Raw genomic sequence first — 144,179 nt, 5'->3', positions numbered from 1 at the left:
GCTATATTCTTAAATATTATTCTCTAGATATTCAATCCTTGCTCCAAATGCCATCCCACAAGGATTTTGTGAAGGCAAACAAGTCACCGAGAAGATTCTCGAAGCTCTACAAATGGATCCTGCAGAGTACAAAATTGGTAACACCAAAGTTTTCTTTAAAGCTGGTGTTTTGGGTATGCTTGAAGACATGCGTGACGAACGCCTCTCCAAGATTGTGTCTCTCTTCCAGGCTTGGATCAGAGGTTATAGTATGCGCAAACAGTACAAGAAACTTCAAGATCAAAGGTAAAGCTTTACTTATATTAAACATTATTCATGAATTGCAAGCAAAATTTAAACAATTTATAAAATATGAGATTATATGATAACAACATTTGTTCAAATTTATGTACTTCTCCTAAAATGATATACATGCATATTAATATTTAATTGTGTCATAAAATATGAATGTACATTTCAGAACTGGATTGTCCAGAATTCAAAGAAACATCCGTAAATGGATGGTGTTGAGGAACTGGCAATGGTGGAAACTTTACACCAAAGTGAAGCCACTTCTCAGTGCTGCCCGTGCTGAAGATGAGATGAAACAGATGGAGGAAGAGTTTAAGAAATGCAAAGAAGAACTTGCTAAAATTGAAAAAATAAAGAAAGAATTGGAAGAACAAAATGTCGATTTACGAAGGCAAAAGGATGATATGTTCTTCCAACTTCAAGCAGAGCAGGACACGATGGGTGAATATGAAGAAAAGATGGAGACCCTCATCAAGGCGAAGGCAGATTATGAAGCTCAAATCAAGGACCTCGAAGAGAGATGCATGGACGAAGAAGATGCCGCTGCTGAACTTCAAGCTGTCAAACAAAGGATGGAGGAAGAGGCTTCTAAACTGAAAGCATCTATTGAAGATCTTGAAAGCACTCTTGCAAAGGCTGAACAGGACAAAGCAACTAAAGATAATCAAATAAGAACACTACAAGACGAAATGGCTTCTCAAGATGACAATATTGGCAGATTGAACAAGGATAAGAAGAATTTGGAAGAAACTGTTAAGAAAACACAAGAAGCTCTTGCCGCTGAAGAGGATAAGGTCAACCATCTCAACAAAGTTAAGCAAAAACTTGAGGCTACTCTTGATGAGGTATGCATTGGTCTTGTTATATGATTAGTTTACTATTTACATCTTAATGAAATTAAATTAACTAATTTACTATAAAATACAAGCAACATTATTTTGAATATATTTTGATTTTGTTAGGTGAGACTTTTTTCTTTACCTCTTTAATTAAATAAATCTTATCTTACATGCAGATGGAAGACAATCTTGAACGTGAAAAGAAGGTACGTGCCGATGTTGAAAAAGCCAAGAGGAAGGTTGAATTGGATCTTAAATCAACCCAAGAAGCTGTTGAAGATCTTGAACGTGTAAGAAATGATCTTGAAGGAAATGTTAAGAGGTGAGATCTTTACTTTTAAACAGTACTTACGATTTAGACCCATGTGTTCTAGATTATTTGTCAACATGGGAATGAATGAAAATCTAAAGAGCTCGAATGTACAAACATTGACTACGAAAATAAAAATATATTATATACATGTTTTTTTATTTATTTCAACCTATGTACAGTTTATGTATGTGTGTAAATGCAATTCTTTATAAATCAAACTTGTTACTATGTTACAGGAAAGATATGGAAATAAAATCTCTAAACTCCAAACTTGAGGATGAACAGAGTCTCGTAGCTCAACTTCAACGAAAGATAAAGGAACTTTTGGCTCGCATTGAAGAACTTGAAGAAGAATTGGAAGCTGAGAGAGCTGCTAGAGCAAAGGTTTGACTTTACTTATTTTTGGCAAACATAAATGATGAATGAATAATAACTATGTGATATCCATTTTCAAACAACATAACTAATACAAGTAATGCACATAAAATGTATCAAACAAAAAAAACAAAGAACAAAAAATATATGGGATATATTATGTTGAAATTCATCATATGATGTCAACTTTTAGATTGAGAAACAGAGAGCTGAACTTGCCCGTGAACTTGAAGACTTAGGCGAACGTCTTGATGACGCTGGTGGTGCTACCGCTGCTCAGGTTGAATTGAACAAGAAACGCGAACAGGAACTGCTTAAGCTCCGACGTGACCTTGAAGAACAAGCACTTCAGTCCGAATCTCAGATTGCATCCCTCCGCAAAAAGGCCAATGATGCAGCCAACGAGATGGCAGACCAGGTCGATCAACTAACTAAGACGAAGCAAAGGTAAATCGTTATTGTAACATTTCATATCATTTACTAATTTCTATATGGGATTTAAACCAAAATTTCATTTACGTAAACTTGTGTAAATAAATGTATATGATAAGACATTTCCAACTTTCTAGACGTTTGCACTTAGTTCATCTTTTTAAATGACCCTATAGAATAATAACAGATTTGAAATTAAAATGAGACAATTAATGCTTTGTTTATATGATCTGTCTCTTTTTATAGAGTTGAAAAGGAGAAGATGCAGCTGAAGAGTGAAATTGATGATCTCCATGCTCAAATAGAACACGTCTCTAAAAACAGAGTGAGCAAACATAACACTTCAATTGTTCTTAAAGACAGTTTTATTGCTTTAGCTTATATCTTTCCAATCAGTCAAAAATATTTCATTGCAATTGTGAATATTTATTTCACTTTAAATGAAAATAAGCGAACACAATTTTTTTTAAATGATTTAAGCTTTATAGATATGATAAAAAAAGTGCAACTTTTATGTATGTTCAAAACTTTCACGTCCGTGTTACTCAATTGTAAACAGGGAATGTCTGACAAGATGTCCAAACAAGTGGAGGCCCAGATTTCAGAACTCAACGCTCAACTTGAAGAGAGTCAGCGCACAATCAGTGAACTCAACTCATCCAAGGCTAGAATGCAGAATGAAAATGCTGACCTTTCCCGCCAACTTGAGGATGCTGAAAGCCGACTGAATCAGCTTGGAAGAGAAAAGGCTAACTTGGTATCTCAACTCGAAGAAGCTAAGAGAGGTCTCGAAGAGGAGAGCAGAGTATGTATACCTTACATGCGACAAATAATTAATATCTCACTTATATTACTTATTCTCACTTTCCTTATAGGAGTCTCGTATTGATCAAGTCTTCCATTAAAACTTTTTATGATGATGATGACAATAATATAATAACTAAGGTTTATGATACTTACATACTAATGATTTTTTTCCAGCAACGTCAGAAACTTGCCACTGAAGTTAGAAACCTTCAGTCTGACATCGATTCACTGAGAGAACAACTGGAGGAAGAGTCTGAAGCCAAGAATGATATGCAAAGGCAACTGTCCAGAGCAAATGCTGAAGCTCAGTCATGGCGTGTAAAATATGAAAGCGAGGGAATGGCCCGTGCTGATGAGCTTGAAGAAGCTAAACGTAAACTTCAAGCCAAGCTTCAAGAGTGTGAAGCTGCTTTGGATACTGCAAACACGAAGATCAATAACCTGGAGAAGACAAAAACTAGACTCCAAGGTGAACTTGAGGATGCTGTTGTTAATGTAGATAGAGCAAACTCAACAATCAATCAGTTGGAGAAGAGAAACAGGTCATTCGATAAAATTATCGCAGAATGGGAAGCTAAGGTCCGAGCTTTGACAAATGACTTTGAAAATGTACAAAAGGAAGCACGTAATTATTCAGCTGAGGTATTCCGCCTAAAGATACAATTGGAGGATAGCAGTGATGTTAACGAGACACTGAAGAGGGAAAATAAGAACTTAACCGGTAAATGTCTTTATTTGTTATAAAAATGATGAGTTTTAATAGTCATATTTTATGAACCTTCAAAGTCTGTGATAAATGTATTTTAACAGTCTATTCAAATTATTTTTAATGCATACTTTGTTGATTATACATGCTTGAGATCTTTTGATTATCAAAACGAAAAATAGCATTTTCCACAGAAAGTATCATATAAGTATTATTTTAAACATTTTTTTCAGATGAGATCAACGAATTAAATGACCAACTCGGCGAAGGTGGACGAATGGTACATGAACATGATAAGGCCCGTCGTCGACTCGAAATGGAAAAAGAAGAGCTCCAAGCTGCTCTTGAGGAAGCTGAGTCAGCTCTTGAACAAGAAGAGTCCAAAGTTTCACGTGCTCAACTTGAGATCAACACAATTAGGTCCGAAATTGACAAACGCATTGCCGAAAAGGAAGAAGAATTCGAAAACACAAGGTGATATAAATATAATGAAATGTGAAATTCCTTTGAATGACACTTAATTACATATTCAGTTGTATGTAAAAACTATATCGATCCATTCATATTCATTTCAATCCAAAACCTATTATTTAATTTACAAAAAATATATAGAATATATATGAAGGTTCTAAGTAGCGTTTACATATAAATTGACCTAAACCACCATGATATCAGTGACACAATGTATATAATTCAAAATACATTTTTTTAGACGTAATCACCAGAGAGCTCTTGATTCTGTCAATGCAACTTTGGAAGCTGAGGTAAAGAGTAAACAAGAGGCTCAAAAAATACGCAAGAAGCTTGAGCAAGACATTAATGAACTCGAAGCGTCTTTGGATGTCAGCAACCGCACCAGGGCAGATGCTGAGAAGAATGTGAAGAGAATGCAAGAAATACTTAGGGAAATGCAGTCCGCTATTGAGGAAGAACAACGCAAGGCAAATGATGCCCGTGATGCATATGAAATGGCTGAAAGACGTACTAGTGCCGTTCAAGCTGAATGTGAAGAAATCCGATCTGCTCTTGAGTCATCAGATAGAGCACGTAAAGCAACTGAAAATGAACTTGTTGAAACCGCTGATCGTGTCAATGAGCTTGCTGCTAGCCTCCAAAGCGTAAGTGGTCAGAAGAGAAAGCTTGAAGGCGACATTGCCGCTATGCAAGCAGATTTAGACGAAATGAGCAATGAAGTAAAATCAGCCGAAGAGAAATCGAAGAAAGCTGCTCTTGACGTTCAGCGTATGACCGATGAAGTGCGTTCTGAAAAGGAACACTCTTCTTCTATTGAGAAAATGCGCCATGCCCTCGAATCCCAAGTGAAAGAACTCAATCTCCGTCTTGATGAGGCTGAGGCATCTGCATTGAAGGGTGGCAAGAAATTGATTGCTAAACTCGAATCAAGGGTGAGCATTTAAATCAAGAATGTTTTAAGACAAACGTTTGATTAAATATTAATTTTAAACCAACTTTATCAATGAAAATTTATCTTCGATTAGTAAAATACAACCAATATACATGTTTATCGAAGTAACGTATATAATAAACCTACACAAGGTTCAGCAGTTAGAGGCTAAATATGAAGCTTTGCAAAGGCTTCATACATGTATATCGAAGTTCTGCATATAATAAACTTTTTTTGTGTGCATAAAATCAGGTTCAACAGTTGGAGGCTGAATATGAAGCTGAGCAAAGGCGTCATGCAGAAACTCAAAAGAATGCCCGTAAAGCTGATCGCCGTCTGAAGGAACTTGCCTTCCAAGTTGATGAAGATAGAAAGAATTCTGAAAGATTGCAGGAACTCATCGACAAACTTCAAGGCAAAATCAAGACATACAAGCGCCAGGCCGAAGACGCTGTAAGTATAAATAACACATTATCAAATATGTACATTCCACAAAAAACCTTCTTAAAGTGACATTATTCCCATTTAAGTGTTAACTGTAAGTATGCAGGCAAAAGTGAGAAAAAAATTCTTAACATTTAGCCATAATCAGGTTGTTGTTCTTATTTATTTATTTATTTATTTATTTATCTTTCTATTTATTTATTTATTTATGATATTTATTTATTTATTTTTTAAATTAATCTATATTGTACTTTGCTTGTATTAGCAATCTGTAACAATTGTTAAAGAATATCGCTGGTAATTACAGTTTTGTATTATCAAAATATAAAATATGTAAATTAAAATTTCTGTAGCATTATAAGAATATGCAACATTTAGAAGTATCAAGCAACTAAACATCTCACGTTATATTCAATCATTTAGGAAGAAGTAGCTGCTGTTAATCTCGCAAAATACCGCAAGGTTCACGAGGAGCTTGAGGATGCAGAGTCACGTGCCGATACCGCTGAGAATATGTTGGCTAAGGTTCGCGTACAAAACCGTAGCATGTCTACCATGCGCAGCGGCAGCACAATTGTAAGTATAATCACCACAGTAAAACATTAAGTTAATGACAGTTGTTTTAAATATATATGTAAAATAGAAAAGATATAAAATAAACTTGAACATTGTCAATTTTTCAGCAAAAAGTATTTTCAGAAATTTGTTATCCATTTACTTACTTATTGTATTTGTGTTAAGTGTTGTTTGAAAAAGTAATTGTTCAGACGTTCAAATTGTGTTTTCTTGTATGTTGTAAATATATGTGTTCTATATACGTTATTTTCAGATGCGTTCCTCCGTTACGGCGTCTAGCACCACGGAATCTTAAGCTACTTATGTAACTTATTAGGTAATCTATCATCTTTTATGCTTTGACTTTTTTTTTGATGCTTGTTTGGTGTAATCATTATAAGTGTTATTTCTAAGTGTTTTTCGTCTGTAAAACTTTGCGTGTCGATATCCTATTTTTCAGAAGAATCAACCTGCTACGAAAAGCCAAGCTTAACCATACATTAAGGATCAGTTTGTCTGCTTAGTTATCAAAAGATTCGATATTTGATGTTATGTTACATCTGGGAAAATATTCCAAATATAATAGAAATACAATTAACTTACTCGTACAACTTAAATCAAAGTCAGCCCGATATCATTTTCTCATGTTCATGGTGTAGGTTTCGAGTGTTTTGGTCTTGCAGTGATGAAATTTTATCGTTGTTTTAAATGCTTTTATCATTTCATTGTAACTTTTTTTATCTCACTTTTGAAGTTGACAGCTTCCTAGGCATTTGCATTCAAAATAAATCAAAATATACATAGCGTGTCCAGATTAAGAATGCATTTTTCAATGATAAAATAAATAAAACATTTTCAACGACAAGTGTTTCTTTTAAAAATCATTTATATTGATTTTATATTTATGCATTTCAAAATTCACCAAATTAGAAAGATGAAGTATATAAAGTCGTGCAGGTTCTTTTTTATCAAACAGTTAAATAGTATTCGTGTGCATAGAAAAGTATGGATACAGCATAACAAACTGAATGCTTTTAAAATAATCATTTTAAATAGGGTATAGAGCTTACATATAAGTATACGTTTGTATTTCTTTTACAATTAACAATAAACAAAGTAAATGTATCAATGTTACTAACAGTAATAGAAAGCTTTTTCGATTGCTTAATTTCATTGTTTCACAAATGTTTAATATATCATATAATGGCACTACATATATAGGAATATTGGACAAGACTTACACAAAGATGCATTTCTTTGAGTCCTGACTCTGATCTGGGATGTGCAGACACATTCCAAGAGATTGACACGAGTCAGGCAGAGCCTGCAACTTCTGATGTTGCTCCAAATACATCAGAACAAATCAGGCCTTCTTACGCATATGAAGACGAAGGGAGAGTAAGTCCCCTCAACCTGGTGAAACCCAACATGTCATGTTTTCCTCTTTTATTTTATAACATTAGGTTCAAAACAACCTGTCATACCAAGAGTGAAAATGCCCAGTAAACCCTATAATATCAATTCCTTTTGGAAACCCTTATATGAACCTGACTTTGTTAGATATTTTCCAGATTCACAGACTCATCACCAACCGTTTGTCTATACGTACTTATCTGTAGACCATTTCCAACCTTACCTTATCCGAATTTGGAAACGAACTACCCTTTTTATCCTTATAAAACTTAGAAAACCTTCCTACATGTACCCTTACGATCCCTAAATAATACACCTCTCTAAACATATCACCCTAATTAGTTATAGAAAATATGTTATCTAATTGAAAGATTATATAATGTAAAGCATATCCTTTAGACTTGTGATAAGAAATCTGAACTAAGCGTTAAAACTAAATAAAGAAATATACGTATTAATTAAGATAAAATGATATAGATAACTTAAGTTGTTATAATTCAGTTATATCATCATATCTATTAATTTTTCATATTATAGCATTGTAAGCTTTTATTGATTACACGCATATTTTGTGTTGTATAAAGAAGGTTTTAGTTTGGAAAGAATATAGCTTATTACTCTTCAGCATTGATGTAATAACGGATATTTATTATGATTCATGTTTTCAGCAAAAGTTAAACTTGTATTAACTGGAAATTGAGTGTTCATACTAACCAAACTTTTTTGCTACATATAAACATTCCTTTAGTTTTAATCATATTCATTTGAACACTTTACAATTCTCATACTTTATTTGTTGAATAAAATTAATTCTTATTAAACCTATTAAAACACCATAACTACTTAAGCAAATGTTTTAGGTCATTAACTGGACTTTTATTCATTTAGAACATGATTTATTCTTATTAAATAAAGTTATACATCTTTACAAAAAGAAAAACTACATATTAGGTTCTTAACAAAAATATTACATACATTATTTATGGTATACTGGATATTTAAATATTATTGTATATTTTTCAGGATTTGTGACTTTAGTTTATCCCAATCGACTTTCCTTGACCTCATGTCTACATTTATTCGCTCGTCGTCTGGTGAGGGTGATGACAATAAAACCTGGAGTCCACGATTTAGCCAGTTCCTTCCGTTTCCGGTTGCCTTCATTTTAAAAAAAACTTCCCATATACTCGGATAACCATTAATTCTAATCGATCCTTTGACTTACACACTTAAGTGCAAGCTTTAAGTTTTGAGAATTTGAAGTATGGATGTCTATTAATACACAACGAGACACTACAGACTTTATGCCAAGACTTATTCAAGACAACCTTATAGACGTCGCTACTCTTTTTTTTCTTAATTCAAAGCAACGCATATGGAAAACATTATAAAATGTAAATATGATAATTTATAATAAACAGGCATTTAAACGTGATGTGGAATAAGTGTGTGGAATATAAAAACATATATCTCAAGACACTTTAGACAACTTAACTCCAGCTGATCTCAAAAGCTGTTTGTAGTTATGAGGTCATTTATGATCTCTCACTGGACTTTATAGTTGTATGTTTGTTATTAGCAATACCGTATGATAATGATAAATTTGTCGTGCATTTGCTAAACTGTTTGTTGTGGAAGACATGACATCCAGTAGAAAATAAATTATTCATAACTTTTACTTGTGTTGTTTTTGTTTGTCTTTTCATTGTTCACATTGCTACAACGACATCCACCACGTATACAAAGATGTTAGCCCAATCATTAGTTGACTTTTATAACTATAAAATTAACTGAAATAGACTTGTTCACTGCCATACCAAACTTGTTGATGAAATATTCAATGTTTTGTTATAGGAATAATACCCGCCATTTGTTCTCAGTCTAGGTTTAAATCGAGTTCTAAATATTGCGAAAAGAAGTTATATAGGGTAAATGATCAACAGACAGCCCAATATCACCTGAGTTAATACATTCTATTCATAAGTGACTCGTCAACAGCAAAAAATTATAACTTTTTCTTTCTTCACATGATTCAGCTGTGAAATTTGTCTGATTTGAAGAAATAAATTTTAACAGTATTTTGTCATAATTGAAAAAATGAATGAATGAATGAATGAATGAATGAATAGACGTTCCCAAAATTTACCATTGATATCGCATACTAAAATTCAATCGCAGGAAAACAAGTTTAGATATGTCCTTTAAAAGCAATAGTACAATAGATTTATTGCCCGCAATTATCTAAGTAGACCGTGAATGCTTTTTGTTAATATATTTAGTACCTTGATACCACAATAAAACCTCTAAGAATCAAATATGTGTGTGGGCTTCATTTTGACAGGAACTTTAAAACATATAAAAAGAATTCCAGGAAAATGATATTGGAGTGATCTCCCCTTGAGCTGTAATTTTAAACCAGGCCAGTCAGCATAGAGAAAAGTGACGTAAGAGTCTACCCCTAATATTCTATGATAAATTTTCCACGAATATATCGAAAATCCCTCGTACATATAAGTTTTCTTTTTATACACTCACTGTACAATATGACATGAACAGATATCATTTAATATATTTAAAAATTTATTCATAGGTAAATTATGTTTTATTCGAAAATCTGAACAAAATGTAATTGGGCTTACATATTTGACTAGTACCGCATATCTGGAAAGAAAAAGGGACCTTTTCCTCACTTTTACTTAAATAAAAATTTACTCCTTAAAGGAATATTAAATATTTAGTCTCAACTTTCTTTATACAGAAATGCATTCATACACGAAAAATCAAATTTTTTTTTTAAAGTCTTGCACTATCTCGCTCAATTTCATTATTGTATTCAACAAATTGCATTGACTTCAGTTAATGCTGAAACACTTTATGTATTTCTTTGGTAATTCTTATGTCGCACACAGACAAATGGGTTGATATATATCATAAATTAAATCTCATTAAGTAAATCTTATGTCAATTTGTCCCGAAAATGCGGAAAGATAGTTATACTTCGCAAGGTTGCAGGACTTTTAACCCCAAGACATTTCGACTCCCTGATAGAATTAAAAATAATAAATAAGAATGTACAACAAACGTTGGCTTTCAGATCAGTGTGTATTATTTATCAATACTCTTATATCAGTTTCTAACAATTCTGACAAATACCCAGGGTATATGCTATAGGTTTTTCTCCGCACATTATCTATGACACGAGGATATGAGAAGACACATCTGTAGAACCACCCACCTTCCACAAGTAAGCTTGATAGATTCTTTACATGACATAATTAGATTAATCGAGACTTTCAAAATTGCACTTGCACAATGATTAACCGAATGTTTTATTGCTATCTTTAATAATTATTGCATATGTCCATATACTGTAAACAACCATTCTACCACCTCAGGTCAAATATATAAATCATTTTGTGTTCAACAGCAATACTACGTGCTGTGCTCAATTGTAGTTTATCCTCTCATGAATTTGGTGCTTGTAATTGTTATGTTTATATTTATTATAATGACTCGCCATACATATATTTATGTGATTATGTTGTATGTATTATTCAATTCATGTTAACAAGACGATGTACTTTGTATAAGTCTACAAAAATAAAATTTCTGTTCTGTTCTGTTCTGTTCTTAAATTGGAAATCTAAGAAATGAGGATTGTAGCAATTGAATAATTCAAGTAATATTTCGGAATGGAACGCACAGATGAATACTATTGGATAACATCTCTTTCATCGTTTACTTTGGTAAGGTGGATTCATAGATTCTAGATATTTTGAAAGACTGGAGAAATTGATGCAGCAATTTAAATAGATATTATCCATGGCTATAAGATTATTCTCGAGACAAGAAACTTTGAATTGCAACATTCACCCCACCAAGAAAGAAAAAGACATACCATACATATACTTTCACAAAGTTGCTTGGGCGAAATGTATGCATTACTTATATCGAACCACAATATCAGCTTGTGAGATTTTAATCTACCTTGACGTAGTTTTAAACCGGATATCTAATATGGTTGAATATAGATAGGATAAATTAAGGCAGTCGAAATTAGTAATTTTGGGCATCTTGCAACAAACAGTATCATTTAGAACTTCTGGAACCTCTTCTACAAAACCATGCCTCTTTTTCCCCGACCTTGTAATAGTTCAAGATTTTAACATCAACAGGTACCTCCAACCAAGGAAAATCTTACATCTGTCAAGTAAAAATAACTGCACGTTACTATAGAAATGAGATATGATTTTTAAACAATCATAAAATTTCAAACCGCGAGATAAGAGAGTAACAAGTACATTACAGAAATTATTACATAAAATATACTGTGTAGAAATTTCTAAATATCTAAAATGATATAAATAATCACAAAATTGTATGCATTGAGAAGTAACAAATCTGGTAACCTCAACATAAAGTATATTTGATCGGTCTCCGGACTAATCTGAATAAAACATCACACAGGTTTTAACTAAAGCACTTAAATGAAGATCAATACTTCTGTTTTAACTTGTACACAGTTTACATGAACTTTGTTAGTTTTGAGATTACAGTAGAGTTGCTGCATTCCTCTTGCAAGGGAGAGAACTACAATGACTCTGTATGTGTTTTTTTTCCGAATGAAAAAAATGATCGAAACCGACACAAGTATCTGTAATATTATGATTATAAGACAACACACACATTGCTTAAGGCATCGTCAAAAGTATATTAAAGATTTTTTTTATAGAATTTTTGTCTGAATATGAATAATTGCCTTCTTTACTTATATGTCTATACACAATATATCAATGTTGAAAATGTAGCTAATTCTAGCTCTTAATTCAATATTCAACTTACGCCTACTAATGTTATTTGCTTTAGGCAGCTAATAATGTACTTTCTTTTTACTGTCTTTATGTTTTATTTGTGGAAAATGTTCTCGCTTGAATCAATACCGGATTGTCGATGCAGTTGTAAGAAGAAAAGTTTTGCAACATAACTATGCATTAAATTCTATCTAAAATCTATTTAAGATCTATTTTTTTATTTATTTATTTTTTATTTATTTTTTAGTTTTGTTGTTGTTGTTGTTGTTCTTTTTAATTATAGGGTTAACTACTACAGTTTATTAAAAGCATGCGTGAGTGATCAATTTGTTTAAGAACGGAGTAATGATATTAATTCAAATATTAATGTCAAAATTAGATTTAAAACTGAATTTTGTTAGATGTTATACCGAATGATAAATCAAGGCAACATATACTAGTTAACCAGATTACGATCATGCTCACGATGCTTAAGAAATATTATTAAGGTGATACAGTAATGTAGAAAGAAATAATAGATAATGCAAAATACAATAGAATCTGGATACCATTTTATTTTATGTTGGTCACGTTACAGCCTAATACTATTCAAATACTTAAAACAGTGTTCCTGGTCAACTTTACACAAATTTAATATTATCTCCAAGTAAACAATATTCTTATAATCTTGCAAAATATATTTAAGAAGCTCTATGTTTACGACAAGTTGTTCAGCCATCTGGTCTTATGTTATTCTTTTGTTTTGTGCTGTATTATGTTCACATGTATGTTATTTTCTTTACTGTAAGTTTTTTTTGTATCTGTAAATGACCGAAGGCAAATGTTTTGCTGATTGCCAAATAAACTGAAACTGATTAACTGAGAAGAAAAACATGCATTGACGAATAAAATCACACAAGCAAGTGTCATTGTTTGCACTTTTTTAAACATGGCTGGTGCGCCATATAGAAATTGTTTAGGCAAATGCAGCCCTGGTATTTTCATTATAAGAAACGTAACTGTGGGTCCGGCCCTTGCATCTACAGATGTTAATGTACGATAAAAGTGCATTAACCGTTTATTATTATTAGACGCCGCTTGCAAGCGGCGTCTATAGTCTGTCCCATTAAAAATGGAAATGAACTTTTGCCTGGTATGAATTAATAAAAACACGTTGAATAAAAATTAAAACTTTTTTGTAAACTAAAAAAAAGTCACCCTCGAGATTTTTCAGGATTTTTCTCTAAAGTGTCTAATTTTCTTGTAAAAGCAAAGTTTCATTTCTCTACGGCAAATCTCTGTTGTTTATTTTCCGTAGCCATTGCCGAAGTACTCTTCATTTGAAGATGAACGGGAGAAAGCACGTGTCATGTTTCTAAAATGTACATGATGTTCTCGGGGTCGTTTCATGATTATTTTACAAAGCTGTATCTACATGATGTAACAGTTTTGTTGCAATGCATGATAGAAAACTTTACAAAAATGAATAACAAGCAACAACTTGAACAAGATCATCGAGTCTGTGGAGTAGATCTAGAAATAGCACTTACTTTTAAGCTGAATAGAATCCCTATGAGTTTCGAAATAGATCTTTATAAACGTCACGACAAATTCGCATTCTGAAGATCCCTTCATTGCCAGTTTATATCCAGTTTCGTAGACTTTGAAACTCCTGAATGGCATGACATTTACACTTATGATGATCCAGATTTTTTCATAATCCGTCTCATTATTAAAACATTGTTCCGTTTGTGCAGATATCTGGGTTAGCAAATGAAATATGTAAATGAAACACACCATAATCCAGTATGTTCCAAATCCATAATTCAAGAACGGCCCATAAATTTAGTTCGACAGCACAATGTTTATAACTATTAAAAATGGATTCCTGACGAAAAACATTATTACGTCACCAATAATTTACGAAATATATGACGTAACAAAAATGCCTCGCGCTTTTTATGGATGATTCCAGTTGCGGCATTGGCAGAGGGCGGTTAGGCATATGTAACCTCATAAAGATAATTTTAAGCGAGATAAATTTGTCTTGATGGCATTTAAAATAATTTTTGAATACAGTACCCAGATTTTGCAGTAATTGTTAAAAGTACACCTTCAATTCATATATTAACAATAAAACTTTTGATAACATTTAAATAATTTTAAACACACTTAATGGCATGAATCTATATGACAGAATACCTCTTCCATTAATTCACATATAACCTTCGTTTTGACTTTATGTTTTTAAACTATTTTATATATTTCTCAGAAATAATTTCCCTACAAATTATCTCGTTATTCAAGAGTTCTGTAAATCCTACTCTTTTAGCTACAAAATATACCCTATGCGGTGTTATTTTCTCTCGCGAAAAAAATATAGCTATTGTTTTTTCACTGAATATTTTCAAATTTTAGGAAGGCTATAATTATTTAGGACATCACTCTGTGTTTCTCTTTGACTCGATATCCCCTTCATAGTAACATAGTATGTAACACTTTGAGTCTACAAAAAAACTTATTGTCCCTGATTAAACGCTCCAATTCAATCTTATTCTTAATAATATCAAACACTGCCGGTATTTCTGGACATTTTGATAAATTATGAGACGGAAAATTAATCTGTATTTACAAGCTTAAAGTGTATAGGCCAACGTTTGGTTGCTGAAACTAGAAAGCATTTTTATATTCTTATAATTTACATTTTACATTTACAGTTACGGCGTCTAGCACCACGGAATCTTAAGCTACTTATGTAACTTATTAGGTAATCTATCATCTTTTATGCTTTGACTTTATTTTTTGATGCTTGTTTGGTGTAATCATTATAAGTGTTATTTCTAAGTGTTTTTCGTCTGTAAAACTTTGCGTTTCGATATCCAATTTTTCAGAAGAATCAACCTGCTACGAAAAGCCAAGCTTAACCATACATTAAGGATCAGTTTGTCTGCTTAGTTATCAAAAGATTCGATATTTGATGTTATGTTACATCTGGGAAAATATTCCAAATATAATAGAAATACAATTAACTTACTCGTACAACTTAAATCAAAGTCAGCCCGATATCATTTTCTCATGTTCATGGTGTAGGTTTCGAGTGTTTTGGTCTTGCAGTGATGAAATTTTATCGTTGTTTTAAATGCTTTTATCATTTCATTGATAACTTTTTTTATCTCACTTTTGAAGTTGACAGCTTCCTAGGCATTTGCATTCAAAATAAATCAAAATATACATAGCGTGTCCAGATTAAGAATGCATTTTTCAATGATAAAATAAATAAAACATTTTCAACGACAAGTGTTTCTTTTAAAAATCATTTATATTGATTTTATATTTATGCATTTCAAAATTCACCAAATTAGAAAGATGAAGTATATAAAGTCGTGCAGGTTTTTTTTTATCAAACAGTTAAATAGTATTCGTGTGCATAGAAAAGTATGGATACAGCATAACAAACGGAATGTTTTTAAAATAATCATTTTAAATAGGGTATAGAGCTTACATATAAGTATACGTTTTGTATTTCTTTTACAATTAACAATAAACAAAGTAAATGTATCAATGTTACTAACAGTAATAGAAAGCTTTTTCGATTGCTTAATTTCATTGTTTCACAAATGTTTAATATATCAATATAATGGCACTACATATATAGGAATATTGGACAAGACTTACACAAAGATGCATTTCTTTGAGTCCTGACTCTGATCTGGGATGTGCAGACACATTCCAAGAGATTGACACGAGTCAGGCAGAGCCTGCAACTTCTGATGTTGCTCCAAATACATCAGAACAAATCAGGCCTTCTTACGCATATGAAGACGAAGGAGAGTAAGTCCCCTCAACCTGGTGAAACCCAACATGTCATGTTTTCCTCTTTTATTTTATAACATTAAGTTCAAAACAACCTGTCATACCAAGAGTGAAAATGCCCAGTAAACCCTATAAATATCAATTCCTTTTGGAAACCCTTATATGAACCTGACTTTGTTAGATATTTTTCCAGATTCACAGACTCATCACCAACCGTTTGTCTATACGTACTTATCTGTAGACCATTTCCAACGCTTACCTTATCCGAATTTGGAAACGAACTACCCTTTTTATCCTATAAAACTTAGAAAACCTTCCTACAATGTACCCTTACGATCCTAAATAATACACCTCTCTAAACTATATCACCCCCTAATTAGTTATAGAAAATATGTTATCTAATTGAAAGATTATATAATGTAAAGCATATCCTTTAGACTTGTGATAAGAAAATCTGAACTAAGCGTTAAAACTAAATAAAGAAATATACGTATTTAATTAAGATAAAATGATATAGATAACTTAAGTTGTTATAATTCAGTTATATCATCATATCTATTAATTTTTCATATTATAGCATTGTAAGCTTTTATTGATTACACGCATATTTTTGTGTTGTATAAAGAAGGTTTTAGGTTTCGAAAGAATATAGCTTATTACTCTTCAGCATTGATGTAATAACGGATATTTATTATGATTCATGTTTTCAGCAAAAGTTAAACTTTGTATTAACTGGAAAATTGAAGTGTTCATACTAACCAAACTTTTTTTGCTACATATAAACATTCCTTTAGTTTTAATCATATTCATTTGAACACTTTACAATTCTCATACTTTATTTGTTGAATAAAATTAATTCTTATTAAACCTATTAAAACACCATAACTACTTAAGCAAATGTTTTAGGTCATTAACTGGACTTTTATTCATTTAGAACATGATTTATTCTTATTAAATAAAGTTATACATTCTTTTACAAAAAGAAAAACACTAACATATTAGGTTCTTAACAAAAATATTACATACATTATTTATGGGTATACTGGATATTTAAATATTATTGTAATATTTTTCAGGATTTTTGTGACTTTAGTTTATCCGAATCGACTTTCCTTGACCCTCATGTCTACATTTATTCGCTCGTCGTCTGGTGAGGGTGATGACAATAAAACCTGGAGTCCACGATTTTTAGCCAGTTCCTTCCGTTTCCGGTTGCCTTCATTTTTAAAAAAAACTTCCCATATACTCGGCCTAACCATTAATTCTAATCGATCCTTTGACTTACACACTTAAGTGCAAGCTTTAAGTTTTGAGAATTTGAAGTTATGGATGTCTATTAATACACAACGAGACACTACAGACTTTATGCCAAGACTTATTCAAGACAACCTTATAGACCGTCGCTACTACTTTTTTTCTTAATTCAAAGCAACGCATATGGAAAACATTATAAAATGTAAATATGATAATTTATAATAAACAGGCATTTAAACGTGATGTGGAATAAGTGTGTGGAATATAAAAAACATATATCTCAAGACACTTTAGACAACTTTAACTTCAGCTGATCTCAAAAGCTGTTTGGTAAGTTATGAGGTCATTTATGATCTCTCACTGGACTTTAATAGTTGTATGTTTGTTATTAGCAATACCGTATGATAATGATAAATTTGTCGTGCATTTGCTAAACTGTTTGTTGTGGAAAGACATGACATCCAGTAGAAAAATAAATTATTCATAACTTTTACTTGTGTTGTTTTTTGTTTGTCTTTTCATTGTTCACATTGCTACAACGAATCCACCACGTATACAAAGATGTTAGCCCGCAATCATTAGTTGACTTTTATAACTATAAAATTAACTGAAATAGACTTGTTCACTGCCATACCAAACTTTTGATTGAAAATATTCAAATGTTTTGTTATAGGAATAATACCCGCCCTTTGTTTCTCAGTCTAGGTTTAAATCGAGTTCTAAATATTGCGAAAAGAAGTTATATAGGGTAAATGATCAACAGACAGCCCAATATCACCTGAGTTAATACATTCTATTCATAAGTGACTCGTCAACAGCAAAAATTATAACTTTTTCTTTCTTCACATGATTCAGCTGTGAAATTTGTCTGATTTGAAGAAATAAATTTTAACAGTATTTTGTCATAATTGAAAAAAATGAATGAATGAATGAATGAATGAATGAATAGAACGTTCCAAAATTTACCATTGATATTCGCATACTAAAATTCAATCGCAGGAAAACAAGTTTAGATATGTCCTTTAAAAGCAATAGTACAATAGATTTATTGCCCGCAATTATCTAAGTAGACCGTGAATGCTTTTGTTAATATATTTAGTACCTTGATACCACAATAAAACCTCTAAGAATCAAATATGTGTGTGGGCTTCATTTTGACAGGAACTTTAAAACATATAAAAAGAATTCCAGGAAAATGATATTGGAGTGATTCTCCCCTTGAGCTGTAATTTTAAACCAGGCCAGTCAGCATAGAGAAAAGTGACGTAAGAGTCTACCCTAATATTCTATGATAAATTTTCCACGAATATATCGAAAATCCCTCGTACATATAAGTTTTCTTTTTATACACTCACTGTACAATATGACATGAACAGATATCAATTTTAATATATTTAAAAATTTATTCATCAGGTAAATTATGTTTTATTCGAAAAATCTGAACAAAATGTTAATTGGGCTTACATATTTGACTAGTACCGCATATCTGGAAAGAAAAAGGGAACCTTTTCCTCACCTTTTTACTTAATAAAAATTTACTCCTTAAAGGAATATTAAATATTTAGTCTCAACTTTCTTTATACAGAAATGCATTCATTACACGAAAAATCAAATTTTTTTTTAAAGTCTTGCACTATCTCGCTCAATTTCATTATTGTATTCAACAAAAATTGCATTGACTTCAGTTAATGCTGAAACACACTTTATGTATTTTCTTTGGTAATTCTTATGTCGCACACAGACAAATGGGTTGATATATATCATAAATTAAATCTCATTAAGTAAATCTTAATGTCAATTTGTCCCGAAATGCGGAAAGATAGTTATACTTCGCAAGGTTGCAGGACTTTTAACCCCAAGACATTTCGACTCCCTGATAGAATTAAAAAATAATAAATAAGAATGTACAACAAACGTTGGCTTTCCAGATCAAGTGTGTATTATTTATCAATACTCTTATATCAGTTTCTAACAATTCTGACAAATACCCAGGGTATATGCTATAGGTTTTTTTTCTCCGCACATTATCTATGACACGAGGATATGAGAAGACACATCTGTAGAAGCACCCACCTTCCACAAGTAAGCTTGATAGATTCTTTACATGACATAATTAGATTAAATCGAGACTTTTCAAAATTGCACTTGCACAATGATTAACCGAATGTTTTATTGCTATCTTTAATAATTATTGCATATGTCTCCATATACTGTAAACAACCATTCTACCACCTCAGGTCAAATATATAAATCATTTTGTGTTCAACAGCAAATACTACGTGCTGTGCTCAATTGTAGTTTATCCTCTCATGAATTTGGTGCTTGTAATTGTTATGTTTATATTTATTATAATGACTCGCCATACATATAATTTATGTGATTATGTTGTATGTATTATTCAATCATGTTAACAAGACGATGTACTTTGTATAAAGTCTACAAAAATAAAATTTCTGTTCTGTTCTGTTCTGTTCTTAAATTGGAAATCTAAGAAATGAGGATTGTAGCAATTGAATAATTCAAGTAATATTTCGGAATGGAACGCACAGATGAATACTATTGGATAACATCTCTTTCATCGTTTTACTTTGGTAAGGTGGATTCATAGATTCTAGATATTTTGAAAGACTGGAGAAATTGAATGCAGCAATTTAAATAGATATTATCCATGGCTATAAGAATTATTCTCGAGACAAGAAACTTTGAATTGCAACATTCACCCCACCAAGAAAGAAAAAGACATACCATACATATACTTTCACAAAGTTGCTTGGGCGAAATGTATGCATTACTTATATCGAACCACAATATCAGCTTGTGAGATTTTAATCTACCTTGACGTAGTTTTAAACCGGATATCTAATATGGTTGAATATAGATAGGATAAATTAAGGCAGTCGAAATTAGTAATTTTGGGCATCTTGCAACAAACAGTATCATTTAGAACTTCTGGAACCTCTTCTACAAAACCATGCCTCTTTTTCCCCGACCTTGTAATAGTTCAAGATTTTAACATCAACAGGTACCTCCAACCAAGGAAAATCTTACATCTGTCAAGTAAAAATAACTGCACGTTACTATAGAAATGAGATATGATTTTAAACAATCATAAAATTTCAAACCGCGAGATAAGAGAGTAACAAGAATATTACAGAAATTTATTACATAAAATATACTGTGTTGTAGAAATTTCTAAATATCTAAAATGATATAAATAATCACAAAATTGTATGCATTGAGAAGTAACAAATCTGGTAACCTCAACATAAAGTATATTTGATCGGTCTCCGGACTAATCTGAATAAAACATCACACAGGTTTTAACTAAAGCACTTAAATGAAGATCAATACTTCTGTTTTAACTTGTACACAGTTTTACATGAACTTTGTTAGTTTTGAGATTACAGTAGAGTTGCTGCATTCCTCTTGCAAGGGAGAGAACTACAATGACTCTGTATGTGGTTTTTTCCGAATGAAAAAAAAAGAGATCGAAACAGACACAAGTATCTGTAATATTATGATTATAAGACAAACACACGTTGCTTTAAGCATCATCAAAAGTATATTAAAGATTTTTTTATAGAATTTTTGTCTGAATATGAATAATTGCCTTCTTTACTTATATGTCTATACACAATATATCAATGTTGAAAATGTAGCTAATTCTAGCTCTTAATTCAATATTCAACTTACGCCTACTAATGTTATTTGCTTTAGGCAGCTAATAATGTACTTTCTTTTTACTGTCTTTATGTTTTATTTGTGGAAAATGTTTCTCGCTTGAATCAATACCGGATTGTCGATGCAGTTGTAAGAAGAAAAGTTTTTTGCAACATAACTATGCATTAATTCTATCTAAAATCTATTTAAGATCTATTTTTTATTTATTTATTTTTTATTTATTTTTTAGTTTTGTTGTTGTTGTTGTTGTTCTTTTTAATTATAGGGTTAACTACTACAGTTTATTAAAAGCATGCGTGAGTGATCAATTTGTTTAAGACGGAGTAATGATATTAATTCAAATATTAATGTCAAAATTAGATTTAAAACTGAATTTTGTTAGATGTTATACCGAATGATAAATCAAGGCAACATATACTAGTTAACCAGATTACGATCATGCTCACGATGCTTAAGAAATATTATTTAAGGTGATACAGTAATGTAGAAAGAAATAATAGATAATGCAAAATACAATAGAATCTGGATACCATTTTATTTTATGTTGGTCACGTTACAGCCTAATACTATTCAAATACTTAAAACAGTGTTCCTGGTCAACTTTACACAAAATTTAATATTATCTCCAAGTAAACAATATTCTTATAATCTTGCAAAATATATTTAAGAAGCTCTATGTTTACGACAAGTTGTTCAGCCCTCTGGTCTTATGTTATTCTTTTGTTTTTTGCTGTAAGTTTTTTTGTATCTGTAAATGGCCGAAGGCAAATGTTTTGCTGATTGCCAAATAAACTGAAACTGATTAACTGAGAAGAAAAACATGCATTGACGAATAAAATCACACAAGCAAGTGTCATTGTTTGCACTTTTTTAAACATGGCTGGTGCGCCATATAGAAATTGTTTAGGCAAATGCAGCCCTGGTATTTTCATTATAAGAAACGTAACTGTGGGTCCGGCCTTGCATCTACAGATGTTAATGTACGATAAAAGTGCATTAACCGTTTATTATTATTAGACGCCGCTTGCAAGCGGCGTCTATAGTCTGTCCCATTAAAAATGGAAATGAACTTTTGCCTGGTATGAATTAACATAACGACGTTAAATAAAAATTAAAACTTTTTTGTAAACTAAAAAAAAAGTCACCCTCGAGATTTTTCAGGATTTTTCTTTAAAGTGTCTACTTTTCTTGTAAAAGCAAAGTTTCATTTCTCTACGGCAAATCTCTGTTGTTTATTTTTCCGTAGCCATTGCCGAAGTACTCCTCATTTGAAGATGAACGGGAGAAAGCACGTGTCATGTTTCTAAAATGTACATGATGTTCTCGGGGTCGTTTCATGATTATTTTACAAAGCTGTATCTACATGATGTAACAGTTTTGTTGCAATGCATGATAGAAAACTTTACCAAAAATGAATAACAAGCAACAACTTGAACAAGATCATCGAGTCTGTGGAGTAGATCTAGAAATAGCACTTACTTTTAAGCTGAATAGAATCCCTATGAGTTTCGAAATAGATCTTTATAAACGTCACGACAAATTCGCATTCTGAAGATCCCTTCATTGCCAGTTTATATCCAGTTTCGTAGACTTTGAAACTCCTGAATGGCATGACATTTACACTTATGATGATCCAGATTTTTTTCATAATCCGTCTCATTATTAAAACATTGTTCCGTTTGTGCAGATATCTGGGTTAGCAAATGAAATATGTAAATGAAACACACCATAATCCAGTATGTTCCAAATCCATAATTCAAGAACGGCCCATAAAATTTAGTTCGACAGCACAATGTTTATAACTATTAAAAATGGATTCCTGACGAAAAACATTATTACGTCACCAATAATTTACGAAATATATGACGTAACAAAAATGCCTCGCGCTTTTTATGGATGATTCCAGTTGCGGCATTGGCAGAGGGCGGTTAGGCATATGTAACCTCATAAAGATAATTTTTAAGCGAGATAAATTTGTCTTGATGGCATTTAAAAAATAATTTTTGAATACAGTACCCAGATTTTGCAGTAATTGTTAAAAGTACACCTTCAATTCATATATTAACAATAAAACTTTTGATAACATTTAAATAATTTTAAACACACTTAATGGCATGAATCTATATGACAGAATACCTCTTCCATTAATTCACATATAACCTTCGTTTTGACTTTATGTTTTTAAACTATTTTATATATTTCTCAGAAATAATTTCCCTACAAATTATCTCGTTATTCAAGAGTTCTGTAAATCCTACTCTTTTAGCTACAAAATATACCCTATGCGGTGTTATTTTCTCTCGCGAAAAAAATATAGCTATTGTTTTTTCACTGAATATTTTCAAATTTTAGGAAGGCTATAATTATTTAGGACATCACTCTGTGTTTCTCTTTGACTCGATATCCCCTTCATAGTAACATAGTATGTAACACTTTGAGTCTACAAAAAAACTTATTGTCCCTGATTAAACGCTCCAATTCAATCTATTCTTAATAATATCAAACACTGCCGGTATTTCTGGCATTTTGATAAATTATGAGACGGAAAATTAATCTGTATTTACAAGCTTAAAGTGTATAGGCCAACGTTTGGTTGCTGAAACTAGAAAGCATTTTTTATATTCTTATAATTTACATTTTTCCTCGCACGCGAGTCTGTGTTCTCTCATTAGCAAATGAGCTAGTAAAAGTAGACACTGTGCAAAACAATACTAACCATATAGTGAATCAGTTCCCCTTTCTATATATTTCTTGTCAGATTTGCATGCTAATGTTATATTTGTTGGCGATTTATACGTCAGGTTTATGTTGTGAAAGTTAAAACCTACGAAAAGTTTTAACGCACGAACATCGCACCCGAAATAAGAAGGGTAACATATTTTTGTATCCATCGACCTGGTTAATTTAATTATTTTTAAATAGACGTGATACATACTAATGGACAGTATTCAGACAACTACAGAATTATGTTAATTAAACATTAGCGAAGAACCATTTTTTCAGTCTTCTAGCTAGTGTTCCCGTTCCCTTACGACGCGTTGCGGTATTCAACATACGCGCTTTATTGAAAAGCTATCTAATCACTTCATAATATTGCTCTTTTTCTCTTAAAAAGAATATAAAATATGGTAATTATATAATTATATAAATCTTTGTGTGTTATAATTTATAAAGCGGTTACTGATATTTCACTTCAAATGATTTTAAATTGATTATTTTAAATAATGGTTTGCTAGTAAAATTGCCCTTTCGACACCAACTTTGTTCTCATTTTTCATTTTAATGATAACATTTAGCTATTGATCAGTAAGTAAATAAGAATAATCATTTTTTTATAATTACCGAGTACATTTCACGCTTATTGTGAGACGAACCCTAAATGACGTCTGTATGGGCGCCGCCATTTTGAAATGGACGTCACGTCAGGTTACAACGTAAGTCAACGGGAAAAAATATAATTTTAACATTTTGACCATATTACTGACTTTATGGAAAAAATGAAAAACATGCCTAGAGATATTGATGTCAGGATTAACATGACATTAATGTAAATGATTTCACTATTATATTTAATAAAAAATGGAATATTCAAATTTGGTGGGACAGACTATAGTAGATATGCATTTGTCCATACAGCAATGGGGAAAATTTTAGACTTGATTTTGTGTATTTATTTTGTTTTTACAAAATCACACTGTCTTTAAATTGTCTAATAAAAATAGCTTTTATGATGTACAGCATGTCACAGAGCTTTAAGGGATTAGAATAAACGTTTAACTGAAGTGATAGTGCCATGTTTGAATATCATATTCTTTTTATCATTATCTTATTTTATCTACATAATAAATAAAGTGTCAATGAGCCAGTCTATAGTCGATTGTTCTAAAACTTAACCGTTAAGGGAGGTGACAACTGAGGCAGTGTCTCTTACTTCATTTACTTCGCCTATGTTGAAGTTCGGCTCCGCCTTAAATTGTCATATTATATTTGATATTATGCTCCATATGCTAGCATTTAGTCTTCGTTGACGGGGTAGAAGGGAACCAGGACAACTTTGATAAATATCACTTGCCAAATCATTAAATTACAAGTTACAAAGCCTAAACCATGCCCACTATCAGAGAGGTGGTTCTTCTCAGTCGACCGTTAACAAAGTAAAACAAACCGGTTACGCTACGGCCTGCAAAGGGGAGATCACTGCAGAACAGTTTGACTCAAAATCATTCGAACATATCAATGTTTAAATGGGTATATTCTCGGCACATATTGTTTTGAATTATTTGAAGTATACCAATAATTTCAATTTTATTTGTTCTCCAATTCATTTTGATTCAACCAGACGTTTCGGTCTTTATCGCAACAGACAAACATTTAAGAATTTCAGACATGGCATTATTTTGTGAATTTATGCATTAGGTTCTACTTTTTCACAAAAATATGCAACTTTATTATTAAACAACGAGCACATACCAAGAACATGGAGAAAAAATTGATTTGTGCTTCGGATATTCAACTGTAATAGAGAATGATTTTCAATGCTGATTGACTGTTCACATCATTTGGCGGCGTCTTTGATGTGCAGCATCAACTTTTAACTTGTTACATAATTATCTACATTTGCAAAGTTGCGGTGGCAAAGAGATGAAATTGGCATTTTTTTCATATCGTTGAAACGAAATAATGACTGATGGGAACGAGATAATTATGTTATGGAACGATACATTATCTTGTGGGAACGAAATACATGTATCAAATTATGGAAACAACATATATTAAAGTTTATAAAGTTAATCTGATGCAGAATTGGTGCTTGAATTTTAAAAAGATTACATCCAAATAACTGTAAAATATGTTTGTATAATTATTTTCTTTTGAGGAGCATTCACGAAATCGTCACATTAAAACCGTTCTTTAGCATTGTCATTCAAGAACATTTTATTCTGCATACATACAATTTTCATGAGTGTTTAATAACAAAGACAGTGCATATAACAACTTTAAGAGAAAGTCAACAAAAGATAATTATGGAACAAGATAATTTTATTGCTTAAAACTTTCTTTTTTTCATTTGATGTAGCTTAAACGCTTTGATAAGTACAAAACAATATAAAGAAAGATTGAAAAAAATCGTTTAGTGCATGTACATATTTTTACCTTGGTGTTCCGGATCCTTCATCTTATTTTACCGCTAATACACCGTGTTTTACCTGTGTTTAATTGATGAAACATTACGGTGAAACTAAAAGCGCGGTATGCGTTTGTGTGTATTTTCGGTTTGTACGTACTGTATTTTCATGAAAAAAAAATGAGAAAAACATTCTGGAACAGTGCCAGCGAAAGAATCGAAAGAACACGGAAAAATTATTCCTTCCTCGCATCAAGTGGGTTTTGTATAAGCAGAAAGTCTGGGGAATGAGTTGTTCAGATTGCTTTTACATACCTGAAGATATCTTCACGTCGTTAAATTAGAGTTCTTGTCACCTTGAAAAGCAATGAAGGTCGTTGTATTGTAAGGCAATGCTGAGTTAGCAAAGTTTGGTGATACTTGATGAAAAAAGAATATATTATATTTTATTTGTAACAAAACCATGAGAATAAATGTAAATGGGGAGACTGCAGTACATGTAGTTTATAGATATTTGTTGAAAATTGTATAGTATATTTATGAGTTATAAAAAGTTTCTTTAAAATCAAAATCGCAAATTCACAAAATAGCGGTATTAAATTCAGCAGTAGAAATTCCCTGGCATATATAACACAAACGGCTGCATTGATGCAACGCGGTTTAGTATGCTAAGGTCGGAGGAAGCATGGTGAAGGTCAAGGTCGGATTTTGAAGTTAATTGAAAAATAAGAGCATCTTAGAACACGAGGACAGCTTTATATATTGTTTTTCAATTATTTCTTTTCATGAAAACATTTACCCGTATAAGCATTGAAATATTACAGAATAATAAGTTTTTATTCCAAGGTTGACTTTATATAAGTGCCCACCACAAAATAAAACTGCAGGGTAAATACCCCAGGATCCATGGAACGTAACAAATGTTCTCTATAATAACAAGGATGTAAGGCAGGAGATAATAGCATAAAGCATCCCTGGTATTATTTGAATGCTGATAAATCGGGATAGGTTTTTGTTAACCATTCTTCAAAGCAATTTCCGCATCGCGAACGCTACGCTTAGTCTATTAACGTTGTAGAGTACACCATCTAGAGAGAATAAACTGGTAAAGAAAAAACTACAGAAATAATACTTAGGTATTATAGAGAAAAAAATCCCTGCAGGATAAAACGTTCTTGTGTTCTGAAGTGATAAGTTTATAATATGTAGTGTGATGAGTAGAATTACTAGAACTATAATTACGCCATCAATGATCAAGTGACATAAGTAGTGCAATTTCTTTTCTGACATTTACGAAGCATTTTATGTTAACTTTTTTGGTAACGAACCAGAGATTATACCGCAAGTCGTTAGAACTGGAGGAACGATTTGGCTTGATGGCAAGGATTTTATTCTCTTGATACAACATTGAAAAATTATCTACTGCCTAGCTGCAATATTCTGATATGTGTTCCCTTGTTTGCGTAGGTCATCATTGGACACTCTTATCTATCAACATGCATTTATTCAAATATCTTGACATTCTTTGGCATTGCTGATCTGATTTATACCAAGTTACTGCCAATATATGAACGTAGATCATTAAGAAAGGTGTTTTAAGATATATTGCCAAGCGGGCGTGTCTATCAACATACATGCACGAACAGTTTTATATGATAACAAACAGTCCCCCCCCCTTTACCCCCACACATCTTTCATACACACACTTACCTTTCCCTTTTAATATTTCTTCTTTATTTACATGTATCTTTTATAATATAATTATTCACTAAGCTAATTCTGTTATATTTCTACCAATCACTTTTTGTTTAAATAAATTGTTTAAACGAAAAGAAAATAATTTTATGCTTCTTCATAAGTACATTTATTGGTTAAAAATAAAAGCACCTGGCTCAAATATATTTAATTAATTATCAATCTTACTTCCAGGCAGGAAAATCTTCAATTAAAATCAGATTAAATCAATTATAGTTGTCATTTCAATTGAACATATTCAAGGACATTTTATCTATTCTTATTTGAAACAAAAGTGCATTATCAAAGAAAGGTTATGGTTAATATGTTGTTTGTAATCGGGTACAAAAATATTGAGTACAGACGTGGCAGCAATACAATATAATTTCCTCTTACAAACTTCAAATTGTCATAGTCATTGCTTGACAATGCCTAGTAATTAAAAAAATAAAGAGAAGTAGATATCTTTTTATTTATAATATATAAAAAAAATCAAAATTTTCACAGTTCAGCAAATATATCCAAGAAATGGATTTATGTAGAATGTATTTTTTATTCATTTTGATTTGTGATTTGGTTATGCTTGCAAGCAACTCTACAATCAGAATTTAGGTGTAGTAACCGCAAAAACGCTTAAAGACGCATCTATAGAAAAATGGGCATAATGTACCTAAGTGGACACTCTACCCCAAAGAGCATTCAATAGTTTAATGATATCAACTCTTTAGAATTACAAAATATACACTGATGTTACACAGGGCGCATGCCCATTAACCCGTTTCTATTCTATTCTATTTGTACTATTCTATTATTATTCTATTCTTTTCTATTCTTCTGCAATTTGTAAAAGTTTCTGTAGAATCATCTATGGTATTTTCATTTAAATTAGATATATATAAACAAAAGATTAATGCAAATAGCATTATGTCTGAATTTTAAGCGCGTGCATCAACTGAGCATTGTACATCCGGGTACGTATACGTATTCCTATTTTTGTAAATCACAGACAGGCAAACACATAAACAGATACACAAACACACACACAGACCAAAAAACAAACCAATCTGCGTTTATAAATGCACGTTAACAAAAGTAGATATTGAAAAGATACATAAATGATCAATCATTTTTCATTTTTAAGTAAAAAAAATATTAATCAAGCGAGATTGTAAAGAACGCTTGAAGTTAACTCAAACTACTCTAGAGACCGCTTTCTGTACATAACCAGTATACCTCAGTAGGACTCGAACCAATGATCACTGGATCAGGAGGTAGACACCTTGGCCACAATGGCACCGCTTCTTGTAACACGTATGTTCGTTCTTGTTATATTTTGGAAAACAAGGAAGAGGAAGTGTAGGCGGTAAGGAAACAACACACTAATTATCCGTGTGTTCTTTATTACTTATAAACTGCCATTTGATGTGTAGTCTAATAATAAGCAGCTAACGGTGGGTTTCATTTACTGTCTGCCGAGACATTTTGCCCGACACTTCCATTTTGTCCGTAACTGATATTTCTATATTTTTGTATTTCTAAATTTTTTGCAGGTGGAAATGAACTGAATGGCGTTATTTTGAAGGCTATGTTTGAATAAGTTCAAGTACTTGTATATGTTTAACTTTTCTCAGAATGTAGCAAACAAAACTGATTCATGAATTTTGATAATGAAAAGTTCCCTAATTATGTTCCTAGCGAAATGAGTATCTATACAATTAGTCGCTCTTTTCTATACATTTTTTGTATTTTGTTAAAATATCATAGTAAATCAGATGTTGAACATATTTTGTTATGCTTTGATTATCTACATCTTATCATATAGGCATGAAAATAGTTTATCTTCTTTTCTTTCTAAAATAACATCTGCGTACACTCAGCAGCCGACGGACTAAATTGTTACAGGTAATTCACCTAGAGATGCATTTCCTAAAATTTCGCTATCGTCTAACATTAACATACAGTTCCTGCTGATAAGCAAATTCCTTTTAGAGAATCTACTCGAGAGGCTAATAACGTTGATTTTAATTGGTTCCATCACATTAGTTTAAACTAATGAACCAATCAGATTCTTTCTTACAAACATTCTTCAAAGGTTATACCAGGAAATCGTATAAAACGGTAAGTGAAATTTTGTGCGCACACCAGAACTTGCTCACTCCCAACTGTAAGTATGAGTTATAATTTTACCACACTATTCCACCTTCCTAATCCTATACCCTAAATCCTACCACCTTATTTATTAGTTCCGTGTGACACCCTACCTTGACATGTATAAATATCCTTCAAAACCTATAACTTGAAAATGTATATTTCTAGGTACATTTTATTTTTAGGAAACAAAATCTGTGTTAAAATCTACGGAATACTGTGCTAAAGTAAAACATTCTCAACTAACCGGATATAGCTGGATTTTAAAAAATCATTAAATTATAATTATATAATTATAAAAGTAACAGGTAAATGTACCATTAAAATAATTCTTTTTTTTTCTTTTCGTTTTTCGTTCCGTTGGAAAATATCAATCAATCATAATTAATTGAAAATGAAATTCAAGTTATCAGTATAAGACAGTATCAATAAAACATATGTATGTCAAAGTTATCAACAAAATGAAAATTCTATTATATAGCTATTTAGAATGACATTTTACACAATATATTTGCCATCACACGTAGAACGGTAAAATAAAGTCAATATAAATCGACTACAATGTAAATAAAACAAATAACTAAAATAATGCAGAAAGTAAAATTAACAATCTATACATATCATGAAAAGTAAAAAAAAACCTCTCTAATGATGTTATTCAATGACTTGAAACAGAAGCCATTATCACGGAGGCGCTCCTACATAACAAGGAAGTAGCAGAAATGGTGAACAAAAAAAATCATTACGCTGCAGTACTCATGAGAACTGTCTATTATAGATATATTTCGTTTTTCATTCTTATATATTTGAGCGTGACAAGAAAAAGAAAAAAAGAAAAAATACCAATCTATTTTCGCAATATAATAAAGAAGAATTAAATTTCAAATCGATTTAGTTATATTATTACATGTGTATAAAACAGACATATTATGGGGAATATGAGGGGTTTTTTTTATTTTTCATACAACAAAATGGAGTTTGATATTTATACCTATTTGTTTTGACTACAATTATTTTACACAAATTTATTTTGGCATCGTAAATAAGTGTGGGTTTTATACCAACCTGGTTTTTGGCAGAATAAGTTAATTTGTTTCGTTTGGTTTCTTTTTTCTTTTTCTTTTCTTCTTCTTCTTTTTAAAGAAAAATTAATACCAATTCGTTCTGGCATCAAAATTAAAGCTGCAGTTATTTTTGGCATCATGTGCATTTTTTTTTCTGTACCAGTTCATTTTTGGCATCAAAATTGAAGTCAAGTTATTTGTAATTATATTTTGTCATCATATGTAACTTTGGTTTTCTATACCAATTCGTTCTGGCATCGAAATTGAAGTTGAATTTTTTGCCATTTTGTTTTGGCGTCATAAGTAAAATTAAGGTTTTATACCAATTTACCATTAACGAATTTGGCTTTTATTCAATTTTTTTTGGCTCCATAAGTAAATTTGGAATGACATAAATCTATTTTACATCCTACAAGAATGATATAAATTTATCACATCGTGCAAGAATTATTTTGGTTTCATTTCGACTTCTTTAATTTGATAAAGCACGCTTAATCAAGAAATGAAATATGTACAATGCAGTAACATATATAAAGTAATTCTATAATGAAAAAAATGCATTATAAAACAAAGACAACAGCAAGCATTAGCAATACATAATATATCAAACAGCAGACGATACTGCTATCAAATCATTTCATTCAAGCCATAGCCTTTATTTCTTTATAGTATTTTTCATTTGTAGATCTTCCATTTGTGTTGATAGATTAAAAAACCCTAATTGTGCATCAAAGATCTAAGAAATTTTTCTTTTGTTGGATCGTGTTTTTTGGGGGTTTTTTTGTCTCACATTAATTTTCTTATGTTGATTTTTAATTATGTTATTTCCGGGTATATCTGTCTATTAAATGCGTTGACTTAAAATCAGAAACAATTATAGTTGGCATAAGAAAATATTTGCTTATATGGAAGGCCTTTATGGTATAAATGTTCAAAAGTCAGTAAAAGAATTAAATGAAGAATGCGGTAAAAAAACAACTTTGATACTTGATGCATGTATAAAAAATGATATATAGCACCCTTTTCTGGCAGGTGAAGAACATGATTCATATTATATAAGTGATGATTTGATTAACATAAACCGAAAAACGGCAGGGGTGAAAAAATCGAAAAAAAATTCAATAACTGACTCAGCAAAGTTCTTTTTTTTGAACTGTGCCAAAGTAAAAAATCGAAGACTTCATTCTTAATAACCATGATTTAGGCCGCCTTCTAACATTAATAGTTCATACTCGTGTCCCTTTAAAAGACCCGTGTTTTAATATGTTTACCATGGACCTATTTACCATAAAAAATTTTCATTTTCTTACGAATTCCTTTTTATTACTTTTTCCTTTTTTTATTCTTTTTTTGTCTCTTTTGTTTTTGTTTTGTTTTTCTTTAGGGTTGATTGCGTTATGATTGTTTTTTTTCTTCAAGAAAGCATAATATAAAGTTGCTGTTTACTCAGAAACAGAAACAATTAAAAAAGCTGGCTATGACTTGCTATTATGGAAGGCCTCTGTAGTATAAATGTTCAAATAAGTAAGCGAATAAAAATGAATAATATGGGTATAAAACTTTTCTTGGCAGGCAAAATGGAAAAAAAAACCCTTAAAACTTGAGAGATTAATTGATAAACAAAAACCATCAGCAACAGAAAAGGAAAGCGAAATAAGATATCAAAAACTGACTCAGCAAAGTTCTGTCTTGGAACTTTGCCAAAGAAACAACCAAATTTCTCTTCATTGTAAAGATCAACGATTTACTGAAACTAACAAAAAATATTTTTGTATTAACTTTCTAGTTAAGCAAGAGGTATATAAAAAAGTTTTCCTTTCTTTTGTTTTCTTTTTACGTATGTTATTAGTTTCTTTTGTTTTCATTTCAGTCAGCGACGAGCAGTTCGAGTCTTGGATAAACAGGAGGTTTTCTTTTCGTTTCTTTCCTTATTGTTTGGGTACCTAAAAAACCGTAACCATGTCGTCTGACTGGTCACAGGACCCGGACTTCAAGTACCTGGCGGTAGATCGTATGAAGTTGATGAAAGAACAGACCCAGGCATTTGATGGCAAGAAAGCTTGTTGGGTTCCTGACGAGAAGGAAGGCTTCGCTAGAGCAGACATTGTCTCATCTAAGGGTGACGAAATCACAGTCAAGATTGTTAGCAGCAGCCAGGTACTTAAAACCGTTAATCATGCCATTATTTTGGAGTTTTCTGCATTCACAATATTTATAATTTTACTACTGTATTGAATTCATGTAAATGAAAGTAATTCACGATTGAAAATGTCGGCAATATTCATTAAAGTATAATGTTGTAAATTTAAACAATCAACTTAATGAGACTTTCAACTTTAATTTTGGATTCATTTGCTTCAAACAGAATAGAACAGTGAAGAAGGATGACCTCCAACAGGTCAACCCACCTAAGTTCGAGATGACAGATGACATGGCCAACATGACCTACTTGAACGAAGCCTCTGTGTTGAACAATCTGAGACAGAGATATTTCAATGGATTTATCTATGTATGTACTTAAACAATATGTATTAACAATTTACTATATATACACATAAATCAACAATTACAATTGGCGTTAACAAACTGATTCTCTGAAAATAAAATGACATTTATTTACCATTCTAATATGAAACAATCACAAGAACATGTAAGTGAAATTGTATTTTCTTTTTCAAAATTCTTGCATTGCAGACATACTCTGGTCTCTTCTGCGTCGCTGTGAACCCCTACCGTCGTCTGCCAATCTACCTGGACTCCGTCATTAGCAAGTACCGTGGCAAGAGGAAGTTGGAAATGCCACCACATTTGTTCTCCGTGGCTGATAACGCTTTCCAGTTCATGTTGCAGGGTATGTTTATTGTTTGCTACCAGAAATATTGTTTCGTACGACCTTTTTGTTCCATATTTATGTACAAATACGAGTATAGTCTGGGGAACAAAATTCACTGGTCTGTGATCATCAATGTGAACAAAATGCCTTATCTATTAAAAATATTTTCACACTTTTTCTCTCCACCTCAAAATTGATTATAAAGGATAAAGTTATCAGGATTTGTTACCGGTTATTCTGGTTATTTGGCGGTTATTACGATAGATATAAAAAATCACCTTCCAAACACAACATATTTAACAATTTTAACAAACTTTTTGCATACAACATACCTTTCATAGCTTTCCCAATATTGAACAGCTTTATGAGAGACTTATGTTTTTATGTGTGATATTTTTGACATTTTGGCATCTGCTTTGTCATAATTTTGAATTCACGCCAACTTTATCTGGGATGATAACTGTTTTACCTTCGTAAGATTCATTTTATTATAGCTCCGAAATTTGACAAGGTGCAGTTATCAAGATGTTTGTTTTTACGTAGGTGAACCTATTATATTTCCAATGCTGAAGTGGTTTCTATGGAAACGTAATTCCTTAGTTTACCTGTGAAATTTCTAGCCAGCCCTCTAAGTACGTTCGCGGTATTTATTTTTGGAGAAGTTATTAGCTATCTCTAAAAAGCTGAAGATACTTGTTTATACTTTATCGTGTCTTCCTCATGTTCTGACGCGCCTGTAATTAATAGAAAATAAACACACACGTTTATTAGTCGTTATATTTATCTCGCTATAAGCTGCCCTGCATTTCCTAATTCCGTTATCGTTATTATGATATAAACACTTACAAACTCACAAAAACAAACAATACCTGAAGACCAGTACTTTGTAGTGAATTTATTATAAAAATAATATGGACAATCTATTAAGCCCTAATCAAGAAGTAATATTAAATATCATTGATGCAAATAAAAGCAATAGCATTTGTAATAACACCAATTTACGTTTCTAAAGTATATCTCAAAAAATATTAAATGATAAACAAAACTGAAGGACAAAGGGTCGTTCAGCAAGATTCATAATCTTCTTGAATGCGATGCTTGTAATGTAGAGAATTTCTTTTTAAAACTATTTCATATACAGTTGTTATAACTTTGTAACTGTCTGCCAAGACATTGATACATGTATATCACTTACGCTTGACTTCATTTTGATTACAGATCGTGAAAACCAGTCCATGTTGATCACGTGAGTTTATTTGCATTTTATATGAAAGTATGAAATTCTTAAAGTTTCTACGTAGTGAAATGATTGGGAATATTATTTATAAAATATCACCCTCTTTAATTGTTGACACTGACTGATTCATTTAAATATGGAAATTTTATTGTATGGTTCTTACAGTTTTTAGAAGTATATCATTTAACTTGACAGAAAATATATTTATAAACGTACATACGTTACCTACTAAGTCATGCATATTCTACTCGCATTTTATGATTAGTGGTGAGTCTGGTGCCGGTAAGACTGAGAACACAAAGAAAGTAATCATGTACTTCGCCAAGGTCGCCGCTCAACTCCAGAAACAGACAGAGGAAGAGAAGGCAGCCGCCGCGGCCTCCAAGAAGGTAACGTTACGTTGATACTGAAATACGTTTAGTCTACATCAAGATGTATTTGCAATTCATAGTCCATTTGAATAGAGAATTTATGATCCTTGGGTTCATCAAATGTTATATACTGTAATACAAATTATAGGAAATTTTACATCAGCATCTTATTCAAACAATTACTGTAGAGAAATGTATTGTAGCAGATAAATGTAAGGGTAGTAAAGTTCCAGGACTTGTTAGACTACTCGTTTCTATCCTTGCATGCTAGGATCGGGTTAAAAAGCATTTAATTGAGAATGTAAATAGCATTGAATTATCTGTTGAAGTATAAAATGTGTTATCGTATGCAGTATTTTACATTAAAGTTTAAAATGCCTTGAAACTATTTTACAGGGTACCCTTGAGGATCAGATTGTGCAGGCTAACCCTGTACTTGAGGCTTACGGTAACGCGAAGACAACCCGTAACAACAACTCCTCTAGATTCGTAAGTTGTTCTACTCGTGTGCATATCCTTTCCTAGAATGTTAACAATAATAATATCTGATCACCTTTAAACATGTAAAAAAATATTTACAGTAAAACCAAACAACCCTGTCTAGAATTCCTGTGTTTTGTTACCGATCACCTTTCTAGTCTTATTGTAATGGTTTGAATCTATTAAAGTCACCGAGTGTCAGTATAATTTTACCTTTGTTTATCGTATCATTTAGAACTTACCTTTTTCATTTCATATATATATAGTTGTGTGAAAGAAGACGCTAGTTCAAACTTCTTTCTCCAAAAATCTAGAAACTGTTTTGCTAATGTGAGGAAGTTTGAACAAAAGTCTTCGCCATTCCCTAAATGTCCGTTTGTGCGACTATCTGATTGAAGCGAGATAACTCTGATGTTATTATTTTTTCAAAACATTGAGTTGTCTCGCCTATTTCTGTAACGTGTCATAAGACTTCAATTTGCGTGTCACCTCATCTTTCACCATATTATGATAAGCAAAATACACATCGATGTTCTAAAGCTGTAAATAGTAAAACGTTTTGTTGTGTGTGTTTTTGTTGTGTTTTTCTTTTTTCTTCATAATTCGTAAGATTTAATTGATTACACTCACCTAGAACATCGGTTGTACAAGCTTATTTGTATATTTATTTATTTTATTTAGTTTTCCCTTTTTAATATTTCTGTCTACAAAATCCTCAAGCCAGTTAGTTACTCCCGATGAAGTGATACCCTAGTAAAACCTCATGCACGAACTTTCTTTGAAAGCTCCGACAGTTGACTGCATATTTTTTACCTTATTCCTAACCTTTTAAAACTTCTGTTTTAGCTTCCACCATGTGGATAATATAGCACCTCAAAATGTAAAGGTGACGTAAGTACTCCGAATTTTAGTGTCATTAAATATTAAAGAAGTTTACTTAATGACAGTTTTGATATATTTTGAATCTTCTTTTTTGGTTTCTTTTAAAATATTCATATTGATCAATTGATTAACATACATATAAGTTATTAAACTTTTAGATTCTATGTGCAAATACACGTGTCTGTGTATGGGGTTCCAGACACTGTATTTTGTAAATACGTTGAAAAATCTTCAAAAGGAAATTCATAACATATAGTATACCCATATTTCTTATTTTCATTCACAGGGTAAATTTATCCGTATCCACTTTGGTCCCACTGGAAAAATCGCTGGAGCCGATATCGAGACTTGTAAGTGAATATTTTTTTTTAACCATGTCTTAATTAAATATATAGGACATAAGAATAACACGTTTAATAGTCAAAATGAAATAGCCTCATGGCCTGGCAACGATACCTAAAGTTAAAGGGAATTATGCATACATTAATTTGACTTACTGGTAATCTTTGACTTTCCTATAATTCGTTCTTGCTTAATGTTCACAATGTCTATATTTTACCTATAATGTCTACCTTTGGTTTCTTTTATATCAGACCTGTTGGAGAAGTCTCGTGTAACATACCAGCAATCGGCTGAGAGAAATTACCACATCTTCTACCAGATAATGACAAATGTCTATCCTAAATACCATGGTAAACTTTTATCTAAACCTTCTTGTCTTTGACCCTCAATGGATATGATATGTTTTGTTCTTCCATTTTATTGTTTCTCAAAGATTATATTGTTAAGTTAAAAAGCTATGATTCAAAGTGTTCCTTATACGATACGTAATATTTATTATTATAAAGTTTAGTTGAACTCATTCATTCTAATCGTTTTCAGAGATGTGCTTACTTCAGCCGGATCCAGGTCTCTACTCATTTGTCAACCAAGGTGTACTTACTGTTGACGGTATCGATGATGACGAAGAAATGAAAATGACAGATGTAAGCATATCCAAGTTAATAACTATCTGATGTCCTGAAATTCTACAGTCACCTCCATTATTAAATACCAATCGAAATACTTCCAAATGGCATAAGTTCAATTATATGCATCAAAGGAAGTAATGGAGAAGTTTGAAACAGTATACGATATATTGATGAAATGCACGCTGATTTGGAGGATTTTTCAAATAGTTTTTCGGCCTTTTTTTGCATTTTGTTATGTAGTGATCACATTATAGTCATATTTTTATGTAGTGATGACTATATTATTACATTTTATTATAAATGTATAGAGATAATTCTATGATTATATTTTGTTATGATTATATTGTGCTCACATTATAGTCAGATCTTTTATGTAGTGATCACTTTGTAATCACATTTTGATATATAATGATTATTTTATTATTATATTTTATCATGTGTGGTGAATATTTTTGGCAATATTTTGTTATTAAGATATCACTTAAATGATCATTTTTGGTTATGTTGTGATTACTTTATTGTTCGTCTTCAGGAAGCCTACGACGTGTTGGGCTTCACCCAGGACGAGAAGAACAGTTTGTACAAAATCACTGCCGCTGTCTTACACGCCGGCGAGATGAAATGGAAACAACATCCAAGAGAAGAACAGGCTGAAGCTGATGGCACTACTGGTAAATGTTGCATAAATTTTATTATTTCTTTTCAAATGTTAAATTCTGCTTAAGCCTGCGCTAGGGGTCGTGGGCGGTAGTGTGCACTTATCAAGTTATCATTACCGTCCATGAACAATACCAATCAAACCGAGCCTGCAATATTTTCAATTTTTTGCGATTTTATTGATTCATTTTTTCCACAATATTATTCTGGTAAAGCATGGCCCAACTTGTTTTTATTTTGCATGTTTGGATAACTGTAAGAAGGTAAAATTAGTAATTATTAAATGCACATTTAGTCGAAAAACATAGAATAAACTTGATAATAATTCCATTTATCAATGTCTTAGTACGAGTCTTCTATATTACCCATAGATGTATATATCGCTTTAAATTATGACTATTTTTGTAATTGTCAGAGGCCGAAAAGGTTGCTTTCTTGCTTGGTGTGAACAGTGGAGATTTGTTAAAGGGCTTCTTGAAACCAAAGATCAAGGTCGGCACAGAATTCGTCACTCAAGGTCGTAACAAAGATCAGGTGACCTACTCGGTCAGTGCTTTGGCCAAGTCAATGTACGCCCGTATGTTTGACTGGCTGGTCAAGAGAGTCAACTTGACCCTTGATACTAAACAAAAGAGAAACTACTACATTGGTGTGTTGGACATTGCTGGTTTCGAAATTTTTGACGTAAGCAAACAAATAATTTCTTTTACTATATTATTAAATAGTAACATCGGATCTACATTAACATAAAACATAATAAATTAACTGTGCAATATTGGATATTGTATCAACTTTATCAGATAGGTTAGAAACAGGGCCTTTTGATATCATTTATATTTACAAAGAAGGTTGAAGATTGTCTTCCTAAATTCTTTTTGTTTAGAAAGAAACATTACCTCTTCTTTTTTTGGTCTAAATTTATGTTCTAACTTTCAAGCTCTCATACGGTTTTATAAAGAAAATGTGACAATGATTATCTCTTTCGCAGTGGCATTCTATAGTACAAGGTGTGTTATTAAGCTCTGTGCTCCAAGTGGTGTCGAGGTTAACAAACTCGAACACACATACATACACACACACACACACACACACACGCACGCACGCACGCACGCACACACACACACCCAAGCAGACACATACAAACAATATAAAGCTGTCGTAGTGGTATTATTATCATGATCGCGGGTAAAAATTTAACTTTCGCTATCATATATTGTTTCGTAGTAAATACCTATTTGATACAATTATAGTTTAATATTTTTTAGCAATTGCATCAAATACACCAATGAGAGACCCAGAGTTTTTCAACCCTCACATGTTTGACTGGGAAAGGAAGAATCGAAAGAAGGTACCCGTGGGAATTTTATCGACTTCTTGGGCTTGCAACTTTCATTGATCTTATTGAAAAGGTAACAAACATGTTTATCATTATTATATCTTATACAAAACATATTCGTCTTCTATAGAAATCTAAAGGGTACTTTACACATGTTACACAAATTTGTTTTCCTTACAGTTTAATAAAATTAAATAGATAAATATGATTTTCGTTTTAAAAATAAAGATCATCAGAAGAATGAATCAATGAAAAATAGATTTGCATTAACATGTATATTGAAATGATATATATTTCAAGATGTGTTTGCATGAATAATAATTAAGCACACCTATCATTTTAAACTTGAAGGGATGACTTTATTTGACGTTATTTGAAGTGTAATCATAATGGTAAACACTTTTTTTAGGAATAAAAAACGCAAATTTCTAGATGAAAATTTAACTCCTAATTCATTTTTCTGTTAATTTATTTACAGCCTATGGGTATCTTATCTATTCTTGAAGAAGAATGCATGTTCCCCAAAGCCTCTGACAAGACCTTCGAGGAAAAACTGATGATTAACCATCTTGGCAAGACCAAGAACTTCCAGAAACCTGTTAAAAGCCGAAAGGGCGGTGCCAACGCTCACTTTGAGTTAGGTCACTATGCCGGCGCTGTAAGTTCTCTTTGATAGCATATGCTTTTATGAAAATACACATACGATTTTCTTAAAACCCTATATAAAAGCAGTGCTTATATGAACGCAAAATGTTTGTTGATAATTTTTAAAGACTAGTTATATGGTTGAAAAACTAAAAACAAAGTAAATCTTGCCCAAAAAAGCTTTTAAATCTGATATGTACATGTTAACAACATTACATATTAAGATCATAGTAATTAAATGAAGTCATCAAACAATTTGCTGTATCACATGATAATTATATTCTATTATTTGTATTGCAGCTTAAAATGCATTTAAATTATTATTTCAAAATATCTTTCGCATTCGGTGAAAAGCCTTCATTGTGTACAATTTTATAAAGTTTTATCAATCTCCCACTCATCAGAATTATAACCTCTAAAAAGGTTATATTTTACATTCTACAAAACGTAGATATAATTATAGTCTAACATTTCAAGACCTCTGTACTATTACAACACAATAAAGCATAATAGAACTTACAACTTGTAGGTACCATACAATATTACTAACTGGTTAGAAAAGAACAAGGATCCACTTAATGAAACAGTTGTTGGTATACTTGGCGAGTCAAAGGAACCCCTTGTGGGTGCCCTATTCGCCGCACCTGTCGTAGGTAAGAACGTTACTTAGATATATGTATCTGTAAAACACATATGTGTGATTTAACTTAAATGTTCTTGGTTTGCCTATTTTTACTTGTGGTAACTTTTTCTTCGACAATAAAGTGACATCATATTACTTCGTATACATTAAAATATAGTTAGCCACGCGGATCGAAACAACATACCTTTCAAATTATTATGTTGCAGCTTTCAGACATTGTGTTCCTCTATCTATAATTGACAACCTGCATGTGTGAGCAACGAGTCCTTTTGACATATCATCTATTATAATAAAAAAACTCATTAACCAGCACAATTCAACAAGATATGTTCACTTTATTTGACTTCTTCAGCTGATATGATAAATTAATTAAATTAATTATTTTACTGTCAAAGCTGTTGGTCAAAGAAGTGTACTTTGCAAGTCATATACTTTGCTTTAATGGAAATATTTCATTGTTTTCAGCTGAAGGCGGTGGAGGAAAAAAGAAAGGAAAATCTTCCGCTTTCCAGACAATTTCTGCCACTCACAGGGTAACGTTTTGCTGATTATAATAAATTGTATCAAATTTGAATTTATATCAGTATTTGCTTGTACGTTTACGTAAATAACCATCATACTATATACATTTTGACATCGTTTTCTGAATGAAATATCAAGAATGTACATTTATATTTTTTAGTTTGGTATTTTGTTGTACATCCTAACTTTTAATATCGTTTTTAACCGTTCGTTCTCACAGGAATCTCTGAACAAGCTGATGAAGAACTTGTACACTACTCACCCCCACTTTGTGCGTTGCATCATTCCTAACGAGACCAAGTCTCCAGGTGTCATTGATGCCGCTCTTGTACTCAATCAGCTTCAGTGTAACGGTGTACTTGAAGGAATCCGTATCTGTAGAAAGGGATTCCCCAGCAGAGTACTCTACGCCGAATTCAAACAAAGGTGATTTCTTGTTAGAACCAAAAATGACAATCATATGCCACCGTTGTAGAGCCAAATCATTCTACACTTACATGCAGTCCAGGTTCTATACTTTTGATGACCAACTTCAAATTTTCTTGTTCATATCACAAAATTGACAATGAACGGTTTTAATTAAGACAATTAATCAAATTCATTGAAGAATTTTCAGAGTTTCAGGTTGAAAAATGTTAATGGCAGTGTTATTAAACGAGTGGTAACTATTTAGTCTCACTACGTCCTTAAATTCAAGTATAACTGCTCTTCTTCTACAGATACTCTATCTTGGCCCCGAACGCTGTTCCACAAGGATTTGTTGACGGAAAACAGGTTACTGAAAAAATCTTGGAAGCTCTTCAAATGGATCCAAACGAGTATAAAATTGGTAACACGAAGGTATTTTTCAAAGCTGGTGTGTTGGGTATGCTTGAAGATATGCGTGATGAACGTCTATCCAAAATTGTTTCCCTATTCCAGGCCTGGATTAGAGGTTATAGTATGCGCAAACAGTACAAGAAACTTCAAGATCAGAGGTGAGTCCCTAGTCGTTTTGAAGTAATTGAAGTTTATTACAACTGAGATACATTTTTAAGACAATCAAGATACAGTTTGTTATATATTTACGTAAGAATTGTAGAAGACTTTATTTGTCTGGATAGATAGTATTATTAAATATAAATTTAATCATTTAGTAATCTTAAACGGAAAACATGCAATAAGGTATTTTCATATCCATTATGACCAAAGACTATTCATACGCATCTTTTATATTTTAACAGAACCGGACTGTCCAGAATTCAGCGAAACATCCGTAAATGGATGGTGTTGAAGAACTGGCAATGGTGGAAACTTTACACAAAGGTAAAGCCACTTCTCAGTGCCGCCCGCGCTGAAGATGAAATGAAACAGATGGAAGAAGAATTCAAGAAGTGCAAAGAAGAGCTTGCAAAGATTGAAAAAATAAAGAAAGAACTTGAAGAACAAAATGTTGATTTACGAAGACAAAAGGACGACATGTACTTCCAACTTCAAGCTGAGCAAGACACAATGGGTGAATACGAAGAAAAAATGGAGAACCTCATCAAAGCGAAGGCTGATTACGAAGCCCAAATCAAGGATCTTGAAGAAAGATGCATGGATGAAGAAGAAGCGGCAGCTGAGCTTCAAGCTGTCAAGAAAAAGATGGAAGAAGAATCAGACAAGTTGAAATCAAATATACAAGATCTTGAAAGCACCCTCGCGAAGGCTGAACAGGATAAAACGACAAAGGACAATCAAATAAAAACTCTTGAGGGTGAAATGGCTCAGCAAGACGAACAGATTGGCAGGCTGAATAAAGACAAAAAGAATCTTGAAGATAATCTAAAGAAAACCCAAGATTCCTTAGCTGCAGAGGAAGACAAAGTAAACCATTTGAACAAAGTTAAACAGAAGTTGGAATCCACACTTGATGAGGTAATCATAAAATTGAATGTTTATTATGCAATATTTATTGTTTTTAAATGAAATACAGTAATCTAGTATTATGTGGCTGGGAGATTTTCCCATCCTAGCCAAAAGTATTGATGCCTACTGAATAGAGAGAATGTAATATGTGTATATTTTACATAAAGGCATCGTTTGTTGTTTTTTTTGGCGTGAGTTAGAAACATATAACTCTATTCCTTAGGTTGCTTTGTTTGCAGCCAAGAAGGTATTTAATAAGGTTATGTGCTTTCGTGTATCTCTCGATTTTTTATCGCTTCTTTGTATTGTCATAAACTTGCATTAGATAAACAAATGGTTTTCCTTATTTATACTTATAAAGCAATCTATCTAATGAAAACAATTTCAAGATTCCACTGATGATAATTCTCCATATGGAATTGTTCCATTTATAAATATAAAAACTATTTATAGATGGAAGACAGCTTAGAGCGAGAAAAGAAGGTCCGTGCTGATGTTGAGAAGGCAAAAAGGAAGGTAGAGCTTGATCTCAAATCGACGCAAGAGGCTGTTGAAGACCTTGAACGTGTCAAGTCTGATCTCGAGGGAAATGTTAAGAAGTATGTTTTCAGAATTTCTGCAGAAATTGAAAGAGAAAATAAGAAATAACCTCAGTTTCCTTTTCTTAGCATTTCTTTTATACTATAAACAAATATCGAAGAAATCTTTCAATATAATGCTTACTTTGAAGTATTAGCTATACATTTTTCTCTTGGAACCTATTTCATATAATTTTTTCTAAACAGGAAGGAAGCTGAAATTAAATCCCTTAATTCCAAACTCGAAGATGAACAGAGTTTGGTTGCTCAACTCCAAAGAAAGATCAAAGAACTCCTGGCTCGCATTGAGGAACTTGAAGAAGAGCTTGAAGCTGAAAGACAAGCTAGATCTAAGGTAAGTGTTATTTTGAACTATTTTTAGAAATTGTTTGGAATAGGGTGAACTTCAGATATGTACAGTGCTCAAGTATCAATGCAATAGCTATAGTTATAAAGACAAGAAGTAGTGAATATAACATTTATCATTATCTCCATTTTGTTATATGGTTATTTATCTACAGGTTGAGAAGCAGAGAACCGAAATCGCTCGTGAGCTTGAAGATCTCGGTGAACGTCTTGATGAAGCAGGTGGTGCTACTGCTGCTCAAGTTGAATTGAACAAGAAACGAGAACAGGAACTTCTGAAGCTCAGACGTGACCTTGAAGAGCAAGCGCTTCAGTCCGAGTCCCAGATTGCATCCCTCCGCAAAAAGGCCAATGACGCTGCCAACGAGATGGCAGACCAAGTTGACCAGCTTACAAAGACCAAACAGAGGTGCTTGTAAAATAATGTATTAATTATTGCTTGTAATATTATCGAGTCATTTTTCTGCCAAAATCTTTCTTGTGATAATTTTAAGCATTGAGTTACTTTCATTTATTGATATCGTATCGTTTTACTTTTAAAATTACGTTTGTGTGTTGGTGTAAAAGTATACTTATGACAAGATTAAACCTCCTATCAGACTCTAACAGATAAAAAGGTTTATGCTTTGAAATGTAAGCAGTATTTGATCTTAAATGTGCATAGTTTTACTGTGAAATGTGTATAATGATTTTCAGAGTAGAAAAGGAGAAGATGCAGCTCAAGAGTGAGATTGACGACCTTCATGCACAGGTTGAGCATGTGTCTAAAAATAAGGTAAGCTGACTGGAAATTGATATGAGATACTAGTATTGATGTTTAAACATATATATCAAAATATTAATTACCTTAATTTTACATGCATGCTATATCAGTGAATTGACCACTTTTCACTTTATTGCTTTTTGTTGAACAGGGAATGTCTGAAAAGATGTCTAAACAAGTTGAGGCCCAGATATCAGACCTCAATGCTCAACTTGAAGAGAGCCAGCGAACCATCAGTGACCTCAACTCATCAAAGTCTAGAATGCAGAATGAAAATGCTGATCTTACTCGTCAACTTGAAGATGCCGAGAGCCGTTTGAACCAGCTTGCAAGAGAAAAATCTAACTTGGCATCACAGTTGGATGAAGCTAAACGCAGTCTGGAAGACGAAAGCCGAGTACGTTCATAAATATCCTTGCATTTTGTTTACTTTCATCCCTAATTGAACTTATATTACCTTTTAATGAATATTATCGAATTGAACAAAGTTTGATATCTTATATCAATCTGTAAAAATAAACGCGAAATTAAATTTGCATGCTTCAATAGCCACATATGACTCAGTTTTATTTGTTTCTTAAAAAACGTGCAGAGAGATTGATTTCATTTTGCGTTCAAAATATTAAACATTATTTTAAGGTATGATGTTATTATTTAATTTTGGCTGGTCAACATTGTTTTTACTAAATCTAACATATCACAAAACTTAAAAACAGAGAAGGAGAAAATGAGAGGATTTTGGAATAAGCAAGGTTAGATCGCTTGGATGAGTCGTTTCAACATACAAATGTTTATTGCACATATTTATATCTTCTACAATTATTAACATTATATTATAGGCTCGCCAAAAACTCAGCACCGAAATCAGAAATCTTCAAGCTGACCTTGATGCTCTCCGTGAACAACTTGAAGAAGAATCAGAAGCAAAGGCTGATATGCAGAGACAACTTTCCAGAGCAAATGCTGAGGCTCAGTCTTGGCGTGTCAAATACGAAAGCGAAGGTATGGCTCGTGCCGATGAACTTGAAGAGGCTAAAAGAAAGCTCCAAGCCAAACTTCAGGAATGCGAGTCTGCATTGGACACTGCAAATACAAAAATTAACAATCTTGAAAAGACAAAGTCAAGACTGCAGGGAGAACTTGAAGATGCTGTTGTCAATGCAGACAGAGCAAATGCCACTGTTAATCAGCTCGAGAAGAGAAACCGATCATTTGACAAAGTAGTTGCCGAGTGGCAAGCCAAGGTACGCACCCTACAGAACGAGTTTGACAGTGTGCAAAAGGAGTCTCGCAGCTATTCTGCCGAACTTTACCGCATGAAAATTCAGTTTGAAGAATCCGGTGACACTATTGATTCTTTAAAGAGGGAAAACAAAAACTTGGCAGGTATGTAAAATTATACATGTTAAAATGTTTCCATATCTTCAGTATGTGTAAAGTTAATGCAATGATCATTCTCTATAATTCGACAAATAAACAAATAAATACCAACGATATATCAATATATATTTAAGAAATAACATCGGCCTGAGAGGTGTATATCGGCTATTTAACACCGGTTTGGAGTTTTGATGCGTAGGAATTGACCACGAAGGCCGTAGGCCTGAGTGGTTAATTTTGTCGCATCAAAACGACAAAACCGGTGTTAAATAGCCGATATACACCTCTCAGGCCGATGTTATTTCGATTCTAACACGATGAAATAAGGAAAATCACTAATGTTATTTTTCAAGCGGAAATAACTTCCGGTGCCGATTTTCCTATAACGCTGTTCGATTTTCGCACCCTACTGTTGCGAAGATAGAGAAATTATTAGACAAAAGAAATAATAAGAAAAAACACGTTATTTTATCAAGTTTTCAACATTAAAAACTTACGTCGTATTGTGTTTACATCAGTGCCCCATTTATCATTCTTGTCTGTATGAAATAACGTCAGCGTGTTTATGAATGAGTTGTTTACTTACGATGACGTCATTACGCTGCTTACGGATTGGCGCGTTTTGTCAAAATATTTATTAACTGATATGGATCTAATATGTGGTGTTAGTGTATGTGAGATATTATTTCGGTATTGTATGAAAAGAAATCATTATACAAACTGAAAATTTAAATAAAAATGCTTTTAATTGTTGCTTTAAAATGCTTTGTAAACTATACAATCGAGGGTGAAAACATAACAGCACATATACAAGTAGTCCCTAACGGGTGTTTATTGGCAGTTTAACACCAGTTTTTTTCCTTCTTTGTCTATAGTGACAAAATCACGTGAGTGTTAGAATTAATAGTAGTTACTACAACGAGGCATTATACACAAGAGATAAGTACATGCCTAAAGGAATAAGTTACATACATTCAAATTTGTTGCTAATGCGAAATCAGTTAATGAACTTCAGATTTCAACTGATTTTAAATGATAACGAATTAGTTCGATAAGTCAGATCTTTTACAAAAAGATATTCTATAACATGGTTACTTGTTTTATTGTAATGTAACCATGCTTTTCGTGTCTATTTCAAAGTGCAATATAAAAATGAGCCGCCGAAACAGCATTTTCGGGTTATATAATAATTATAAAATATTTAAGAAGTTCCATATTTATTTCATATATACTCACAGAAGATTCGGCTTAGACAATGTCGTAAAAATGTCACAGACATACATCAACTTTCAAAGACTCTTTGATGTACGACAATAAGAAATAACAATTCAAATCACCTGTATTGGTGTATAATCATGATAATACGCTAAAATAATAAACATACATTCAGAATTATAGCATTTAGAATTATATCATGGAATGCTAAAAGAAAATTACTTAAATATTTTCTAAATTATTTCAATAACAGAATGCCGGGTTATATATTTCAGATGAAATTCACGAGTTAAATGACCAGACAAATGAAGCTGGAAGAGCCATGCACGAACATGATAAGGCACGTCGTCGTCTTGAAATGGAAAAAGAAGAACTTCAGGCTGCTTTGGAAGAGGCCGAGGGTGCACTTGAACAAGAAGAAGCAAAGGTCTCTCGGGCTCAGCTGGAAATTGCAAGCATTCGGACAGAAATTGACAGGCGCATTGCCGAAAAAGAGGAAGAGTTTGAGAACACAAGGTTTGTTTGAATTTGTTTTGAATTCCTCATATGTCATATATCATCGTATCTGAAAGTGTTAAATATCAATTATATATCTATTTTAGTAATACACTAATTATTTTTAGGTGAAATGTAATAATCTAAATATTTATCTAGAGATAAATGTGGTCTAAATAACTATAGTTGTTTTTCATTTTAACTTGTGATTTAATTCCAGACGTAATCACCAGAGAGCCCTTGATTCAGTTAATGCAACTCTAGAAGCAGAAACCAAAGGAAAACAAGAAGCTCTAAAGGTCCGCAAAAAGCTTGAACAAGACATTAATGAACTTGAAGCAGCCCTTGATCTTAGCAATCGCTCAAGAGCAGATGCAGAGAAGAACTCAAAGAGATATCAGGAGATGCTTAGAGAAATGCAGTCCGCAATCGAAGATGAACAACGAAAGGCCAATGAGGCTCGTGAAGCTTATGAAATGGCCGAGAGACGCACAAACGCCGTTCAAGTCGAATGTGAAGAAATCCGATCTGCTCTTGAATCTGCAGAGAGAGCACGTAAGGCAACTGAGAATGAGCTGATTGAAACTGCAGATCGTGTAAATGAGCTCGCAGCTAGCTTACAGAGTGTCAGCAGCCAAAAGAGAAAGCTCGAAGGCGACATTAGCGCAATGCAAGCAGATTTAGATGAAATGAGTGGTGAAGTAAGATCTGCCGACGAGAAATCAAAGAAAGCTGCATTAGATGCTCAGCGTTTAGCTGATGAACTCCGATCCGAGAAAGACCATAGTTCATCAGTTGAGAAAATGAGACATCAGTTGGAGTCTCAAGTAAAGGAACTGAATATTCGTCTTGACGAAGCCGAAGCTTCTGCTCTAAAGGGAGGAAAGAAGATCCTCGCAAAATTAGAAACCAGGGTATTTATTACAGTTTTTATTTTTGAACTTGTTAAGGGTTTTTACATGAAACTTAAAAGGATTTTACCTCGTAGCTTTTTCTGTATGTTTTTATTTATTATTTTACGTCGATCTTTCAAGTTCCAATAATTGTGCATTAAATTCTTCCTTCTTTAAGTTTTTTAATTATAAATGTCAATGAGCACCGAAGATAATAAACTTCATTTTATAAACCAATGAATGTTAAATTCGTTTAAGATTCAACAATTGGAGTCTGAATACGAGGCTGAACAAAGGCGACATGCTGAAACACAGAAGAATGCCCGCAAGGCTGATCGTCGCCTCAAGGAACTCGCCTTCCAGGTGGATGAGGATAGAAAGAATCAAGAAAGACTGCAGGATCTTATTGATAAACTCCAAGCTAAGATCAAAACATACAAGCGCCAGTCCGAAGAGGCTGTAAGTTTACTTTTAAGTCTTATCTTTTTTTAGATCTAAAAATATTTTTAATAGATTTAGAATATCCATCCACGTATTGTTTTAGCTTAACATTCTTTTTCTCTCCTGTGCATGGTCGAATGTTCCACTACCACTCGCATATTTAGGAGTGTATTAATTAGCTACTAAAGGACCGTAACATTCTGTATTATAGTTTCTCTATCTAAGAACATGTTTATTGTGTTGAATATAAAGATAAATATGGAAATTTATTTTTATAGGAGGAGGTTGCAGCCATTAATCTCGCTAAATACCGCAAGGTGGCAGAAGAGCTCGAGGATGCCGAGTCACGCGCTGACTCTGCTGAAAATATGGTGGCTAAGATGCGCGTGCAGAATCGCAGCAGTATGTCGACAGCACGTAGCAGTACAACGGTAGATATAATTTTCTTTATAGATATTATATATACTTTTGAATGTTTTTTATCATTTGAGTACAACAACCATGACTATTACTAGTATGTACAATTTTGTTTTAAATGTATATAAGATAAATATACGATACAAAAATCCTCAAACTTCAATTCAAAGTATAAATGCGATAACAGGAATTTTTGGAGTTGGGTTTTTCATTTGTCTTAATACTATTCATATGATGTTCTTAATTTTCAGATAAAATCCTCTGTAATGTCTTCAAGTATGGATGCTTAGGCTGTTGAGGGGGTTTTCAAGGTAATAAAGATTTCGACCGAACGTTCTTGAATGGAACTTTTTGAATAGCATGCTAGTCAAATGCATTAGATGTTAATAATCTCATTTCTTAAAGAATGTAAATCATCAGTGACATCTGAAAACGCCTAGATTGTTGTTGGAAATAAAAATATTACTATTCAAGTTATGTCATTTATAACCTACAATAAATTATGTAAGAATTATTATTATTATTAGACTAATTGATTACAAACAAACTATTTAATAAGGTAATAGCTCAACTGTATGTATTCATTTATTTTTAGATATGTTCTGTGTACACAATACCTTCATCCTACCTACCTATACCACCGTCCAGTGGGGGTGATAACAACAGCACCTGGAATCCGAAGTTTAGCCAGTATTTTCCATATTTCCAGAAATCGACATTTTCCGATATGTACTCCTGATACTGACATTTAAAGTTTTCAATTGTTGGCAAATGAAAACTATAATCCAAGTGTAATCCGAACAAATACCGTGATTTCTTTTATACACCTAAATATATTTCAATTATTTGAAATTAGAAAAGACTGTGATATTGGATTCTTCAAGAGGAACTTTTATTTTTGTTATATTTGATTACGAAAATGGAAATATATTAATGAGATATCCACAAGATCTCCAATAGAGTTTTCAAGAATGCATTGGGGATCGTTTATGATCCCTCATTGGACGTCATTAATGTTTTGATTTGTTAGCAAAGCATATGCCAGGACTCTGGTTCTGTCTTTACTAATTAATATGTGTTGTAGAAATATGACATCCAGTAGAATAAATTGCTATGAAGTGAACTTTGTTTTTCTTATTTATATTTGTTTATTCTGAATAGTTTGGCTTTTATACCTGTAAGTTTGAAACGACAAAAAGAGTGTTTCAGTTCTTAACAAGTGGTATAATTGACAACATTAACAGATGGTGCTTATTTAATAGTTACGAATATATCACAGTAACTAGTGCTCTTCACTAAAGCAAAATTTTTTACTTTTAAAATTAAATATTAATCCAGATTTTTAAATTAAAATTAAAAATTATTATCTAAATTTTTATTATCATTTTTTTTGGGTTGTTTTCTTAATAAAAAAGAAAAAAGAAAAAAAATAATAAAAATTACCCCCACGAAGACTAAAAAATAGGGACTGCAATAATAATACTGACAAGCCAACAAAATTTTAAGTTTGTAGAAATGATATGTTTAAAACATATGTTAAGTAATATATGGAACGGAGGATCACGTATTATAATTTTAATCGCTTAATGATATTATCATATTCCTAAAATGGAGAGCTTCCTCAATAAATCGAGATAAATTAATGAGCATGTAGATGATATTTGAATTCGTAAATAGCATGAAGTTATACCTTACAACATTAGACAGGAATCTTGATGCGATCGAGTCAATTCATTGTATCGGTGTTAATTAAAGGGAGGGAACTGTTATAAAATTTTAATCAAAGGGAGGGAACTATTATAGAAAGTTACTCAAAGGAAGAGATCTGTTACAGAAATTATCAAAATTCTAATGTTTAAAGAGCGGGTAATATAAACCTATAAACATTTTAATGGTCAACACGAATTAAACTTAACACAGTGACCAATATGTGTCTATATATATATACAAGCCCCGGATAATGCATTAAGATATCATGCATTAATTGACCTCAAACAATGATCCATACACATACATTTTGTTAACCGCCGCAGATGGCAAAAATATAGTGTGATTCTAATATGACATTACAGGTTGGAATAAAACAATTATCAAACAGTTCTTGTCAATCAAATGTATTCGTAAATACATTTAGCTTTAAACTTTGTATCCATACGTAGCATTTCATAATAACATTATATAAACGAGTCTACACGTGTTTACAAGAAAATCAAAATATATAGGCTTTTAGGAATTGTACACATAAGTCATTGTAACTAGCATAAAAAAATTTATATGGTACACATATTATCATAAAGTATGGCAAGATATGGAACACATATAAAAGTAAAGGATAGGAAGTAATGGTGCACATATAAAAGTTTTGCTGGCAAGACATGATGCTCATATAATTATTTAAGTTGGCGAGACATGAAGCACATATAATTATTTAGACTACCAAGACATAGTGCTCATAAAATTATCTAGGCTGGCAAGACATGATGCACATATGATTATTAAGGTTTGCAAGATATGGTGCACATATAAGTGCTTAGGCTGGCAAGACATTGTAGTTATATGATTTTAGGCTGGCAAGATTTAACACACATAAAATTGTATAGGTTGACATGACATGGTACGGTTGGTTATATTTCTTTGCTTCCATTCAAAATTAAAAAAAATATGAAAAAACTCAAAATGAGTATGATCCGTAGTCAGGCGCCTTATCCATTGGGCCACGGGACCTTGTTAGGAGTATTATGTATTGAATTGTATACTTCAGATTTGATATTTGGGATATTTGAAGCCATTAAATTGTAGATAATTCGCGTAGAATAAATATCATTAGAAACTATAACTTAATCGTTGCCTAGTAGAAATTGCGTATGAGTATGCTTCCTGGAAAAGTTGAGGTATTGTCATAACCTACTCGTCAGCTTCACTGTTGTTTTAGCATGTGTAAATTTTGCCATCAACGATCTGTTGGCATTGCTAATACATATTAATTTTACATTTTATTCCATTTTCTTAAAATGAAGATCCTGGAACGGAAAACATTACTTTTCTAAATAATTAATCAGGATAGCATAAACATCGATAAATTAATGAATATAATAAGCTACTAGTATAATCATATATTTATATATAAACAACTAAAAATAGAATAACATCCATATGTTTTTATTGTATATGGGTGTATTTAAGCACTTACATGTCCCGTCAAGTAGGATGAAAAATATAAAAAAGTAAAATAGGTAAGATCTGTCTTTTAGGAGTAAATATTATTGTCTTACAATAAATGTAGGACATTAAACAGCGTATAGATCTTTTTAAGACATGCAAATTTCAATGCAAAGCGGAAGATTTCTTGCGAGTTCTTCCGAGGGCAAAATCAAAATAGCTTGTTAAACTAAAAGAATAGATAGAAAAAAAATAGATTGGTAAAAAAAGATTAATATTTAACATGTTCCACTATGATCAAATTCACAGGATATGTATAAATTATAATAAAGAAACATCATTCTCTCACTCTCTCTTCTATTTGGTACGGATCTGTTATTGAGAGGCACAACAATCGGCTGAATATATGAAGAGCTTGGGGACAACAAAAAAAAAGAAAACCGAGACTTTATCCTGCAAACCAAATGCCCATGATCTGACTGAAGTTGAGGGGACTGGCGATACATAGTTGGCTGCTGTATAGTGATCTACTTTTCGGCACAAAATTTAACTTTTTGGCAAATAATCTATAGAAATTGCATGTTGGTAAACTAACGTCAATATTTGTTTCAAAATTTTAACTTTAAAGGCATGACTGATGACATGTCCTTATCCTTACTCGATAGCGAAAGCTACTTTATGAACAGAACAGAACAAATATTTTATTATTTTCAGACTTGAGCATATGCTCCTCATCTTAACAGAAATACAGTATATATCAAGGTATCACATAAACATTACAAAAGTATGAATATTCTTATATAAATATATATACACATCAGTACATAATTATTTATCATGAGAGTGATATAATATAATGGTTATTTATACAAAGTCGGATTACAATTATATTATTTTCTTAAGATATCGAACAATTGTTATCCCGGCAAGAGAAATGCACTTGGCTACTAAGTATTTCTAGAGCAATCTTATATTGAAACAAAAGCAATAAACTATAGTACTTCTTTGGAATATAATACTATTACAGACTCAAATAATTTATACAATGAGACTATGTTAACAAATTACTCCTTATTTTCAATGCACAATTCAGATAGCAAGCTAGATTGTTCAAAGTGTGTACATTCTTTGATTTAAACAACTGAGTGAGTTTAAACACACTAGGACGTTCGTAAAAAAATTGTCTATATATCGTTTTCTTACACTTTTATACTTTGTACATGTTAAAATAAAATGATATTCATCTTCAATGTCATTTGATCCACATACTTCGCAAACTCTCTCGCTCCGTTCTATCCTATTCTGTCCGTATCTACCGGACTCAATACGTAGTTTATGTGAAGAGAGTCTAAACTTTGTTAAAACTTGTCTACACTTTTTTGATTTAACAACACTCAGGTAATCCTCATACACAAAGTCTTGTTTAACATTCTTATACACAAATAAAACACTATTGTTAGTCAAACTACTATTCCAGTCTTTCACAAAAGTATCTATTAAACGCTGCCTAAAACATGTAATGAAACAGTTAATGTCAACATTTTGTGGTGATTCCCAAATATAGCCGAATCCATAGCTATATAATAATTTCTTTACGTTATGAGCCCAGTTTACCTTTTCATCTTCCAGCATCAAATCATAAATTTTTCTAATTACGCAATTTTTCGTATTCAAAATTTTAAGCCAGAATTTAATAATTCTGATATAGCGATTAATATATAAAGGAAAACGTGCAAGTTCATCGTATACACCAACATTACTAGTGGACAATTTAACATTTAGAATATGTTTGCAAAATTTAAGATGTATTCTCTCCATTTCTTGACATTTTGTATAACCCCATACTTCAGCAGAGTAATTTAAAATAGAAACACAAAAAGCGTCAAAAAGGCTGCACATAGTTTTTGGTGTAAAATCAAAGTCTTTAGTATTTGATATTAAGGTATTCATTGCTTTAAGCGATTTTCCAACTAGCATTTGTACATTCGAATCAAAACGACCGTTAGAATTAAAGACCGTGCCTAAGTAATTAAAGTTATCCACTATCTCCAGACGATTTCCGTCATAAGTCCATTGTTCGCTATTTTTCAGTCTTCCCCTCCGTCGAAATACCATCACTTTTGTTTTGTCAATGTTCACTTTTAATCCCCATCGATCACAGTATGTGTGAAGGTCATTTAAACTTTGTTGAAGATCTTCTATCGAGTTAGACATTAAAACCATATCGTCGGCGTAGAGAAAGAGGATTAACGTAATATCTCCGAAATCAAGACCACTGCCTGGACGAGAGCTTAAGTATAGTTCTAAGTCTTCTACAAACATTGACCAGAATAATGGAGAACATATTTCTCCTTGCTTTAGACCTACTAGTATTTCCATGAATTCGGAGTATTTATTTAAGTGTTTAACACAGCACCTCACTTGATCGTACATTGATCTCACGATTCTTAACATTTTACCGTTAAAACCTAATTTATATATTTTAAGCCACAGTGCATTTCTATATACGCTGTCGAAGCATTTTTTCATATCAATGAATGTTGCATAAAAACGTTTTCCACAATTTAAACTATTTTCAATTAATCCGTGAAGACAAAATATTGCGTCTGTTGTAGAGAAACCTTTTTTAAATCCAAATTGCGAATCGAATGATGATGTCATTTGCCGCGCACCAGTCTGTTAGTCTAGTATTTATTACAGACGTAAAAATCTTTGATAACACGCTTACTAAGGTAATTCCCCTGTAATTATCCAAAACGTTTTCGTCACCTTTTTTGAACAATGGAATGATAATCCCCTCCATCCAAGTTGACGGAAAATGACCACTCGAAAATATAAGATTAAACAAGTCTGTCAAATGTGAAGAAATTATGTCCCCAGCCTCAATGAAATATTCATTAATCAAATCATCACTTGAGCCCGCCTTCGCGCGCTTAAGATGCTTAATTGCATGCTGTACCTCTGCAATAGTTATAATAGTATCAAGCTCCTCAAATATGGGGTCATCTGGCGACAACTCCTGCCGACAAAACTCTTCACTTTCGCTGTCACATGTAATATGTATATTTTAAACAATAATATTATTTTAAACCAACAGGAAATTAAACAAGAGTCCAAGGCAGTACAATTTTATATTAGACATAAGTCTTCTCTTTTTATACAGGAGAAAGTCCTTTTTAGAAAAGTAGAAATAGATGGCACTGAAGTTTTTCAATTAGTGTTACCAGTTCATTTTAGGAGTATTGCCTTGACAGGTTTACATGATGAGGTTGGTCATCAAGGGCGTGATAGGACCTTATGGCTTGTTAAGCAGAGGTTTTTTTGGCCCCATATGGAACAAGATGTCCTTGAAAGGATTCGAACCTGTCCGAATTGCATAAGGAGAAAGACGCCAACTAAACCTTCTGCCCATATGGTACCTATACAGAGTTCATATCCTATGGAGATTGTCTGTATTGATTATCTATCATTAGAGAAATCTAGTGGTGGATATGAAAATATCCTAGTTATTACTGACCATTTTACTAGGTACGCCCAGGCCATACCGACCAGAAACCAAACAGCCCACACAACAGCAAGAGTTTTGTTCGAGAACTTCTTCTGTCACTACTCTTTTCCTGCAAGACTACACAGTGATCAGGGCCGTAACTTTGAAAGTAAGGTTATACAGGAGCTGTGTAGGATTGCAGGGGTGGAGAAGTCTCGAACAACACCCTACCACGCTATGGGTAATGGACGAACCGAGCGTTTTAACTCGACGTTACTCGGTATGCTTGGTACTCTGGACTCGGAGGGTAAGAGCAATTGGAAGGACTTTGTCAAGCCTCTTGTTCATGCCTATAATGCAACCAAACATGAGTCTACTGGCTACTCTCCGCATTATTTGATGTTCGGATGGCACCCACGTCTTGCCATTGATGCATTCTTGGGCATCGAACATCAACAGAAGTCCAAGTCCAGGGAGTCCTATGTTCCAAGTTGAAGAAGAGGATGGAGTTTGCCTATAAGACAGCCCAAGAAACCTCCATCAAACAAGAACAGAGACACAAGACCTACTATGATGCTAAGGTTCGACACTCTATTTTAGATGTTGGAGACAGGGTCCTCATCAGGAACGTTACCCCTAAAGGTAAGTTAGACGATAAGTAGGAGAAGGAACCTTACATCATAGTAGGCATCCCCAATGAAGACATACCAGTCTACAAGCTGAAGAAGGAAGCTGGCAAGGGAAAAGAGAAGACCCTACATAGAAACCTCCTTCTTCCTCTGATGTCTATACCGTACACTTACGATGAGACACAGAGTGAAAAGCAGGTTTCTAAGCCAAAAGCCAGACCAGACAGAAGGGAACAGACTATAGGAGTTGTACCAGAACAAGAGTCAGACTCAGACTGCAGCACAGGAAGTGAAACTCCTAGATACATTCCTCCACATAGAAGACCAGCATCCAAGCCCCGTGTACTAAGACCGGTGCAGCCAACCAACAATACACATGTTGTTTGTGAGGATCAGTTGTCATCTACTGGTGGAGAGATGTCATCATTTTCACAGAATTTAGGGTCTCAACATGTTTCTCCAAATTTACATTTTAGAGATAATTTTTCTGTTGATAACCTATATTCTAATTTTTCAGGTGGAAACCAATTTAGTAGTTCCCATAATAATGCTATTTTATCAAATAGTAATTTAAATACTAATGTTTCTAATAGTAACAATTTTTCTCTTGTTACAGATGACCCCAGTATTGTTCGAAGGTCATCAAGGGTTAGAAAACCACCAGATAGGTATGGTGAGTGGGTTAGACCCATTACAGCAAATGTTGATTTTCAAAATCATGACATTTTGTATCCTCAATCTTTTGCAGATCAGGGGAGAATGTCACATAATAGATATGACTTTTGATTTTCCATATAAATTATTGAAATATTGTATTTCAGTTTTGATTTATATGTGTTTTGTTTACTGAACTTAATTTCTGTGTTTTACATTACAGAATAGTTATAAAGTTTCAGGTTTAAACATGAAATCTATATCAGAAATCATTATTATTTCTGTGTGTGCAATTTACATTTCAGATTTTCGAGAGAGTACAAGTAAATGAAATATGTATATTGTATTTCGAAATGTTTAAGGAAATGCCTTTGTTTTAATTATTCATATTGAATGCATTTCTTTTTGATATTTTATCTGAATTTTGTGTCTGAAAATGTTATATTTATCTTTTCAGAAAATATGGTGCAGTACCTTTAATGTTGACAAATTTAGTGTTGTACCTTTAACATGCTAAATGTCAATATGTGCCTTTAATGTACCATTACTCTTGGAGTCATGTTATTCTTATATATCTATTTCAGTATACATTAATGAGATAGAGTATGTTTTTAAATGTGTTTTATTATAGGTTGATGCAAATTGGAAAATGATTGTTGATATTTTCATTTTCAGCAGATGTATTATTTTCGCAATTGTTTATTGATTAGAAACTTTTCAGATGTTCAGAATCTTAACTTCAGTAATTGTTTTGGAAAATTTTGCCTTAAAATTTAAAATTCATTTCAGTTAAATTATTAAATAAATATTGCTGAAATTTACTTGAATTTACTTAAATAGGTTAGGTAGTATTAATTTAAATGTATTTTAACTTGTTGATAGATTCTGTAAATTAATTAGTGTAGGAAAATGTCAGGAGCCATTTTCTCCTACCAGGGGAGAATGTCACAGATTGAAATTATATGGTAATGGCAGCCGTGGCTTTCCATAGTTTTATTTAAGCGGAAACATCGTGCACGCGCGTTTTTATTCGGTTTCGTTTAGGTTTTATCGTATAAGTTTAACTTCCGGTATTGAATCGGTGAAAATCGACAATTTCCGTCAATGATGTACATTGTCGATCTCACCCGTGCAATATCGTGAACACTGGTCACTCTTTCTTTCTTGTAACTTATCCAATTGTTGTGTTTGTTATGAATGATTCTATGTGAGAGAGATATCCATTGGTTCTTTTAAATATTTTTTACTTCTGCGCACTGTTTGCTTTTCCTGTCCCGCTCACTCTTTACAGTCATCTCTTACGAGTCAGACATAGTAAAAACTTAACATTTATATAGATCTACATTTACTTTACCTATTTCAATTTATATTGAAATAGTTTAATTACAGACGCTGTGGTAAGAAATTGTATTAAGATTAACATATTGATTGTAATCTTATTTATGTATTTTTGTATTTTCTTATTCCGCGTCGATTGTGTATATATATTGTTATTTCAATGTATTTTGTTTTTATATGTATTGTAATTGTAAGATGTATAATTATTAATCTATTATATTTTTAGACCATTTTTATTTGGAGTCATTAAAAACATCGAACCTACGCCCAGAGTTTTGTTTCTGTTCCACCGGAAATATTTGACCCTGTGACATATTGATTTCGTCTATTAAATTCTTGAAATAGGCACTGGTCATTTGCTGATAAATCACTACATTTTGAATTTTTTTTTTTTTTTTTGAAAAGAATTTCCAAAACTCACGTGGGTTTTTCGTTTTCAAATTCTCAATGTCATTCATTTTAACAGACTTAAATTGCAATCTTTTTGTTTTAATCCATTTTTTGTACACCCGTTTTCTTGACATAAGGGATAATCTATTTTCATCGTTCGGAGATTGATTAAAACACTTTAAAGCCTCTAAATAATCATGTTTTTTATCATAACAAGATTGGTCGAACCACTCCGATTTTTTAACCACAGATTTCCTTTTGAATTTGTGCGTTACTGAATAAAAGTCTCTTGATCGTATTTTTCCAGGAATAACGGTTTTGCGACCTCGTTAATAAGACCTACAAACTCGCAGACTACTCTGTTCACAGTTGAAGCATTGTGATTTACTACAGTGTCAAATATTGAATTAAATTGTGGAAACTTCGATATAAGCCCTCTCCTGTACTCATCACGTTTGTCTGGATTCCATCTTATCTTATCATTGAAAGATTCCTCAATATAAGATTTAACGCAGGTATTCGCAGCAACACGAAACTGAATGATCTTATGATCAGAAACATGTTAAAGTCAGACAATTCAAATGTTTTAATGGAAACAAAATCACACTATTTACACAAGAGCTAGTCTATGACCGAATTACCGTTATATCCACAATACGTATAGGAGTCTGTATTCGGGAAACGGCCATTACAAATACGAAGCTCCGTTGATTTACAAATGTCTAATAGGTTATTGCCGTAAGCGTTACTATGACTATCCATTGATGTTCGTGATAGAGGTACGTCTGGCACATAATCTCTACCATCGATAATTGAATTCATTCTATCATAACGGATGAAATCTGGCTTTACTGCTACACGGCTATTCATGTCAGCAGCAACAAAAACAGTTCCTTGAGACTGAAAATGAATGATATCGCTTTCAAGAGTTTAAAGAGATTTACATTTACAATGTTGTAGGCTGGGGAATCCTGACCCCAGAGATAAACTGCACAAACATATACTGTATATCTTCAATAGTGTTGAAATATTCTCTCTCCAATTTCACCCATATAATAGTATCATAGTGATTACGGACAATAGATATTCCAGGAGAGATACAATCTTTACAATAGAGAACTATACCGCCACTAGACCTGCGCGCGTTTCTATGTTGAAATTTGCGGTAACAGTTGAACGACTTATATCCGGTCAATTCAATAGAACTGTCAATGTTAGTCCATTATTCGAGAAGAAAAATTATATCGTATTTTGAGATCAAACGACAAAAGTCATCGTCCTCCAGTTTTTGGCTAGACAAACCGTTACAATTCCAAACAGCAATTGACACATCACCCTCGTGTATATCCTATGTGACAGTGCCATATGGACCGTTCATACAAATACTACCATCGACGATCAGTTTATTGTATTTTATGTAAGCTTCCTTATGATCAGCTCTTGCGTTTTCATGATTGGTATGAGTCGTTTTCTCTGCGCCACAATGTCTGGTGGAAACTGATCGTGCATAAATAGACCTGTTGCTTTTGTGTCGACCTTATCCTTGAAAGACTTTACATGATTTTTTGACTGTACATCCTTAAATGTTACTACTATGCTTCTTGGTTTACCAGGACGACGCGCACCAAAACGGTGAGCTCTTTCAATTTGTATGCTTTTAGCTTCCTCAGAAGGTATTTTCAAGCCGTCTGTGAAATATGTTTGTAAGCATTCAGCAGTTTGAATAATTGTTTCGTCGGCCACTTCCGGAATCCCTCCAATGATAAGGTTGTTTGCCATAGATTTTGTCTGAAGATCAGATACAGACTCTTTCAATTTTAGATTTTCTTCCATTAATTTCGAAACACGTTCCTGGTTTGTTGCTATTGAAAATTCTTGAGAGTCTACGGTTTCTTCTACTCTGTTCAGCTTGTCAGTGTTTTTAGCAACCCTAGCGTCTAAATCAGCCCAGAGTTTGTTTAATTTAGAGTCCATTTCCGACACTTTCTTTTCCACAACATCTATCTTTTGTAAATGTGTACTCATTTCACTAAATTTAGCGTTTATGAAAGACATAAGCTCCTCATTAGTCACGTGTTGACCGCGTCCTTGTGTTGAAGCTGGTGTTGCCGCAGAAGGGTTGATTACAGACTGCACATTACGGGAAGTGAAATTATTCATATTATGTTTTGGCGATTGAAATTGACCCATATTACTGTCCTAGGATGATAATTTGGTCTTAACGGTACATGGGAAAGTCCAAAAACGGGGTTATCTGGATTATTATCCGATATCGTAAAAGTAAACACTTACAAATACTATATAGCATTATTCTTACAGTATCGTTTGCGTATTACCGTTATGGCTCTGTCGGTAGATCGAAATTATTTGTAACTTTTCGAGTTTTTTTCTCATAGGTTCGAACCCCAAGTAGTGCCATTTTATAACCACAGGTTTTTCTTCTTGCTCTGTTTTTTTATCATTATAATTATTCAATTATTTTCGTTTTCCTTTTTGTTTTCTTTTTATGATATATATTTTATAGTATATATTTATTTTTTTATTTCTATTCTTTTTTCTTTTTGTATTTTTTGATCACAGTGAAATAAAATATTCGATCTCATATTCATGTATGCATAAAACCGGTCAAACAATTGACTGTTCTGGGGTAAAAAAAAAATGTACCAGAAGTCGAACTTCTGTCTGTACGGATAAACTCATTACTGACACGGTTGCTCTACCTACTGCGCTAACAAGACATATGATAACATATAGTTTTATTTTCATTTTTATGGGTTGTGGCATTGATCTACCTAACCTATTTTTCGCATTGTTATTGGTCTTTGTTATGTAAACAAAGGCTCAAGTTATCATCCTAGGACAGTAGACAACTGAACATATTGCGTGGGGCTCGTGAACCCTGTTCCGTTTTTTCCGTTATTCATCTGCATGTGTGCCATTGTTATATTCTTAGTGGGTGTAGATGTATTGTTATACTGTCCGGTAAATATTTGATCAGAGTTCAGTAATGAAAGGTACCAACCGTTACCGTCCTGTACGTTATGATCCAACTCTTTTTGTTTGTTGACGTTTCCCGCTGTTTTTAAATCCTTTGTTCCCCTTTCAGTTTTAGGTGTTTCACCTTTACTACTGTTTTTTTCGCTTTCTTTCCTTTTTATTCCCCATAACATAATATAATATAATCCGAAGATACATCACTTTATGAAACTTCTGATATAAAATTTATTTCTTAAATCCTTCCTTAACTTAGATTAAATCCAAATATTTTGACAACATTTACAAACACATCTTTCCTATATTTACGTGACCTTGACCTTCTTTATGTGTCATCGACCCACATAGACTGTAAACATTAATAAGCTATTTGAAGAGCTTTTATATTAAAGAAAAGCCTATTCAAAGGGAAGGAACTGCTAAAAACATAATATGACAGACGAATAAAAAGCGAACATTAATAAGGAATTATCCAAACTTTTTCAAACCCCAATTTACACTTAGACGACCACATTAAAATACTCAAATACTTTAGCACCATTTTTGTATATATTTTAAACGACTGATTGGTGCTCACTCGCAGGCTTTATTGCCAACAAAATGTGTTCAAAGAATTGAAGTACGTTGTCATATAATAGTATTAGTTTGAATTATGCTAGAAACTCAATTTATAACATACGATTTTATTTGTGCAAAATGTTCTTTTTCACCTTTAATGATAAATCTGCTTTTCCAATTTAGAATATGGATTATAACAATGCAATGTCACATGCAGCAAAATTGAATGGAAAGGTTTACATTCAAGTTGTGATGAAAGTAGCACAAATATATGATCCCGGCAGGACTCGAACCTGCAATCTCCTGATTCGTAGTCAGGCGCCTTATCCATTGGGCCACGGGACCTTTCATGCTGCAAATAATTATGAATCCACAGTCTATATTTGTTTTTTACTGAACAGGTTGTTAAATGTCCTACGTATGCGTATATCACAAAGAAAAATTAAAGATTTTTCCCCGAATTTCCTAATAATTTATGAAGTACTTGTAAGTCTATTTAAGGAAAGTATTGTGATGTATCATTTCTTTAAATTAGTGTGTTTTATTTAACTTCATCTTCATATGAATACAAAGTATTGTTAAATCTAACGCGATGTTGTCAATGCATGTAGTTTGATGTCTTTGGTTATATATAAACATTAAACACAGAAGACAATTTATCAAACAGTTATTGTCAATCAAAAATATTCGTAAAAGAGACGTTTATTTTATATTATGCTTTAAGTTTACTGTGTATCCATACGTAGCATTTTATAATAACAGTGTATAAAAGAGTCTACATGTGTTTCTAAGAAAAATCAAATATATAGGCTCCCATGATTTGTACACATAAGTCATAGTGAGCATAAAATTTTAATTCTTCCAGGACATGGTACACATATAATTATATAAAGTATGACAAGATATGGTACACATATAATTGTAGAGTATAACAAGATATAGTTCACATATAATTGTAAAGGATAGTAACACAGGGTGCACATATTATTATTTCGGCTGACAAGAAATGGTGCTTATGTAATTATGTCGGTTGACAAGACTTGTGCTTATAAAATTATTTAAGCTGGATTATATAACTATTTAGGCTGACAAGACATAGCACTCATATAATTACACAGACTGGCCTGACATTGTGAACAAATGATTAGTTAGGCCGGCAAGACATAGTACTCATAGAATGGCAAGACATGATGCATAATATTAAATAATTATTTCGGCTGGTAAGATATAACACACATATAATTGTATAGGCTTGCAGGAGAAGGTTCACATATTATAACTGTAAAGGTTGACACGGTGAGTTATATTTCTTTGCGTCCATGCAAAAATGAATTAAAATTTAGGAAAAAGCGCAAAATGAATTTGATCCCGGCAGGACTCGAACCTGCAATCTCCTGATTCGTAGTCAGGCGCCTTATCCATTGGGCCACGGGACCTTTCATACTACAAAAAAATTATGAATTATATCTTAAAATGATACTTATTATTACTAGTAGTTGTAAAACGGCCAAGTTAACATTCTTGTGACTATTTTTGAGGTAATAATATAATTTAATTAAAATGTACTATGTTTTAGCATTGGTTATGTTACAGTTCTTGTTCATATAAATGAAGCGTCGGTGCGTTAGTAAGATGAAATTACACGAAACATTAAATACAGGCTTTATTTCATGAAAGTAAATCTTTAAATAATATTTTCTAGCAATGTGTGTAAGTAACATAACAGAAGTGCTCTTAATTCAAATTCATGAATTTGAGAGAAGAATCTAATTATTAATAGTAAAGAAATTCATATTCACAAGTGCAATTTATATGTTTATAGAGAGATTTGTATGTAGCTTTCATGACTATTGAGTTATATGTATAAGAATTTCTATACACGCCGATAAACAGTAAGACAACTTCGATCTAACAATAAATTTCATTTTTATAATTGGTGTTGTGATATACAAGTAAAAGGAATCACATTTAAAACGGATTTACACACGAAGTACAAAAATTATAGCATCAATCTTTGTATACATGTATTTGAATCGTATAATTAGGCGAAATTGAAGGCTTCATGGGTGACCAGATGCTGAGCTCCAAAACAATTAATATTTAGTCAGAAAGAAGGAAGAATACTGAAGAAAAAATACGAATCGCTTTGTATCATGGTAAAAACAACATTTTGCTTAAATATTGTTACTGAAACATCATTTGATCAAAATGTTCTTTTTTACTATTATAATGAGTCCTCTTTACTTATTAAGAAAACAGGATTGTAGGAATCAGTTCATTCGTAAAAAACGAGTAAATTGATCTTCCAGATCAGTGAAAAACTAAAATGAATACGATCCCGGCAGGACTCGAACCTGCAATCTCCTGATTCGTAGTCAGGCGCCTTATCCATTGGGCCACGGGACCTTTCATATAAGGCATTAATGTGTTTCGAATTATATTCTTGTATTTTGGTATTTTGGATATTATCAATAGTTAATTCTTGGAAAGTAAATATCATTATCAACTTTAACTTAAGCGTTACCAAGTAGAAATATATGAGTCCTTCTTCGAAAAGTTGAAGTATTGTCATGACCATCTGTTCAGCGTCACCATTGTTTTATCTTTTTCACCTTTATGGTTAAGTGTTTATTGGTGGTCATAGGCTTCAATACTAACAAAGGTATAACATTGAAACTTCATGATGACGAGTTCTACAGGTCACACTGACTTTGACATAAAAGGGCGAAATATCAAGGTCACTATGACCTTTAATATTTAATATTCCAAGTTCCTACCAAATCTATTCACTTCAAACTTGGTATACTTGTTCACTTTCAATATTGGCCACAGATACTTATATACAATGAAGATGTATGCAACAATAACTGATGTACTAGTATCCCATTTCCTGAATGTATATCACGAAATGCATGACAAAGATGTTGTCATTTAAATTAAGTTTTATCTAGATAATTAGTGACTGAATTGTAAATTTAAAATGATATGTTTCATAGTGAACATCAGAGGCAACAGGGCGTGTTTTTCACATATCCCTTTGAATATATGGCATTAAAATACATATGAAATAAATTGATGCATGCTGGAAACCTATGTAAACATTGCCATCAAAGATCCATTGCCATTTTTATACATGAAGATGCTGGAATGTAATAAATTACTTTTCAAAATAATTTATCATTTCAGTATGTTCATTTCAATCTATCAATTTGATAGTTGATAAATTAACATAAAAGCTACTAGTTATATAAACAACTAAAAAAGAGAATAGCAACAATATGTTTTTCATGTTTAAATGTATACGGGTGTATTACAGCACGTACAAGTCCTGTCAAATAAGACAACAATAAATGAAAAGTAAAAAAGTAAGATCTGACTTTCAGGAGTTAACTTTAAAATGAAATTATCTAAAAACGTTTTAACAATACGCAATTCCATAGCAACGCGGAAATCATTTTGCATGTTCTCCCTAGGGTAAAAGCAAGATAGCTTGTTAAAATGAAAGAATATATTTAAAGAAATGGATTGGGAAAAATAGATTAGTGTTTAACATGTTTACAGGATATGTTACACACAGGATATGTTATTAATTAATCATTATAAGAAACATAACATCACTCTTTCACTCGCTCCTCTACTCTGTACGGAACTGTCGTTGAGGGGAATAAAAAATCGGCTGGGGATTCGAAGAGCTTGGGGACAACATAAAGAAAAAGGAAACCAAAACGGACCAGCTGCCGATGATCTGACTGCAGTAGAGGGGACTGGCAATATATAGTTGGCTGCTGTATAGTGACCTACTTTTCGGCTTAAAATTTGTCTTTTTGGAAAATAATCTGCGGAAATTGCACGTTGGTAAACTGACACCAATTTTTGCTTCAAAATTAAACAATTAAGGGCATGACCGATGACATGTCCTGTATCCTTTACTCGATAGAGAAAGCTACTTTTTGTGTCTTAACGTGCGGATCGACCCTCATTAATATAGACTGCATACATTTATAAGAACATATCATTTGCTATTAGAAAATATTGTATACCAGTGTAAAGCCTATTCAAAGGGAGGAAACTGCTAAAAACAAAACATAATATGACAGACGAATAAACAGCGAACACTATTAAGGAATTTTCAAACTTTTTTAAACGCCAATTTACACTAAGACGACCACATTAAAAAACTCAAATACTTTAGCACCATTTTTGTATATATTTTGAACGACTGATCAGTGCTAACTCGCAGGCTTTATTGGCAACAAACTGCTTTCAAAGAAGTACGCTGTCATACAATAATATCAGTTTGTATGCTAGAAATTTAAATTATAAAAGACGATTTTGTTTGTCCAAAATGTTCTTTTTCACCTTTGATGATAAATCTGCTTTTCTATAAGGATTATCACAAATGCATTATCACATGCAGCAAAATTGAATGGAAAGGTTTACATTCAAGTTGAGATGAAAGTAGCAAAAACATACGATCCCGGCAGGACTCGAACCTGCAATCTCCTGATTCGTAGTCAGGCGCCTTATCCATTGGGCCACGGGACCTTTCATGCTGCAAATGATTATGAATCCACAGTCTATAAACAAGTTGACTTGTGGCCGTTTACTTCTACGTATATCACAAAGAAAGGATTTCCCCAACCCCCCCCCCCCGAAGGGCTTGTAAGTATATGTAAGGAAAGTATTATGATGTATTCTTTCTTTGAATACTAATATTTCGTTTAACTTCATCTTCACATGAATTCAATTGGTGCTTGTTTGCTGATATAAATCTAAAATGAAAACGTTTGATATCTCTACTAGACAAAAAGCGCAAGTATTGTTTAATCTAACGCAAGTTGTCAATACATGTAGTTTGACGTATTTGGTTATATTAAAAAATGAAATACTTTTTCGAACACAATATTCAAATGTAATGTAAGCGTTTATCTGAGAACGTTGTCTATATACCTTGTGTGTCCTGATAGCACATTTATGTAATTATTACACGGAATGTTGAAGCTAAAATGAACCGCGTCATGACAAAACCAACATAATGGGTTTGCGACCAGCATGGATCCAGACCAGCCTGCGCATCCGCGCAGTCTGATCAGGATCCACGCTGTTCGCTTACAAACTCTATAACAAGTAGAGAAACCGATAGCGAACAGCATGGATCCTGATCAGACTGCGCGGATGCGCAGGCTGGTCTGGATCCATGCTGGTCGCAAACCCATTATGTTGGTTTTGTCGTGACGCGGCTCAAATGTAATTCAAACGAAAACATAGCTGTTCAGAAAAGAGACACAAGGAGGAATGATCCCAGCATGACTCGAACACGCAAAATGTAATAGTAAATTTCTATAACCATGATACATTGTACAAATGAGCACAAAATGTTATCCGTCACTTTTTTCACAATAAATACAATATCTTACAGACTATGAAACGGTTTGTGAAGTTAGCAGTGGACAATGAACAGTTAGCTAAGCACTAAGCATTACAATTTGAAGTTGACCAGCAGAGCAATTAGACTATATTTCTGAACGCGATGGTAAAATGCTCTAACAGCTGGGCATTCCAGCAGAACATTGATAGCACATTTTATTTAGGAATGTCCCACTAGTTGGCTTTTCCAGCTGAGCATTCTTGTAGAACATTTTTGCTTTATGTTTTGGATTTCGCAGCCAGTTTGTTCACCTTGCAGAGAAAACTAGCGAGGCAATCCAAAAGAGCATTGGTTTACCAATATGAATTGTAAAGCTTTGTGTCGAGCTCACTTTTCTCTGCTTACTTCTCACATACGTTTTTAGAATTGTTAAAATTTGATAACAAATATATATTCTTCAACATTTTATACGCTGTAGGTTTTGAAAAAAAAATCTTACATACTTTTTTTCTTTTCAATAAGTACAATGGCTATTTGAAATAATATATTAATGCAAAAATCAGTAAAATACTATTAATATTCATGCATGTATATTGATAATATGATTAATTTAGATTAAAGTGCTTAAAATAAATACGATCCCGGCAGGACTCGAACCTGCAATCTCCTGATTCGTAGTCAGGCGCCTTATCCATTTGGCCACGGGACCTTGCACATACTGTAGTTTATACGCTGTGCCATCTTATTACTGAATTACTATTTCTGAAAATGTGAAAGATAGATTATATATCTTAGAGCGTGAAAATGATATTCTAAAAATTAAAAAGTAAAAGATGTTAATGAAAATAATGTTTATAAAGTACATGATGTTAAGAAGTGCATATCTACCCTCCCCACACTCAACATGTTAAATGTTTCCAATCTGGACAACACTAATTCATTTTTTATATGAAAATTTGAAAATATTTACACACAAGTCGCGCAAACCATGATGTGCCTGTTGGTCTTGTGCTGCATGGTCAAATGGTAGAACCGGTTTCCGTTTGCAGGCTGAGGGTTAAGCATGATGTATGAAAATGGTCCTTTAAGTCAAAACTAGTATTTATTTTATTTTTTAATTTATTTGATATACACTCACCTTCCCAATCCTTTCTATTCACCAAAAATAACAATCTCTTTGGTGTCTTAATAAATTTCTAGGATTTCTAATATAATTGACAGCTAAGGTTATAAATACACTTCTTTATGATATTATATAGAATGTATTTTTCAGAAAGAACACTCTTACTGTCAGAATAAATGAGTATAGAAATATATAAATGTTGATGGTATCATCTTATTGTAATTGTTTCACAAATAACTAGATTTCTATCTAGTATCTACCTGTGTTGATCGTCTGCTGCTTAAATCACAAACAGATGTTTCAAGGACTTTCAGGATAATATCGTCAGTTTTAATATCTTATCAGAATAAAGTCATTTGTGATTGAAACGTTATTTCAATAAAGTTTAATATTTGCGTAGAAAACAATATACGAGTGTATCATAACATCTTTTCAACGTATAGTCTTATTTCATTTAATAGTTCCCTTGATCATTGTTTATAATAAGAAAGTCTCCTTTACTTAAAACCAAGTTTTTCCGTTCAACGAAATCATATCTCGGGATAAGTAAATCACAACTCTTTTTAAATCACTGATTTGTCCATTCACGTACAAGTTTTTATTTCCATAATCAACATCTGAGCAAAAATTGATTTAATATATCTCGAAATAATCGGCTTCAGTGAAAACGCTTGTTGTAACTTGTATGTGTCTTTCAAATATCATAGTTATTAATTAGAATGCTGGAAAACTTGTTAAAGGGACTCCTATGAGGGTTTTTTTACATAAAGGGACTGTAAATATGTTTCCAGAATAACTATTACAATTGTAACAAATGACCCAAAAATGAAAAGCGTTACAACGCTTTTCACTCGAATCGGGCAAGGAATAGCAGAACAATACTATTGTCATTTTATTTATGAGTATATTTCTTTATTATATTGTTTATATCTTTTTGTTTAAGCACCATAGTAAATCTAGAAAAGAAAATGTAAACTTCTATGTCTTTTGGACCACAGTGGAGTTAAACTGAAACTCAGCTCAACTTTATTAGTCTATCCCCATTTACATATGGATGATAAATAATTTATATTTTACATATTATTAAACATTTATTCATATGAAACACATATTTTTTTAATTTTAATACAGCAATTATAGTCTGTCCCATTCATATGGAAATGAACTTTTGCTTGGTAAAATTTAATAAAACATAGTTGAATAGAAAATAATAGATTTTTATAAACTAAATACAAAGTCACCTCGAGATTTTTCAGGATTTTTCTCTTAACTTTTTACTTGTCTTGTAAAAGTAAAGTTTGATTTCTGTACGCCAACTTAACACTAAACTATAATAACTTTATATTTTACAAATAATACTTATCCTAAAACTGTTGAAACAGCCGCTTACAGAGAAAGAGAAAGAATGAAAAAACACCCAAGAAATCCCGCATAGTCTACTAGTCTGAGACAAGAAACAAAACATTCAGGAACATTTATTAAGGTAGAAAGCACTTCTATTAACAGTTTATCATACACAGCGTTTCTCTCGAGGGGTTTTTATTTTTAATATATTACGACAACAGGCATGTTTGCTGCCGCTTTCTGGTATGAAGCTAATTCATTACTGCAAAAGATATTTTTTATAATCGTAAGCACGTCCAATAGATATACTATTTCAGGGTTATTTTCAAAAGAACAGAAACTGATTATGACGTAAATACCTCGGTTCTGCTTTCTCAGCAAACATAAACAAAATAAGTGAGAAACAAACACAATTATTTTTTCATTTGCTATAAATATTCTACCGCTGTTATTGTTATCTTTTTTCTTTTTGCAAAACATACATAATTTAATAATATCGTTGATAAGATTCTTAACCGTCGCTTTCGAGCAATAATTTTATATCATTTATTAACAAGAGCCACCGCCGAGCGGGGGCAACGCTCGACTTTTTTGCCTTTTCTAAGAGTAAATAAATAAACCTTTTAAACAAACCTTTAAAAAGAAAATTAAAGAAGAAGAAAAGTTTTTCCTTTTCTTGGATTTTAATAGGTCAGGCTATTCACACTTGTTGTTTTGTTCAAATCCTTTCCATAAATAATTGCCAAAGTTAAGAAAATATAATCAAAATTCAATCACTTGAATGTGAAGGTCATTTAAAGGTCAATGTCATATCTAAATTATTCCATATATCTGTTTGGTAACAAGTGTTGTTGTGTCCACATATGAATCAATCCAATCCATACATAAATAACAAAATTATGACAACTTAACCAAAATTCAATACTTTGACCTTGACGATTAATTTCAAGCTCATGTCAAGGTTAGTTCAGCCTTTAAAGATGTCTTGTCCAAAAGGTTGTTTTGTCCAAGGATGAAGATAATCCATTGATAAATCACAAAATTACAGCTAATTACAGCAATAATCAATGAAAATAATATAATTTGACCTTCAAGGACAATGCCATACATGGGTAAAGGTCAATTTGAGTTTGATATATAGGATGTTTCTGACCTAAAGATGATGTGTCTTAATATGAAGTTAATCCATTTATCAATAGCAAAGTTATAGCCATTACAGAAGAAGAAAAACAAGAATATTTCAATAATTTAACCTTTACATTCAATGTCAATAAAAGGTCAAGGTCAGATCTAATTATTCAATGTGTTTGTTTGTTTGTTCAAGTTTAAATCAAATCCGTACATAAATAACAAGATTATGATAACTTAAGCAAAATTCAATTATTTGACCTTGACGGCCAAGGTCATTTAAAGATCAAGATCAGTTTTAAACCTTTTAAAAGGTCTTCATCAAAAGGTTGTGTTGTCAATGTATGAAGATAATTCATTTATTAATTACCAAGTAATAGTCAATAACAGTAAAACTCAGTGAAAATTCAACGATCTAACCTTCAATGTTAAGGTCATAAATGAGACATGGTCAATTTCAATTTGATATACATGAAGGTCTTTTCCTAAAGAATGTTCTGCTATAAAATTAAATCAGTCCATTCAATTGTAACGCAGTTTTAACCAGTTACAGCAAAACAAATGAAAATTTCAATAATTTGACCTTCAAAGTCAATGTCATTTATGTGTGAAGGTCAAGGTCTGTCGCTTTATGTTCAAGTTTTGAAGGCAATCCATTCAAAAACAACAGAGTTTCAGCCACTAATAGCAAAAAATCAGCAAAAAAAACAAACAAAAATTAGACATTTGGCCTTAATGTTAAAGGTCAATTATGAATGAATGTCAAGGTTAGACTGGTCTACTAATAGGTCTTGTCCCTAGGGTTGTTGTGGCCAAGTATGAAGACAATACACCAATAACTTTAAAAAAAAGTTATGATCAAAGTAATAGTTTGTGGGCGGCAACGGCAATGGCATCGGCAACGACAACGCCGAAGTGACTGTAACAACACCATTTTTCTCTTTTTTTTTCTTTTCAAAAAAAAGTCGAGCTAAACATTCAGTCAAACTTTTGAACAACACAGGAGAGCAAAGTTGGCTTCTTTTTTTTCGGAGGAAGATATGGACTGTGAATGACAGCATGTTAATAAATCGATACTTTTACCAAGCATTAAAACAAAACTCAAATTTTGATTAATGACAAGACTGCTGATTTCTTTTGCAGCATTTGTAAGAGCAAGGTGTAAATGATTATCTGGGAATGTATGTTTGTGTTCTTAATGATAGAAAAAAAAACAATACAATTTCACAAAGTACTTTATCAAGCCGCATTGTCCGCAGTAAACCGCTTGTCCGCAATAACAAGGCGCAGGACTTGATGTGGTTGCATACTTAGTTCAACAATGTGCGTAAACCAGATAGTTTTTCTTGAAACTTTATTTGGGACATAAAAATTAAAACATTTACTAAGTATACCGTATTGACAGAAACATATTTTGTCTTGTTTGATAAACTTCAATAGATAATTCTTTTAAAATATGTTCATGAAAGTTTATATACATTTATTTTTAATAACTCCTTCGTATCAGAAACAAGGAAGCTGTAACCCATAACCGAGAGTGTCATATACATTGCCTTAATGAATGGGTATATTAAAAAGTTTCAATATAACGTACGTATCCATTTACCTGGGGTAAATACAAATATCTTTGACACGGTAGCTATTTTGTCAAGTCTGAAACCATTTCGCCTGTACAACTACTTCTCGTTTTGCCCCTTTAATTAAAAATTTACTTCTTAACATTTCGAAGTTAAAATAAGTGTAATAAATACAAAGAAAAATAAACTTTAACAGACACCTATATTCAAAAGTGTGTTTAATTCAGTTGGTCACGTGAGCTTTTTGTGCGAGATAAAGACTTGTACGACTTATTAAAAGAGTAAACAATATTTTATAACCGCTTTAAACAGATTACGTACAAGTAATGAAATCTACAGAAAAAGTATAAAACAATGTTTAATATTTATGTTCTGAATTTCAATAGCACAAGAGCAGTGTCTTTGATTAACCAAATAGAGTCACATCATTGCAAGTTTCTAATATAAAGTACGTAACAATAATAGCGTTGTTGTTTAAGAACTTGAGATGATATGTTCACTTTCAAACTGGATTAAAAAGCAAACTTCGACCGCGCTGAAGTACCCATGCGGACATTCTGTAACGCGTACAGTGCGTAATAAAAAGAGATACTTTTTACTTTCAAGCTCGTCGTTACTTTTTATAACGAAGCTAAAAATATTGCACAGGTCTCCTTTTCCAAATAGAGGAAGGAAGTGAGCGTTGCGAACTCATTTTATTGGATAGATCCTCATTCCAAAGTATGCCTCAGCCAATCAGATGCGTTTGCGTTACAATGGCACTAGAAACAATAATATAAAACTGATGTAGACATTTCTGCGCACACTAGAACTAGCTCTCTACAAACCGTAAGTATGGATTGTGAATTTACCTCCCTATTACCACATTTCACACTCCCACCTTTAAAACCTACACCTTTCACACCTCCTCGGCACAATATTTCGTTCAAGTCCCCTTTCAACCTCAAATCCCATATTTGTTTTTACAGATTTATTTTTCATTCCAAAAGTGAAAATACATCATATCGCTGGACAATATATTGTGATTATATTATGGATATATAGATCAACAGATAAAAGAAAGGTGACTTTAATTATAATGTTTAACAATTCAAGATAAGATTATCAAATTAAATAATTCGTCGTAACGGATTTTGCTGACGTTTTCAAGAACTCTATTTATATGGGTATTAATTGGTTTGTACATTATATTAAACTAGTTTCATTGACATACTAAAAGTTAATTTCATTGACATACAAAGAGTTCATTTCAGTCTTGTGTAAACAATAATTGCTAAGTACTACTTCTCTTTTTTTAATTCATAATAAAGAGGAAGTGAATAAAATACACACAAAGTATTCCATAGAACTAACAGAGAAGTCTGCTGAGAGCAACTCAGAGATTAAACACAAAAAGCCGTTTAAACTTCACATAATGTACATTCAAGTTTAAGTATTAATCATATAATAAGGATACATAAAAAAAACAAAAGTATATTGCAAAATTAGTTTTAAAAATCCTGGTAAACTTAACAGTTTGATTCTATCTCGTAGTTTTTGTTTGGTTTTAGGGCGCGCTAACACAATTTAGGTCCGGGGCGACGAGGTACATTTTTTTAGTAAGTTAATAACTAAGGAAATCGGTTAATTTTCATTGCTTAAAAGCTTATAGAAATTGAATTGAAATCGATGTAGTTCAAAGCTTGCTAGAAATTGAAATGAAATCGATGTACGAGAACGTCTCGGAGCTATCTAAATCACGATAATGTTTCATCACATACACTGCTGGGACTTGAACTCATTAGTCATTGCTACCAGTAACCAACTAGGCCAGCCTACATATCCGTACGTTTTGTACCTTTTGTAGCTAATAATATGTATTTCCTTTAACTTTGAATAGACAGTTCGAAATTCAATGCAATGTACATTCACTACACAAATTCAGCACGTTAAAAGTTAAAGAAATACGAAGATGAAAGTAAAATATATCAAGCAGCAGACGATAATCTTATCGTTAATCATTTAATTTATAATTATACTTCATTTATACCGTAGCATTTTTCTTTAAGTTATTTTTTTTCAAGGATTAAATTTTTCACCTGTACAGCGATGTCTTGTAGATATTATATTTACCATCTATGTCTCTGTCAAGAAATTGAGAGTAAAGTACATGTAGTATCAAATAAGACCAATCAAACGTTTTGTTCTCACCTGCCTTAACCTCAATGACATTGACCTTTCTGACATTGACCTATCACTGAAAGTTATAAATGTGTAGCTGTAGTAACCTTGAGAAAAAATGAAGGTCACATTCATCATAGGTAACAGTTGATAGCGAGATATCTTAATCAAATATAGAAACAGAACTCAGTTTGACAGTAGGTAAATCTGTGTCTGATAGTCAAAGATTGACAATTAAACGTTACATACAAGTAAATGATGAGAAAAATCATGTTGGGCACATACTTTGACAAAGTTTACTCCAATAAATTTAAAAGGTTCACGATCATCTTTTACATAAAAACGAAAATGTTGCAAGCTTCAGTTGATTGAATTGTTTTTTATAAGTTTGGCACCGTCAACGCTTTCAAACAACGGGCTTGAAAATACACAGGAAATAACTTTTCGAGATTAACGCCCAATTTGATGTAGGCGTAGGCCGAAAACTTGTATGCAAAATTTCAGAACATTCGCTCACTCTGTTTTCCATGATATTTTTTCTTATAGTGAAACATAACCAAAATTGAATAATGTTGCAACGCTTTTCACTAAAAAAATCGGGCTGAGAATAGCATAAAAGTACGATTATCAATTTATTTCTCAGTATATTGCTTGATTATATTTTTCAAATCTTTCGTTTTAAATGCCCTAGCTGTTTTATGTATGGAATATGAATTTCATGTTTTTAGGTTTTTGGGCTTAACTGGGGTTCCTTTCATCGTGATTATAATCTACAATTTTATTGTTTATTGCTGCATGTTACAAAATGAGAAAAAAATAAAAACATCAAAGTAAGGAAAACTACATTTAAAGTTAAGAAAAGTACAAGTTTTCACACCTGTGATGACGTGTTCTAGGCGAAAATGACAGAATAAAGTAAGTTATTATTATATATCTACTCCCTTTCTAACGAATAAATATTCCTGCAGTTTGTGGCTCATTCTATGTACTTTCTGAGAGAGAGAGAAAAAAAAGAAATAATAAGTGGCTAAGCTAACTCACAATGTGTATTTAATTAAATGTTTACTTATGAGAACAATTTCTGTTTTTCTCATGAAAAATAGCATGAATATGATAGCGTGCAGTTTTTAAAGTGTCTCAGAATTCCAATACGCTTAAGCAATGTTACATTAAAAAAGACAGAAAGAAAAAAACATGCAATATAATGCGGGTTTTTGAAGATTAATCACATTGTGTTTTATATAAAAACCTCTTCTTGTGAGTGATAATGATAATGATGTATAACCTTGCACAGATATTGTGGAATGTATATATTGTCAGAATTTGACAGGAAAAAATATGCATTCTCCATGCGCAGCAATGTAATGTAAAATAACTCTTAGTGAAGGCAACAAATTGACGATGTCAGTATTTGTTATGTTACACGTAAGCGAATAAATGAATACAGCAGTTTGAATTAGCAGGAATCCCGGATAAATAAAACATAGTTACATTATTGTATTGCTATGCGTATTCGCTTAGTGTTGTGTCTCGTACCTAATTATTTTTTATACCCTATCATTTGAAATAACACTTGAAAAATCGTCTCATGTTTTCAAAAGTTGTATTGCATTCTGTCAACATTAATAAATATCTAACTTAATATGACTGCACATATGCTGATTTTGTTTAAAGGTGAATCAAATGCGAAAGCTAGGTTAACAATACCTAGGCTTCAGGAAATAAATTAACTCGATATACGTCTTTGAATTCCTTTCCAATCCTGAATTATATCATGGTGTGTTTGAACTATATGAAATAAATACTGTCTAAAACAATACATAGGCTTGTCTATATTTCAGCCAAACGACATGATGTTGAGGCTGTGCAAAAATACTTTAGTTCTGAATTTAAATTAGAACAAATTGTAAAGAGTCATCTTACCAACTCTTTTTTTTCTTTTTGTGCCAATTGCGACATCTTGTGACAGCAAGATCACATGGTGTAGACAGTAAAAAGTTCACTGAAGTATGCTAGTCTAACGGTAAATTATTTGTCTATTTTCAGTCGGCGAGCTGTTCGAGTCGTGGCAAAAGCAGCAAGTTACCTTTTCGATTTTTCTTAGTGTTCGTGAGTAAACAACCGTAACCATGTCGACTGACTGGTCACAGGACCCGGACTTTAAGTACCTGGCGGTAGATCGTATGAAGGTGATGAAGGAGCAGACCGCGGTTTTTGATGGCAAGAAAGCTTGTTGGATTCCAGATGAAAAGGAAGGCTTCATCCGTGCTGATATTGTCTCATCTAAGGGTGATGATATCACAGTGAAAGTTTTGGCTTCTGGTCAGGTAATAACTTCTCTCTTCTTTAAAATTTTGAAATCCTAAATAGATAGGCAGATAATAAATAAATGCATTCTCAACGACAATTGCCTTCCAGTTTAACTCCTATAAGGTTCCTAATTCCATGTATGTATAAATCTGAGGGGAACCGAGAACCGTGTTCGTACACTGATGTCTCTACGGCTCTAATTTAAATGTGATTGACATGCCTTGGTTTTCATTAAGAATGCACATAAATTTATGATAACACAAGAATTTAAAAACATGAACCAAAATACTAAAATTGTGTAGCATACAGACTAGATTCTGCCTCAAATGAGTGGAAACTAATCAGATTATGATAATTTAAAAATAATAATAATAGTAGAGGGTTTGTTAAAAATCTTAATATGTTTGCATTAAGTGATTTATGAATAATCAATGAGTGCTTTGAACTTTCATTTGTCTTCAACAGAATGCTACTGTTAAAAAAGATGGCCTCCAGCAGGTCAACCCACCTAAGTTCGAGATGACAGATGACATGGCCAACATGACCTACTTGAACGAAGCCTCTGTGTTGAACAACTTGAGACAGAGATACTTCAACGGATTTATCTATGTAAGGATACGTTGTTATATATTACTTTTTAACAACTATGATCTCTTTATGCACGCATAACAAATGGACGCATACTCCGATATCCTGGAATAATTACAAAATGTATTTTATTTTGAGTAACATTTAAAACTTCTCATTTCAGACATACTCTGGTCTTTTCTGCGTCGCTGTGAACCCCTACCGTCGTCTGCCAATCTACCTGGACTCCATCATCTCCAAGTACCGTGGCAAGAGGAAGTTGGAAATGCCACCCCACTTGTTCTCCGTGTCTGATAACGCTTTCCAGTTCATGTTGCAAGGTAAAGAAATGTTGAATGTCTACCGCCAATATAAAATGTTACAAATCTGATTGAAATCTAAATTATCACATTTACAAATTAAAACAGATTTCATATTGTCTTTAACTGTAACCATTTATTTAAAGGAGACTGGCTTTCGGATGGTTAGATACATCATCAATAATGCGCATGTCAATAGCAAAAATGCACGTGCTGATTTGTTGAATATCATCAAGCAGCTTCAGACATTGTTTATGGTATATACATGTATAATACAGAGTATGGTGTGATATATCTCAAATTATGAGAAACATATGTTGCATGTATTTGAAGATCATTCGTCTGTTACGATCAAGTTTAAATTTCCATTTATCTTGCTGTTGGGAAATTGCTCTTTTCCGTCACTGTAACTTGCCATTCCTTCATTTTCAGATCGCGAAAACCAGTCTATGTTGATCACGTGAGTTGCTTTTTTGTCTCAATTTCTTGGGTTATACATGATCATGTAAGCTATATGATATGAATTATAAGAAAAAAGTGTATTAGTTATACCTACAATTTTTCATTACTAGATTGAAAGAGATTATATACATTTTGATTACAAGATCAACAAGCGAAAAACAAAATTTCAGCCTGAATGTTATTAACCATTGTCTGGTGTATGTCTAATTAATTCCTATCCAAAAAATGTGAAATTGATGAAAACCTCCTAAACATATTCTGAGATAATCTGAAGTTGGCGCCATTTAACCATTGTGGTTTCCAACTATACTTTCTATATTAAGGTACGATAAAAAGGGAAAGTGGTGAAATATCAGATCTTTTTCTAAGAATAACATGTTATTTTTGTCTATTGATTTATTCTTATTAAATCTTATATTACCATGATTAGTGGTGAGTCTGGTGCCGGTAAGACTGAGAACACAAAGAAAGTAATCATGTACTTCGCCAAGGTCGCCGCTCAACTCCAGAAACAGACAGAGGAAGAGAAGGCAGCCGCCGCGGCCTCCAAGAAGGTAACGTTTTCTAATAACTGATTTCTTGTATTCTGTATTGAATGTCTTGGTATTATAAAGAATACTAGTAATTAAATGTATGTTGAGATTGTGCTTTATAATACAACAATACCGCATGATAATGACAAGTTTACATCCTATATTATATAAGCACAATATATATTACAGGGTACCCTTGAGGATCAGATTGTGCAGGCTAACCCTGTACTTGAGGCTTACGGTAACGCCAAGACAACCCGTAACAACAACTCCTCTAGATTCGTGAGTTTATATTTGAACTGCTTCCCTAATGTTGTAACCTTTTTCTTTAAAAATATCAATATCAAAATATATCAAAACAAAAATATATATATATATTTATAAACTGCCCAGTAATATAACTGTTTTTTTAAACTGGATGTGACCGTGAAGCATTCAATGTTTGCTATCTGTGTCGTTTGCTTATTTTACCTTGAGCTTATCTATCATATTCCAGAGTGTATCGATAAAGCCCCCACATCCCGAATGCCATTTTTTCTATCCACAAAACATTTACCATTGCTTTATATTACAGGTGATATACCATGTTTAGTAAGGGAGGACATAGCCGCCGAAACTTGCAGCTGATATAGACCATTTGATTGATATAAAAATACCTCTACATCTGTAATTTTATAATAGAAAGCTTGTTTTTATCTTGTTGCTTTTGGGGGTTTATTTTTTTTTTTGGGGGGGGGGGGGGTTGGTTAAAGCTGAAAAATTCTTCATGGCGGTATTTGTGAAGTAATATTTCTAAAATAAAATGGAATATGTTTATTCAGTTTCACAATTTAAAGCAAAACGTTAGTTTTTTTACAGATCAACTGGTCTATAACGGGTTCCCCTATGCTATGTCAGTTGAAATGTCTGTCCATTTCGTCCCAGGCAAATTACATTTTTTCTAAGTGGTCAATGTATGTTTACTGCATGATTTTCACCTTCTGTTCTAGCAAATTTACAGCTCTGGACCTACCATATACCTCAACACACTCCAGCTTTTCTCCAATGTGTGAGTATTCAAACGGATTTGATGTGATTTCCTTATATGTCAACCTCATGTCTCAATCTGTATATGAGCCGAGTCACGACAAAACCAACATAGTGCATTTGCGTCCAGCATGGATCCAGACCAGCCTGCGCATCCGCGCAGTCTGATCAGGATCCATGCTGTTCGCTTACCAACTCTATTACAAGTAGAGAACCTGATAGCGAACAGCATGGATCCTGATCAGACTGCGCGGATGCGCAGGCTGGTCTGGATCCATGCTGGTCGCAAACCCATTATTTTGGTTTTGTCGTGACGCGGCTCATTTATAATTGTTTATAGACGCAACAATTTCAGTTTAACATACTTTTTGTCATTCAAATCATATTGGTACCTTTGATTTTTCATGAACAGTTTAAGCCGATGCTAAAGACATCATCAGAATAAAATACTTGTATAAAAAAACTAGCATAATTTGTTTTCTATTTGATTTAGGTCAGGGAAGTTTTAATAACATGTTCAGACACAAACAATTTGAAGTAAAAAAAATAGAGAGGCATTTTGGGATTCAACTAAATTTTATGAAAACGACTATTCGAATACTAATATATTCGAAAATGAAATACAAATATTTGAACACCAAGATCATGATTTGTCTCCGGCCCCTATTTTCAAAACCTATTACATTTAACCAAAGACCAACTGCAAGTAAAACACAATACGTTAACTTGCAGTTATATATAAATTGAACTATTTTTGTTGTACAGATTCAATTGACTGAAGGCAAAGATAGTGCACAATTATATTCAAATTCTATATACTATAAACGTGACATCTTAACAGTTTGTGTATTTATATTGTAGTAATGATGTTCTATGTACAAATCCAAAATAAAATTATGTTCTGTTCTGTTTTGTTCAAAAGACTTTCAGTTGGTAATGGTCTTTAACATATTTTTAAATGACTGTATGATTGTTTTATTTGTTTAGGGTAAATTTATCCGTATCCACTTTGGTCCTACTGGAAAAATCGCTGGAGCCGATATCGAGACTTGTAAGTTGAATAAAGTTTTAAAAATACCATAAATAATAATAATAATAATAAAAGTAATAATAATAATAATAATTTAATGGGTGGTTAAATCGAAAGAAACAGTACTGATATAAAAGAAATGTGTATTTATTTATTCTTTATTTATTCTTTCTTTTTCTTTTTATTAGGCTTTAATGTCGCACCAACACAGTATAGGTCATATTTTTTCAGCTGCCCTCTGTGCGTTATTTAGGCACACACAGGCACAGTAGTAGAATAACCGACGTTCCGTTGGATAGCTTTCTCATATGAAAGAATAATGCAAAGACGCTTGCACAGCTCGAACCTACATCGGTGGGGGGCGAGTTGTTTAAAGTCAACGACCTTAACCATCCGGCTATAAACGTCCCTTAATCATATGTTTAAAATAAAATGTTTTAAATTCTAATCAAATGAAAGATTGTTGACGTCAAATTTGACGTGATTATATCACTTTGAATGAAAGTTAATGAGCTTACTTTGTTTCCTATTAAGACCTGTTGGAGAAGTCTCGTGTAACATACCAGCAATCGGCTGAGAGAAATTACCACATCTTCTACCAGATATTGACAAATGCAATTCCAAAATACCACGGTAATTGTCTATTCGTCCATATTTGATCTGTTTTCATTTATACCGTCGCCACTGTTTTATAAACGAAATGCCTTTTTCTTTACTATATACTTTAGAGAACAACATTTTACGTCAACCATTTAACAGTCCTAGCATCAGGATAGAATCTCGGTCGTTTCGCAAATTCAACGTGTGTGGTTAGATTTGAAAACGCACCCTATAGACGTCAACAATATATTTCATTTGATTACAAAGTTCTAAAATGGTATCATATTCTTGATTTAAATATGACTTTTGCAGAATTTTAGTGACATACCTGTTGAGTAATTACTTACATGAAAGAGTTGACGAAATTAAACCTTACGAAGAACATTAACTCAGTAACGAATTAAAAATTTTTGGAACAGCCATTGATTTTTTCCTTTAGTAACGTATTGGGATTGACAGTAATATTTCCAATGACTTTCCGATTTAAAAACATCTACGGGATCGTCATACCTTTCAGTATTAATTTTAGTTACTTCTCAAAATACATAGTAGCGAAATCATGAATAATGCACATATAATGAAAAATTGGTGTTAATGAGTTTCAGTCTTCATGTCTTTGTGGTAACTTGTCACAAACATAACATAACACAGGTCATGTCAGATATATTTACTATTTTGGATTTAATGTGTTTCCTGTCATATTGTTACAGAAATGTGTTTGGTTCAACCTGACGCAGGCCTGTATTCGTTCATCAATCAAGGTGTATTGACTGTTGATGGTATCGATGACGTAGAGGAAATGAAATTGACAGATGTAATTATTTCAATTATGATTTTCCTTTTTAATTGGGTTTACGTCGCACCAATACATAATATGTCATATGACAACTTTCCAGCTTTACTTGTAGAGAAAGACCTCAAGTAGAACCACTAACGTTCCGTAAGCTAGTTGGATAGCTTCCTCACTCATGAAAATATATTTGATCGCATTTTGCGTAAGAATAAAAATTCATTTTTAAGAAAATATCAAAACAAATGTACATTTGTAATTAATTTTATTGATTAGATAAAGGAATGTATTTTGTTTCTTTCTTCTGTAACTTGTTTCTTTCATATTATCAATTTTGTAACTGTTTATTTAACCTAGGATGCCTATGACGTGTTGGGCTTCACCCAGGACGAGAAGAACAGTTTGTACAAAATCACTGCCGCTGTCTTACACGCCGGCGAGATGAAATGGAAACAACATCCAAGAGAAGAACAGGCTGAAGCTGATGGCACTGCTGGTAAGATGTTTTATACGAAAGCTAACTTCTAAGCATAAATTCTGCATCATGATTAAACGGGTGCTTACTCACAACTTTCAATATGCTCATGTTATTTTACTCGTATGCTATTTGCATTGTTGTTAGGGTTGTTTCAGTGTCATTTCTTAATATATATATATATATATATATATATATCCATAAATCTTGCAATGTTTCTGAGAGATTTTGCTAAGTTTTCTTAAACGTTTCTCACAACAGAGGCCGAAAAGGTTGCTTTCCTGTTCGGTGTGAACAGCGGAGATTTGCTTAAGGGCTTCTTAAAACCAAAGATCAAGGTCGGCACAGAATTTGTCACTCAAGGTCGTAACAAAGATCAGGTGACCTACTCGGTCAGTGCTTTGGCCAAGTCTACCTACGCTCGTATGTTTGACTGGCTGGTCAAGAGAGTCAATTTGACCCTTGATACCAAAGCAAAGAGAAACTATTACATTGGTGTATTGGACATTGCTGGTTTCGAAATTTTTGACGTAAGTTATTTTATTGATTTCAAAATAAATAATAAGCTCGATGAAGTTAATTTATAAAATAAAAAGATAATATCATGCATTGAAACTTTGTTTAATTAGAATGTGATTAGATTATTCAGTAGTATGTGAACAACTAAATTGGTATTGTAACCATGATACATGTACGAGTATCATGCATTCCGATAATGAATACCGAAGAATAAATGTTATTACATTTTAAAAACATATTTTTTTCTTTTGTAGTTCAATAGTTTTGAGCAATTGTGTATCAACTACACCAATGAAAGACTCCAGCAGTTCTTCAACCATCACATGTTCGTACTGGAACAGGAAGAATACAAGAAAGAAGGTATCCAGTGGGAATTCATCGACTTCGGTATGGACTTGCAGGCCTGCATCGATCTTATTGAAAAGGTTCTTACTTTACATTTTCCATTTTCAATAAACTTATTTGAGCTTAATTGCGAACAATAGCTTGTCTGGCCTTATACCGAATCGTATTATGGAATAATATGTGGTGTTGTATAGAGACATTAAACGTATTAATTTGAACGATCAACAAATTAAGAGAAAGAAAATACCTTGAATAATTAGATAAAATTCCATCGGATAACCTAATAACATTGTAACATGTTGGTGCAAACTCTTTCATAGCATTTATAAATTGAATGTTTAGAATTTGAATCCAAATTCTTTTTTCTGTTAAGCTAAAATAAATATGTTTATATGTTAATTGTAATTTTGTATAGCCTATGGGTATCTTGTCCATCCTTGAAGAAGAATGCATGTTCCCCAAGGCCTCTGACAAGACCTTCGAGGAGAAACTTATGATCAACCATCTTGGTAAGACCAAGAGTTTCCAAAAGCCTATAAAGAGCCGAAAAGGTGGTGCCAACGCCCACTTTGAGTTGGGTCACTACGCTGGTGCTGTAAGTTGATTTTTATTTAAAAGCAAAATTCATACTTGATTAATAATAAATGCAATTATCAATAAATTAACTAAAATAAGAATTGACCAAAAACGTTACAAAGTTGTTTTTTTATTACTTAGTTTAAACATATTTATTATATTAAATACATGACAAATAAAATACACATGATGGGTATAAAAAAAGCACATGGGTTTGGCAACAAATTCTAGAAACATTAGATTAAGTTCTTCCCAGAAATCAATATTATAGAAAAAATACTTTTATGATTTAAATGATTACTTTTAGCATGTATTTAAACAAAACAATATTCAATTAAGTTTTTGTCAAAATAGTTGGTTTCTAATAAATGTCGTCCTTATGCCAACCATGTCAATGGTAAGATCAAGAATTTACAGAAGTCCTTTCAAAGTCGAAAGGGTGGTGCCAATGGCCACTGTAAGTTTGGTCACTATGTTAGCGCTATAAGCTGAAATGTTCAAAAGGAAAAATCATATTTGATTTGTTAATGAAATAAAAATTAATCAAAAGCGACAAAATGTCATAACGCATTTGCATTGCCTTAAACTCTTTTGTTTATGATTCAATCAAAAGCAAACTTCAATTTATTTTTGTCAAATCATGGGTTTTTACATGTGTGTCTCTGATTTCTTTAGACATTTCTTTTTACCAAAGGTAATCAATGAAAAAAATAGTATCATCTTGGCAAAAAAACAACATGCTATTGATATTGACAAATATATGTCCTGATAGGTTCCTTACAATCTCACCAACTGGCTGGAGAAAAATAAGGATCCAGTTAACGAGACTGTTGTTGGAATTCTTGGTGAATCAAAGGAAGCTCTTGTAGCCAGTCTCTTTGCTGCTCCTGCTGCACGTACGTGATTAATATCATTGTTACTTTATAGTAGAAAGCTATAATTATGTTAAATAACGTTTTGTTTGAAACACCATTACTTCATATGTTCTATGTGTAACATTAATTGCAACATGCTCGTTCTTTGACGTGTTTGTTTGTTTGTTTGGGTTTTACGTCACATCGACACAGTATAGGTCATATCGCGACGTTCCCGCTTTACTGGTGGAGGAGGACCTCAGGTGCCCTTCCGTGCATTATTTCAGGCACGAACGGGCACCTGAGTAGAACCACCGACGTTCCGTAAGCTAGCTGGATAGCTTCCTCACATGAAAGAATCCAAAGTCCCTGTCGGGATTCGAACCCACAGCGGTGAGGGGCAAGTGGTTGAAGTCAACGACCTTAACCACTCGGCCACGCACGCCTCTTTGACGTGTATTGTATAGATATTTTCTAATGTTTTGTGTGTCAGGTGCATCACTTGATAAAATAAGTTATTAAACGTATGTCTATAATGAATAATTTTCATTTTTATAAAGCAATAGAAGTAAATACCTTGTACTTATTTTATAATGCAGCCGAAGGTGGTGGTGGTGGCAAGAAGAAGGGGAAATCATCTGCTTTCCAGACCATCTCCGCTGTACACAGGGTAAGCAAATTACAAACTACTATTAACAGGTTTGAAATATTCTTTGCGAAATATGATAATGAATAATAAATGTCGTCCCTTCAAATTAGGACATATTTGTTAGCAGTTTTCACTGTCAACAAATATCAGTTACAAAAACAAAGTATCTTCAAAGCTTTGAACTTCTGATTTTAATCGAAGAATTAATATTCATGTACAAAAGCATTTTTCTTTGGTATTGTATACTAATTTTCTTATTTCAAATCAGTATATCTGAAATATACTTTTTAACCAAATATGATGAATGCAATTAATAAAATCAGGGTTTTACTTTAAACAACAGGAATCTCTGAACAAGCTGATGAAGAACTTGTACACCACTCACCCCCACTTTGTACGTTGCATCATTCCTAACGAGACCAAGTCTCCAGGTGTCATTGATGCCGCTCTTGTACTCAATCAGCTTCAGTGTAACGGTGTACTTGAAGGTATCCGTATCTGTAGAAAGGGATTCCCAAGCAGAGTAGTTTATGGTGAATTCAAACAAAGGTAATTCAATCTGTTCACCTGTTAATATCTTAACAAATGTTGCAATTATTGATACCTAAATAGCATTGAAATGATTTTTGGGCTCTCTTTTTACATATTAGTTTACATGTATAAGATTTTAATTATATTGCGCTCAAATAATATCACATTTTAGGGAACGAATTTTGAAGAGAAGCCAAAAATAAAACTGAAATTACTAGTATCTTTTCTCCAACACTTAAAATAAAAGCACAATTCCAGAATAACAGATAAAAAAGCACTCTTTAGAAATTTGACTCCAAAATCATATAAATCATGCAATAGTTTTGTATTCAAATGAATATTGTAGATACTCTATACTGGCTCCAAACGCTGTTCCACAAGGATTTGTTGAAGGTAAATTGGTCACAGAAAAGATTTTGGAAGCCCTTCAGATGGATGTTAACGAGTACAAGATCGGTAACACCAAAGTGTTCTTCAAAGCTGGTGTGTTAGGTATGCTTGAAGATATGCGTGACGAACGTCTCTCTAAGATTGTGTCACTCTTCCAGGCCTGGATCAGAGGTTATCTTATGCGCAAACAGTATAAGAAACTGCAAGACCAGAGGTGGGTTCACCCCAATTCTTATCTTTTAATGAGATACCAAGATTTCCGATTTTTATATATTGTACACATTGAAACTAAGAGAAGGCCAAACACATAATCTTTTTACAATACATTTTTATGTGATATCACAGTTAAACCTGTTTCGCAATAAGCACATTTAAGATTTTAATTTGTTCTGTACAATTTGCTTACAAAATAAAAAAAACCTTTAGTTAATGATTATTGCTTATCAGGTTTGACGTTCCTGTAATATATTTATCATTTCTGTTTGCTTGAAGGACTGGTCTTTCAAGAATTCAGAGAAACATCCGTAAGTACATGATATTGAAGAACTGGCAATGGTGGAAATTGTACACAAAGGTTAAGCCACTTCTAAGTGCTGCCCGCGCTGAAGATGAAATGAAAATGATGGAAGAAGAATTCAAGAAATGCAAGGAAGAGTTGGCCAAGGTCGAGAAACAAAAGAAAGAACTTGAAGAACAAAATGTTGGTTTAAGAAGACAAAAAGATGATATGTATTTCCAAATGCAGGCAGAACAGGATACCATGGGTGACTATGAGGAGAAGATGGAAAATCTCATTAAAGAAAAGGCAGAATATCAGGCACAAATAAAAGACCTAGAAGAAAGGTGCATGGATGAAGAAGAAGCCGGAGCAGAACTTCAAGCTGTTAGGAAAAAATTAGAAGAAGAAGGCGAACAACTCAGGTCTTCAATCAAAGAACTTGAAGGTACTCTAGCTAAAGCAGAACATGACAAGACAACTAAAGACAATCAAATAAAAACACTGCAAAGTGAAATGGCCCAACAAGATGACCAGATTGGTAAATTGAACAAGGATAAAAAGAACCTCGAGGATAATCTGAAGAAAACAGAAGGTGCTCTTGCTGCTGAGGAAGAAAAGAATAATAATCTTAATAAGCTTAAACAGAAGCTTGAGAGCACACTTGATGAGGTATGAACATTAGGCTCTTTAATCAGAGATCTTAATGCAACTATTTATATCATTTACGTATTTAAAATATTCGTATTACTCATACAAGATATTTCAGTGTGTTTGTACATTTTATTTGTGCCATGTTATCTTTGTTGAGATAAAAGATTATGGTTTATACAAATGGTTATTTCGTACGGGATTGCTTTTCTGTTATTGTATATTGATTTGAATTTAGATTATTGCATTGCTTATAGCAATAGACGTATTCAATTTATATGCGATAAAACACTTCTTTTATAAGAAATGCAAATAGATATAATGAATAATTGGTACGAAATGCTTTGAATGGTGTTTACGTTTAGCATGTACAAGAAATTAACGAATTAATTACAGCTGGAGGATAACTTGGAGCGTGAAAGAAAGGTTCGTGCAGATGTCGAAAAGGCCAAAAAGAAACTAGAGTCGGATCTTAAATCATCACAAGACAATGTAGAGGAACTTGAACGTCTTAAGGGTGAACTTGAAGGCAATATCAAAAAGTATGTACAACGTATTTTTAAACTTATAATATCTCTCATAAAGATTCAATTAAACTGTATCTGCAATTGTTACCTATTTGCTTTTCTTTCCCTTTTCCAGATTGCCGACTTCTTGAAAAGACATAAAAATTACATATTTAAATCAAGAAATTGCTCGAGAACCTGTACATTAAATAAGGGAAAATACCTAATGCAGTCAATAAACAATAAAGCTAGTCACAATAGATATTACTAACAGTATTATTTTGCTGATCTGCTTAATTTAAAAAATATTAAAATTATTCTTTCCGTGCAATACAATTGAGTGTCTTATCTTTAGTCTAGAATTATTATGATTTCGTTAAGAAAAATTTACGAGTGAAACTACTGTTTTAATGATCGCTTATTCAAAAAGAAACAAAATCTAGAATCAAAAACTAGGCGTGTGTTTTTCTAACTACATTTTTTTTCTCTTTTTATCAGGAAGGAAGCTGAAAATAAAGCTCTTAGCTCAAAACTCGAGGATGAGCAAAACTTGGTCGCTCAACTCCAAAGAAAGATCAAAGAACTTCAGGCTCGCATTGAAGAACTCGAAGAAGAGCTTGAGAATGAGAGACAAGCTAGATCAAAGGTAATAAGTTATTTACTTTTAGTACCATTTTCTTAAACACACAATGATATATGTTTTATTGCTTAGTTTCAATTAGTGTGAAATAAAGTTGGTTTCCAAAAATATTATTTAAAAACAAAGATATTTGCATCTGAACATTGTCCTGCAAACGATATTATGAAAATCAGTTGTTAAATAACAGAAAGCTGTTTAGTAAAAGCAAAACTATCGTCTGCCTCTACAGTGTAAGTAGAGGTATGAATTTATTTATTTGAGATTTAACAAAAATGCATGTAAAGTTAAATTTATGTTTACCTTATTATAGACAGAACTTCTACTTAACCTGGAATTTTTAGGAAACCTATGTAGAAGTTATTTCGTATAATAATCAAAGTTAAAAAACGAACAAATTGCTTTTTTCGTACTTTTAATTATGAATTCAATCAAATGAATCATTTTAAATGCCTTGGAAGATAATTATGTTTTATGTTTATTTATCGTACATCATTTATAAAATTCACTTTAATGTTCAATTATAATAACAATGATAAAAAATAAAAATATATTTATTCTCATCATTGTTTTTTAGATCATTATTATCATTATTATTAAAGACATCATCAACAGCATCAATATTCCTTTTGCAAAATCAATATTTGTAACATCATTCAGTGATCCTATACATCTACAAATTACAAGCTTGTTAAGCAGATAAGTTGATAAATGCTCTAGTTGATTTAATTAGTTCAATTACAAACAAACAATAATATGAATACCTGAAAACAGAACATTAACGGCTTTTATAAAATTTTAAGTTTTATGTCATTGTCTTTGCCATTTTAGGTTGAGAAACAGAGAGTTGAACTTTCCCGCGAGCTTGATGATCTAAATGATCGCTTGGAGGAAGCTGGTGGCGCCACTGCCGCTCAACTTGAACTGAACAAGAAGCGTGAAGCTGAACTGTTGAAGCTTCGACGTGAAATGGAAGAACAAAGTCTTCAGGCAGAGTCTCAGATCAACTCACTTCGCAAGAAAGCTAACGATACAGCTGCTGAAATGGCAAACCAGGTTGATCAACTTACAAAGACCAAACAGAGGTAATAAAAGAAAAGGTGTACTACTGAAGAGACATTGGGCATATATAGCAACCATCTTAAACATAAATATCAAGTAAAAAGTAGACATTTGTTAGCATTTTCGTTGTTCGCTTTAAGAAATAAGAACACATCGTTGAAAAAATCTCAAACAAAACTTTTTAAAAAAATCAAATGTATATATATTTTGATTCACAGATGTCATTTGTTTGAAGAAATGTCAAAGATAATGCAATTGCAAACTTACAACGCAAGTCATGTAAAGACGTGTAAAGTTCCATCAACTCAGATTTTCATAATTTTTGTTTATTTGGTATTGTAGAGTTGAAAAGGAAAAGATGCAGCTAAAGTCTGAAATTGACGATCTTCGTACGCAAATAGACCATGTTTCTAAAAACAGAGTATGTACAATTGTACAATAAATATCTCGCAAGCCTCTATTAAAAGTCATTTTATATAAGCAGTCAACTTTCAAAAGATAAATTAAATTCTTAATTTTCAAAAAGAGATTTAGTATTTCAAAACGGATTACATGCTCATGATATAAAACATCCAAGTCCATTAAATTGATATACAATGTTATAAGTATGTGATGTATTCCACTTAAACACTTAAAAGTGACAACAATAATACGTAATTATTGTTGATAACAAACTCGTTCAACCAACTCATCATAATTCATATACATGTACTTGCAAAATATCTAATATCTTGAGGTATTTATAAATAAAAATGACTAACGACATAGCTTTCATGATTCTCATGACTGAAATTTTATATCTTAAGGGTATGTCTGAGAAAATGTCAAAACAAGTTGAATCACAAATCTCCGACCTCAGTCTCCAAATTGAAGAAAGCAAAATCAGTTATCAGGAAGTCAGTTCTGTGAAAGTGAGATTACAAGCCGAAAACTCCGAATTCACTCGCCAGATAGAAGAATCTGAAAGCAGATTAAACCAACTGTCTAGAGAAAAACACAACTACATCACACAACTTGAGGAGGCTAGACATGCTCTTGACGACGAAAGCAGGGTATTTGGAAAAATGTTTTAGCATTAAAACAGGACAATATTTCGAAATATGTTGCATGAATTCTTTAATTTTCAAAAACAAGTTTAAGAATTTTTAATATCACATTTCTGTATTTAAGTGAAATGGCATTAATAATAAAACCAGCGAGTATTTAAACATGATTTAACAAACACGTCTTAATATTTAAGCAGTTTAAATTTTAAGTTTTCCTCCAACTTATCTTGAGAATAGGTTTATCCATTCAGTATTGGACAAATCATTTGTAACCTAACAATAAATAATCATGCATTTAGTAAACTTCTCCTGTATCAATATGAGACAAACGTTTTGCATACTTGTATCAAGAGAAATTGCTTTTCTTAGATCATAAAAACATGAAAAATTTGAATGATTAACAAAGAAATGATTCCTATAATCTACTTCTAATTAGGCTCGCCAAAAGTTTGCCACTGAAGTCAGGCATCTCCAAGCCGATCTTAACTCTCTCCGTGAACAATTTGAAGAGGAATCTGAGGCTAAGAATGATTTACAGAGACAACTGTCTAAAGCACATACCGAGGCCCAACAATGGCGTGTTAAGTATGAAACAGACGGTATGGCTCGTGCTGATGAACTTGAAGAAAGTAAGCGCAAGCTTCAAGTCAGACTTCAGGAGGTTGAGGCAGCACTTGAGGTCGCAAATACTAAGGTGTCAAGTCTAGAAAAGGTCAAAGCTAGACAGCAAGTTGAACTTGAAGACGCTGTAGCAAACTACGACAGAGCTAATGCAACTGTTACACAACTTGAAAAGAGAAGCCGATCCTTCGACAAAGTGGTTGCTGAATGGCAAGCAAAATACCGCACCATACAGATAGAATTTGAAACAGTCCAGAAAGAGTCTCGAGGATATTCAGCTGAATTGTATCGCATCACATGTCAGCTTGTGGAATCAAATGATGCTAATGAAGTATTAAAAAGGGAAAACAAAACTCTGTCCAGTACGTACTTTTGTCATAGATTTTGTGAGTCTTTCAAATATGATGTTATGTACAACATTTAGATATAGGTTAAATGCATGCACATTTCTTTTCTTAAACATGTATTTTCAATGGTTATTTTAAATCGTTTAAGCTGGCTTATGAACCATTAAGATATGGCAGTTTGATATTGAAAACGTAATTATGGCTTGTAGCGATATGTATTAACATTCTATCTCTTTACCTGATTATCTAAGTTTAAAATTTCAGCTGAAATTCATGACTTAAACGACCAGGTTATAGATCTTGGAAGAATCGTACAAGAACACGACAAAGCTCGTCGCCGTCTTGAATTAGAAAAAGAAGAACTTCAAGCTGCCCTAGAAGAAGCTGAAAGTGCCCTTGAACAGGAAGAAGCTAAGGTTGCCAGAGTTCAGCTTGAAATCGTTTCCATTAGGCAAGAAATTGACAAGCGCATTGCTGAGAAGGAGGAAGAATTTGAAAACACAAGGTATATTAATCATTCTCTTGTAAGATAAATCTATTTGTTTTTAGTTTTATCTTAGAAGCACATGTTCATAATTAATGTTTTAAACAAAATATTTATCAGAATTAAATGATTTTCTATAAAATGATATAAAGGGTATTTGCTTTTGAAGTGTTGGATCTTAGAGTATTAATTTAATTTGTCTCCGCAATTTCCACTATGACTTCTTGAAGATCATTATATTGGGATAAAAATGACATATACGTCCCATTGCAGACGTAATCATCAACGATCTCTTGAATCAGTAAATGCAAGCCTTGAAGCTGAAGTTAAGGCAAAGGTAGAGGCCCTGAGAATACGCAAAAAGCTAGAGCAAGATATCAATGAGCTCGAATCTTCACTTGATCTTAGCAATCGCTCAAGGGCAGATGCCGAAAAGAACGTGAAGAGGCTCCAAGAATTGCTTAGAGAGATGCAGGCGGCACTTGAGGAGGAGCAGCGCAAGGTCAGCGAAGCACGTGAAGCTTTTGAAATTGCTGAGAGACGAACACACTCTGTTCAGGTTGAATGTGAAGAAATGAGAAACCATCTTGAGACGGCCGAAAGGTCACGCAAGGTTGTAGAAAATGAGCTAGTTGAAACATCCGATCGCGTGAATGAATTAACAGCTGCTCTTCAGTCTATTGAGAGCCAAAAAAGAAAGATTGAAGGCGACTTCGCCGCTATACAAGCAGATATGGACGACATGAGTAATGAGGTGAAATCTGCTGATGATAGAGCTAAAAAGGCATCTCTAGATGTTCAACGACTGACTGAAGAACTACGTTCTGAAAAGGATCATGGTTCAGCTCTTATAAAGATTCGTCAATCTCTTGAATCTCAAGTGAAAGACCTCACAGGTCGTCTTGATGAAGCTGAAACAGCATCTTTGAAGTCTGGACAGAAGGCAGTTGCAAAGCTGGAAATAAGGGTGATTACATGTATATGCATGTGTTATCTAAACATGAATACATTTAGTAGATTTAATTCAACTCGTTTTTTCATTTTATTTCTACACTATGATATTACCATATAAGTATTTTTTTCTGTTCTGCGGTTTTTCCAAATTTTTCGGTGGACTTTATTTCTGCGGCACACTCTTTGGACAAAACGTGATTTAGATTCTGCGGCTCATTTTATCAAGGTCTAAGTTACATTTCTCTACCTATAACGTTTGCATGTACATATTCGCATTTGTTTATCGCAAAACAGTCAGTAATTAATACTCGCGTGCAAAAAAATATAATGGGTAGCAATAGAAACGTATACATCTTTTGATCAGCGTGAAATGACGCGTAAAAATATTCCCCAGTTATATCTCTAATTTAAAAAGAAATGATAGAAACGTAAAGCAGACGACAATTAAAGTATAAGACGATTATTTTGCAGTACAATGGTTAAAATGGTTTGAATGATTTAGCTGTTAACAACCATTTTAGCATACCGGCAAACACTATATGTGACGTTTAAATATCTTTATTAATAAACTGACATTATTAACAATAAGTACATATTTACAAACACAGCTTACATACTTAGCCGATAGCAATTTTATACAACTCGATGAACCGCCAACCGTTATAATCCGTTAGTCACGGCACATGTCATAAGGTTGCAATTAGTTAATTCCTGACTAACTTGAACAGACGAGTATTATATGTGTTCAGTTTCATGTTTAATATCAACAGGTTCAGCAATTGGAAAGTGAATATGAAGCTGAGCAGAGACGTCATGTTGAAACTCAAAAGAACGCACGAAAGGCCGACCGACGCTTGAAAGAATTGGCATACCAAGTTGAGGAGGACAGGAAGAGCGCGGAAATATTACAAGATCTTGTTGATAAACTTCAGACAAAGATTAAGACATACAAACGCCAAGCTGAAGAAGCAGTAAGTGAATTATGTTATACTTTCAAATGCTTCGTGAAGTATTGTTTTCATCAGTAGAGGAAGTGCCCTATATGCTAGCTTGCAGAATTTATAAAAATAAAAAAATTATGATCTTAAAACATTTACAAGTATGACGCTTAATCAGCACCAAATTCCAACGCTAATTAGCAAGCTATTTAAAAAAGTAAGGCAATAGTTCTTGTTTTTAATTTGTAAAACATTTTGTTTCTGTAGGAGGAGGTCGCAGCTATTAATCTCGCCAAGTTCCGTAAGGTTGCCGAAGAGCTTGAGGACGCTGAGTCACGTGCTGACTCCGCTGAAAACATGGTGTCTAAATTCAGGGTACAGAGTAGAAGTTTCTCTGCAGCTGCAGCCACAGGCAGTAGTAGCCATACTGTTGTAAGTATTCAGGACAGTCGAAGCAAAACTCCTGTAACTATTCAGGGCAGTAGTAGTCGTACTGTAAGTATTCGTACTGAAAATTAGATACCACAGGTCAGGGCAATACTGACAAAATTGTTGTATTTTTCCAGGGCAGTAGTAGCCATATTGTTTTAAGTACCTAATCTTTGGCAGTAGTGCCTACATTGTTGTAAATATTCAGGGCCGTTGTAGTCATACTTTTGTTAGTATTCAGGGTAATTGTAGCTATACTGTTTTGCAAAGTAAGTAATTACGGCATGCCAGGGCAGTAGTAAAATTATTATTCTATGTGTTCAGGGCAGTTGTAACTATCCTTATTACAGGCCGATAGTAGTTATTCTGTTGCAAATATTCAGAGAAGTGGTAGCCATACTATGGTACTGGTAGTCATACTGCTAGGCAAGAACCCAGGACAGTAGTAGCAATACTGTTGTTTAAAATCAATAAACACCGCGGCTGAGGGCAATAGTAGCAGTATTATTGTATGTACTCAGGCCAATATAGTAGCCACAAAATTTGTATTGCAACACTTCTGGGCACATATATGATAACTGTTCATTTAATGATAAATAGTGATGCAATCGTGCTATATCATTGCATAGCCTTTTTGGTCATTGCTGTGCAATAAATAATATGAAAAGATACAAATAACTCATTGTATCGTATGGATAAAATAATATTATAAATACGTTTGTTTTCAGATCAAGACATCATTCACCAGCGCAGAAATGTAAACAATTTTTACACTTAGAGGTAACTATTTCTATGACGTAGATACCATTTTACGTTGTTTCAAGAATGTCCTACCTTAACGATGGCAACAAGTTATCTTGATATTATCTACAACAAAGATTAAGTTAATCTAATTTATCATGATGAATATTAAGTTAAGTTGAAGCATATTTACTAACCTGTACGGTTCAACCGGACCTATCCACTTGACAGACTCTATCTGTATATCCAAGAAAAGATAACTAAACAGTACTAAAGACGGTCACTACTTCTTGTTACTTCCCTTTACTCGTTATATTCTAGACGGCATAAATTTTCCTCTTTTTGATTTTGTTGCAAACCGACGATCTGCGTACTGTTATTATTATTATTAATTATTATTATTATTATTATTATTATTATTAAGCAATTGTTTTGGATTATTATGCAAATTATATGATTTTAAATACTTTTAATTTTATCTGTCATTGAATGTCTATTTTATAGTTTTATCAAAGAAATGAAACTGGATTTTGCTATTGATGACTGACATTTCAGAATGATCTCTGCTTGAGAGACCGGTTTAAAGTTTCACTTGACCTTTGAATTAGCAAACAGTAATAATAACAATACACGTTACTTTATTAGACATATGAGACTATTTGGCAAGCAAGCATTCCAACATTATTTTGGTTAATGTATATTTATTAGAATAATCGTATTATGTGTTTCACAATTTTGACTAGACAATATAAGAACATTATTATAATATATGTGATTATTTCAGGAAAATAGCTATGTTGCCCACAGCTTGACCCTTGACCTGTGCAATCACTTCGTCTTGTGAGGGTGATGACATTAAATGCCTGGAGAAAACGGCAAACCAGTTGTAGAGTCTGTTTCCATGACTACACTCCTGTATTCTCGTGTTATGAACTTGTGTTATTTTTTACTTATATTAACATAGAAAACAAGTGTTATCAGTGGAATAGTTTAAAATATTGTGGTTTTGGACTGTTTTAACAGGTACATTACGTAACAAGTTGTTTGGAAGGTACAGACAGACAAACAGACACTTGATAAGATCCTATAATAGGATCGTCAATGATCCCTCATTGGGCGAAGAACTAGCTGTAGAATATTATATGTAGTTGTAAAGTTTGTGATAAAATTTGTAGTTGTGTATTTGCTCGTCAACTGTTTCTGTATTGCTAGCATGGTATTAAAAAAATAATGAAATGTACAAGAAAACGAACAGTTTGTTTTCCTTATTATTATTGTTGTTATAATTGTTGTTGTCTCGTGAATGTGTACGATGTTTGGTGCAGCAGAATAAAGTCACGACGATTATTAAACGTTGTCTGAGTTCCAGTCCACATGTTCTGTCATTGGCTGCCGATATAACTACATTTATCACGTCAGGCAGCAAATTACAATTAACCGATCTCCTTGAAATAATAAAAAAATACAGTTCTGCTTGAGTTTATAAACATTATATGTTTGAACCAATGAACAAATAATTAATTGCACGATTCAACATTTTTAATCTTTTACATTTGTCAGTAGCTATAACATGTATCACTGTAAGATACAATAGAATATTTAGTGATTGGGTGAACATCTTATGTTTCTAAGTATGTAACCTATCATAAAAAAACTAGCACTTTATTGTTTTTTTAAGAACGTTAAAGATTTCATAATTCTATATAACAATTTGTCACTTATATATGTGTCAGGTATTTCATTCTCCTAGAAAAAAACATATCATCGGTTTAGGGACCATTTCTCATAAAGTAAGTCTATGGTAAAATCAAAACAGTAGTTTGACCCTAGCTTGTTCTGGTAAATAGAAAGTTCGCTGTTTTCTTTTATTAACATACGTGTGTGGGTATATATTGATAACTGTTACAATAGAGAAAATACTATGCTAAGATGCATTTAATTGTTCACAAAACAAAAAGTAAACGTCATTTTTAACGACATATTATTGATTTTCATGTGAAACTGATTATTATAAGGTTATGAAGTAGGGATATCCCCGGGAACCTTTGATTTCATGATTTCAGTCACGGGCATAAATTGATAAAGTTTTTTAATAAGCTTGTTTAATAGATTCTTCAATAAAGACCATTTCGGTAGTACATTTTCACAATTAAACTATCTTAAATTCTATGAATTAAATTATAACAAATGATTTTTGAAAATTAACAGCTAAAATGAAAGTACGTTGATTAAAAATGCATACGATCCCGGCAGGATTCGAACCTGCAATCTCCTGATCCGTAGTCAGGCGCCTTATCCATTGGGCCACGGGACCTGTATGTGTTAGCAACTTTACTTTTACCAAAAAGCTAAACTAAACTTTTACCAAAAAGCTAGTGCCATGTAACAATCAAGATATATTGAAGTTAGGGCTGCATTCCACTACCTTAATGTATTGTCATAAATTATAATATTGTATGAATTCAATCAGCTGTCGCGATAGCTTTGTAGTAAGTAATTAGGTGTAAGTACACGTAAAAACAGAGGAATAATAAGTAATGAACATGGTTTATCATCCGTGAGCCGTACATATAAGTATAGTTTGTATGTTTTTCGATTATGAATGACTAAGAAAAAATCTCTTTTAATTCACATATCTTAAATGCTGCAAAATAAATAAAGTACTTTATAAAGCGAAATACTGAAGCATTTATACTGTTGAGTTGAAACTATTGATCGGTTAAAGAAATAATCCTTGTATCATTATTGTTGTTTATTGTGGAATTTATGGTGTTCGGAGATCACGTGTGTTATAATCAAATCACGATGTTGTTAGTGAGAGTGGTTCAATCCAAACACGTGAAACACGTGCTATTATAAATGCCATGATGTGACATTGCGGCAGACATATTATATTAATTTCTAATTCAGTTTCATATTGTGACAAGAAAGCTTCATTATTTTAGCTTACTTTCCCAATTCAAATTACAGAAAAACAAGTACTAAATTAGATAAAAAAAAACTATATGTATATCATGGTACTAAGTATGTTTAATACGTAGGCATATTTATCTAACATTATAAAAGCAAGGGCTACAAAAGTCAATTACTGATACATTGTATTACAAACGGCATAAACGTAAATACAAAAAAAAATTAAATTCATCTAATAACCATTTCTGTAAAAACATAGAAAACGGGGTCATATGCTTTATTATATTTTTTGTCTAATTGTAAAATTCAAAAAGTCTTGTTGATCAACTATTTAATCAAAACGACCATTTACATCGTTCACAACTGATTACATGTACAATAGCACTGTCTGGTCATTCCTTCCGTTCATGGAAATTATAGTTTCATTATTTTAAAGTTTTAACGTAGAATTTTCATTTATTTATTTATTTATTTATTTATTTATTTATTTATTTATTTATTTATTTATTTTACTTGAAATATAAAGATAAACGTAATATCAGATTGTTTTTAATGTTGCAGCACAATCGGCTAAGATTTTATTAACTTTCCTAATTAAGAACGTATGCAAGAGAAATGTTAACGTACAAAACCATATCCAAGCATTATAACGAACATACAATGGACGTTGCTTTCTATTCTATTACAAAGTAACGTGTGACCCCCACCACCCGTGGTCATTATCAATCATTATTCTCATAGTAGGTTAGATAATGGTCAGTAAATTATCAGATCTATATCTAATACTGATCATTCTTGATCTTTCGCGATGACTTGCTTTTAGTGGGCATTTGTTTCTGGGTCAGACACTCACGTTAATTTTCCCTATAAGAAATGTTCCCTAATCCTACCTTAAAATTGAGTTTTCGTCAATCTCTTGAATCTCAAGTGAAAGACCTCACAGGTCGTCTTGATGAAGCTGAAACAGCATCTTTGAAGTCTGGACAGAAGGCAGTTGCAAAGCTGGAAATAAGGGTGATTACATGTATATGCATGTGTTATCTAAACATGAATACATTTAGTAGATTTAATTCAACTCGTTTTTTCATTTTATTTCTACACTATGATATTACCATATAAGTATTTTTTTCTGTTCTGCGGTTTTTCCAAATTTTTCGGTGGACTTTATTTCTGCGGCACACTCTTTGGACAAAACGTGATTTAGATTCTGCGGCTCATTTTATCAAGGTCTAAGTTACATTTCTCTACCTATAACGTTTGCATGTACATATTCGCATTTGTTTATCGCAAAACGGTACTGTAATTAATACTCGCGTGCAAACAAATATAATGGGTAGCAATAGAAACGTATACATCTTTTGATCAGCGTGAAATGACGCGTAAAAATATTCCCCAGTTATATCTCTAATTTAAAAAGAAATGATAGAAACGTAAAGCAGACGACAATTAAAGTATAAGACGATTATTTTGCAGTACAATGGTTAAAATGGTTTGAATGATTTAGCTGTTAACAACCATTTTAGCATACCGGCAAACACTATATGTGACGTTTAAATATCTTTATTAATAAACTGACATTATTAACAATAAGTACATATTTACAAACACAGCTTACATACTTAGCCGATAGCAATTTTATACAACTCGATGAACCGCCAACCGTTATAATCCGTTAGTCACGGCACATGTCATAAGGTTGCAATTAGTTAATTCCTGACTAACTTGAACAGACGAGTATTATATGTGTTCAGTTTCATGTTTAATATCAACAGGTTCAGCAATTGGAAAGTGAATATGAAGCTGAGCAGAGACGTCATGTTGAAACTCAAAAGAACGCACGAAAGGCCGACCGACGCTTGAAAGAATTGGCATACCAAGTTGAGGAGGACAGGAAGAGCGCGGAAATATTACAAGATCTTGTTGATAAACTTCAGACAAAGATTAAGACATACAAACGCCAAGCTGAAGAAGCAGTAAGTGAATTATGTTATACTTTTAAGTGCTTCGTGAAGTATTGTTTTCATCAGTAGAGGAAGTGCCCTATATGTTAGCTTGCAGAATTTATAAAAATAAAAAAATTGTGATCTTAAAACATTTACAAGTATGACGCTTAATCAGCACCAAATTCCAACGCTAATTAGCAAGCTATTTAAAAAAAAGTAAGGCAATAGTTCTTGTTTTTAATTTGTAAAACATTTTGTTTCTGTAGGAGGAGGTCGCAGCTATTAATCTCGCCAAGTTCCGTAAGGTTGCCGAAGAGCTTGAGGACGCTGAGTCACGTGCTGACTCCGCTGAAAACATGGTGTCTAAATTCAGGGTACAGAGTAGAAGTTTCTCTGCAGCTGCAGCCACAGGCAGTAGTAGCCATACTGTTGTAAGTATTCAGGGCAGTCGAAGCCAAACTCCTGTAACTATTCAGGGCAGTAGTAGTCGTACTGTAAGTATTCGTACTGAAAATTAGATACCGCAGGTCAGGGCAATACTGACAAAATTGTTGTATTTTTTCCAGGGCAGTAGTAGCCATATTGTTTTAAGTACCTAATCTTTGGCAGTAGTGCCTACATTGTTGTAAATATTCAGGGCCGTTGTAGTCATACTTTTGTTAGTATTCAGGGTAATTGTAGCTATACTGTTTTGCAAAGTAAGTAATTACGGCATGCCAGGGCAGTAGTAAAATTATTATTCTATGTGTTCAGGGCAGTTGTAACTATCCTTATTACAGGCCGATAGTAGTTATTCTGTTGCAAATATTCAGAGAAGTGGTAGCCATACTATGGTACTGGTAGTCATACTGCTAGGCAAGAACCCAGGACAGTAGTAGCAATACTGTTGTTTAAAATCAATAAACACCGCGGCTGAGGCCAATAGTAGCAGTATTATTGTATGTACTCAGGCCAATATAGTAGCCACAAAATTTGTATTGCAACACTTCTGGGCACATATATGATAACTGTTCATTTAATGATAAATAGTGATGCAATCGTGCTATATCATTGCATAGCCTTTTTGGTCATTGCTGTGCAATAAATAATATGAAAAGATACAAATAACTCATTGTATCATATGGATAAACTAATATTATAAATACGTTTGTTTTCAGATCAAGACATCATTCACCAGCGCAGAAATGTAAACAATTTTTACACTTAGAGGTAACTATTTCTATGACGTAGATACCATTTTACGTTGTTTCAAGAATGTCCTACCTTAACGATGGCAACAAGTTATCTTGATATTATCTACAACAAAGATTAAGTTAATCTAATTTATCATGATGAATATCAAGTTTAGGTTCGGACCTATCCACTTGACAGACTCTATCTGTATATCCAAGAAAAGATAACTAAACAGTACTAAAGACGGCCACTACTTCTTGTTACTTCCCTTTACTCGTTATATTCTAGACGGCATAAATTTTCCTCTTTTTGATTTTGTTGCAAACCGACGATCTGCGTACTGTTATTATTATTATTAATTATTATTATTATTATTATTATTATTATTAAGCAATTGTTTTGGATTATTATGCAAATTATATGATTTTAAATACTTTTAATTTTATCTGTCATTGAATGTCTATTTTATAGTTTTATCAAAGAAATGAAACTGGATTTTGCTATTGATGACTGACATCTCAGAATGATCTCTGCTTGAGAGACGGGTTTAAAGTTTCACTTGACCTTTGAATAAGCAAACAGTAATAATAACAATACACGTTACTTTATTAGACATATGAGACTATTTGGCAAGCAAGCATTCCAACATTATTTTGGTTAATGTATATTTATTAGAATAATCGTATTATGTGTTTCACAATTTTGACTAGACAATATAAGAACGTTATTATAATATATGTGATTATTTCAGGAAAATAGCTATGTTGCCCACAGCTTGACCCTTTACCTGTGCAATCACTTCGTCTTGTGAGGGTGATGACATTAAATTCCTGGAGAAAACGGCAAACCAGTTGTAGATTCTGTTTCCATGACTACACTCCTGTATTCTCGTGTTATGAACTTGTGTTATTTTTTACTTATATTAACATAGAAAACAAGTGTTATCAGTGGAATAGTTTAAAATATTGTGGTTTTGGACTGTTTTAACAGGTACATTACGTAACAAGTTGTTTGGAAGGTACAGACAGACAGACAGACACTTGATAAGATCCTATAATAGGATCGTCAATGATCCCTCATTGGGCGAAGAACTAGCTGTAGAATATTATATGTAGTTGTAGAGTTTGTGATAAAATTTGTAGTTGTGTATTTGCTCGTCAACTGTTTCTGTATTGCTAGCATGGTATTAAAAAAATAATGAAATGTACAAGAAAACGAACAGTTTGTTTTCCTTATTATTATTGTTGTTATAATTGTTGTTGTCTCGTGAATGTGTACGATGTTTGGTGCAGCAGAATAAAGTCACGACGATTATTAAACGTTGTCTGAGTTCCAGTCCACATGTTCTGTCATTGGCTGCCGATATAACTACATTTATCACGTCAGGCAGCAAATTACAATTAACCGATCTCCTTGAAATAATAAAAAAATACAGTTCTGCTTGAGTTTATAAACATTATATGTTTGAACCAATGAACAAATAATTAATTGCACGATTCAACATTTTTAATCTTTTACATTTGTCAGTAGCTATAACATGTATCACTGTAAGATACAATAGAATATTTAGTGATTGGGTGAACATCTTATGTTTCTAAGTATGTAACCTATCATAAAAAACTAGCACTTTATTGTTTTTTTAAGAACGTTAAAGATTTCATAATTCTATATAACAATTTGTCACTTATATATGTGTCAGGTATTTCATTCTCCTAGAAAAAACATATCATCGGTTTAGGGACCATTTCTCATAAAGTAAGTCTATGGTAAAATCAAAACAGTAGTTTGACCCTAGCTTGTTCTGGTAAATAGAAAGTTCGCTGTTTTCTTTTATTAACATACGTGTGTGGGTATATATTGATAACTGTTACAATAGAGAAAATACTATGCTAAGATGCATTTAATTGTTCACAAAACAAAAAGTAAACGTCATTTTTAACGACATATTATTGATTTTCATGTGAAACTGATTATTATAAGGTTATGAAGTAGGGATATCCCCGGGAACCTTTGATTTCATGATTTCAGTCACGGGCATAAATTGATAAAGTTTTTTAATAAGCTTGTTTAATAGATTCTTCAATAAAGACCATTTCGGTAGTACATTTTCACAATTAAACTATCTTAAATTCTATGAATTAAATTATAACAAATGATTTTTGAAAATTAACAGCTAAAATGAAAGTACCTTGATTAAAAATGCATACGATCTCGGCAGGATTCGAACCTGCAATCTCCTGATCCGTAGCCAGGCGCCTTATCCATTGGGCCACGGGACCTGTATGTGTTAGCAACTTTACTTTTACCAAAAAGCTAAGCTAAACTTTTACCAAAAAGCTAGTTCCATGTAACAATCAAGACATATTGAAGTTAGGACTGCATTCCACTACCTTAATGTATTGTCATAAATTATAATATTGTATGAACTCAATCAGCTGTCGATAGCTTTGAAGTAAGTAATTATGTGTAAGTATACGTAAAAACAGCCGGAAGATGGTATATCATCCGTGAGCCGTACATATAATTATAGTTTGTATGTTTTTCGATTGTGAATGACTAAGAAAAAATCTCTTTTAATTCACATATCTTAAATGCTGCAAAATAAATAAAGTACTTTATAAAACGAAATACTGAAGCATTTACTATTGATCGGTTAGAGAAATAATCCTTGTATTATTGTTTATTGTGGCATTTATGATGTTCGGAGATCATGTGTGGTATAATCAAATCACGATGTTGTTAGTGAGAGTGGTTCATCACAAACATGTGAAACACGTGCTATTATAAATGCCATGATATGACATTGCGGCAGACATATTATATTAATTTCTAATTCAGTTTCATATTGTGACAAGAAAGCTTCATTATTTTAGCTTACTTTCCCAATTCAAATTACAGAAAAACAAATTCTAAATTAGATTTTAAAAAAAAGTATATGTATATAATGCTATGTTTAATACGAAAGCATGTTTATCTAACATTATAAAAGCAAGGGCTACAAAAGTCAATGACTAATACGGCATAAACGTAAATACCAAAAAAAATTATTCATCTGATTACCATTTCAAACGGGGTCATATGCTTTATTAATTTTTATCTAATTGTCTTGTTGATCAACTATTTAATCAAAACGACCATTTTCATCGTTCACAACTGATTACATGTACAATAGCACTTTCTGTTCATTCCGTCCGTTCATCAAAATTATAGTTTCATTATTTTAAAGTTTTAACGTAGATTTTCATTTATTTAATTTATTTAATTTATTTAATTTATTTATTTATTTATTTATTTTCCATGAAATATAAAGAGTAACGTAGTATCAGATTGTTTTTAGTGTTGTAGCACAATCGACTAGGATATTTCTAACTTTCCTAATTAAGAACGTATGCAAGAGAAATGTTAACGTACAAAACCATATCCAAGCATTATAACGAACATACAATGGACGTTGCTTTCTATTCTATTACAAAGTAACGTGTGACCCCCACCACCCGTGGTCATTATCAATCATTATTCTCATAGTAGGTTAGATAATGGTCAGTAAATTATCAGATCTATATCTAATACTGATCATTCTTGATCTTTCGCGATGACTTGCTTTTAGTGGGCATTTGTTTCTGGGTCAGACACTCACGTTAATTTTCCCTATAAGAAATGTTCCCTAATCCTACCTTAAAATTGAGTTTTCATGCTAAAGAGCTGACTTTTCTAGCAGAATGAAATGCTTGACACAAAAAAATGTTCCTGTTATATAGGGGTAGCCAACCATTTTTATTTTTTTTTTGCAAAATGACTTCAAAGAGGATTACATTTCATTGAAATTTTCTGCTGATCACAGGACTGATGTACACTTTTTATAAATGCAAATATCCAAGTCAAAAATTATCATACAGACTCGTGAAATATTTCATTTTCTTTAGAAAACAATGTAGTGTTACTGTCTAAATTTAAACACCCCCATTTTCATTCAATCACCGCATGTCCAATTAGATCATACGGTTTTCCCTGTTTTTCAGCCAATCGCTGGCCATGTTACAATGCGAGACCCTGACCTCTGGATAGATTGTGACAAAATAGTACACATTTTTGATTCGTGACAAAAGTAACATATTACAAAATGTAGTTGTATTTTTTATAGTATTAGATGATTGTTGTAAGAATATTAATGGCTAACACTAACGAAATCGATAGAAATTATCTTAAAATGCTCGCCGAGGTGAAAATAATCTGAAACATTTACTGACAATAGTTGTGTTGATGATAAGAGATGATAACTGATAAACACAGCTGTGTGTTGATGTGTACTCGCATATTGTTATGTAACACGAGGTGATATAGAAATTTCTGTTTTTTTAGTCAGGCTACTGATAATCGCTGTGTCTTCATCTAATAATCATAAAATGTTAAAATAATTTCAACATACAGCATGCATAGTTAATTGTAAATGCATTCATAGTCAAAAAATAACTTATTGTATGAAAACAAAATAAACAAGAACCAAGTACCTGCTAAAACTAAACGTGTCAGTAAAATATGTAAAAAATCTTTTAAAGCTGTAACTTTATAAACGAAATATTAAAATACTCGATCTCGTCAGGATTCGAACCTGCAATCTCCTGATCCGTAGTCAGGCGCCTTATCCATTGGGCCACGAGACCATTTCGATAAAATATGTCAGTAACAATGTGTTAAATGTTTATTACTGTTGGAATTTTTGTAGATTTTTTAAAGTGGTACAAGGTAGTAAGAGAAATCCCAGTAACACAGTTTACTAAAACAGCATCATTATCATGTCTGTATGTAAAATCAGTAAAGTAATACCTAAATAACTTATGGAAAATGTCCAATCTTCATCGTTCAAAGGCAAAGTATAATGATTGTTGACGAATAAACAATTAAGAAACCATTATAAGTCGGACACGATAACGTTTTCATTATTCGATGGTGTGGAAAGTAACTGCAAGTTATTTAATAATTACATTTTGCACATTTATTGCAATAAAACAGAATAAAAGTTGGTATACACACATTAACCCGAGTAACGTAGCAAGTACTTGGTTAGAGCTTTCAGGTTATGAAAATGGTTTTTCGAGTTCGAATCTGCTATCGCGTACATTTTTTTCAGTATGAATTTTAATTTCCAAATACCCTAAATATTTTTCACGTGATTGTTCATTTTCTCCTTTATAATCGTTTTATCATCACTTTGTTTCATTTTAATCAAAACGAAGAAAATAAATTAAAGAAATTAATGTACATCATTATACAGAACTGAGTACTATTTTAACTCTTATATTCATTGCCCGCATTTTCAACAATTTTGTTAAATTTGTATGTGTCAATTTTCTATGAAATGTACGAGCGGAGGAACTGAAATCGAGAGAATTGCAATATAACTAAAACAAAAAATATTGTAAGATAAAATGTCTTTTTCAGGATTCGAACCAGGGTCTCTACACTTACGTTACCTCTACGCTGTTCCTCTTTGTAACGATTCAGGTTGTTAGGAATTTTTGACACCCTTATCTGTCAATATTAATGTAAACAGATAATGAAAGGAATAGTGAATAGTGAGCTATACATGTATGTAAGTGTCAATACTGATATATGTGTTAAAATATTTTATCGCCATCTGAATGTAAAATACTATGATATAATTTCATGATGTTTTGTTATCAATTGTATCCGGAATGTAAGATAGAAGGAATATTCGATTTCGGGAGGATTCAAACCTGCAATCTCCTGATCCGTAGTCAGGCGCCTTATCCATTGGGCCATGAGACCGTTTTGATGTTAGATATAGCAATACAATATTTATATTGTGCAATCATCTATCAAACTGTAATGTGTTCATATACCAAGCACGTTTCGCACTTAGCACTGTAAATGTATTAAAATGATTTCTTTTAAGTGAGATAACAGATAAGTTCAAAGCACACCAGCAAAGCGTTTAATTCGGACATTGTTGTTACCTTACAAAGAGAGGTGTAAAAAAAAGCATAAAAGTAACACAGTCTACCAAAACCTGTATATACAATCACAAAATATTTTACGTGAAAAAAAAATCATTATTGCAATTTACGTTAATTATTACCTAAAATAGCTTGACAATAGCTCGTTCATATGTAAATTATTAATAATGGTTCCAAAAACAAAATGAAGAATCAAGTAACTATTCTTTTAAATATTTTAAGGCCACTAGTATTTGAGGTCATAATTTATATATTTTCATAATCAGAGATAACCGGAAAATTAATTGATCACAACACAGAACTCGAAAATGCAATCTCCTGATCGGTGGTCAGACGCTTTATCCGTTGAGCTGGAAATTATCTGAAAATAATCTAAAACATTAACTCACAATAGTTGTTTTCAGATGTGTGAAGTTGGCGGCCTAGCGGCCTGGCGGCCTGGCGGCGTGAAGTTGGCGGCCTAGCGGCCTAGCGGCCTGGCGGCGTGAAGTTGGCGGCCTAGCGGCCTGGCGGCCCAGCGGCGTGAAGTTGGCGGCCCAGCGGCCTGGCGGCCTAGCGGTGTGAAGTTGGCGGCCTAGCGGCCTGGCGGCCTAGCGGCCAAAAATTTTAATGTTGTAAAAATGTTTTTTTAACAATAAAACGGCATTTAATGAAGTTTTAAAGATAATTATTGTTATTTAAACGATATATCTAAAGAAAAAATCACTTTCAGAAATTATTTTAATTTTGTCATTTTTGTGAAGTTGGCGGCCCAGCGGCCTAGCGGCCTAGCGGCCCAAAATTTTTATGTTGTAAAAATGTTTTTTAACAATAAAACGGCATTTAATGAAGTTTTAAAGATAATTATTGTTATTTAAACGATATATCTAAAGAAAAAATCACTTTCAGAAATTATTTTAATTTTGTCATTTTTGTGAAGTTGGCGGCCCAGCGGCCTAGCGGCCTAGCGGCCCAAAAATTTTATGTTGTAAAAATGTTTTTTTAACAATAAAACGGCATTTAATGAAGTTTTAAAGATAATTATTGTTATTTAAACGATATATCTAAAGAAAAAATCACTTTCAGAAATTATTTTAATTTTGTCATTTTTGTGAAGTTGGCGACCTAGCGGCCTGGCGGCCTAGCAGCCAAAAATTTTAATGTTGTAAAAATGTTTTTTTTAACAATAAAACGGCATTTAATGAAGTTTTAAAGATAATTATTGTTATTTAAACGATATATCTAAAGAAAAAATCACTTTCAGAGATTTTTTTAATTTTGTCATTTTTGTGAAGTTGGCGGCCTAGCGGCCTGGCGGCCTAGCAGCCAAAAATTTTAATGTTGTAAAAATGTTTTTTTAACAATAAAACGGCATTTAATGAAGTTTTAAAGATAATTATTGTTATTTAAGCGATATATCTAAAGAAAAAATCACTTTCAGAGATTTTTTTAATTTTGTCATTTTTGTGAAGTTGGCGGCCTAGCGGCCTGGCGGCCTAGCAGCCAAAAATTTTAATGTTGTAAAAATGTTTTTTTTAACAATAAAACGGCATTTAATGAAGTTTTAAAGATAATTATTGTTTTTTAAGCGATATATCTAAAGAAAAAATCACTTTCAGAGATTTTTTTAATTTTGTCATTTTTGTGAAGTTGGCGGCCTAGCGGCCTGGCGGCCTAGCAGCCAAAAATTTTAATGTTGTAAAAATGTTTTTTTAACAATAAAACGGCATTTAATGAAGTTTTAAAGATAATTATTGTTATTTAAACGATATATCTAAAGAAAAAATCACTTTCAGAGATTTTTTTAATTTTGTCATTTTTGTGAAGTTGGCGGCCTAGCGGCCTAGCAGCCAAAAATTTTAATGTTGTAAAAATGTTTTTTTTTAACAATAAAACGGCATTTAATGAAGTTTTAAAGATAATTATTGTTATTTAAACGATATACCTAAAGAAAAAATCACTTTCAGAGATTTTTTTAAGTTTGTCATTTTTGTGAAGTTGGCGGCCTAGCGGCCTGGCGGCTTAGCAGCCAAAAATTTTAATGTTGTAAAAATGTTTTTTTAACAATAAAACGGCATTTCATGAAGTTTTAAAGATAATTATTGTTATTTAAACGACATATCTAAAGAAAAAATCACTTTCAGAGATTTTTTTAATTTTGTCATTTTTGTGAAGTTGGCGGCCTAGCGGCCTGGCGGCCTAGCAGCCAAAAATTTTAATGTTGTAAAAATGTTTTTTTAACAATAAAACGGCATTTAATGAAGTTTTAAAGATAATTATTGTTATTTAAACGATATATCTAAAGAAAAAATCACTTTCAGAGATTTTTTTAATTTTGTCATTTTTGTGAAGTTGGCGGCCTAGCGGCCTGGCGGCCTAGCAGCCAAAAATTTTAATGTTGTAAAAATGTTTTTTTAACAATAAAACGGCATTTAATGAAGTTTTAAAGATAATTATTGTTATTTAAACGATATATCTAAAGAAAAAATCACTTTCAGAGATTTTTTTAAGTTTGTCATTTTTGTGAAGTTGGCGGCCTAGCGGCCTGGCGGCCTAGCAGCCAAAAATTTTAATGTTGTAAAAATGTTTTTTTAACAATAAAACGGCATTTAATGAAGTTTTAAAGATAATTATTGTTATTTAAACGATATATCTAAAGAAAAAATCACTTTCAGAGATTTTTTTAATTTTGTCATTTTTGTGAAGTTGGCGGCCTAGCGGCCTGGCGGCCTAGCAGCCAAAAATTTTAATGTTGTAAAAATGTTTTTTTAACAATAAAACGGCATTTAATGAAGTTTTAAAGATAATTATTGTTATTTAAACGATATATCTAAAGAAAAAATCACTTTCAGAGATTTTTTATTTGTCATTTTTGTGAAGTTGGCGGCCTAGCGGCCTGGCGGCCTAGCAGCCAAAAATTTTAATGTTGTAAAAATGTTTTTTTAACAATAAAACGGCATTTAATGAAGTTTTAAAGATAATTATTGTTATTTAAACGATATATCTAAAGAAAAAATCACTTTCAGAGATTTTTTTAATTTTGTCATTTTTGTGAAGTTGGCGGCCCAGCGGCCTGGCGGCCTAGCAGCCAAAAATGTTAATGTTGTAAAAATGTTTTTTTAACAATAAAACGGCATTTAATGAAGTTTTAAAGATAATTATTGTTATTTAAACGATATATCTAAAGAAAAAATCACTTTCAGAGATTTTTTTAAGTTTGTCATTTTTGTGAAGTTGGCGGCCCAGCGGCCCGGCGGCCTGGCGGCCAAAAATGATTTTTTAACAATAAAACACATACGCGTTATTTCATACTTGTTCGTGTTTTTGATAATATCGATCAGCCGAACAGGACATAAGAGTGACAGACTGGATCGCAGGCTAATATATGGTGTACAATTTCTGTAACAAATATGAATTGTCCTTTATGAAGTTTTAAAACATTTTTTCTGGTCCCATCCAATTTATTATCTCCGTTCAATCCATGAGTATAAGTCATCCTTTACTGACTTTACAAAATAACTTTTGCTTACACATTTATTAACAATAACTCATGATTACAGATGGGGCTATGGTCATACCCTAAATGATTACCTCCTTGTTATTGGATGAAACTGAAAAGTTGAATGGTTGGGATTCTGATTGCTAGCACAAGTTATTCGGGTGAAAAATGTATTGAATGTTTCCATGTTGTCATTTTAACGCTATTTTTTGTTTAAGTTCAAAACGTTATCTTGTAATTTTTAAACATTGATTTGTTTTAACATTTGTATATGTTGTATGTTGCTTGTAAAAGTATGTAGTTGTTTACATTATTATCATGAATCACATGTTTGTCAATATATCGTTTTGTTATTGCTGTACTTTAACACTTCATTCTTATGGTGTTGTATATATGGATATTCCCAGAATAAATGTACAGTACCTTTGCTTTGTAAGGTTTTGCTCCCATTTTCCATCTGCATCGCATAATTGTTATACCTCAACACCGCATAAATTATGGTAAAAAAATACATTTTGTTACAATGGTGCCAATATTTGGAATATAATCTTATTTTATAACGGTCATATTATTCTTTAAAATCTTTTGAAAATAAATATAAAAACATAACGTGTACACGAAATAAATATCTTTATAACCATATCATTATGTTATAATACTAAATTATGCATGTATATAATAAATAAAGTATTGTTATGGCGAGTGGTTAGCGCGTCGAAATAGTCAACTATGTATCGCTCACCGTGTGGGCACAAACCAAGACAGGGGCAAGCCGTTATTTCTTGAGCAAGAAACTAAACACTAAATGAACAAAGGCTACCAGGTCACGAAACAACGGAACTACTATGGCGAGAGGTCGAAAGTACGATGACGATGATACGATATTATGCAGAGTTTTCAACATCGTGGTTTCATTTGTTTTTGTTGTTGTTTTTTTTTTTATCTTTTTTTTCTTCTTTATTTGTTCGACTTTTAACCATCATAAATTCGTTTTAACGCTGTTTCGCGTTATATGTGTGTCGTGATGGCTGTAATGGGACATCGTGGAGATCCCTCAAGAGCAATATTCCAAAGCAAATATATATAGTTGACACTTGCAGTCTCTATTTTCTTTTGAGTCTATTATTGAGAGATAATAAATTATATTAAACCTCATTTGCATACGGTTTTCTATATTCAATATGACGTCATCCGGTCCAAAAACCGCATACAGACCGGGGGCGGTCCATAATTCTTACAAGTAAAATGGTTTCCTGCGGGGAACATTTTAAATGATATAAGATATTTCATTTAACTATTTTCAACATTGTTTGGGGGACAACATATAGTCGATCAATATAGAAGAAGGTCATTGGAAACTGGTGACCGTTGATGACCGGAGAAGGTCGAACATTAAACAATTATTTCTTTTTAAGAAAATGATTCAATAGGCCTACCATTTTATGAATAATTCCGAACAAAAAAAATAAGTAAACACACAAGTTTACGCAGAAAATATCTCTATTTATTATGGCATATGCCACTACGATCGAATATTTCAATTAGTATGTATCTCAAATTTTACAGACAATAAATTGTTTATATTAAAGAAACATTAATAATTTTCAAACACATTATTCAAGTTTTTCAACCTTAAACGGTAAAATATTTAAACAAATTACAAATATCACGTAACAGTTATTTTGTTGTAATTAGATGTAATTCTGCCTAATTCCCCAGAGGTAAATCCGTCACGAACCGGCAAACGGTATTTAGCCAGGTTTTCGAAAGTTCAATTAACCAATCATGTAAGGTTTACATATCCCGTGCTCCTCCATGTACCGAAAACAGGTCACGTGCTCCTCCATGCCTCAAAAGTTAAACGCGTACCAATACCCTGCGGTCTCCAGACCGCAGGTTAAACGTAGCTTTCACGACGTGCGAATTTCACGACGACACAAACAGACGATAACTGTCAAAATGGATAGGCGATTTGTCTCTTTATCTGAGACATAAATGTACTACATGTTGATCAAAAGTCATGATTTTTCTTTAATTTAGTTAAAAATTTTATTTATACTGTTTCTGAAATTCTTAAAGTCCGGGTTATTTTGCCTAGTAACATTAAATTAATATTAAATTTCATTAACAAAAATGGAATCACAACTCCTAAATCATCGGTAATCGGAATATTAAAAGAAGAGCATACACAAAATCCGTTTAGGGTTTGAGATATTTCACACACTGAACAAGTAAAATTATTATTTGAAAGCAAATAATAGTAAAAAATGACAGCACAAAACAAGGGGATGAAAGGATTTAGATTCTGTATAATAGAACAAATAAAACATGGCCTTTCGTGGAAAATGCAAGTTTAGGGACTAGTTGTTCAGACTTCGGAAGGTATATGGACCTCAGCTGCGCTTCGGGCCAGACCAACCAGTCCGTAAGCTTGCATTTTCCCCGAAAGGCCATTTTTTATTTCTTAAATAAACCCCATATATCATTTCCGATATAGGGCCTTTTCTGTTCTAATATGTTTGAAACCGGTTGTACCGTCCACAAAACTGGATCCCGCGATAACGCAAAAAGTAATGAAAATATTTTTATGAAACTTGATATATGGATAGATGGCAGTATGGAGATTATGCACGTCCTTTTCTTTTCTTCCTATGTTGAAAATTCTGGCTGCTATGGCAACAAATATTCTGAAAATATGGCAAATTTAATAAAAGTCAGATATCTATCTGTGATAACGTTTGTGTAGATGAGCTACGCAATTCGCTGGTCAGTGATTTCCAGCAAATATTACGAAAATTTTCAAACAACATTTTTTAATTATAATTAATTAGTAACATAATGGTCAAGTCTACTATAACGGTGTAAAACAGATATCATATTGTATTTATCATCTTACAAGTATGTAAATAAAAAAACTACTAATTTGCCAACTGTCAACTTAACGCAGTAGGTAAGACTGTCAGTTAAATTTTTATTTGAATATCAATGCAAGGCATGTTCGATTCGCAAAAATTATTTCTGTATTAAAGAATATTTTTATTGTGTTGTGTTATTTTTTTTATTTACTTCTCATTTCACTTTTTCTTTTGTTTTCAATGTATACAAGAAAAAAAAATATTATAATCTGTATATTAAAATTATTAGATATTGTAACAAAACTACCTTGATATCCCAATTCATTTGCATATATCATAAAATTGATAAAATAAGGAAAGAAAAATGTTAGACAATTTCTTAGGCTCGAACTCGTGGTAAAATTTTAAGTCGTATCGTTTACCAACAACTTTACCAAATTTGCCATAAAGTTGTTTTAAATGGTACTTCTTATCTTGTATTATATTTTCTTGCATATCAGACTGGCGTTTCCGTTAGTTTTACCCATGCCGGAAATTTCATCTGGCATGGGGGGTTCCAGATGAGTCGCGTGCTGTACAATGGCACGATAAAGATGACGTCATTTTACCGTTATGAATGATTTTGTAATTCATACGCTGTTGAATGAAAGTAGTTACGGTTGTAATGATATAAATTTTCATTGAAAATAAAGATAAAGAATTTAAAATATAATGGAATATGGTAGAATATGCAAGAAAAAATATCTGACATATGTTTGCGGTTCGGATCAGAATATCCGTCCCTCGGTCACCCGCCCATGGGCGGTAACTCGGCAAGCCTCGTTACCGCCCAATGGGCGGATCACCTCGGGACGGATATTCCGATCCGTACCGCAAAATATGACAGATATTATTACTCTTCTTCAAAAAAGCTGTTTTACCTATTATCCCGAGATGATAATTTGGTTCTAACGGTACTTGGGAAAGTCCATTAAAGGGTAAGTCTGCATATCATCGGAGATTGAAAGTGTCAACGACTATTATAGTATAATTTCTAATAAAAATGTGTACCATCGTAGTGGTTAAATTGGTAAATCAGGGTCACTGTAACCTCTTATGAAATGCACTCACAGGTTCGAAACCGACGCTCATACATGACATAGTGATGATGTTATTTTTTTTTTTTCTTTTTCTTTTGTCTGTCTTTTGTATGATCGTTTGAAAATACTTTGTTCTTCCCAATTTCTTTTTCTATTTTTTTTGTTATTTGTTTCTTGTTCCCCTCGGTTTAAAGCAAACTGCTACATGTCAAGTGATTAATTAATTAATTAAATTTAGCAATTTAAAAATCAAACTATTTTAAACGCACTACGATTACGAAATATTTATATCTTGAATATATGGATCAATATATAACATACTTAACTTCATTATATTTTTACATTTATGATGATGTCTAACTGTACACAAGTGCATATCAAGCCGTGTCCAAAAAAACAACAACATTGAGGCATCAATGATGGAATTCGGTAGTTTCATATAATATAACCGGTTTATTTGTTATAAGTCGATATTACTAGTAATACATGTATCATACAAATACTGTACATCTTTTATGAATATTTCAACATAAATCGTTTACCATTTAAGTAGTAATTTTATATGATACCAGATCTTCAATATATGGATCCAAGTAAGTCATGAATGGAACCAGATGCTATTATATGAAACCGAATTATCAATATATTAAATCAATTTTACAATATATGAAACCAGTTTATCAATATATGTAACCGAAGTAGCAATATAAAAGTTGATTTTCACATTATATGATACCAGTTCTTCAATATATGATACCAAAGTAGCAATATATTGAACCAAAATCATTATATTGACGGGACTTTTTTACAGGCTGTATTCTATCCTTGCACCGGTATTACAGTCCTTGTTTAAAGAACATCGTGCTTCACTTACTGCATACTGACTGCATACTATAAGGAAAAAATATTTGAAATTAACGTCACATTCACTTAAAATGGGCTGGGCAGGCAAAACTTATCGTTATATATGTAGGAGTTGTATGTCATAATTTAAGCTATTGAGTCGTACTGACCATTAACAAAAACATGTTTAAAAAATAAGTTCATCTCGACCTTTACCTTTGATCAAAAATAGGCAGTGCCAGAAGGACACATCAAGGTTAATCTACTGACAAAGTTAAAAAATAACTTGTCAAATAATAATTGATTTCATGAAAAAGTTTATGCATTGTAACCCAGTGACCTCGGTCTTTGACTTGTTGACTTGAAAATAGGCTATTTTGGTTCCATATAATGACAATTGCTATCATAGAATGTAACATCAACTTATATACTAGCTGCTACTTTGGTTCGATACATTAATAAAATGGTTCCATATGTTGTAAAAAAGACTTAATATAATGATAATTCGGTTTCATATAAGGGCATATTGAATATCTGGTATCATATAATGTGACAATTAACTTATATATTGATACTTTGGCTCCATACATTGATAAAATGGTTTCATATATTGTAAAAATGAATTAATATATTGATAATTCGGTTTCATATAAGGACACCTCGTTCCATATATTGTTACTTTGGTTCCATATATTGAATAATTTGTATCATATATTGTAATAACCAACTCATACATTGATACTTTGGTTCCATACATTGATAAAATGGTTTCATATATTATAAAAATGAATAAATATATTGATAATTTGGTTTCATATAAGAACACCTTGTTCCATACGTTGTTACTTTGGTTCCACATATTGAATTATTGGAATCATACATTGTAATAACCAACTCATATATTGCTACTTTGGTTCCATACATTGATAAAATGGTTTCATATATTGTAAAAATGATTTACTATATTGATAATTTGGTTTCATAGAAGGACACCTGGTTTCATACATTGCTACTTTGGTTCCATATATTGAATAATTTGTATAACCAACTCATATATTGCTACTTTGGTTCCATACATTGATAAAATGGTTTCATATTTTGTAAAAATGAATTAACATATTGATAATTCGGTTTCATATCAGGACATCTGGTTCCATACATGGCTACTTTGGTAACATATATTGAAGAATTGGAATCATATATTGAGAAAAACAACTTATATATTGCTAACTCGGTTTCATACACTGACAGTATGGTTTCATATATTGTTACTGTGGATTAATATAATGGATTCCGGTTAAATAAGAAGGTGTTTTCAATTCATATATAGTCGAAGTGAACTCATATATTATCCAAATGGTTACATAAATTGAAAAAGAACAATATCAGACAGCCATGGGTTTCCATAAAATCTGCTATAAAATGATATTTATCGGCTGCTTTTAAATTGGTCAGATGTCACTGGGTCATTAAAGATGTTATCGCATGGTTTGGAACTTTTCATTTGTTCTTACTTACCCATTATCAATGAGCATTTGAAAACTGTATTGATATATAACAGTACAATTTTTTCATTGCTTCAGATAGGAAAAAATCTCGAATGATATATAACAGTTGATTTTTTTTGCGCACAGGTCTGTTATATAACAATGAAATTTTTTTTACAGAGGCTCCAATTGGGCAATGGTACCGAACATTCCCAGTGGCAAAAAAAATAAAATAAAATAAATTAAAAAAGGTACATTCGCTGAAATAATTATTTCCACTGAAAAAAAAGCTCTTTAACACATTACTTCATGAGCATTTTGTGAAAGGGATACGGACAAAAGCACGCCCCGGACGAAAGCCCCTACCCCGTCTAAAAATGACAATGTGAACAAAAGCCCCCACCCCTTCACCCCCATGAAATTAACACATAGGACAAAAGCCCCCCATAAAAAAGTAAGGTAGGACAAAAGGCCCCCCCCATGGTCAATCAAATTTACATATAGTGTATTAAAGTTGTGTTTTTTATGTGTTTAAAAGGAATGTCAGACATAATCCCCTTCGGACAAAATCCCCTTCACCTACCCGGACAAAATCCCCTTCATGGGTGGACATAATCCCCTTCATTTTTTGCAAGGCTGGACAAAATCCCCTTCACTACCCGGGAAAAATCCCCTTGTTTCATAGGTTTCTAATGTATTATTATGCTCCATAAAAATTGATGAATAATTTATATTATACTCCCTAAAAATTGATGAATAATGAACTTTTGTTTTTTTATTTATAATTATGTAGCAATAGTTACCTTTAATTAGTTTAGAAGTTTTCATTAAAATTATGGTAAATTATCAACTGCATAACACGGAAGACGGACAAAACCCCACCAGTTAAAACCCCACCACTCAAAATTTTATAGAGTGGACAAACGCACCACTAAATTTTATAGAGTGGACAAAACCCCACCACTAAATTTTACAGAGTGGACAAAACCCCACCACTTACCAATTATTGGGCAAGATTTGATGAATTGAAATATATATAATATACAGTACACATCTTCACATTTTATTTTTTAATTTCAATTTTAAGAGATTATACAAATAATTTACAAACTGTTAAATCAACATCAAAGAGCAGTCATTTATTTGAGACTGTGCCACATTTATGACCTTGAATTATCCATTATTTTTAGTTTCTTCAAATTCATTTCTTCAATTTATTTATATAGAAAATAAACTACTTAATAATCAAGAATGAAGCACATTTTCATCAATTAATGATTAAAAAATAGCACATTTTTATAGCACATTTTTTAATTTATTCAGTTCAGTCAATTTTCGTTCATTGTACTTCATTGTACTTAGTTTAAGTGGATACTGTGGCTGATAGCCTATAGAAACTCGGGTACGGTCTTCTCCTTATTGATGAGTTGTTCACACATTCTTTTGAGTTTTGCTGATGCACAATTGTTAGTTTTTTAACATGTTTACAAGAAAGTTTTGTCCACTCTATAAAACTGAAGTGGTGGGGTTTTGTCCACTCTATAAAATTTAGTGGTGGGGTTTTGTCCACTCTATAAAATTTTGAGTGGTGGGGTTTTAACTGGTGGGGTTTTGACCTACATTCGCATAACACATATTTGATTAGGCAATTTCTTTAAAAGTTTTAAATTGATTAGTATGAAGCCAATAATTGTTTCATTGATTGTATAAGTTGATAATTCTAATTGATATATACTATCCATTGTTACACGTGACCTTTGGTGTGAATGGACGTATTTTTAGTTGCTGTCGAATGTTATTATAAAAATGTAATTTAACATAGTTTTATGAGAAAATATGTGGAATAAAAGTAGTGTTTTAATGCTGATACAATGACTAAATCTAAAAAAGTGAATAAAAGGAAAAAGGGAGTAGTACAGACGAGGGATTGGAAAAAAAAGGAAAACTTTAAAAGCATGCGGAGGTCCGGCAGGGGCATCTAATGAAAACAATATTTCAGTAAGTGAAGTTTTGAATATTACAAACTCTGTATTATTTGATGACACATTATCTACACCACTACCGGTATTTGAAGACGATCACTTATTGTCGCTAAATGAAAGAGACCAATCACCTGGTAATGATGAGTCCATAACAACTTCAGACAAAAACTTTCAATCTAGAAAAATGGAGGCTGAAATTAACTTAAACCCAACTAATGCTGACATTTTATGTTATTTGAAGAAAATTGATGCAAAAATTGAAAACATGGATGTAAAGTTACAGTCATTAGAAGCATTAGAGAAGAAAGTAGACAGTTTTGAAAATGAGTTGAAAAAAATTTGGCTTCATGTGCACGACAGTACTAAAAGTAATGATGAAAAAGTTATGAAAATTGATGAAAGAGTACAAAATGTTGAGTTCGCCGTAGTCGATAAGGATGATCAAATCGAAAAACTTTTAAATGAGAACATTAAAATGAAAGATGAAGTTGTATATTTAAAATCACAATCAATGAGAAACAATTTAATCTTTGGCGGAATTAAAGAAGAGAAAAACGAAAAACCCGAAGAAACGGAACGTATACTTCGAAATCACCTGAAAGAAAAGTTAAACATGGCTGAGGAATATGTTAAGTCACTACAAATTGAGCGTGCCCACAGAATGGGTGTTCAAGGGCATGACGAAAGATCGTTTTGTAATCGCAAAATTGTTTGCAAATTTACATATTTTAAAGATCGGGAGTTCGTCCGAAGTAAAAGAAAGCTGCTCGAAAAAACACCCTACTTTTTACATGAACAGTTTCCCCCAGAAGTTGTACAAAAACGACGTAGCTTATTTCCTAAACTGAAGAAAGCCCGAGAGGAAAACAAAACAGCATGGATTGCCTACGACACGCTGTTCGTCGATGGTAAACCAGTCAAGTCAGCCTAGGAATTACCGGAGAGTGAGCTGAAAGTCTTCGCATGGAATTGCAATGGTTTAAGTGACGCTAAATTAAAAAATAAAGACTTTATTTCTAAAATTTCGGAAAATGATATATGTATTCTTACTGAATCCTGGACTGATGAAAATTCTAATATTGAAATTAATGGTTATACATGCTTTAATTTTTATAGAAAATTTAAACATAAAAGGGCTAAAAGAAACAGCGGTGGAATTGTTATATATGTAAAAAAACAATATTAAAAACGGAGTAACTATTGTAAGAAACCATTGTGACACAATTATATGGCTGAAACTGGACAGTGAGTTTTTTAAGACAATGACTGATATATATTTATGTGGAGTTTATATGTGGTTTGATGACTCGCCTATTGCGAGTATTGAAAATGTAGACTTATTTGAAATGTTAACTAATGATGTTTTTTATTTTGAAGACCTAGGTAAAGTGTTATTAGTAGGTGACTGGAATGGGAGAGTAGGTAATAAATCAGATTTTATAGTATGTGATAATAATGTAAAATATATCGATTCTGACGATTATTTTCCAGATGCACCATTATGCAGGGCCTCTTCCGATCCTATTGTTAACACGAGAGGTGAAAAGATCCTTGATTTTTGTAAAACTACTTGTATGAGATTAGCTAACGGTCGATTAGGTAAAGATTGTAACGTAGGGGCATTTACGTATTATAGCCGTCAGTCAAACAGTACAATTGACTATTTATTATTGAAAGAGTGCAATTTTCAGATTATAAGTGAATTCGAAATATGTCAATTTAATGAATTTAGTGATCATGCACCACTTTCGTTTACTGTTAAATACTTAGATACTAAATTTAATCCAAGAAATTTAGAAAGTGAGAGTACATATTTTAAATGGCGTGATGCTGACAAAGATAAATTTAGAAGGGGTTTATTAGGAAGAATGGCTGATTTAAACGATATTTTTGAGAGTTCTTCTTCGAGCGACATTGAAAATATTGTTTTAAAGTTTTCAAAGATCATTCAAGATGTAGCCGAGCCTCTTTTTAAGCGAAAAGGTAGAAAAAAGGGTGGAAACTCTGATTGTTCTTGGTTTGATGAAGAATGCTACGAAAAAAAGCGTAATTATCTTAATGCTTTGTCGATTTTTAATAATTATAAAAACGAAACTAACAGGCATATTCTATGTGACTTGAAAAAAGAGTTTAAAAACATTGTTCGTAAAAAGAAACGACAATATAGACTTAAAAGGGCACAAGAATTGTCTGAATTGAAAACTAGTAAACCAAGAGAGTTTTGGAAACATTTCAAAAAACGAAATGTATCACAAAGTTCGGATATACCTATTTTAGATTTCCAAAATTATTTTGCAAATATGTTTGAAGAAATAAGGGCTACAACTAATTTTGATGCAAATATTTCAAATGATAATATTGATCCTAATATTAGTAACCCTACTTTCGAAGAGCTTAATATTCCCATATCTTGCGAAGAAGTTAGAGATGCGGTGAAGCGATTAAACCGCAACAAAGCGTCTTGTCCAAGTGATGACTTGTTGAACGAATACTTTATATTTTCTATTGATATATTAGTAGGCCATATCACTGATCTTTTTAACAGAGTTTTTGATGCAGGCTATTTTCCACAAATATGGTCTGAAGGCTTTATTATACCTCTTCATAAAAAAGGTGATCATACTAATGTTAATAATTATCGTGGCATCACATTACTAAGTAACTTTGGGAAATTATTTATAAGTATCTTGACAAATAGAGTGGAAAAATGGTTTGATGAGAATAACATTTTGTCAGACGCACAATTTGGTTTCAGAAAGGGGTGTAGTACAGTAGATGCAATTTTCGTGTTACACAATTTAATAAACCATATGTTAACTCAAAAAATGCGATTACCTTGTGCTTTTATCGACTTAAAAAAGGCGTTTGACTCTGTGAACCGCAATGCATTATGGTATAAATTGTTTAATATGGGATTAGATGGGAAGTTACTTAGAACTTTTAAATCAATGTATTCAATTGTTAAGTCGTGTGTTAAACATTGCAATACATTTTCAGAGTTTTTCAATTTATCGGTTGGGCTACGACAAGGCCAAAATAATTCGCCCGCCATGTTTGCACTATTTTTAGAAGACCTAGAATTATTTTTACAAAACTCTGTCGATTGTGGATTGAATATATTTGAAATATGTATAGTAATATTGTTATTCGCTGACGATATGGTAATAATTGGTAACTCGCAAGAGGATTTACAGCAAAGATTAAACTCTTTATTTGAATACTGTAATCTATGGGGCCTAGAGGTAAATACCGCCAAAACTAAAATAGTTGTTTTTCGGAATAGAGGACCAATACTTCCTCATGAACGTTGGTTTTATAATAATGAAGCTTTGGAAATTGTTGACGATTTTAATTATTTAGGTGTAGTATTTAATTACACTGGGTCCTTTGTACTTCACAATCAATATCTTATAGGTAAAGCTTTGAAAGCAATGAATGTTTTAATATGTAATATTAACAAGTATGAAATATCCCCTTCTGTTTCCTTACAATTATTTGATGCTTTTGTCGGCTCTATCATAAATTATGCTTGTCCAGTCTGGGGATTTACAAAATCTAAAGATATAGAGAGATTACATTTGAAATTTTGCAAGTTAATTCTTGGTGTGAAAATAAGCTCCTGTAATGCAGCAATTTATGGTGAGCTAGGAAGATACCCACTTTATGTTAATAGATATGTTCACATAATAAAATATTGGTTTAAAGTGATACATTCAAGCAATATCATTGTTAAATGTGTGTATATAAATACATTAAATCAGTGTAAAAAAGGAGTAAAAAACTGGGCATATAAAGTAAAAGGAATTTTAGATGAATTTGGTTTTTCTGAGGTGTGGAATTGTCCTGAACTTTATAATCCAAAAGAATTTGTTAATATTTTTAAACAAAGAGTCATTGATGTTTTTAAACAAAAATGGTTTTCAGATATTGTTAATAATAACGTTTTAAATACATTGTATAGACATATCAAGGATAATTTTTCTATGGAATGCTATTTAGATAAAATCAAATGTATGAAATCAAGACAACAATTAACCCGTCTCAGAATATCTGCGCATAATTTAAGAATAGAATCTGGTAGATATGGTAGAAACAGACTTGAAAGACATGAGCGCATATGTCAACTTTGTAATACACAAGATATTGAAGACGAATTTCATTTTATACTTGTTTGTAATTTGTACAGGAAATACGCACTAAATTCATTAAAAGATATTATTATAAAAAACCTAGCATGTTTAAATTCATAGAATTACTTCAGTCATGTGAAAAGTCTATATTATTAAATTTATGTAAATTTATTTATTTTGCAAATAGTAAAAGAAAAGATATGTTGATAAGCTTAGGTTATACATAAATGTAATGTTAAAATGTTGTTATTATTTTCATAGATATTGTAAACGTTTAGATTTCGCTAGTAATTTTTATATTAAAATGAGATTATTCTGATATTAAAAATGAGATTATTCTGATATACATTTATTTTATACATTTATTTTATACAGAATCAATTTTTTTTTCGCAGCAATATATGTTCATTCTCCAATATACTGTAAATCTTTGAATTATATCATGTGTTTATCTATTTATAATATTTGATATATGTAATGTAACAAGATACTGTATTGTATACGTTACGAAATAAAATTTCTGTTCTACAATTTCTATTGATGAAAGAGTAATAATTTAATCAAACCAAGATCACTGCACTACTTGATTGATTGTTATGAATGCTTTAACAAAGCAATTTAAATGTGATTTAAATGTTGCTAATTGGATGTGCTTTTCTGCTGAAATATTTTCTCCTCATTTATACATTAAGATATTTACTACACAGCATAATGCAGTATGTTGCTCTCATACCCACTTAAAAATCAAAGCACAGAAGGCGCTGAATTTGTTTGGGTCTCAGAATGTAAGAAAGGTGCAGGTTGTGAGATTATATGTATAGTGCCACCAATGCTTTCCAGCGTTTTAATTGTAGTAAATTGGCTATAAGACTTATTGCAACACTGATATGCAATCCAATGTTTATTTGACTTAAACAATTTGAAAAAAAAATGAGTTGCCTTTACTGGGATTTGAACTCCAGGCCTCTCGCTTCATAGGCGAGCGCGAAAACCCTTCAGCCACGGTGAATTTATATGTGAACGACCTGAAGAAAACCATATTATTCTAAATTAGGGCTTTTAACGACTTTAACTGTTGTTTAACACAGATGTAAATAATCCTGGAGCTTACTATAAGCATGTATATTTATAAAGAATCAAAGGGATGCAAGTTCTGTGGTATTTTCTGATCTTTGCAATCTTAATCGTACTGTATATCTGTATGCATTTTCCTGTATAAGTTTATTTTTATGTATTATAATTCATTTTGCAAGGCACCAGAGTTTGATACATACGGAATTCTGCATAACTAGAGATGCATCAAAAAATCATTTATGTTCATTTTTTTACGACTGTCACACTTTATCCTTGCATATCATGGCTACTTCCTTAACAAAGACACTTAAAAAAGAATTTAAAAAAAATGTTTCCTCGACTTGGATTTGAACTCCAGACCTCTCACTCTGAAGCGAGCGCGTTACCCCTGCACCACGGAGAAGTTATACAAATAATTTCTGAATAACATCAAGTCATTCTAGATTTAGAACTTCCATTGCATTTCGGGTTTGTTATCCTTATTAATTTCAAGGTATTTTGTTCAGGATAAACCAGTTGTTTAAAATTGAATTAAATAATTTAGCGAAAATCTTCTCGCCCAAACAGTCCGACATGTAGAATCTATATATTCCACTACTCGGTTTGTGTAGTATCCGGTAATCGATATCGCTAAAAATAGTATTTTCATTGATAAAATCATATTCATCCGCGTAATTTGTGATTGTGCATTTATTGACAATTCTATTAGCCAACGCTATTTTTAAACTTTGAATGCGTTGTTATTTGTTGGATACTTGTAACAAAATAAAAATATTTCTTTCTTTTAAATCGCTAGTTTTAAGCTGTTTTGAGAACTACTTGTTGTTAGGTTTGTTGTGAACTTCTGTGTCAGAGATTGAATGTCCGCTTTGTATTTACTTAATTTCGATCAGAAAATACAATAAAACAATATTAGAAATCTTCGACCATTCGGGAATTATTTTGCTTGAAAATTAATTCGCCTGTTTTTGACCATCTTTACGCAGTGATCTCCCCTGAATTTTTCGGCGTTAGTGTACATATAAAGGGAAGTAACCGCTTCAAAAAAGTGGACTACTTTCGGCGTTTGCAATTAACAACATTAGACTCTGAAATTTCGCTACCATTATTTGTTTGGTCTGACGACCCAAACAAATAAAAACGAATATCCCTCTGAGGCGGATTTTGTCCTAGGTAGCAATTTTATGAAGGGGATTTTGTCCACTTCAAAATTTCACAAATGAAGGGGATTATGTCCACCCATGAAGGGGATTATGTCCGGATATACAAAAATACATGAAGGGGATTTTGTCCGAAGGGGATTATGTCCGTACTCCGTTTAAAAGATATGTATGGACATCACATGTAGGTGACATAAAGCAAAGGATATTAATTTGATCCTTTTACAAATTTACAAAAGTGATTAAACATTACTACTCTTCTGAACCTTGTTGTGTATATGAAAAGCTATGAATTCAGTATGCATGAATTATTTCATCTGTTATCAAATACTTTGTTATCACTTCAACAAATATAAATAAACATTAAAACAAACTCTTTTCATTTTTATTTAAAAGTTTATGTGTAACGGCGTCGACATTTTTTTAGCAGAAACATCCCTTGATGTCGCCCCAGCCAGTACCAACGAGTTTCATGTACTTACAGTATGTGTTACTGCATCGTGTCACCCCCTGTGGTGTGACTTTGGGGGTTATAACCGGTTATAAATAATTTAACGGATAACGTAGGGGTCTGAGAGAGAACAGCCGAATTATGACACTTTGTTTGATGCGCGTCAGACTAACTTAATTTGAGTCGGCATAACTTTCTTGATAAACAAGCATTTTACATGCGGTTTAAAGCACATGAAAGGAATTCAATTACGGAGGGAACCGTGTCAGGGATTTTTGTTTGCTCAATCAGCGACTCAATAATCTTTAATTACGTAATATGTATGGTGAAAAAAGTCGCATAAGTTGTTCAACAAGACGTCGACAGTAATTTGTTTTTAGAAAAGATAGAAAAAATCTGAAACTGTGTCCACCAGATATTATAATTATGTTTATATTCCAAGAGTTTGAAAACAAAAAATAAAAAATGACTTTGATATAACGATTTAACATTATAGATTTTTTTTATCAAAATCAATAAATTACAAAGACATTTCCTTTGAAATACGATATTTTTATGAAGATCAAAGACATTTAATGCACAAAATTTAAATATTAAATTAAAGATTACAAAGGGGTGGCAGGAAAAGAACTATATACAAAAACACATTACATGGAAACAGGTCATTGAATATCATCTGGCCTGATAGTGTAGTGGTTATGTTACTTGTCTTGCATACGGAAGGTTTTGAGTTCAAATCCAACAAAGGGGTAATACTTTTTTTAGGCCCTTTGTATTTTTTTTAATTTCTTTTTTCAATTTATAATTTTTTATACATGTATATATAATTCTGGATACGGACAAAAGCCCCCTCCTCGGACGAAAGCCCCCCCCCCCCCGTCTAAAAATGACAAGGTGGACAAGAGTCCCCCCCATGAATTTTCCACATAGGACAAAAGCCCCCTATAAAAAAGTAAAAGTAGGACAAAGCCCCCCCATTCATAAAAAGTAAAGGTAGGACAAAAGACCAGTCAGTTTAAGTTTATTTATACTCGGCGCCGGTATAACCATCTGTCCGAGAATATAGCATCCTTGCCGGTCCACTAAGGTAGTCACATCGGAGACGTCTTTGTCAAGCTGAATTTTCCTGTAGCCTATTCTTCGTTCGTTGGTGGTAGAGGAGTACGACAATACTGGCCAGGCATCAAGTTCCATACTGACGAAAACAAAAACGGCTCTCATTAGCGCCAACCCTCCAGAGTTAGTCACGACAGGTCAACCAATCACCTCTGGTACTTAAGATGACTTGACCTTGACCTGCCGTGTGCCTTTTCCTCGACGTGCACGCCTCTGGAGGGATTTGGAGAAGGTCAAAAGACCCCCATCAAATTTACATTTAATGACATAAGTACTTTCACAAGTTTTAGCCATTTTGATTGTGATGTATATGTTGTACACGTGATTAAACGAAAATGAACTATTTGAATTGAATTAACGAAGCTGTTCGTTGTGTATTTTCAATAATTATTTGTTATCTAATTTCATATAAATTGCCATAACTTATGTTAAATAAATATTATAAACACTTAAAATCTAAAAGTGGTTACCAGGCGTCTGTATAAAATATAATGTGAATTGTATATCATAAAACATGTTGCCGCCAACTTCACAAAAATGACAAAATTAAAAAAATCTCTGAAAGTGATTTTTTCTTTAGATATATCGTTTAAATAACAATAATTATCTTTAAAACTTCATTAAATGCCGTTTTATTGTTAAAAAAACATTTTTACAACATTAAAATTTTTGGCTGCTAGGCCGCCAGGCCGCTAGGCCGCCAACTTCACAAAAACGACAAAATTAAAAAAATCTCTGAAAGTGATTTTTTTCTTTAGATATATCGTTTAAATAACAATAATTATCTTTAAAACTTCATTAAATGCCGTTTTATTGTTAAAAAAACATTTTTACAACATTAAAATTTTTGGCTGCTAGGCCGCCAGGCCGCTAGGCCGCCAACTTCACAAAAATGACAAAATTAAAAAAATCTCTGAAAGTGATTTTTTCTTTAGATATATCGTTTAAATAACAATAATTATCTTTAAAACTTCATTAAATGCCGTTTTATTGTTAAAAAAACATTTTTACAACATTAAAATTTTTGGCTGCTAGGCCGCCAGGCCGCTAGGCCGCCAACTTCACAAAAATGACAAAATTAAAAAAATCTCTGAAAGTGATTTTTTCTTTAGATATATCGTTTAAATAACAATAATTATCTTTAAAACTTCATTAAATGCCGTTTTATTGTTAAAAAAACATTTTTACAACATTAAAATTTTTGGCTGCTAGGCCGCCAGGCCGCTAGGCCGCCAACTTCACAAAAATGACAAAATTAAAAAAATCTCTGAAAGTGATTTTTTCTTTAGATATATCGTTTAAATAACAATAATTATCTTTAAAACTTCATTAAATGCCGTTTTATTGTTAAAAAAACATTTTTACAACATTAAAATTTTTGGCTGCTAGGCCGCCAGGCCGCTAGGCCGCCAACTTCACAAAAATGACAAAATTAAAAAAATCTCTGAAAGTGATTTTTTCTTTAGATATATCGTTTAAATAACAATAATTATCTTTAAAACTTCATTAAATGCCGTTTTATTGTTAAAAAAAAACATTTTACAACATTAAAATTTTTGGCTGCTAGGCCGCCAGGCCGCTAGGCCGCCAACTTCACAAAAATGACAAAATTAAAAAAATCTCTGAAAGTGATTTTTTCTTTAGATATATCGTTTAAATAACAATAATTATCTTTAAAACTTCATTAAATGCCGTTTTATTGTTAAAAAAACATTTTTACAACATTAAAATTTTTGGCTGCTAGGCCGCCAGGCCGCTAGGCCGCCAACTTCACAAAAACGACAAAATTAAAAAAATCTCTGAAAGTGATTTTTTCTTTAGATATATCGTTTAAATAACAATAATTATCTTTAAAACTTCATTAAATGCCGTTTTATTGTTAAAAAAACATTTTTACAACATTAAAATTTTTGGCTGCTAGGCCGCCAGGCCGCTAGGCCGCCAACTTCACAAAAATGACAAAATTAAAAAAATCTCTGAAAGTGATTTTTTCTTTAGATATATCGTTTAAATAACAATAATTATCTTTAAAACTTCATTAAATGCCGTTTTATTGTTAAAAAACATTTTTACAACATTAAAATTTTTGGCTGCTAGGCCGCCAGGCCGCTAGGCCGCCAACTTCACAAAAATGACAAAATTAAAAAAATCTCTGAAAGTGATTTTTTCTTTAGATATGTCGTTTAAATAACAATAATTATCTTTAAAACTTCATGAAATGCCGTTTTATTGTTAAAAAAACATTTTTACAACATTAAAATCTTTGGCTGCTAGGCCGCCAGGCCGCTAGGCCGCCAACTTCACAAAAATGACAAACTTAAAAAAATCTCTGAAAGTGATTTTTTCATTAGATATATCGTTTAAATAACAATAATTATCTTTAAAACTTCATTAAATGCCGTTTTATTGTTAAAAAAACATTTTTACAACATTAAAATTTTTGGCTGCTAGGCCGCCAGGCCGCTAGGCCGCCAACTTCACAAAAATGACAAAATTAAAAAAATCTCTGAAAGTGATTTTTTCTTTAGATATATCGTTTAAATAACAATAATTATCTTTAAAACTTCATTAAATGCCGTTTTATTGTTAAAAAAACATTTTTACAACATTAAAATTTTTGGCTGCTAGGCCGCCAGGCCGCTAGGCCGCCAACTTCACAAAAATGACAAAATTAAAAAAATCTCTGAAAGTGATTTTTTCTTTAGATATATCGTTTAAATAACAATAATTATCTTTAAAACTTCATTAAATGCCGTTTTATTGTTAAAAAAAACATTTTTACAACATAAAAATTTTGGGCCGCTAGGCCGCTAGGCCGCTGGGCCGCCAACTTCACAAAAATGACAAAATTAAAATAATTTCTGAAAGTGATTTTTTCTTTAGATATATCGTTTAAATAACAATAATTATCTTTAAAACTTCATTAAATGCCGTTTTATTGTTAAAAAAACATTTTTACAACATTAAAATTTTTGGCCGCTAGGCCGCCAGGCCGCTAGGCCGCCAACTTCACGCCGCTAGGCCGCCAGGCCGCTGGGCCGCCAACTTCACGCCGCTGGGCCGCCAGGCCGCTAGGCCGCCAACTTCACGCCGCCAGGCCGCTAGGCCGCTAGGCCGCCAACTTCACGCCGCCAGGCCGCCAGGCCGCTAGGCCGCCAACTTCACACATCTGTTGTTTTCGGGTATCTGCACATAAGCTATTTATAGAATCCGGAAGATATACGAATATTCCGCGAGAGCAACGGTTATGTAAGTCCTGTAATATGAACAGAGTTGAAACAGAGTTTCACTTTTTGATGGTGTGTCCTAGATATAGAGAGCTTAGAAAAAAGTTTTTAAAGGGATATTTCTGTAGGTGGCCAACAATTAATAAATTTGAGTCTTTATTAAATTCTAAATCGAAAATAGAGCTAAACAACCTTTCGAAGTTTTTATATTTTGCAAATAAAGATAGAATATCTTGATAATATCATATTAACATCTAGATGTAGTATCAATATCATATTTAAGACATTTTGTGCAACCTGCTATTTCCTAAGTATTTTAAGACCTTTCAGGAAATAATGTTATTATTATTTTTTTCATTCCATGTCAGATCTCATTTTCATGAATGTATATATATGTTTTGTTTTTGCTATAAACATTGTAATAATGTTTTATTTGCAATAAAAGTATTTGTATTGTATTGTATTGTATTGTTTTGATGATAAGAGATGATAACTGATAAGCTCAGCTGTCTGTTGTTGTTTATTCACACATTGTTATGTAACATGAGGTGGTAAAGAAATCCCAGTGAGCCAGGTTACTTAAACAACATTATTGTCGTGTTTTCCTAAACAGATATTGTCTAAATTTCACGAAAATGCTTGAACAATTTCAGAATGTATTTACATTATTGACAAAATAGTTTCCTGATACAATTTATTAATGCATTCTTCATCGTTCTAAACGAAATAATCACTAATAATTAAGAGGGATCAAGAAATTTTCAAAACGTGTTAGTTAAAATGTCTATTAACAGAATAAATATATAAAAAGCAATCCGAATGAAATCATAACTATATCGGCAACGCACTGAAGAAAAAAATACTCGATCTCGGCAGGATTCGAACCTGCAATCTCCTGATCCGTAGTCAGGCGCCTTATCCATTGGGCCACGAGACCGCATATAGTGTGTAAATAAAAATGTTGCAATTATTAATGATAGACGAAATGCGTTTTTAAACAGATTATATGATTCAAGAAAAGCTCTCTTTGGGGCGTTTAATCGGACTTTGTTACTTCACATGGAGAGGTTGTAACACTGTCTATTAAAACAGCTTCATTTTCTTGTCTGAATATACAAGTACAATATATAACTTTCATGAAAATGTTCCTGATTGAAATTTACGTTTATTATTACCTAAAAATAGCTTTAAAAAAAATTTCTTCATCGTTCATTAGCAAATTATAATAATTGTTCCAAAACACATGAAAAGTCAAGTAACTATTCTTTTAAGATTAAACGTGTTTACATATTTTAAGGCCATCTAAATTAAAGGTCATAATTAATATATTTTCATATTTTCAGCGATAACCGGAATATTATTTACTGCAAAATATTCGATCACAACACAGAACTCGAAAATGCAATCTCCTGATCGGTGGTCAGACGCTTTATCCGTTGAGCTGGAAATTATCTGAAAATAATCTAAAACATTAACTCACAATAGTTTTGTTGGTGATAAGAGATGATAACTGATAATCACAGTTGTGTTCACACGTTGTTATGTAACATGAGGTGGTTAAATCAGGCTACTTAAACAACAACAACAATGGTATTGCCTTGTTTTCTTAGATTCCTACACAGATAGTGTCGAAAATGCTTGAATAATTTCAGAATGTATTAAATTTTATATTTTTGAACAAATAGGTTCCTGATACAATATATTTATGCATTCGTCATTGATGATAAGCTGTATAAGCTGAAGTCAAAATAAATATTCTGTTCTGCTCTGTTCTTCATCGTACAAATCGAAATTATCAGGGATCGAGAAATTTCCAAAATGTGTCGGTTAAAATTTCTTTTAACAGAATAAACAGATAAAAGCAAACCGAATGAAATCAGATATATTTCATTTAAGTATATCCGCAACGCAGTGAAGATAAAAATATTCGATCTCGGCAGGATTCGAACCTGCAATCTCCTGATCCGTAGTCGGGCGCCTTATCCATTGGGCCACAAGACCGTATATAATGTGTCATTTACAATGTTTTAATATTAATGTTAGACGAAATGCGTTTTTGTAGTTAGATTTATGAAACCATATAGGAAATAACAAAGTGTTCTTCAAGAAAAGCTCTCTTGATGCGTGTAATCGGACTTTATTACTTTGTAATAAAATCCCAGTAACTGTCAATAACAACAACATCATTTTTGTGGCTGAATATACAGTTACAATAAACATTCATGAAAATGTTCCTTATTGAAATTTACAATAATTATTACCTAAAATAGCTTGAAGAAATTTTTCTTCATCGTTTATTGGCAAAGTATTAATAATTGTTCCAAAACAAAATGAAGAATCAAGTAACTATTCTTTTCCAATTAAAGGTGTTGAGATATCTTAAGGTCATAAGAATTAATATATTGTCATTGTCAGAGATAACCGGAATATTATTTAATGCAAAACATTTGATCACAACAGATCTCGAACATGCAAGCTCCTGATTGATGGTCAGACGCTTTATCCGTTAAGCTGGAAATTATCTAATACTATTCTGAAACATTTACCAATAATAGTTGTGTTGATGATAAGAGATGATTACTGATAAGCACGGCTGTCTGTTGTTGTTTATTCACACATCGTTGCGTAATGTGATGTCTTAAGTCAGTCCCATTAAAAACATTATTGTCGAGTCTTTCTATAGAGATAGCGTCTCAAATTCATGAAAATGCTTGAATAATTTCAGAATTGAAAAAAAATAATAGTTTTCTGATTTGTAAATGCATTCTTCATCGTTCATAAGAGAGAACTTTCCAAAACGTGTTTACTGATGTATAAACGAAATCTGAATCAAATCAATATACAGCAACGCAGTGAAGATAAAAATATTCGATCTCGGCAGGATTCGAACCTGCAATCTCCTGATCCGTAGTCAGGCGCCTTATCCATTGGGCCACGAGACCGCTTGAATACACTGTGTTAAATACAATAATCTTAACGAGTATCACTGTTAGACGATTCGCGATTTTGATACGTTCTTTTTTTCTTTCTTTTTCTTTTTTTATGTGCATATATATCACAAGTTTAGATGTATGAAAACATATAGGATATAACACATTGTTCCTCAGGAAAAACTCTCTTGAGGCGTTTAACCGGACATGGTTCCTTTACATGGAGAGGTGGTAAAAGAAGTGTAATAAAACATTCTGAATATACAAGTACAATTTAACATTCATGAAAATGTTGTTATTGTTATTTACGTTAATTATTATCTAAATAGCTTGTGAAAAATATCGTATTCAGGGACATAATGGGCCTTTAACTATTATCTAAAAAGTTTGTTAATCAATTCATAGACAAATTATGAATGATTTATCAAACAAACTAATGTTATTTTTCTTATTTTCTCGGTAGCTTTCTCAGAAATATCATTCCTATGGACCATTCATGTTCTGTGTATATTTTGATTCCATTGTGTATGTAAAAATAAGAACGATTATATGAATTATTGTTTCCTGGATAATAGAAACATATTATATAATAATATATTTTAATATGTTAATAGTTGAAGATGATTGTTGTCTGAATATAAATGTATAGTTTACAATCTCGACATATTTTACGTGAAAAAAAATCAGTATTAAAATTTACGTTAATTATTACCTAAAATAGTTTGACAATAGCTCGTTCATAAGTAAATTATTGATAATTTGATCCAAAAACAAAATGAAGAATAGTTACGAATAAGCCTTTTGATACCATCTCTCGAACGTTACCATCTCTCGACCAAAGTGATACATTTCATATTTGACAAATCAAATTTATGTTGTGCAGCAAGGGATAGTTTAATTAAGTGACAAGCACTAACATTTCCTTTGTTTTGGCAAAGTTCCATTTTTACAGCTTCATTTTGACCATTTTAATAGCAGACGAAAGTTCAATTTTAAGATAATGGCAGCCTACTTTCATTTTTGAAATTGTGTATTTTTGTAAATTTACCACTTTACTAATGTAGATTTGTGGAATAAGTGAGATCAATAAGAATTCATTATTAAGCCTTCTTTCACGAAAATATGAGCGTAATTTTACTGTATTTTTGATTTGTTATATGAACTGTCGACATTGACCTAGTTTCTTGATTTATCGTTTTGTTCAATCAAATATTTAATCGAACAAGATAAATTAAGTTAAACACCACTAAATTTATGTATTTCTTCTATTGTTCTCAATATGCAATTGATTTCATTATCATGTTAAAAAGGGATAATCAAATTTTGGTTGATTTAAATAAAGCTGCCATTGATTTGTGAAGCTGCTGTATCTAAAAAACCAGATGAATACTCCAGGAATGTGACATGACATGAAAACTAATGAAAATGTGTTTGCTTTGTTCTATGTACAGTAGAAAACTTAATTAATGCTTATAGTTTCAATCTAAATGATCTCCTCTTTGTACATGTTATTCGTACACTACGAACAACTTGGTTCGATAATTGGTAGCAAGGGGTTAACTTTGTTCTACTAATCAAGCACCCCAACGAGTCCACAGCAGCCATTCTCAAAGGTATTGTTGCCAAATTTTAAATAGGTCAAAACAAAAACAACACATGCCTCTACAATCAAGAACTTTACTAAGTTTAAAGAAACTTAACATGCTAAAAATAATAACAGTTAAGTGAAATAATTGTTCGAGAGATGGTACAGCTAGTGTTAAACGTGTTTAAATATTGTAAGGCCATCTGAAATTTAAACTCATAATTGATATAGTTTCATAATCAGAGTAAAACGGAATATAAATACATGCAAAATAAGTTCCCTGATAAAATTTATAAATGCATTCTTCATCGTTCAAAGCGAAATTATCACTAATAATTAAGAGGGATCAAGAATTTTACAAAACGTGTTGGTTAAAATATCTATTAACAGAATAAACAGATAAAAACAATCCGTATGAAATCAGATATATTTTCATTTAAATATATCTGCAAAGCAGTCAAGATTAAAATATTCGATCTCGGCAGGATTCGAACCTGCAATCTCCTGATCCGTAGTCAGGCGCCTTATCCATTGGGCCACGAGACCGCTTTAATACAGTGTGAAAATAATTGACATGTATAAAATAATTGACATGTATTATCTCTTGTATTTGTATGTATGCAAACAGAGAATATGTAAATAAAACTTGAAACTTGTCAGAAACAATCTTATTAATGTTTATTAATGTTAAACAAAATTTTTTTTTTAATATTACTTAGAAATTTTAATGAACCAATATGAATGTATTCTTTATCGATCGCAGGTGGAATTATGCCAAAATTGTTTTAAAGGTATTACATTTTAAACGTGATTTGAATATAAAGTCAGATAAATGTTACTGAAAACATAAAATTATTCGATCTCGGCAGGATTCGAACCTGCAATCTCCTGATCAGTAGTCAGGCGCCTTATCCATTGGGCCACGAGACCACTTCGACATAAGGTGTCAAAATATGTTGTATATATTTATTACTGTAAGACGAATACATTTTTTTTTAATGCGTTTATTTAAGGTCGCCGCCGGAAAGCCCACATGGGCGACCGTACACTCAAGTCGGGCCATCCTAGAGCGTCCCGCCGAGATTTTTTCGTCGATTTTTTTCCAGCTTTATTGGTGGAGGAAGACCCCAGGTGCCCCTTCGCGCATTATTTCAGGCACGAGCGGGCACCTGGGTAGAACCACCGACCTTCCGTAAGCCAGCTGGATGGCTTCCTCACATGAAAGATTTCGACCCGAGTGAGGATCGAACCTACAGACGAATACATAGATATCACCAGCTTAGATATATGAAAACATATAGAAGATAACAAATTGTTCTTGTAGAAATCTCTCTTGAGGCGTTTAATATCCTTAAAATAGTTTCATTTTCGTGTCTGAATATATATGTACAATATACCATGAAAATGTTCCATATTGTAATTAATGTAAATTATTACCTTAATAGCTTGTGATAAAATTTGTATTCTGAGACATAATGGGCCTTTAACTATCACCTAAATAGTTTGTGATAAAATTGGTAATTGTATTCTTCATCAGTTTATAGACAAATTATGAATGATTGTATTAAAACAAACTAATATTTTTTTCTTATTTTCTCGATAACTTTCTCAGAAATTTCATTTCAGTGGACCCCTCATGTTCTTTTAAAATGTGATTCCATTTTATGTAAAATTTAGGACAATTATAAGCATTATTGTTTCCTGGCTAATAGAAACATATTACATAACAATATATTTCAAAATTATTATAGTTTAAGATGATGTTCACAGAATATAAATGATTTTAATACTGAAATCGCTAAAAATAATCTAAAAATGCTCGCCGAGGTGAAAATAATCTGAAACATTTACTGACAATATAGAGTTATGTTGATGATAAGAGATGATGACTGATAAGCTCAGCTGTGTGTTGTTTATATGCACATTGTTATGTAACGTTAGGTGGAAAAGATATCATATTACTAAGGACTATACAAATGACATATTATAATCATAAAAATGCTTGAATAAGTTCATTATTACTTTGGAGTTTTTATGGGGAAAATGTGATTACCTTCTTTATCGAGAAAATATGCAAAAAATGTTTTTAAGATATAAAAGTATAAATCATAATTCGAAGGTAACTTCAGAAAAAACTTTCACTGAAACATATTCGCAGTTAATATAAAAGTATACGATCTCGGCAGGATTCGAACCTGCAATCTCCTGATCCGTAGTCAGGCGCCTTATCCATTGGGCCACGAGACCGCTTACATACACTGTGTTAGATACAATCTTATAAATGTTTATTAATGTTAGACAAAATTCGTTTTTTATGAAATAGATTGTATGATATAAAAAATTATTCTTCAGGAAAAGCTCTCTTTGAGCGTTTTGATTGGACTTTGTTACTTCACATGGGGAGGTGGTAAAGTAATCCCAGAAAGTCTAATTTTGTGTCTGAATATACAAGCCATGAATATCAATGAAAATGTTCCGTATTGAAATTTATGTAAATTATTACCTAAATTTGCTTGAAGAAATATTTTCTGTTTCGTTCATCAGTAAATTATAAATAACTGTTCCAAAATGAAAACTCAAGTAATTATTCTTTTCCTGTTAAACGTGTTGAGATATTTCAAGGCCATCTGAATTTAAGAATATAATTGATATATTTTTCACTATCAGAGATAACCTAGATATGATTTAATGCAAAACATTCTATATCAACAGAACTCGAACATGTAGTCTCCTGACCTGTGATCAGACCCTGGAAATTATCTGACAATAATCTGGAACATTTACTGACAATAGTTGTGTTGATGATAAGAGATGATTACTGATAAGCACGGCTGTCTGTTGTTGTTTATTCACACATCGTTGCGTAATGTGATGTCTTAAGTCAGTCCCATTAAAAACATTATTGTCGAGTCTTTCTATAGAGATAGCGTCTCAAATTCATGAAAATGCTTGAATAATTTCAGAATGTATTTAAAATATTGAGAAAAAACAGTTTCTTGATAACATTTATAAATGCATTCTACATCGTTGTTAGCGAAGTTATCACTGACTGTATAAAAATAAAACTAAAAGAGATCAAGAAAATTCCAAAACGTGTCCGTAAAATATCTATTAACTGATGTATATGAAATCAAACTATATCAGCAACGCAGTGTAGATAAAAATATTTGATTTCGGCAGGATTCGAACCTGCAATCTCCTGATCCGTAGTCAGGCGCCTTATCCATTGGGCCACGAGTTCGGCGCCGTTATATGTCGCAACGCCGCTAAATGTCGCACTTACCGCTAAATGTCGCACCAATACCGCTAAATGTCGCAACTGCCGCTAAATGTCGCAAAATCATTTGCCGTTAAATGTCGCAATGTTAACGTTAAATGTCGCACGAATTTTCCGCTACCGTTAAATGTCGCAACACTACCGTTAAATGTCGCAAGAATATAAATTCATGTTAAAAATCATGATTAAAGGTAGTAGTATTTTAATTTAAAACGCTCTCATAGTAATTTTTTACTGTAATTGCCATTTAACAAAAAGTATCTTTGTTTTAATGTTTTCTTTATGAACCTAAATATCGAGGATTAAGCTGCTATATAATGTAATATTGACGCTAGAAAGCGTATTCTAGAAAGATACAATTGGAATTCAAGTCTCAATAGATAAAGTATTTGTTCTTTTGTCTCCCTTTTTCATTTTATAACCCTGATTGACAACATCTTAAAAAGTATTATTGATATTGTCGCGATCAGAATTCGTTTTATGTTATTTCATTGATTTGAAGACCTTTTTTTCTATTGCTAGTACTAATAGTAATACAGTCATACTAGGCGGTTTAAGCCCCATTTACACAGTCCCGGTTTGGTGTCCCGGTTTTGCCACGGTTTAGTCAACCATGATCAATCCGTGGTAAACCGGCGTTGGGTCGTTGAACTTCCGTGAAGTAAAGGGACAAACCATGGTGAACCGGAACAAACTGAGAGATCACCACGGTTGTCTTCAAATGTTTAATACAACCGGGGCTCACCGGCCCTCGCCGAGAGGAAGCCCAAATCCGTGTTCTATCGGCTTGGAACAGGGAATTGCCGGGAAACCACCGTATCTATACTGCATCCATACCGTGACAAATCGTAGTAAACCGGGATGCGTGTCAATCTATATCCAAACGGCAAAGTCCCGGTGATGACACGATGTTGCCACGTAAAACAGCAGAGCTACGGTAAGAAGCCAGGGTACATTGAGGTCACTGGCAACAACGCTCCGGTTAGAGCCGGTAATGTCCCGGATATTTCAGACAAGTACGGTTATACAACGATGATAGACGGTGGTGTAACGACCTCATGCCGATACAGGAAATTTAAAGAACAGGAATATATAAACTTGAAGTGTTACTTTGGATCATTTTGTTAAGGGAAGGAACTTCCATCCCCTTTCCTTCGGATGGCATCTCTGCTGTCTTTTAACAAATGACTGATGTCAACGTGATCAGTCAGTTTTATTCTCATAAACTTGAACAGGAAGCATCGGTGCCTTACCAGGGCGTCAACGGCAAAGTACCGGCATCACCAATAGCATTACCGTGGCAAAAACGGCGATTGGTCGGATGGACCGTGATGAAAAACCGTTTTCTAGTCGGGTTTCCAACGAACCAAGCGGAATACACCGGTTTAGCATCGGCGCTTATCGTATAAATCCGGTGCTATATCGGGTTCTGAACCGGGAATACACCTGGGCTCTGTCGGGATGTGTAAACACAATTTGATTTTCTCAGAAAAACACCACGGAACACCTTGGTCACCAGCTTAAGACACAGTAGCGATACCGTGGCCATTACCGGGACAGTGTTAATTTTGGGCTTTATCAAACGGAACCTGCTACATTTTCAATTTTGCCGTTTTGGACTTTCTTTAGGGGTTTCTTTTTTTCTCTATTTTATCAATGACTGATGTTCCTCAACACACATCTGAACAACTTAAGTATGCAAGGAAAATATATGTCACTCAAAACCCACTGATCGGGAGCCCAAAAGATATCCAAACAATTTCATACAGTAAACCAGTGACAAACAATTTTAAGCTGATGCTTTATTAAAGATTATACTTTGAAGTCGATAAAAATAATTTTTAATTGTGGTTACTTTGTTTCCAATATGTTTGTGTTAAACAAAAACCGCAGCCCAATGCATTTTAAATTTTAATAGATAAATGTACAGTTAATTTTCAACATGTAAAAGTCAAATTTATTTTACTTGAGCTTATCGTTATTTTAGGAGCTTCTTTTATTAATCAGGGTTGCTCTAAATTTTACATAATTAATGTACATCGGTTTTATTATTTAAGATGTGCAAAACCCCTCGCGGGACGTAAAAAAATGGTTAATTCTTGGGTTTTGACATTGCTTTCTTTTGAAATGTTCAAACAGTTTCCAAATGCAATCACGGCGGAAACGATATTAGTTTGAGTTTTGATATGATTGTATATCATATGTCATTACTTTCAGCTATTGTTTAAGGCCGCGTCTACACCTATTCAAGTTTCTTACATGTCACATTTAGATAAGCTAAATAAATGGCCCTTTCAACATTTTTTCAGGCACAATTTTTACTGAAATGTCTCATTAAGGCCGTGTCTACACCTCTTCAAGTTTCTTACATGTCACATTTAGATAAGCTAAATAAATGGCCCTTTCAACATTTTTCAGGCACAATTTTTACTGAAATGTCTCATTAAGATAGCCCAGGATTTATACCTTTGTCTTTGCAAGACTATCATGTTTCTGTAAAATATGTGAAAAAAGCGGGAAAATGATGCAATTAGCTAAAAATGAAATGCGTTCATTCTTTCTTAAAATGGAAAAAAATGTGACAAAAATTTGTTTTGATGCAAATTCTTTATTCGATGAAAGTTATTCACTAATTGAATTGAACAAGATCATTTTAAATCCATTTTGACTCTACTTGAAAAAGAGCTCTTTTTCAGTTTTTTACAATGTATTTATCTTTATTTATTTTTTTAATTTTGCTCTTCTGTGTTTCAGCGTATTGATTTGTTCCTTTGAACAAGACATTGTAATCATTTATTGAAATTCAAAGGGCATGTACACTGAATCAACAACGTGTTCTAACTTTCTTGCAAGAAATTATCTTCATGGATGTCACATAATTTCTCGTTAAAAACCATTCAAGTAGGGTGTCTACACTATCCAATTCAAGAGAATATGATACTTGCATTCAAGACTTGGATAGGTGTAGACGGGCCGTAAAGATAGCCCAGGATTTATACCTTTGTCTTTGCAAGACTATCATGTTTCTGTAAAATATGTGAAAAAAGCGGGAAAATGATGCAATAAGCTACAGAATGGAGTAAATGAAATGCGTTCATTCTTTTTTAAAATTGAAAAAAATGTGACAAAAATTTGTTTTATGCAAATCTTTTATTCGATGAAAGATATTCAATAAATGAACAAGATCATTTTAAATCCATTTGACTCTACTTGAAAAAGAGCTCTTTTCATTTTTTTAACAATGTATTTATTTATTTTATTTTTTTTTTTGCTCTTCTGTGTATCAGCGTATTGATTTGTTCCTTTGACCAAGACATTGTAATCATTAACTGAAATTCAAAGGAAATGTACACGGAATCAACAACAAAAAAAGTCAGAAAATAAATAAAAAATAATCAGCACTATCAAACCTTCGGCACATGTTTGTGTCAAACTGGTTTATCAGTGTCTTGACAGCCAAAAACTTCTAGAAAAATAGAACGTGTTTCTAACTTTCTTGCAAAAGGAATTATCTTGTTGAATGTCACATATTTTCTCTTTAAAACTCATTCAAGTAGGTGTCTACACTATCCAATACAAGAGAATATGAATACTTGCATTCAAGACTTGGATAGATGTAGACGGGCCCTAACGCAATACTTTGCATTATATTCATCAAAAGGTATAAGGGGCCTCCGTGACCAAATGACAGCTAACTATTTACTCCAGAGAAATGATTTTTTTTTCATTAATGAAAAAAGTTAAACGTGTCGCGTTGGTTAACCTTTTTGTTATGTTTTCAATTATGTTTTCGTCTTGATTAACCTTTTGGTTACGGCTTATGCTCAAAAATTTTCAAACATATTCACTTAAAGCATAAAATACTTATTTTAAATATAAAAGTAAAATGCATTTCTAAAGGGAATTAAGATGATCTTGAAAGGCATTCTCCCTTTTTATATTTTTCCCCAAAACCATCACAAATATATTCATTTCAAACTTGAAATATTGATTTGAAAATCAAGACAAAAAATTTCATTTTAACAGAATCGGCAAAACGTGAAAAAACATGCCACAATATGAAATGCACGGTCAACACGAAAAAACGAAGACAAGCTTGTTTATTTGAAATGGGAAATGTTTTGGCCCTTTTTAAATCTTTTCATATAGCATTTGTATAGTATCCTTGTCATTTAGATTCCGATCCCCGTCGGGTGTTAATAAGCGAATTTTTACGATTTGCCGAATCATATTTTATGCCCGGGAGTTGAGTAAAACAAAGCAAAAAAAGAAAAAAGCACAAAAATTTTTTACATTTTTCCCTTTTCAAAAACTATTTACGCTTGGGGATTAGGGGAATGATATTTTACTCGTCAAGTCTCTTTATACTAGAAATTCTCGGGAAAATTTTTTAAATAAGATTATTTTTTTTTAAAAACATACCGTCAGATTCTAATCAAATTTTAAAAACCCTTTATTTTTTAAAAACTTTTAACTTTTAAAAAAAAAATTAATATTTT

General features: G+C 32.4%; 3 protein-coding genes, 15 non-coding genes and 1 pseudogene across 18 annotated transcripts in view; 4 read left to right on the top strand and 15 right to left on the bottom strand.

Moving 5' to 3' along the window:
* Positions 1 to 9,258, top strand: part of LOC132716837 (myosin heavy chain, striated muscle-like) — a 19,695-nt gene extending 10,437 nt beyond the window's left edge. The window contains exons 18-31 of the mRNA XM_060700182.1: positions 28 to 285; positions 461 to 1,136; positions 1,307 to 1,452; positions 1,680 to 1,827; positions 2,012 to 2,265; positions 2,497 to 2,575; positions 2,810 to 3,055; positions 3,232 to 3,778; positions 3,997 to 4,237; positions 4,476 to 5,169; positions 5,421 to 5,621; positions 6,036 to 6,188; positions 6,442 to 6,504; positions 8,604 to 9,258. Of these exons, the coding sequence (XP_060556165.1) occupies positions 28 to 285; positions 461 to 1,136; positions 1,307 to 1,452; positions 1,680 to 1,827; positions 2,012 to 2,265; positions 2,497 to 2,575; positions 2,810 to 3,055; positions 3,232 to 3,778; positions 3,997 to 4,237; positions 4,476 to 5,169; positions 5,421 to 5,621; positions 6,036 to 6,188; positions 6,442 to 6,483 (3,685 nt within the window). The 3' untranslated portion in view covers positions 6,484 to 6,504; positions 8,604 to 9,258. The remainder of the gene's footprint in view (positions 1 to 27; positions 286 to 460; positions 1,137 to 1,306; positions 1,453 to 1,679; positions 1,828 to 2,011; positions 2,266 to 2,496; positions 2,576 to 2,809; positions 3,056 to 3,231; positions 3,779 to 3,996; positions 4,238 to 4,475; positions 5,170 to 5,420; positions 5,622 to 6,035; positions 6,189 to 6,441; positions 6,505 to 8,603) is intronic.
* Positions 9,259 to 30,087: 20,829 nt separating this feature from the next.
* On the top strand, positions 30,088 to 51,327 carry LOC132716838 (myosin heavy chain, striated muscle-like; annotated as a pseudogene).
* Positions 51,328 to 63,685: 12,358 nt separating this feature from the next.
* On the bottom strand, positions 63,686 to 63,758 carry Trnar-acg (transfer RNA arginine (anticodon ACG)). The gene has a single exon. It is a non-coding gene; the product is annotated as a tRNA-Arg (tRNA).
* Positions 63,759 to 64,776: 1,018 nt separating this feature from the next.
* Positions 64,777 to 64,849, bottom strand: Trnar-acg (transfer RNA arginine (anticodon ACG)). The gene has a single exon. It is a non-coding gene; the product is annotated as a tRNA-Arg (tRNA).
* Positions 64,850 to 65,746: 897 nt separating this feature from the next.
* On the bottom strand, positions 65,747 to 65,819 carry Trnar-acg (transfer RNA arginine (anticodon ACG)). Its single transcript has one exon. It is a non-coding gene; the product is annotated as a tRNA-Arg (tRNA).
* A 2,066-nt stretch (positions 65,820 to 67,885) lies between these two features.
* Trnar-acg (transfer RNA arginine (anticodon ACG)) lies at positions 67,886 to 67,958 on the bottom strand. The gene has a single exon. It is a non-coding gene; the product is annotated as a tRNA-Arg (tRNA).
* A 1,459-nt stretch (positions 67,959 to 69,417) lies between these two features.
* Trnar-acg (transfer RNA arginine (anticodon ACG)) lies at positions 69,418 to 69,490 on the bottom strand. The gene has a single exon. It is a non-coding gene; the product is annotated as a tRNA-Arg (tRNA).
* A 5,149-nt stretch (positions 69,491 to 74,639) lies between these two features.
* LOC132716836 (myosin heavy chain, striated muscle-like) lies at positions 74,640 to 98,254 on the top strand. Its single transcript, XM_060700181.1, has 31 exons — positions 74,640 to 74,781; positions 78,160 to 78,440; positions 78,889 to 79,032; positions 79,175 to 79,331; positions 79,743 to 79,770; positions 80,203 to 80,326; positions 80,495 to 80,587; positions 82,319 to 82,382; positions 82,896 to 82,994; positions 83,672 to 83,775; positions 84,109 to 84,247; positions 84,488 to 84,756; positions 85,000 to 85,170; positions 85,506 to 85,685; positions 86,439 to 86,562; positions 87,120 to 87,190; positions 87,513 to 87,718; positions 88,047 to 88,304; positions 88,583 to 89,258; positions 89,634 to 89,779; positions 90,242 to 90,389; positions 91,212 to 91,465; positions 91,785 to 91,863; positions 92,249 to 92,494; positions 92,925 to 93,471; positions 93,721 to 93,961; positions 94,214 to 94,907; positions 95,665 to 95,865; positions 96,100 to 96,264; positions 96,990 to 97,041; positions 97,787 to 98,254. Exons 2-30 carry the CDS (start codon positions 78,243 to 78,245, stop codon positions 97,020 to 97,022), a joined length of 5,859 nt encoding a protein of 1,952 aa, XP_060556164.1. The 5' UTR covers positions 74,640 to 74,781; positions 78,160 to 78,242; the 3' UTR covers positions 97,023 to 97,041; positions 97,787 to 98,254.
* A 989-nt stretch (positions 98,255 to 99,243) lies between these two features.
* Positions 99,244 to 99,316, bottom strand: Trnar-acg (transfer RNA arginine (anticodon ACG)). The gene has a single exon. It is a non-coding gene; the product is annotated as a tRNA-Arg (tRNA).
* Positions 99,317 to 100,788: 1,472 nt separating this feature from the next.
* LOC132716833 (myosin heavy chain, skeletal muscle-like) lies at positions 100,789 to 104,250 on the top strand. The gene is made up of 5 exons (XM_060700178.1): positions 100,789 to 100,929; positions 101,688 to 101,888; positions 102,125 to 102,289; positions 103,016 to 103,067; positions 103,783 to 104,250. Exons 1-4 carry the CDS (start codon positions 100,789 to 100,791, stop codon positions 103,046 to 103,048), a joined length of 540 nt encoding a protein of 179 aa, XP_060556161.1. The 3' UTR covers positions 103,049 to 103,067; positions 103,783 to 104,250.
* A 987-nt stretch (positions 104,251 to 105,237) lies between these two features.
* Trnar-acg (transfer RNA arginine (anticodon ACG)) lies at positions 105,238 to 105,310 on the bottom strand. Its single transcript has one exon. It is a non-coding gene; the product is annotated as a tRNA-Arg (tRNA).
* A 2,309-nt stretch (positions 105,311 to 107,619) lies between these two features.
* On the bottom strand, positions 107,620 to 107,692 carry Trnar-acg (transfer RNA arginine (anticodon ACG)). The gene has a single exon. It is a non-coding gene; the product is annotated as a tRNA-Arg (tRNA).
* A 25,060-nt stretch (positions 107,693 to 132,752) lies between these two features.
* Trnar-acg (transfer RNA arginine (anticodon ACG)) lies at positions 132,753 to 132,825 on the bottom strand. The gene has a single exon. It is a non-coding gene; the product is annotated as a tRNA-Arg (tRNA).
* A 991-nt stretch (positions 132,826 to 133,816) lies between these two features.
* Trnar-acg (transfer RNA arginine (anticodon ACG)) lies at positions 133,817 to 133,889 on the bottom strand. Its single transcript has one exon. It is a non-coding gene; the product is annotated as a tRNA-Arg (tRNA).
* Positions 133,890 to 134,757: 868 nt separating this feature from the next.
* On the bottom strand, positions 134,758 to 134,830 carry Trnar-acg (transfer RNA arginine (anticodon ACG)). Its single transcript has one exon. It is a non-coding gene; the product is annotated as a tRNA-Arg (tRNA).
* Positions 134,831 to 136,876: 2,046 nt separating this feature from the next.
* Positions 136,877 to 136,949, bottom strand: Trnar-acg (transfer RNA arginine (anticodon ACG)). Its single transcript has one exon. It is a non-coding gene; the product is annotated as a tRNA-Arg (tRNA).
* Positions 136,950 to 137,260: 311 nt separating this feature from the next.
* Positions 137,261 to 137,333, bottom strand: Trnas-acu (transfer RNA serine (anticodon ACU)). Its single transcript has one exon. It is a non-coding gene; the product is annotated as a tRNA-Ser (tRNA).
* Positions 137,334 to 138,577: 1,244 nt separating this feature from the next.
* On the bottom strand, positions 138,578 to 138,650 carry Trnar-acg (transfer RNA arginine (anticodon ACG)). The gene has a single exon. It is a non-coding gene; the product is annotated as a tRNA-Arg (tRNA).
* Positions 138,651 to 139,571: 921 nt separating this feature from the next.
* Trnar-acg (transfer RNA arginine (anticodon ACG)) lies at positions 139,572 to 139,644 on the bottom strand. Its single transcript has one exon. It is a non-coding gene; the product is annotated as a tRNA-Arg (tRNA).
* Positions 139,645 to 144,179: the final 4,535 nt, after the last annotated feature.

This window comes from Ruditapes philippinarum, unplaced genomic scaffold, assembly GCF_026571515.1.
Source record: "Ruditapes philippinarum isolate M1 unplaced genomic scaffold, ASM2657151v2 ctg604_1_1_1_1, whole genome shotgun sequence".
NCBI lineage: Eukaryota > Metazoa > Mollusca > Bivalvia > Venerida > Veneridae > Ruditapes > Ruditapes philippinarum.
The sequence above is the reverse complement of the archived record's forward strand: the minus strand, read 5'-3'. Positions and strand labels throughout refer to the sequence as shown.

Bases quoted from the DNA above. Each gene is read 5' to 3' on its own strand.
- LOC132716833 (XM_060700178.1), top strand. From the start codon at position 100,789: ATGTTCCCTAATCCTACCTTAAAATTGAGTTTTCGTCAATCTCTTGAA. The intron at 101,889-102,124 runs GTAAGTGAATTA...TTGTTTCTGTAG, and splicing joins AACGCCAAGCTGAAGAAGCA to GAGGAGGTCGCAGCTATTAA. The intron at 102,290-103,015 runs GTAAGTATTCAG...GTTTGTTTTCAG, and splicing joins GCAGTAGTAGCCATACTGTT to ATCAAGACATCATTCACCAG.
- LOC132716836 (XM_060700181.1), top strand. From the start codon at position 78,243: ATGTCGACTGACTGGTCACAGGACCCGGACTTTAAGTACCTGGCGGTA. The intron at 84,248-84,487 runs GTAAGATGTTTT...TTCTCACAACAG, and splicing joins TGAAGCTGATGGCACTGCTG to AGGCCGAAAAGGTTGCTTTC. The intron at 89,259-89,633 runs GTATGAACATTA...AATTAATTACAG, and splicing joins TTGAGAGCACACTTGATGAG to CTGGAGGATAACTTGGAGCG.